At 40.2% G+C, this 144,179-nt stretch overlaps 2 protein-coding genes across 29 annotated transcripts; one reads left to right on the top strand and one right to left on the bottom strand.

Annotated features, from left to right (window-relative positions):
• Window positions 1–52,669: 52,669 nt before the first annotated feature.
• C7H4orf17 (chromosome 7 C4orf17 homolog) lies at window positions 52,670–140,607 on the top strand. 28 transcript variants are annotated; one of them, XM_044946172.2, is made up of 13 exons: window positions 52,676–52,884; window positions 73,455–73,536; window positions 73,896–74,096; window positions 98,269–98,478; window positions 109,120–109,188; window positions 122,707–122,925; window positions 124,342–124,542; window positions 127,132–127,196; window positions 131,930–132,073; window positions 134,633–134,714; window positions 136,339–136,528; window positions 137,542–137,585; window positions 140,251–140,607. In XM_044946172.2, the coding sequence occupies exons 6-13, from the start codon at window positions 122,799–122,801 to the stop codon at window positions 140,445–140,447; spliced, it is 1,050 nt and encodes a 349-aa protein (XP_044802107.1). In that variant the 5' UTR covers window positions 52,676–52,884; window positions 73,455–73,536; window positions 73,896–74,096; window positions 98,269–98,478; window positions 109,120–109,188; window positions 122,707–122,798; the 3' UTR covers window positions 140,448–140,607. The 28 variants fall into 28 exon arrangements, 17 of the variants coding, with proteins under 17 accessions (XP_044802118.1, XP_044802110.1, XP_044802111.1 ...); XM_044946183.2 differs by lacking the exons at window positions 109,120–109,188; window positions 122,707–122,925 and adding an exon at window positions 125,476–125,539 and having other exon boundaries at window positions 52,670–52,884; XM_044946173.2 differs by lacking the exon at window positions 109,120–109,188 and having other exon boundaries at window positions 52,675–52,884; window positions 73,408–73,536.
• Window positions 59,646–75,646, bottom strand: LOC102408967 (all-trans-retinol dehydrogenase [NAD(+)] ADH7). The gene is given in 10 exon segments (XM_045166314.1): window positions 59,646–59,907; window positions 61,558–61,696; window positions 64,325–64,375; window positions 64,378–64,457; window positions 66,369–66,637; window positions 71,231–71,447; window positions 71,540–71,627; window positions 72,246–72,384; window positions 73,254–73,354; window positions 75,601–75,646. Coding segments are annotated over 10 exon segments (1,125 nt in total). The 5' UTR covers window positions 75,617–75,646; the 3' UTR covers window positions 59,646–59,882.
• Window positions 140,608–144,179: the final 3,572 nt, after the last annotated feature.

The following is a 144,179-nucleotide window of genomic DNA, read 5'->3' as shown; positions in this document are numbered from 1 at the left end:
TGAACATTAATTGACAGGAGCTCATCAAATGCCTCCATACCTACACTGAAACCAAGCACCACCCAAAGGCCAACAAGTTCCAGAGCAAGACATACCATGCAAATTCTACAGCAACACAGCCCTGAGCTCCAATATACAGGCTGCCAAAAGTTACTCCAAAACCATTGACATCTCATAATTCATTACTGGACACTTCATTACACTCCAGAGAGAAGAAATCCAGCTCCACCCACCAGGACACAGACACAAGCTTCTCTAACCAAGAAATCTTGACAAGCCACCTGTATAACCCCACCCACAGTGAGGAAACTCCACAGTAAAGAGAACACCACAAACTGCCAGAATACAGAAAGGCCACCCCAAACTCAGCAATATAAACAAGATGAAGAAACAGAGGAATACCCAGCAGGTAAAGGAACAGGATAAATGCCAACCAAACCAAACAAAAGAGGAAGAGATAGGGAATCTACCTGATAAAGAATTCTGAATAATGATAGTGAAAATGATCCAAAACCTTGAAATCAAAATGGAATCACAGATAAATAGCCTGGAGACAAGGATTGAGAAGATGCAAGAAAGGTTTAACAAGGACCTAGAAGAAATAAAAAAGAGTCAATATACAATGAATAATGCAATAAATGAGATCAAAAACACTCTGGAGGCAACAAATAGAATAATGGAGGCAGAAGATAGGATTAGTGAAGTAGAAGATAGAATGGTAGAAATAAATGAATCAGAGAGGAAAAAAGAAAAATGAATTAAAATAAACAATCTCAGAGACCTCCAGGACAGTGTTAAATGCAACAATATTCGAGTCATAGGAGTCCCAGAAGGAGAAGACAAAAAGAAAGACCATGAGAAAATACTTGAGGAGATAATAGTTGAAAACTTCCCTAAAATGGGGAAGGAAATAATCACCCAAGTCCAAGAAACCCAGAGAGTCCCAAACAGGATAAACCCAAGGCAAAACACCCCAAGACACATATTAATCAAATTAACAAAGATCAAACACAAAGAACAAATATTAAAAGCAGCAAGGGAAAAACAACAAACAACACACAAGGGGATTCCCATAAGGATAACAGCTGATCTTTCAATAGAAACTCTTCAAGCCAGGAGGGAATGGCAAGACATACTTAAAGTGATGAAAGAAAATAACCTACAGCCCAGATTACTGTACCCAGCAAGGATCTCATTCAAATATGAAGGAGAAACCAAAAGCTTTACAGACAGGCAAAAGCTGAAAGAATTCAGCACCACCAAACCAGGTCTCCAACAAATGCTAAAGGATATTCTCTATTTCTGCTTTATTGACTATGCCAAAGCCTTTGACTGTGTGGATCACAATAAACTGTGGAAAATTCTGAAAGAGATGGAAATACTAGACCACCTGATCTGCCTCTTGAGAAATTTGTATGCAGGTCAGAAAGCAACAGTTAGAACTGGACATGGAACAACAGACTGGTTCCAAATAGGAAAAGGAGTACGTCAAGGCTGTATATTATCACCCTGCTTATTTAACTTATATGCAGAGTACATCATGAGAAATACTGGACTGGGAGAAACACAAGCGGGAATCAATATTGCCAGGAGAAATATCAGTAACTTCAGCTATGCAGATGACACCACCCTTATGGCAGAAAGTGAAGAGGAACTCAAAAGCCTCTTGATGAAAGAGAAAGTGGAGAGTGAAAAAGTTGGCTTAAAACTCAACATTCAGAAAATGAAGATCATGGCATCTGGTCCCATCACTTCATGGAAAATAGATGGGGAAACAATGGAAACAGTGTCAGACTTTATTTTGGGGGGCTCCAAAATCACTGCAGATGGTGACTGCAGCCATGAAATTAAAAGACGCTTACTCCTTGGAAGGAAAGTTATGACCAATCTAGATAACACATGCAAAAGCAGAGACATTACTTTGCCAACAAAGGTTCGTCTAGTCAAGGCTATGGTTTTTCCTGTGGTCATATATGGATATGAGAGTTGGACTGTGAAGAAAGCTGAGTGCTGAAGAATTGATGCTTTTGAACTGTGGTGTTGGAGAAGACTCTTGAGAGTCCCTTGGACTGCAAGGAGATCCAACCAGTCCATTCTGAAGGAGATCAGCCCTGGGATTTCTTTGGAAGGACTGATGCTAAAGCTGAAACTCCAGTACTTTGGCCACCTCATGCGAATAGCTGACTCATTGGAAAAGACTCTGATGCTGGGAGGGATTGGGGGCAAGAGGAGAAGGGGATGACAGAGGATGGATGACATCACTAACTCAATGGATGTGAGTCTGAGTGAACTCTGGGAGTTGGTGGTGGACAGGGAGGCCTGGTGTACTGCGATTCATGGAGTCACAAAGAGTCAGACACGACTGAGCGACTGATCTGATCTGATCTGATTCTCTAGACAGGAGACACAAAAACGCTGTATAAACTCGAACCCAAAACAATAAAGTAAATGGCAGCGGGATCGTACTTATCAATAATTACCTTAAACGTAAATGGGTTGAATGCCCCAAACAAAAGACAAAGACTGGCTGAATGGATACTAAACAGGACCCCTATATATGTTGTCTACGAGAGACCCACCTCAAAACAGGGGACACATACAGACTGAAAGTGAAGGGCTGGAAAAAGATTTTCCATGCAAATAGAGACCAAAAGGAAGCAGGAGTAGCAATACTCATATCAGATAAAATAGACTTTAAAACAAAGGCTGTGAGAGACAAAGAAGGACACTACATAATGATCAAAGGATCAATCCAAGAAGAAGACATAAAAATTATAAATATATATGCATCCAACATAGGAGCACCACAATATGTATGACAAATGCTAACAAGTATGAAAGGGGAAATTAGCAAAACACAATAATAGTGGGAGACTTTAATACCCCACTCATACCTATGGATAGATCAACTAAACAGAAAATTAACAAGGAAACACAAACTTTAAACAATACAATAGACCAGTTAGACCTAATTGATATCTATAAGACATTTCATCCCCAAACAATGAATTTCACCTTTTTCTCAAGTGCACATGGAACCGTCTTCAGCATAGATCACATCCTGGGCCATAAATCGAGCCTTGGTAAATTCAAAAAAAATTGAAATCATTCTAAGCATCTTTTCTGACCACAATGCAGTAAGATTAGATCTCAATTACAGGGGAAAAACTACTAAAAATAGCAACATATGGAGGCTGAACAACACGCTGCTGAATAACCAACAAATCACAGAAGAAATCAAAAAAGAAATCAAAATATGCATAGAAACGAATGAAAATGAAAGCACAACAACCCCAAAACCTGTGGGACACTGTAAAAGCAGTGCTAAGGGGAAAGTTCATAGCAATACAGGCATACCTCAAGAAACAAGAAAAAAGTCATATAAATAACCTAACTCTACACCTAAAGCACCTAGAAAAGGAAGAAATGAAGAACCCCAGGGTTAGTAGAAGGAAAGAAATCTTAACAATTAGGGCAGAAATAAATGCAAAAGAGACGATAGCAAAAATCAACAAAGCCAAAATCTGGTTCTTTGAAAGGATAAATAAATTAATAAACCATTAGCCAGACTCATCAAGAAACAAAGGGAGAAAAATCATATCAATAAAATTAGAAATGAAAATGGAGAGATCACAACAGACAATACAGAAATACAAAGGATCATAAGAGACTACTCTCAGCAATTATACGCCAATAAAATGGACAATGTGGAGGAAATGGACAAATTCTTAGAAAAGTACAACTTTCTAAAACCGAACCAGGAAGAAATAGAAAATCTTAACAGACCCATCACAAGCACGGAAATTGAAACTGTAATCAGAAATCTTTGTGCAAACAAAAGCCCAGGTCCAGACAGCTTCACAGCTGAATTCTACCAAAAATTTAGAGAAGAGCTAATACCTATCCTACTCAAACTCTTCCAGAAAATTGCAGAGGAAGGGAAACTTCCAAACTCATTGTATGAGGCCACCATCACCCTAATACAAAAACCCGACAAAGATGCCACAAAAAAAGAAAACTGTAGGCCAATATCACTGATGAACATAGATGCAAAAATCCTTAACAAAATTCTAGCAATCAGAATCCAACACACATTAAAAAGATCATACACCATAACCAAGTGGGCTTTATCCCAGGGATGCAAGGGTTCTTCAATATCCTCAAATCAATCAATGTAATATACCACATTAACAAGTTGAAAAATAAAAGACATATAATTATCTCAATAGATGCAGAGAAAGCCTTTGACAAAATTCAACATCCATTTTTGATAAAAACTCTCCAGAAAGCAAGAATAGAAGGAATTTACCTCCACATAATAAAAGCTATATATGACAAACCCACAGCAAACATTATCCTCAACGGTGAAAAATTGAAAGTGTTTCCCCTAAAGTCATGAACAAGACAAAGGTGCCCACTTTCACCATTACTATTCAACATAGTTTTGGAAGTTTTGGCCACAGCAATCAGAGCAGAAAAAGAAATAAAAGAAATCCAAATTGGAAAAGAAGAAGTAAAACACTCACTGTTTGCAGATGACATGAACCTCTACATAGAAAACCCTAAAGACTCCACCAGAAAATTACTAGAGCTAATCAATGAATATAGTAAATTTGCAGGATGCAAAATCAACACACAGAAATCCCTTGCATTCCTATACACTAATAATGAGAAAATAGAAAGAGAAATTAAGGAAACAATTCCATTCCCCATTACAATGAAAAGAATAAAATACTTAGGAATATATCTACCTAAAGAAACTAAAGACCTATATATAGAAAACTATAAAACACTGGTGAAAGAAATCAAAGAGGACACTAATAGATGGAGAAATATACCATGTTCATGGATCAGAAAAATCAATATAGTGAAAATGAGTATACTACCCAAAGCAATCTATAGATTCAATGCAATCCCTATCAAGCTACAAACGGTATTTTTCACAGAGCTAGAACAAATAATTTCACAATTTGTATGGAAATACAAAAAACCTCGAATAGCCAAAGTAATCTTGAGAAAGAAGAATGGAACTGGAGGAATCAACCTGCCTGACTTCAGGTTCTACTACAAAGCCATAGTCATCAAGACAGTATGGTACTGGCACAAAGACAGAAATATAGATCAATGGAACAAAATAGATAAATCCATGCACCTATGGACACCTTATCTTTGGCAAAGGAGGCAATAATATACAATGGAGAAAAGACAATCTCTTTAACAAGTGGTGCTGGGAAAACTGATGAACTACTTGTAAAAGAATGAAACTAGAACACTTTCTAACACCATACATAAAAATAAACTCAAAATGGATTAAAGATTTAAGCATAAGACCAGAAACTATAAAACTCTTAGAGGAGAACATAGGCAAAACACTCTCTGACATACATCACAGCAGGATCCTCTATGACCCACCTCCCAGAATATTGGAAATAAAAACAAAAATAAACCAATGGGACCTAATTAAAATTAAAAGTTTCTGCACAACAAAGGAAACTATAAGCAAGGTGAAGAGACAGCCTTCAGAATGGGAGAAAATAATAGTAAATGAAGCAACTGACAAAGAATTAATCTCAAAAATATACACGCAACCCCTGCAGCTCAATTCCAGAAAAATAAACGACCCAATCAAAAAAATGGGCCAAAGAACTAAACAGACATTTCTCCAAAGAAGACATACAGATGGCTAACAAGCACATGAAAAGATGCTCAACATCACTCATTATCAGAGAAATGCAAATCAAAACCACAATGAGGTACCATTTCATGCCAGTCAGAATGGCTGGGATCCAAAAGTCTACAAGCAATAAATGTTGGAGAGGGTGTGGAGAAGAGGGAACCCTCTTACACGGTTGGTGGGAATGCAAACTAGTACAGCGACTATGGAGAACAGTGTGGAGATTCCTTAAAAAACTGGAAATAGAACTGCCTTATGACCTAGCAATCCCATTGCTGGGCATACACACTGAGGAAACCAGAATTGAGAGAGACACGTGTACCCCAATGTTCATCGCAGCACTGTTTATAATAGCCAGGACATGGAAGCAACCTAGATGTCCATCAGCAGATGAATGGATAAGAAAGCTGTGGTATGTATACACAATGGAGTATTATGCAGCCATTAAAAAGAATATATTTGAATCAGTTCTAATGAGGTGGATGAAACTGGAGCCTATTATACAGAGTGAAGTAAGCCAGAAAGAAAAACACCAATACAGTGCCCATTTGAAGATTGTTTACTAACTTTAAATGATTTCCAAAAATTATTAGGGGACATTAACTAGATACGCCCACATTTAAAACTGACTACTGCAGATTTAAAGCCTTTGTTTGATTGCTTAAAAAGCGATCCTAATTCCAGTTCTAAGCGAAAGTTGACTAAGACGACAGACGGCTCTTGTTAAAGTAGATGAGACTTTAAATGATCAGTTAATTAGGATTAATATTACCAAAAGATGAGATTAAATTATTCTTGCCACAGAACATACACCTACAGAGTGCTTGTGACCAGTGACCCCAAGAAAAATAGTTTTATCTTTTCCCAGCTTGGTGACACAATTAATTATAAAAGGAGGAATAAAGAAGTGTGGAACTTTTTAGAAAAGAAGTAACAAATATAGTAATTCCATTCAATAAGGATCAACTGCAAGTCTTTTACAAAATAGTGATAATTGGCAAGTTGCCCTGATAGATTTCAGGGGTCAAATTTTGTTTCATTTGCCCTCTAGCCCCCACAGTAGTTAAAAGTTCAAAAATGTTAGATTGGCAGTTTGAGGATACCTGTGGAACTTTCCAACCCTATGTAGTTCCTATACTCTTCTTTACCCTATGGGGGAGGGACATGCTGTCTCAAATAGGAGATACTCAGAGAAGGGTTTTCTCAATTTCTTAGTTATCAACAGGCGGTACAATTAACAATACTTTATATGTTGTTATAAATACATAATATAAATATATTTACATAATTACAGTTTGCCTAGTTAGGTATGGGTATAAATAAAATATAATAAAGGTATACCTAATTCTATTTATAGATCTATACTTGATTAATTTGTATATAAATTAATATGTATACTATATATGCATATTATATATATACTGTATAATTAAATATATATTGCAGTAATATAATGTGTGAGTGGCTGATATTAATTGGTATGGATTGATGTACTGTGATATATGTTCTATATACTGTATTATTATATATGTGTGACATGTATTATTGCAGTGCATTGGTTTGTGTTGGTTGGTATTAGCTGTGTACGTGTTGTATTGCTGTAGTATATATATTAATTAATATATTAATTATAAAGATTAATTCAAGTATATTGATTTATATATATGTCAATAACTTTATACTTGTTGCCATATATAAATACATATATAAATGCATTTTGCATTTAGGTATATCTGTATACCTGTATACCAAAATGAGATAAGGAGGTTATACATTTATTACTTAAATTTATACAGAGACCTAAACTAAACATTAGACCTAAATTAACATATCTCTAAATTTATGTTGTTAAAATGTAAATTTTAAAAATTAAAAAATTAAATTGACAACTGCTTGACAATTCCTTTGCTATAAAACCCCCATAGGTGTAATTGGGGAAGCCAGACAAAAAATTGGTTTTATGGCAAAACGGCCCCCTAGAGTGGGTCCATCTTCCCGCTCAAACTAAAAAAGTAGCGGCTTCTTATCCAGGATTGATAGCTACTTTGATATTAAAGGAAAAAAGCAGAACATTGAATTATTTAGTAAAGAGTCATCAGAAATTGTAATTCCATATAATAAGGAACAATTTGATGCTCTTCTAATGTTTGAAAATTGGCAGATTGCTATAGGAAACTATTTTGGTCAAAATTTTTACATCGTTTACCTTCACATGTTTTGCTGAATTTTATATCCAGACATCCAGTTATTTTTCCTGTCAGATGTAAACAGTCTCCTATTCCAAATGCTCAGATAGCCTTTACTGACGGGCAACAAACGGTAAAGCCTCCATAGTTACTAAAAATCACCAAAAAGTTTTAAAAACACAAAAAACTTCAGCTAAAAGAGCTGAAATAACAGCAGTCATAGAGGCTTTTGCTATGTTTGCAGATGAGGAATTTAATCTTTACTCTGATTCTCAGTATGTGGTCAGGCTGTTTCCACACATTGAGACTGCGGTCCTGCCTGAAAATAAAACTACCATATTTCATTTGTTAACTAAGTTACAGCAACAAATTTGAAAAAGAAATAAAATATTTTTCATTGGACATATTCAGGCTCATTCCAGATTGCCCGGCCCTTTAAATGCCTTTAATGATTTGGCTGACTTGTTAACCAGAAATACAGTGGCTGCTGTGATTGAGGAGGCCAGAGCCTCTCACTCACTTCATCATCAATACGCTACTGCCTTAAGATAACAATTCCAAATTCCCAGAGAGACTGCTCGAGAGATTGTGCGTTCTTGCTTACACTGCCCTACTGTTTCTAATAGTCTACCTATGGGAGTTAATCCTCATGGTCTCAAACCTAACGTACTCTGGCAAATGGATGTAACTCATGTTTCTTCATTTGGAAAACTGTCTTTTGTTCATGTAACTGTAGATACCTTTTCTCACGTTATTATTGCAACTGCTCGTACCAGAGAGGCAGTTAAAGATGTGATACAACATCTCTTTACTTGTTTTTCATATTTGGGCCTGCCAAAAGTTTTGAAAACTGACAATGCTCCTGCTTACACTTCTAAGTCTTTTCAGAAATTTTGTATAAAGTTTCAAATTAAACATAATACAGACATCCCTTATTATCCACAGGGACAAGCCATTGTTGAAAGAGCACATCAAACATTAAAAATCCAAATTCAAAAACTAAAAGAAGGGGAGTTTAAGTATAGCTCTCCCCATCAAATCTTGAAACATGCTGTTTTCGTAATAAATATTTTAAATACTGATTTCAGCCGGAACTACTGCAATGCTTCCTCATTGGTGCCTGGAGCAATTAAATGCAAAACCACTAGTCAAATGGAAGGACCTCCTCTCAGGACAATGGAAGGGTCCTGACCCATTATTAACTAGCGGTCGAGGATGTGCGTGTATTTTTCCACAGAATGCAGATTCTCCAATTTAGACAGGCTGATTCGCCATGTTGCAGGCCCCCAGACATCCAGTTCACCCATTGCTTCGGTCACAAAAGAGGAGCCCGCCAGAAGGGGAGGCAAGATAAACATCGAGATCCCGGTGGGACCGACGGGGCTGCTGCAGCGCGAACTCCAACCAGAAAATAATTCTACTTATTCTGATTTGGCTTGTCTACCCTCTCCTTATGTTTTTCTCTTTACCAACGATTCTGGAAAACTTAATGTACATGTGACTTTAAACTGGTGGACCCAATGTAGTGACCTGTGAACAATGTATGCTCTCATCTTGTTTAAACCCTCAATATAATGTTTGCTCCTTTGTAGTGTTACAACGTCCAATAACTATAGTCTTGCTGTATTACAACAACTTCAGGATTTAATGCGATTGCGACGATTTGTGGGCTTACTTATTTTAGGAATATCAGCTTTAATAACCGCAATTACTTCTGTTACTGTGGCAGCAATATCATTGACTCAACAAGTGCATACTGCCCAATATGTTGATACCATGTCTAAAAATGTTTCACTAACTCTAGCAACACAGGAAGCTATAGATAGGAAATTAGAGACGAGAGTAGACGCCTTAGAAGAGGCAATAATGCATATTGGGACTGATTTACAGGCTTTAAAAGTGAAAATGGCTCTGTCTTGCCACGCTGATTACCGGTGAATATGCGTGACATCTTTAAAGGTAAACGAGACAGATTATGAATGGGAAAAAATAAAAAATCATATCTCAGGTGTTTGGAACAGCTCTGACATTGGCCTGGACTTAGGGAAACTTCATAATCAAATACAGACCCTGAAACACTCTCGACTGGATTTTACCACCGCTGGAGCAGCTAATGACTTTTTTCACACCTTCTCTAACTTTTATTTCTGGAAAAAACATTCTGTCTAATCTTCTCATAATCATTCTTCCTTGTATTGTCAGGATTCTTCGCAGAACATTTGGAAGCTCGTGACTGAGCTGCATCTGTCTGTTTTAAGAAATAAAAAAGGGGGAGATGCCGGGAGCCGGCATATTGAATATTGAGTGCATATTGCATATTGAGTGCAGCACTTTCCACAGCATCATCTTTCAGGATCTGGAATTAGCTCAACTGGAATTCTATCACTGCTGGGAGCCAGCGTGAGGAGCTCCACCCATGACAAAGGTCATGAGGAAGGAGGCTCGGCATACGCAAAGGCGGGATCGAGCCTCAGGAGCCCCCCTGGAAATTCTCGAGCATCTACCTCCCAAACCAGAGTCTGCCTACTTTCTGCTTTTTGCTTTCACCTACACCTCTGACTTTATGGGGGCTGTCCCCCACTACCTCTCTCTGAAAAAAAGAGTTAGCTTACAGCTCCAGTTAATAATTCCTGGGTGTGACAGTGTTTCAACCTACAAACTCCTTTGGAAATCCTCTAGCCTGCCTGAATAGGTTTTTCCGGCCACATGTGATTGTTCAGAGCCTCCCAACTATGAGAGGCAGGAGATGTTCTAAACTGCCTAAACACAGATTCCTTTGAGTAGTTAAGAGATTGATTAGAAATTGTATTGGTGAAGGGTTTTTCACTTGTTGGGCCAATGTTTGCTGCTAAGTCTCCATACTCCTTACCTACTGTGTCCTTGGCAGTGTATTGATTGATATAATGGGTGTATAGAAATGTAAAATGCAGCTTTGTCCAATGCTTTTTTGGAGGCTGGTGCCTGACTTTGGAATAATCACCTTTAGAGAAAAATAAGTTTCTTAAAATGTTAACAGGCCTCCGGGCCAGAAGATGATGTCAATCACCTGAACTTTTGCATATGATAAGTTTGAAAGCCTGGCTTAGATTAGAACCAGGAACTGCTGTCCTTGCATGACTCCACCCCTTCCCCCATTATCCTCTATGCATAACTTAAGGTATAAAAACTACTTTGGAAAATAAAGTGAGGGCCTTGTTCACTGAAACTTGGTCTCCCCATGTCACTCTCTCTCCCAAATTCTAGCTGAGTCTCCATCTGGAGCGCGGAACCCACCATGCTTGCTAATTATGCCTGGGCTTCTAAGATCCGACTGGGGAGGCCTCAGTGTCTCCTCTCCTTCGGGAGAACGGAAGGACGCCTGCGGCCTACGTAAGTGGTGCAAACTTCTTGTCTTGAAGTTTTACTGGTCTCCTGCGTAAACCAAGCTACTCAGCCTCTTTTCTCCACTGAATTTTCCTACTGAGCTATCCTCATTCTATTACTCTTTGTATCCTTAATTAACGTGTAATTAAGCAGTTGTTTCCTGACCCTCACCTATGCTGTCTCTCCTTCGAATACCCTGGATCAGCTGGGGCTGGTCCCCGGCAGGTGGCGCCCGAGACAGGCTATTCCAAGGTAAGCTCCCTGCAATTAGGGTCATCAGCCCTATTGCCCCCCCTTCTCGGAACAACTGGGTCATCAGCCCTCTTGTTCCCCCACGGAGCAGTTTGGGTCATCAGCCCTACTGCTCCTCCCTCGGAACAGTTTGGGTCATCAGCCTACTGTTCCTCCCCCGGAACAATCTGGGTCATCAGCCCTATTGTTCTTCCAATGTTTGGGACGGCTAGGACCCCACTCAAGGGTGCCGTGGACCCCCCTGTAGGATAGACAGGGCGGAGGAGTGGGAAGTGTTGAAAGTGTTGAAGACTTAGAGAGAGAAAACGGTTTCTGAAGTTAAAAGGCCAAAGAAAAGCCTGATCTTTTAAAAGCTAAAAGCTTTATCTTCTATTATACTTAATTTTCTGACATGGGTAACACTGAAACTAAAAATGGGAACTCTTTATACAAGTAATCTTGAAACTGATAAAGAGGCTACTGTTAACTTAGATACTTGGGTGAAGGTAAAAAATAACTAAAAACTTATCCTATAAATATGATTTAAAATGTTCTGGACCCTCGTCATGAGGCTGTGGAATAGCCTATGGGAGAGGCTATAGCGGTGGATGGTAGTGGGTCTCCACCTTCTGCGCAGATCATATTTTCTGCCATTGACAAAGGAAAGGAGAGAGACTGTGCTCTACCTCCCGAGGAAGGAGAGGGCTTACAGGACGCTGCGGCCGGGTGCCCTGGCGAGCCCCCTCCCCCTCTACACACACCTTTAAAAATTTATCCAAGAATTTCTGATTTAAGGCAACTACCCCACCTCCGCTTGCATCTCCCAGGGCCTAGGAATTCCCCAGTTTACATCCAAGCCTCCCAGAGCATTGCCTAAGGCTGAAAAAGATTAAAAAAAATTTCTTTTAAACAAAGGAGCTTTTAAAGAATACACAATATACAGAACCCGCTCATTGCAGAAAAACCCCTCAGGGGGGGCCTCACCCAAGCAAAAAAAAAAAAAAAAAAAAAGAAAAAGAAAAAAAAAAGTGAAAAAGGAAAGAAAGTAGAGAAAGATGTAAAGATAGAGAAAGAGCTAAAAGCTGAAAAGGAGAGGAACGGAGAAGGAAGGAATCAGGGAACGCAGCAAGATAGAGAAAGGAAGTTTAAAAAGGAGATACAGAGAAAAAGATAGGGAGGAAAAAAAAAAAGATTAGGGAAGAGAAGAGGGTAAAGGGAAAGAAACGAAGGAAAGAGAAGGGTAGTGAAAAAGGAAGGGTGAGAGAAAAGTGAGAAAGGCAGGAAGAGAGGAAGAGAGAGAGAGACAGTAAGAGACACTGTGACCAGGTGCCCTGGCGAGCTCCCTCCCGCTCTGTGCAAACCTTTAAAAAAAAAAACAAAAAAAAAAACTTATCCACCACTTTCTGATTTAAGGCCATCGCCGCCACCTCCGTTTGCGCCTTCCAGGGCTCAAGAGTTCCCCACTTTGCCCCCAAAGCCTCTCAAAGTGTTGCCTAAGCCTGAAGAAGATAAAAAGTTTTTGAACAGTGGAGCTTTTAAAACAGACTGCACAATATGCCAAGCGTGCTCCTAGGAGAAAACCCCCTCAGGGGGGTCTCACCCAGGCTAAGGGGATTTAGCAACAATATTAACCCCTGACAAGCCGGTTGCTCCGATTCCAATGGGAGTGGCTGGCCCCTTGCCTGAGGGCATTGTAGGACTTGTGCTAGGGCGTAGCTCACTTTCTTTTCAAGAAATTTCGGTGGTGTATGGTGTGGTAGATTCTGATTATATTGAAGAAATTAAAGTTTTGATCTCGCCGCCTACCAAAACTGTGCAAATTAATAAAGGTCCAAGAGTAACACAGCTTTTGCTTTTACCTTACTATCAGACAGGAAAAAACTTGACTTCTCAAGCTAAGAGCCACAAAGCATTTAGATCTAGTGATCTAGCCTTTTGGGTGCAGGAAATTACAGCTCCAAGGCCTTTAAAAGATCTTTTAATTCAAGAGAATAAAATGTCAGGGCTATTAGACACAGGAACAGACGTCTCTTAACATTGCTGGGAAAGACTGACCCAGCTCCTGGCCAACACATAATACTGAAAATGAGTTGGTGGGATTAGAGAAAGTGGTATGTGGGGTGGAGATGCTGTAGAGAAAAAGGTGAGGGAGAGTTTAAAACCTTGAAGAGTAGTGAGTTCCCCATTGCTGGAAGTATTCAAGCAAAGTTAGATGGTTACTTGTCATATAAAAAGCTATAGACCAGATTTAGTTTACAAAACGATAATTGGAGAAGCTTATAAAGATGTTGTGCAACACCTCTTTACTTGCTTCTCATATTTAGGTGCCAAAAGTTTTGAAAATTGATAATGCCGGGGACCAGCCCCAGCTGATCCAGGGTATTCGAAGGAGAGACGGCATAGGTGAGGGTCAGGAAACAACTGCTTAATTACACGTTAATTAAGGATACAAAGAGTAATAGAATGAGGATAGCTCAGTAGGAAAATTCAGTGGAGAAAAGAGGCTGAGTAGCTTGGTTTACACAGGAGACCAGTAAAACTTCAAGACAAGAAGTTTGCACCACTTACGTAGGCCGCAGGCGTCCTTCCGTTCTCCCGAAGGAGAGGAGACACTGAGGCCTCCCCAGTCGGATCTTAGAAGCCCAGGCATAATTAGCAAGCATGGTGGGTTCCGCGCTCCAGATGGAGACTCAGCTAGAATTTGGGAGAGAGAGTGACATGGGGAGACCAAGTTTCAGTGAACAAGGCCCGCACTTTATTTTCCAAAGTAGTTTTTATACCTTAAGTTATGCATAGAGGATAATGGGGGAAGGGGTGGAGTCATGCAAGGACAGCAGTTCCTGGTTCTAATCTAAGCCAGGCTTTCAAACTTATCATATGCAAAAGTTCAGGTGATTGACATCATCTTCTGGCCCGGAGGCCTGTTAACATTTTAAGAAACTTATTTTTCTCTAAAGGTGATTATTCCAAAGTCAGGCACCAGCCTCCAAAAAAGCATTGGACAAAGCTGCATTTTACATTTCTATACACCCATTATATCAATCAATACACTGCCAAGGACACAGTAGGTAAGGAGTATGGAGACTTAGCAGCAAACATTGGCCCAACAAGTGAAAAACCCTTCACCAATACAATTTCTAATCAATCTCTTAACTACTCAAAGGAATCTGTGTTTAGGCAGTTTAGAACATCTCCTGCCTCTCATAGTTGGGAGGCTCTGAACAATCACATGTGGCCGGAAAAACCTATTCAGGCAGGCTAGAGGATTTCCAAAGGAGTTTGTAGGTTGAAACACTGTCACACCCAGGAATTATTAACTGGAGCTGTAAGCTAACTCTTTTTTTCAGAGAGAGGTAGTGGGGGACAGCCCCCATAAAGTCAGAGGTGTAGGTGAAAGCAAAAAGCAGAAAGTAGGCAGACTCTGGTTTGGGAGGTAGATGCTCGAGAATTTCCAGGGGGGCTCCTGAGGCTCGATCCTGCCTTTGCGTATGCCGAGCCTCCTTCCTCATGACCTTTGTCATGGGTGGAGCTCCTCACGCTGGCTCCCAGCAGTGATAGAATTCCAGTTGAGCTAATTCCAGATCCTGAAAGATGATGCTGTGGAAAGTGCTGCACTCAATATGCAATATGCACTCAATATGCAATATGCCGGCTCCCGGCAATACAGTATACTAACGCATATATATGGAATTTAGAAAGATGATAACGATAACCCCTATGCGAGATAGCAAAAGAGACACAGATGTATAGAACAGTCTTTTGGACTCTGTGGGAGAGGGAGAGGGTGGGATGATTTGGGAGAATGGCATTGAAACACGTATAATATCATATATGAAATGAATCACCAGTCCAGGTTCGATGCATGATACTGAATGCCTGGGGCTGGTGCACTGGGACGACCCAGAGGGATGGTATGGGGAGGTCGAGGGAGGGGGGATCAGGATGGGTAACACGTGTATACCTGTGGCGGATTCATGTTGATGTGTGGCAAAACCAATACAATATTGTAAAGTAATTAACCTCCAATTAAAATAAATAAATTTATATTTTAAAGAATAAAAAATCAGTTCAGCCAACTCATTGCTCAGTTTGAGACAGATGCAAGAATACCATGATGAACTAGATTCCTAAAGGAACTTAAAGACCAGAAGATTGTGTAGGGAAAACTTTAACAAATCCTGCATTAGAAGCATAAAAAGGAGTTATCAGATAAATCCATCCAGAATGATTGGGAAAAGTCATGGAGATGACTTTTAACCAGACCTTATATATTTTGACAAATACACACACGGAGAAAGTATAATTTGCAAAGGAGGAATGCCTTGAACAGGTTGGGACAATGTAGGGCATGTTTTGATTGGATATAAAATTTGTGAAAGCATAAAATTTTGAGAAGGAATATTGAAAAGTGTGCATGTGTCTGTTAGTCCCTCGGTCGCATCCAGTGCTTTGAGACCCCATGGACTGTAACCTCCAGGCTCCTCTGTCCATGAGATTCTCCAGGCAAGAATACTGGAGTGGGTTGCTCTTTCCTCCTCCAGGGGATCCTCCCCACCCAGGAATGGAACCCAAGTCTCCTGCATTGTAGGCAGATCTATTTCTGTTTGAGCTACTAGGGAAGTCCATATTGAAAAGTAATAAAGTCTAATTATGTATTACTTCAAATGCCATATTAGAATTTGCATTTTCTTTTTCAAAGGAAGGGTGCTTTGAACATTCTCAGTGTTAAGTAAAAGGATCAAAATTGTGTTTTTAGATAATTTCCTAGCCTTGAACAAGAAGATTTTGAGGTAAGTGTGTAGAGGGGAGGAAGGTAAGAGTTCTTCCAGTAGAAATAATCCTTTAGGGGTGTGTGTGTGTGTGTGTGTGTGTGTGTTAGTTGCTCAGTCATATCCAACTTTCACAATCCCATGGACTATATCCCACCAGGCTCCTCTGTCCATAGAATTTTCCAGGCAAGAACACTGGAGTGGGTAGCCATTCCCTTCTCCAGGGGGTCCTCCTGACCCAGGGATTGAAGCTAGGTTTTCCATATTGCTGGCAGATTCTTTACCAACTGAGCCACCAGGGAAACCCTTTGACTAATTTTTATATTTATACCTTATTTTTAAAAAACAGTCATTGAGCTGTCAGCTTTATCACCAAAGACTTCCTTTAGATAGGAAGATGTAGATATTCCAAATTAGAGCAGCAAAATTCAAATGGAAGAGACTGTGCTCAAACCCCTATTTATCAGTGCATGGTATTATTGAGGTACAGGTAGCAGCACTTTTCTATTTCTGGTGGAAGCAATGGATGGCCAGGAAAGGCAACTAAAATTTGCTGAGCATTTTCCATGTGTCAGTCACTTTGAACAACTGTCATCTCACTGAGTCCTCATAACATCATTTTAAGGTAGTTATGACTTTCTCCATTCTACAGTTAAATTGGGGTTCAGATGGATGAAGTAACTTTTCAGAAATCACATAGCTGGAAAAGAAGCAAAGCTGAGAGTCAAACCTAAATCTGCCTGCTTGAATTATTGTTACCATCATGCTAAAAATAGTGAAGTTTTCTTCAAAAGGAATTTTTAAAAATTTAAACAACAAATTGAGGAGATGGATAAAAAGAACAAAGAGATGCAAGTATAGTTAATTCTAGGTTTACTATAATTTCCTGTGGATGTTAGTCTACAGGCGATGCAAATTTTCTCTTTAATAATCAAACACAAGGTTAGCTTTCTTACCATAGGCAATAGTGATGAAACAGACTACTGTAGTATAAGCTATTTCTTGTGAAAGAGCTGTGGAACCAGCCAAATGTTCATCTAAGCAAACAGTTTACTGCTCATCTTAGCTTGGGCTACCCTAACAAAATACAACAGATGGGATGGCTTAAATAACAGACATTTATTTCCCACAGTGCTGGAGGCTGGCAAGTTTAAGATCAAGGTGCCTACTGATTCGGTTCCAACAGTGAGAGCCCTTTTCCTGACTGGCTGCTATTGCTGTTTAGTTGCTAAGTCGTTTCCAACTCTTTAAGACCCCATGGACTATAGCCAACCACACTCCTCTGACCATGGGATTTCCCAGGCAAGAACACTGGAGCAGGTTGCCATTTCCTTCTCCAGGGGATCTTCCTGATTCAGAAATCAAAGCCAAGTCTCCTGCTTGGTGGGCAAATTCTTTACCACTGGGCCACCTGGGATGTCCATTCTCCTGGCTTAGCTGACCACTTTCTCTCTATGTCCTCACAAGGTGGAGAGAAACAGTGAACTCTCCAGGGTTTCCTTTTATAAGAACACTAATCCTATCATTTAAGGCCCCATCCCTGTGAATTCATTTGTTAGTACTTCCTTACTCCAAATACAGTCACACTGGATGTTAGAAATCAAAATGAATTGGGGGCACACAATTCAATCCATAGCAGTAACTATAAAAAATTTCAAAAAAGTATTATCTATTAAGTTTCAGTTCAGTTCAGTCACTCAGTCATGTCTGACTCTTTGAGACCTCATGGACTGTAGCACACCAGGCTTCCCTGTCCCTCACCAAATCCCAGGGCTTGCTCAAACTCATGTCGATTAAGATGGTGATGCCATCCAATCATCTCATTCTCTGTCATCCACTTCTCCTGCCTTCAATCTCTCTCAGCATCAGGGTCTTTTCAAATGAGTCAGCTCTTCACGTCCGGTGGCCAAAGTATTGGAGCTTCAGCTTCAGCATCAGTCTTTCCAATGAACACCCAGGACTGATCTCCTTTAGGATGGACTGGTTGGATCTCCTTGCAGTCCAAGGGACTCTCAAGAGTCCTCTCCAACATCACGGTTCAAAAGCATCAATTCTTCGATGCTATGCTTTCTTTGTGGTCCAACTCTCACATCCATATATCACTACTGGAAAAACCTTAGATTTGACTTTTATAGGCAAAGTAACGTCTCTGGTTTTTAATATGCTCACTAGCAGGAGGAGAAGGGGACGACAGAGGACAAGATGGCTGGATGGCATCACCGACTCGATGACATGAGTTTGAGTAAACTCCTGGAGTTGGTGATGGACAGGGAGGCCTGGCATGCTGCGATTCATGGGGTCGCAAAGAGTCGGACATGACTGAGTGACTGAACTGAACTGAACTGAAGGTTTGTCATAGCTTTTCTTCCAAGCAGTAAGCGTCTTTTAATTTCATGGCTACAGTCACCATCCAGTGATTTTGAAGCCCAAGAAAATGAAGTCTGTCACTGTTTCCATTGTTTCCCCATTTATTTTCCATGAAGTGATGGGACCGGATGCCATGATCTTAGTTTTCTGAATGCTGAGACTTAAGCCAGATTTTTCACTCTCCTCTTTCACTTTCATCAAGAGGCTCTTTAGTTCTTTGATTTCTGCCATAAGGGTGGTGTCACCTGCATACCTGAGGTTATTGATATTTCTCCCAGCAAACTTGATTCCAGTTTCTGCTTTATCCAGCCCTGCATTTCACATGATGTACTGTGCGTAGAAGTTAAATAAGCAGGGTGACAATATACAGCTCTGACCTAATCCTTTCCCAATTTGGAATCAGTCCATTGTTCCATGTCTGGTTCTAATTGTTGCTTCTTGACCTGCATACAGATTTCTCAGGAGGCAGGTCAGGTGGTCTGGTATTCCCATCTCTTTAAGAATTTTCCACAGTTTGTTGTGATCCACACAGTCAAAGGCTTTAGTGTAGTCAATGAAGCAGAAGTAAATATTTTTCTGGAATTCTCTTGCTTTTTCTATCATCCAACAGATCATAGAAAAAACGGATTTTGTTTGTCACTGGTATATAGAAATATAATTTTTTAATGGTTCTGTATCAGTGATATATCTAAATTTATTTATTAGTTTTAATAATTTGAAGATTCTTCTAGATGTTCTGGATATAGGTCATCGGGGAGTAAACTTTATTTCTTCCTTTCAAATACTGAAACATTTTATTTCTTCTTTTTCTCTCCTTGCATTAGCTAAGGCTTTCAGTAAATGTTGAAGAAGAATTGTGTTTTTATTACTATTCTTGCCTTATTGTCAATCTCAGTAATTAAGTATGATGTTCACTGAAGGCTGATGTATAGATATGCTTCATCAGAATAAGGAAGTTCTTTTTAATTCATATTTTGCTCAGTTTTTTTTTATCATATTGCAATTTGAGTTTTATCATATGCTTTTTTGCATATATCAAGATCTTTGCTAATGTACTAAAATACATTGATTTTCAAATGCTAAACCAATTTTGCATTCCTGAATAAATCTACTTAGTCTTGATGTATTATCTGTCCCATATTATGCTCAATTTATTTTGCTTAAAATATTTGCATATATTTTTGTGAGCAAGATTGGTTTGTAATTTTCCTTTTTTTCCCCCTGTGATGTGCTTATCAGATTTTGGTATTATAGTTTTGCTGGCTTCATAACACAAGTTGGAGAATGTTCCCTCCTTTTCTGCTCTCTGGTGGAGACATAACTCATCATCAGAAAACTGTAAATCAAAACCATGAAGAGATAGCAATTCATGTCCATTAGGATAACTCCACTGAAACAGAACAGTTGTTTGTAGGAATATGGACAAGTCAGAGACCTTGTGCACTATTAGTGGAATTGATTGATTATATTCTTTGCAGCCAAAGATGGAGAAGCTCTATACAGTCAGCAAAACAAGACCAGGAGCTGACTGTGGCTCAGACCATGAACCCCTTATTGCCAAATTCAGACTGAAATTGAAGAAAGTAGGGAAAACCACTAGACCACTCAGGTATGACATAAATCAAATCCCTTATGATTATACAGTGGAAGTGAGAAATAGATTTAAGGGCCTAGATCTGATAGATAGAGTGTCTGATGAACTATGGAATGAGGTTCGTGACATTGTACAGGAGACAGGGATCAAGACCATCCCCATAGAAAAGAAATGCAAAAAAGCAAAATGGCTGTCTGGGGAGGCCTTACAAATAGCTGTGAAAAGAAGAGAAGTGAAAAGCAAAGGAGAAAAGGAAAGATATAAATATCTGAATGCAGAGTTCCAAAGAATAGCAAGAAGAGATAAGAAAGCCTTCCTCAGCGATCAATGCAAAGAAATAGAGGAAAACAACAGAATGGGAAAGACTAGGGATCTCTTCAAGAAAATCAGAGATACCAAGGGAACATTTCATGCAAAGATGAGCTTGATAAAGGACAGAAATGGTATGGGCCTAAGAGAAGCAGAAGATATTAAGAAGAGGTGGCAACAATACACAGAAGAACTGTACAAAAAAGATCTTCACGACCCAGATAATCATGATGGTGTGATCACTGGCCTAGAGCCAGACATCCTGGAATGTGAAGTCAAGTGGGCCTTAGAAAGCATCACTACGAACAAAGCTAGTGGAGGTGATGGAATTCCAGTTGAGCTATTCCAAATCCTGAAAGATGATGCTGTGAAAGTGCTACACTCAATATGCCAGCAAATTTGGAAAACTCAGCAGTGGCCACAGGACTGGAAAAGGGCAGTTTTCATTCCAATCCCAAAGAAAGGCAATGCCAAAGAATGCTCAAACTACCGCACAATTGCACTCATCTCACACGCTAGTAAAGTAATGCTCAAAATTCTCCAAGCCAGGCTTCAGCAATATGTGAACCGTGAACTTCCTGATGTTCAAGCTGGTTTTAGAAAAGGCAGAGGAACCAGAGATCAAATTGCCAACATCCACTGGATCATGAAAAAAGCAAGAGAGTTCCAGAAAAACATCTATTTCTGCTTTATTGACTATGTCAAAGCCTTTGACTGTGTGGATCACAATAAACTGTGGCTAATTCTGAAAGAGATGGGAATACCAGTACACCTGATCTGCCTCTTGAGAAATTTGTATGCACGTCAGGAAGCAACAGTTAGAACTGGACATGGAACAACAGACTGGTTCCAAATAGGAAAAGGAGTATGTCAAGGCTGTATATTGTCACCCTGTTTATTTAACTTATATGCAGAGGACATCATGAGAAACACTGGACTGGAAGAAACACAAGCTGGAATCAAGATTGCCAGGAGAAATATCAATAACCTCAGATATGCAGATGACACCACCCTTATGGCAGAAAGTGAAGAGGAACTCAAAAGCCTCTTAATGAAAGAGAAAGTGGAGAGTGAAAAAGTTGGCTTAAAGCTCAACATTCAGAAAACGAAGATCATGGCATGTGGTCCCATCACTTCATGGGAAATAGATGGGGAAACAGTGGAAACAGTGTCAGACTTTATTTTTCTGGGCTCCAAAATCACTGCAGATGGTGACTGCAGCCATAAAATTAAAAGATGCTTACTCCTTGGAAGGAAAGTTATGACCAACCTAGGTAGCATATTCAAAAGCAGAGACATTACTTTGCCAACAAAGATTCATCTAGTCAAAGCTATGGTTTTTCCTGTGGTCATGTATGGATGTGAGAGTTGGACTGTGAAGAAGGTTGAGCTCCGAAGAATTGATGCTTTTGAACTGCGGTGTTGGAGAAGACTCTTGAGAGTCCCTTGGACTGCAAGGAGATCCAACCAGTCCATTCTGAAGAAGATCAGCCCTGGGATTTCTTTGGAAGGAACGATGCTAAAGCTGAAACTCCAGTACTTTGGCCACCTCATGCAAAGAGTTGACTCATTGGAAAAGACTCTGATGCTGGGAGGGATTGCGGGCAGGAGGAGAAGGGGACAACAGAGAATGAGATGGCTGGATGGCATCACTGACTCGATGGACGTGAGTCTGGGTGAACTCCAGGAGTTGGTGATGAACAAGGAGGCCTGGCGTGCTACGATTCATGGGGTTGCAAAGAGTCGGACACGACTGAGCGACTGATCTGATCTGATCTGTAGTGGAAATTCCTAATAATGTACTTTCACAACCTTGAGAAATTCCACAGAAAAACAGCATATATAAAGAAACTATGTTAATGATTATCTTTCATGTTTTTCTTAAGAATAATCACCTTATTACAAATCCCAACTCCATACCCAGCAGGGAGTATGACTGGGGTCATGAAAGCATGGACCTTGGAATGCTGGGCTGGTGGTAGGCATGAATGCTGCCTAGGCACTTGCTGATTCTTCCCAGGACTCGTCCAGAAGGGAATGGCTAGGGGTAATAACAAGGAGTTCAGGACTACGTCACTATAGTCCCTGACATTTAGTAGTACGTCATTAAAACAACAGGTGTGTTGAGAAAGATAAAGCCAAAGAAACTCTTGTAGTCTGCAATTAGGAACAAAAGCTGGACTCAGAGTGGACTTTGCACTGAAGGAAAGTTACACAGCTCACAATAGCCTGGAGTTAAAACTCCCCTCGGGTCCTCCTCACCATTCTATGCAAAACAAAGAACTCTCTCACCAGAAGGAAAAAAATGACATTAAGGTTGATTAAGCCCAGCTCCCAGAGGGTCCCAGCCTCTGGCGATCTCCAGAATTCCTTGCCCCAGCCCTTCTAAGAGATAACTACTCCAAACAGAACAGGCCCCCTTAAGACAGCAGATTTCCACAAATATGCCTATGTATCCTTACTCTTTTCTTGGGTTAGCGATGCAGCTCACTAATCTGATTGCTGCCTCTTCTAGCCTCATTAAAGGTGATCTGTTCCTGTAAAGTGCCAGTCTCATTCTTTTTCTGAACCTCGCCTTGTCTACCTCCCTTACCCTACATGCATCTCAGTTCAATAGAGGCTACAGGTCCCCTGACCCATTGCACCAGATTTCGTGTTTTTTCTTTATTCTCATCGCTGGCTCCCAGACCATTAGAGCAACAATTGGCGCCCAACCTGGGGCTGGAGTGAAAGACCGCTATGAGCAAAAGTGAAACTACAGCAACACAGAACCTGGGACAGTTGAGAGGCCTCTGAAAATTCCCGCTTGTAAGTCCTTCAGGCATTTAATCAGGGTTAAAGTGGGAAATGTGGAGCGTACAGAACACTATTGCCCGTATATTTATTTATTAAGACAGCTCTTGAAAGCGAGAGGAGCTTCTATTAGTGAAAGGTGATTATTAGAATTGTTGTAAGCAGTGGATAAATATTGCTGCTGGTTCCCGTCAGTTAGGGACCTTAGGTCTGAAAGTCTGGGAAAAGGTTGGAGCTGGGTTAAAGAAAGAACATGCAAAAAGAACTCCGTTCCCTTTTTCTATTTGAACTATATGGGCATTAATTAAATCAGTACTGGAACTTTTGCAGACTTCTGATTCTTTTGATGAAAGTGATGATGACTCTTTAGAAAGAATTTCAAAGTCCAGAATATGTGGAGTCTGAGGGAAAGGGCAAGCCGTCTGCAAAACCCGCCCCCTTGGCTCCCCAGGAGGATGATGAGGGATTTTTTTCTCTGCCTCCTTTCTCATCCTCCACTCCCACAACCTGCTTTTGGAGAAAACATCTTCAGTCGAGAGTCTATGCCCACTCCTTATCTTTCATCCATACACAAAGGAATTTTACAAGCACAACGGGTAGGAAATTTAGAGGCTTTTTGTACTGCCTTTCCCGTGACTATTCATGAGAGGGTAACTCCTGGTGTGAATCCTAACAACCCTAATGGAGTCTATGAGGCTGTTCGCGAACCTTTTCCTTTTAAAATCCCAAAGAAATTAAAACAAGCAGTACAATATTATGGTGTAAATTCCCCATTTATGGTGGGAATAGTTCAGGCTGTGGCAGAGGCCAATCACCTCATTCCAGCAGATTGATCGACGTTAGCAAAAACAGTCTTAGCTGTGGTGATGAAAGGACGAAAGAGCAGATAACCAAGGAGGGTCTTGGAATGCAGAAATGGAAAAACTAGACCCTTGTGTCCTTCCTTCCCCCATGTTGTAACTATTAATGGAACAGTATAATCTGTCTCCCCTCCTACCTCATATGGAAGAGGTATTTGCCTTACTCTTCCCCTCTCACCAAGTATACATGCCTCATCCAATCAGCAAATGACCCACAAGACCCCTATCCTATTCCTCCTACCCTGGGTATAAAAGTGGACTAAGGACTCCCATTCAATGTTGGTTCTCCCTTGAGCTGGCCCACTGTTCTAACAGCATCTACCATTCTGATAAACTTTATTTCCCTCTCATTCTGTCTCATGTCTGGCAATTCTTTTCCAACATGCACCCAGACCATGACATTAGCCCCAGGGGAATTTCTTCAATTTAGAACTTGGTGGCAAGACCATGCTGAGACTTTGACTGCACATAATCAGATTCATAATATCCCTATTTTGTTGGAAAAACTGTGGGGATAGGTCCATGGGGGAGAGTGCAAGATTAAATACGTATGAATGATCAAGCCATAGAAAAATTGCGAAGATGTTGCTTAAGGGCCTGGGAAAAAATGGAGTCAAAAAGCAAGACTTCTGTTTCCTTTCAAAAATTTGTCCAGGGTCCTAAGGAACCCTATACTGAATTTATTGCCCGATTATGAGAGGCAAACTGCCAGCAAGTTACAAATGCTGAGGTGGCAGATGTCATATTACAATTGTTGGTTTATGATAATGCTAACACTGATTACAAGAAAGTAATGAATCCTTTCAAAGGAAAAGCTAGTTTGAATGATTATGTTAAACTATGCCAGGGAGTAAGAACTGTTAGGTAGTTAGAATAGGAAAAAGGAGTCCAGAATGGTGGTGGCTAAAAGACAAAGAAGGGAAAAGCCCAAGAAAATAGAACAAAGGAAGGTCCGAGGACCTGAGTGTAGACCTCATGTAACACAAACACCCTTCTTGGCTAGCCCAATTTACATAGGGCAGGGTCAGGGGGAGAAGAAAAAACATAAAAAGAGAAGCCAAAATTGAGCTGGGGTGGGGGTGGGGTAGGTGCCTGGGTGGTGGTGGTGGTGTGTGTGTTGGGTGGAGGGTGGGCGTGTGGGGTGGGAGGATGGTTCTCTTCTCTTTGCATCTTTTGGGTCAGCCCTCCCTCATGCCTCAAGAATCTATTTTCCTTTGCTTGCCAATAAAACTGAGCTATAACACTGGGCCATCTGTAGCTTCAAATTTTTGCTGTGGAGAGACAGAACTGAGGAAATTACAAACTTCCTCAACAGAACCAAATCCTTTAAAGTTGATTTATTAGCTCAGGCTATGGCTGGATTATGACTTCCTAAACTCTCCGATTCTTGTTTTAATTGTGGGAAACCTGGACATACTAGAGTTGAATGTAAGTTCAAAAAAGGCAACTTTCAAAAGAGTAATTCACAAAAGGGAAATGTCCCTGGCCTCTGCACAAAATGTAAAAAAAAGAAGCCATTGGGCAAATCAATGCCATTCTGAATTTCATAAGGATGGCCCCTTTTGGGAAATGGCCTCTGAGGAAATCTCCCAGCCCCAAGAAACAAGGGAGCCTATCCTGTTCAGACTCCACAAATGTCTTTCCCAACTACTCCTGCCAGGAACAAGAACAGTCAGAATTGCTATGCTGTGTCATGGAATTAAAAGATGCTTACTCCTTGGAAGAAAAGTTATGACCAAACTAGACAGCATATTAAAGACCAGAGACATTACTTTGCCAACAAAGGTCTGTCTAGTCAAGGCTATGGTTTTTCCAATAGTCATGTAAGGATGTGAGAGTTGGACTATAAAGAAAGTTGAGCACTGAAGAATTGATGCTTTTGAACTGTGGTGTTGGAGAAGACTCTTGAGAGTCCCTTGGACTGCAAGGAGATCCAACCAGTCCATCCTAAAGGAAATCAATCCTGAATATTCATTGGAAGGACTGATGTTGAAGCTGAAACTCCAATGTTTTGGCCACCTGATGTGAAGAGCTGACTCATTTGAAAAGACCCTGATGCTGGGAAAGATTGTAGGTGGGAGAAGGGGAAAACAAAGGGTGAGATGGTTGGATGGCATCACCATCTCAATGGACATGGGTTTGAGTAGACTCTGGGAGTTGGTGATAGACAGGGAGGCCTGGCATGCTGCGATTCCAGGGAAGCCTGGAATGCTGCAGTCCATGGGGTTGCAAAGAGTCAGACATGCCTGAGAGACTGAACTGAACTGACTGAACTGTCATGGAATTATCCCCAGCAACCCAAGGAAACACAGCCCTTGATATAAATAGTAAACAGGATATTATTGTTACTCCTGGAGAGACACCAACTATTATTTCGACAAGAATATTTGGACCACTTCAACAGGGGACTGTTGGATTATAGTTAGGAAGATTGGGATTAACTTCCCAGGGAATTCAAATTCATACCAGAGTTATAAACAATGATTATGAAGGCAAATTAAAGGTTATGGTCTCTATCACTCTTCCTTGGAAGGTTTCTAAAGGGGATAGAATTGCTCAGCTTTTAATTCTACCTTATGTGGAAAAAGTTGGCTTAAAGCTCACCATTCAGAAAACGAAGATCATGGCATCTGGTCCCATCACTTCAGGGCAAATAGATGGGGAAACAGTGGAAACAGTGTCAGACTTTATTTTTTTTGGGCTCCAAGATCACTGCAGATGGTGATTGCAGCCATGAAATTAAAAGATGCTTGCTCCTTGGAAGGAAAGTTATGACCAAACTAGATAGCATATTTAAAAGTAGAGACATTACTTTGCCAACAAAGGTCCATCTAGTCAAGGCCATGGTTTTTCCAGTAGTCATGTATGGATGTGAGAGTTGGACTGTGAACAAAGCTGAGTGCTGAAGAATTGATGCTTTTGAACTGTGGTATTGGAGAAGACTCTTGAGAGTCCCTTGGACTGCAAGAAGATCCAATCAGTGCATCCTAAAGGAGATCAGTCCTGGGTGTTCATTGGAAGGACTGATGTTGAAGCTGAAGCTCCAATACTTTGACCACCTCATGCGAAGAGTTGACTCATTGGAAAAGACTCTGATGCTGGGAAGGATTGGGGGCAGGAGGAGAAGCGGACAACAGAGGATGAGATGGCTGGATGGCATCACCAACTCGATGGACGTGGGTTTGAGTAGACTCTGGGAGTTGGTGATGGACAGGGAGGCCTGGCATGCTGCGATTCATGGGGTGCGAAGAGTCAGACACGACTGAACTGAACTGAACTGTGTGGGTATAGGACATTCAGACAAAAAGTGGGGCTCTGGGGGATTTGGAAGCACAGGTCAGGCTGTTATTTTTCTCAATGAAAAGATTTTGGAATCCAGATCCACTTGTCAAGTCAATATAAGTGGCAAAAACTTTCAAGGTTTACTAGATACTGGAGCCTATGTTTTTATCATCAGCTTTCAATATTGGCCTAAAACATGGCCAACTAGGCCTGCTCCAATATCTGTTGCAGGTCTAAGACAGACACAAGGATTAAAACAAAGTGCTATGGTATTGTCTTGTTCAGGGCCTGATAAGCAACCAGTCACTATCCAACCTTATATCGCTGATATACCTATCAATCTATGCAGTCATGATCTCTTAGAACAATGGCATGCTGAGATACATATTCCTCCAAATCATTATAGTCATCAAATTATGTTCAATCAAGGTTATATACCAGAATTGGGACTCGGCAAAAATCAACAAGAAAATTTATCCTTTGACTATTCAAGATTTCAAACCACCTCCTTTTCACTAGTGGCCACTTCTGTTATTGATCTTCCTCCACTCACACCCATACCTCTTAATTGGAAAACTGATCAACCTGTGTGGATAGAACAGTGACCTCTAAAACAAGAAAAATTAGAGGCTTTACATAAATTAGTTAATGAACAACTTAACAAGGATATATTATTGAGTCCTTTAGCCCTTGGAGTTCTCCAGTGTTTGTGATACAAAAGAAATCTGGCAAATGGAGAATGGTTACTGATATGAGAGCTGTTAATGCTGTTATTGTTCCAATAGATGCTTTGCAGCCTGGTCAACCTAATCCTAGTATGATTCCAAGAAATTGGCATTTGTTTGTTATTGATCTCAAAGATTGTTTTTTCATTATTTATTCCTTTATATACTGATGATCAACCTAGATTTGCCTTTTCAGTTCCTTCCATTAATTTAAAGGTGCCACATAAAAAATTTCAATGGACGGCATTACCTTAAGGTATGCTTAACAGTCCCACTATTAGTCAAAATTTTGTAGCCAAGGCTTTACATCCAATGCTACAATTCCCTCATGCATGTATCATTCATTATATGGATGATATATTATGTGCCTTACCTGAAATTGATAGCCTGCAGGAGTTGTTTTTAAAGCTAAAGCTATGTTTAGAATGTGCTGGCTTATATTTCACTCCTGATAAATTACAATACACTGAACTTTTTCAGTACTTAGAAAATATAGTCATCTGTACTACAATCAAACCACAAAAGGGACAAATACACAGAGACTTAAAACTCCAAAAGACTTACAAAAATTACTAGAGATATTAACTAGATTCAGCCTAAGTTAGGGATTCCAACTTATTTTTTATCCCATTTACTCTCTCTATTAAGAGGAAATCCAGAGCTTAATAGCTCCCAACAACTAACTCCTGAACCTAAAAAACAAACAAACAAAAAAAAAAAAAACAACTAAGAATTACAAAACAAACTGTACAAAACTGCCAAATAGACAAAATGGACCCTTCAGAGCCTCTCCAGTTATTTGTCTTTCCTACCCCTTATTCCCCTACTGGGTTGATTATACAAACTCCTTTAATAGTTAAATGGATATTCTTAGCTAATTCACAAACAAAATCTATTACCCCTTATTTAGATATGATACTCACTATAATTCTAAAAGGAAAAGAGCATGTTCAACAACTTACTGGACATGATCCCTGCCTTATTTTCACTACACTAACCTCTAAAAAATTAAGACATTCTCTTCAAAATTCATCATCTTGGCAACTAGCTTTAGCTGCCTATGTTGGACAAATTGACAACCACTATCCTGATTTGCCTATCTGACACTTTTTAAAACAAACAAGATGGATTTTGCCTAAAATTACTAATGTCAACCCCATTCCCTCCACTCCTTTCATTTTTACAGATGACACTAGCTGAGGAAAAATAAAATATATAGGCGCATTTACGCTAGTTATTGAAACACCTAGATATTCTACACAACAAACAAAAATTCCAGCTATTACACACACATTACAAAATATTCCCAATTAATATCTTATATGATTCACAATATTCTGTACATGTCACTATATATATAGAAACAACAACTATTAAAGATACTATCCCTTTCATATTATATACACTTTTTACAAATTTACAACAAGTGATTAGACACCGAGAATTTCCATTCTACATTACCCATATTTGGGCTCAGACTAATTTACCAGAACGTTTAACAAAAAATAATGCTCAAGCCTTTTATTTCCAACCTTTACAGAGACATCAGCCTTTCATGATCTGACACATTGTAATTCAAAATATTTAAAAACCAAGTTTCATATCACTTGGACTCAAGCTAACAGATTATATAGACTTGTCCTACATGTCAGACTGTTGCAATAATCACATCTCCAACAAAAGCCAGGGAAATTAATCCCATGGCCTAAAGCCAAATCAGATCTGGCAGATGGATGTAACTCACATTCCATCCTTTGAAAAGTTTGCTTATATACATATCACGGTTGATACTAACTCTAAAGTTATCTAGACAACTGCTTGCTCTAGAAAATCTACAAAACATGTGATTACACATTTGCATAGGTGCTTTGCTACTATGGGCCTCCCACAAAATATAAAAACTTGTCAGACAATGGCCCAGCTTACACTAGTACTGCTTTTAGAGATTTTTTAAAACCTTGATTTATAAAACTTCATGCAAAAATCCCCTGTAATCCCCAAGGACAAGCTATTGTAAAATGAGCTAATCCCCAAGGACAAGCTATTGTAAAATGAGCTAACAGATCTCTTAGAAAAATATTACAAAAACAAAAAAGGGGAGATGGACTGTCACTTCCCCCACAGCAAAAGTTACATAAAGCATTATTTACTTTAAAATTTTTGCATCAAGATAATGATTTCACTGCAGCAGAATGACATTTTACAAAGGAACAACAACAACAAAAAAATTCACCCCAAACCATCTATTACATGGTATGATCCAGTAACACACTCATGGCATAGGGAGGAATCTGATAACCTGGGGAAGGGGTTTCGCTTGTGTTTCACCAGGTGATTCAGAAACATTTATTTGTATTCCCTCACCACCATCTGAAACTGTATCATGAGCGAACTCCTGCAGAAGAGGCACTTTGTATGGGACAGAGAGCACCCATCCAGTAATGAGTTTCAAAGGCCTGAGTCTGAAACAAAAATAACGATTTCCTTCCCTTTGACGCATCAGAACAAGATCCCCAATTGGGGACAAATTAAAAGATTAACACAGAAATCAGAGGAGATCTTACAAAGTGAAGGGAAAGTTGTCACTTCTAACAATCTGGCTGTTGCCCTGTTTGCTGTTATCACCAACACAGTGAGTATACCCCTAGGAACAGCTGAATCTAAAAATCATACTTATTGAGCGTATATACCTAGCCCCCCATTACTAAAATCCTTTGATTGGGGGGATTCTATGATTTCCATTTATGTTAATGATTCTTCCTGGATACCAGGACCTGAAGATACATGTCTTCCTCTTTTTAAACAAGAGGAAGGGACTCCCTTCAATGTTACTTATGCGTATGTATCCTGGCCAGTTTGTGTAGGACCAGCTACAGAATGTCTTAAATTATCTACACAAGCATGGCTGTTCACTAATTCTTTAAATAGTAACTATACTAAGGTTCCGGAGAAGGCAATGGCACCTCACTGCAGTACTCTTGCCTGGAAAATCCCATGGACGGAGGAGCCTGGTAGGCTGCAGTCCATGGGGTCGCTAAGAGTCAGACACGACTGAGTGACTTCACTTTCACTTTTCACTTTCATGCATTGGAGAAGGAAATGGCAACCCACTCCAGTGTTCTTGCCTGGAGAATCCCAGGAACGGGGGAGCCTGGTGGGCTGCTGTCTCTGGGGTTGCACAGAGTCGGACAAGACTGAACTGACTTAGCAGTAGCAGCAGCATACTAAGATTCAGGTACATCTTCTCTCTGGTCTGAGTTTTGCTTATAACAACTCAGAACCCAATAATGACACCAACTCAGACAGACCTTTATACGAACATCACAAGCTGTAGACTGAAAAACAAGATCGTATTCAGTGGGATAATTGCTGTGGGACTAAGGGAGTAATTTTGATTAATGGTTCTTATGGAATTGTATAGGACTGGTACACTATCGGGTATGCCGTCTCTAATTGCTCTCATCAAAATCAGTACTGCAATCCTCACAAAAGGCTGCGTTGGCAGGTGCATAAGGTCCTTAACCATACTAATATTACCATGCATTCAAATCATCCAATTATATGACGTGGTAATGGCATGTCATCCCCCCTTGGCACAATTAGATCAAGAAAAAGGACAAAGAGAAATTTGGAAATTGGCTTTAAGTCCTAAAAATTTCCAAATTTGTGATGGACATTATTCCGATAAAACTAATTATTCATTGACATTTAATATCAGTTCAGTTCAGTTCAGTTCAGTTGCTCAGCCGTGTCTGACTCTTGGCAACCCCATGAACTGCAGCACGCCAGGCCTCCCTGTCCATCACCAACTCCCAGAGTTCACTCAAACTCATGTCCATCGAGTCCGTGATGCCATCCAGCCATCTCATCCTCTGTCGTCCCCTTCTCCTCCTGCCCCCAATCCCTCCCAGCATCAGAGTATTTTCCAATGAGTCAACTCTTCACATGAGGTAGCCAAAGTATTGGAGTTTCAGCTTTAGCATCATTCCTTCCAATGAACACCCAGGACTGATCTCCTTTAAGATGGACTGGTTGGATCTCCTTGCAGTCCAAGGGACTCTCAGGAGTCTTCTCCAACACCACAGTTCAAAAGCATTAATTCTTCAGCGCTCAGCTTTCTTCACAGTCCAACTCTCACATCCATACATGACCCCTGGAAAAACTGTAGCCTTGACTAGACAGACCTTTGTTGGCAAAGTAATGTTTCTGCTTTTGAATATGCTGTCTAGGTTGGTCATAACTTTCCTTCCAAGGAGTGAGCATCTTTTAATTTCATGGCTGTAGCCACCATCTGCAGTGATTTTGGAGCCCAGAAAAATAAAGTCTGACACTGTTTCCCCATCTATTTCCCATGAAGTGATGGGACCACATGCCATGATTTTTGTTTTCTGAATGTTGAGCTTTAAGCCAACTTTTTCACTCTCCACTTTCACTTTCATCAAGAGGCTTTTGAGTTCCTCTTCACTTTCTGCCATAAGGCTGGTGTCATCTGCATATCTGAGGTTATTGAGATTTCTCCTGGCAATCTTGATTCCAGCCTGTGCTTCTTCCAGCCCAGCATTTCTCATGATGTACTCTGCATATAAGTTAAATAAGCAGGGTGACAATACACAGCCTTGACATACTCCTTTTCCTATTTGGAACCAGTCTGTTGTTCCATGTCCAAGTTCTAACTGTTGCTTCCTGACCTGCATACAGGTTTCTCAAGAGGCAGGTCAGGTGGTCTGGTATTCCCATCTTTTTCAGAATTTTCCACAGTTTATTGTGATCCACACAGTCAAAGCCTTTGGCATAGTCAATAAAGCAGATGTTTTTCTGGAACTCTCTTGCTTTTTCGATGATCCAGAAGATGTTGGCAATTTGATCTCTGGTTCCTCTGCCTTTTCTAAAACCAGCTTGAACATCAGGAAGTTCACGGTTCACGTATTGCTGAAGCCTGGCTTGGAGAATTTTGAGCATTACTTTACTAGTGTGTGAGATGAGTGCAATTGTGCGGTAGTTTGAGCATTCTTTGGCATTGCCTTTCTTTGGGATTGGAATGAAAACTGCCCTTTTCCAGTCCAGTGGCCACTGCTGAGTTTTCCAAATTTGCTGGCATATTGAGTGTAGCACTTTCACAGCATCATCTTTCAGTAGTTGAAATAGCTCAACTGGAATTCTATCACCTCCACTAGCTTTGTTCGAAGTGATGCTTTCTAAGGCCCACTTGACTTCACATTCCAGGATGTCTGGTTCTAGATGAGTGATCACACCATCATGATTTAATACTAGTACAAAATATTATTTTCAGGCTTGCATAAGAGATCCTTATGTACTCTTGAAAGGAACAATTTCTATCAATGAAGTGTACAAGAACTTTCTTGCCAAGGCTGAAAATTATATACCTGTTTAAATTGGTCACTTTATAGTTCTAATCACTCATTTGTTATATTAAGAAGGAGATTGGGAATATGGCTTCCAGTAAATCAAACCAGACCTTGGGAAAACTCCCCTGAAACACATGGTCTTTTAAAGGTTATAAAGAAAGTACTGCAATGTTCCGAAAGGTTTATTGGGCTCCTTATAGCAGTTTTGTGGAAATTATTGCTATATCCATGACTGCAGCAGTAACCGGGGTGGCACTGCATCAAACTATACAAACAACTACATTTATACAGCAGTGGCACTGAAGTGCGAATTCTGCCTGGGAAGTCAAACCCACGTAGACCAAGAAATTAATAAAAAATTCACTGATCTAGAAGATGCAGTTCTCCTACTAGGGGATGAAGTACAAAATTTAAAATTACAAATTCATCATAAGTATGATTGGAATATCTTTATTTTGTGTCACATCTCATAAGTATAATCAAAGTGCATATCAGTTCAGCTCAGTTCAGTCACTCAGTCGTGTCCGACTCTTTGTGACCCCATGAATTGCAGCACGCCAGGCCTCCCTGTCCATCACCAACTCCCAGAGTTCACTCAGACTCACATCCATCGAGTCAGTGATGCCATCCAGCCATCTCATCCTCTGTCATCCCCTTTTCCTCCTGCCCCCAATCCCTCCCAGCATCAGAATCTTTTCCAATGAGTCAACTCTTTGCATGAGGTGGCCAAAGTACTGCAGTTTCAGCTTTAGCATCATTCCTTCCAAAGAACACCCAGGATTGATCTCCTTCAGAATGGACTGGTTGGATCTCCTTGCAGTCCAAGAGACTCTCAAGAGTCTTATCCAACACCACAGTTCAGAAGCATCAGTTCTTTGGCACTCAGCTTTCTTCACAGTCCAACTCTCACATCCGTACATGACCCCTGGAAAAACCATAGCCTTGACTAGACGGACCTTTATTGGCAAAGTAATGTCTCTGCTTTTCAATATGCTATCTAGGTTGGTCATAACTTTCCTTCCAAGGAGTAAGCGTCTTTTAATTTCATGGCTGCAGTCACCATCTGCAGTGATTCTGGAGCCCAGAAAAATAAAGTCTGACACTGTTTCCACTGTTTCTCCATCTATTTCCTATGAAATGATGGGACTAGATGCCATGATCTTAGTTTTTCTGAATGTTGAGCTTTAAGCCAACTTTTTAACTCTCCTCTTTCACTTTCATCAAGAGGCTTTTTAGTTCCTCTTCACTTTCTGCCATAAGGGTGGTGTCATCTGCATATCTGAGGTTATTGAGATTTCTCCTGGCAATCTTGATTCCAGCTTGTGCTTCTTTGCTGGAAGAATTTCTCATGATGTACTCTGCATATAAGTGCATATACTTGGGATCAATTATCTAAACATCTGAGAGGACATGTTCATAATAATCTATCCTTAGATGTTTCCCAATTACAGGCTGCTATTTCTAATATGCAGATTGCTCACTTACAATTACTCCCAGAAACTTATTTATTTGAAAAAATTGAGGAAAGTTGACATAAAGTTAACCTCATGATGTGGATTAAAACTTTAAGAAGAGGATTGCTTGGTACTATATCAGGATGTATATGCTTAACTGTTTTATGTCTAGTCCTCAGATACACAAGAGAAACCATCTGAGAATTGATGAAGAAAGAAGTTGTTCAAATAGCATATCTACATCTGCAAAAACAAAAAGGGGGATATGTACTGGGAATTCCTAACAATGTACTTTCACAGCCTTGAGAAATTCCACAGAAATAACACCTGGAAAAACAGCATATATTAAGAAACTATATTAATTATTATCTTTTATGTTTTTCTTAAGAATAATCGCCTTGTTACACACCCCGATGCCAGACCCAGAAGAGAATATGACTGGGATCATGAAAACATGGACCTTGGAACACTGGGTTGGCGTCAGGCATGAACGCTGCCTACACACTTGCTGATTGTTCCTGAGACTACCCCAGAAGGGAATGGCCAGTGGTAAAAACAAGGAGATCTGGACTATGTCAATGTAGTCCCTGACATTTAGTAGTACGTGATTAACACAACAGGTGTGTTGAGAAAGATAGGGCCAAAGAAACTCTTGTAGTCTGCCATTAGGAATAAAAGCTTGACTCAGAGTGGACTCTGCACCTCAGTCCAATAGAGGCTACAGGTCCCCTGACCCACTGCACCAGATTTCATGTACTGTCTTCATTCTCATGACTCGCTCCCAGACCATTAGCGTAACAATATGGCACAACTATGCTATGAAAAACAGTGTGGCAATTCTTAAAAAAATTAAAAATAGAACTACCGTATGATCCAGCAATCTCATTTCTGGGTATATACCCAAAACAATATAAAAGATCAAAAGCACAATCTCAAAGAAAATCACACTTCGTGTTTATAGGAGCACTATTTGCAGTAGCCAAGAGGTAGAAGCAATTCAAATGTATATTGATAGAAACGTGGATAAACAAGTTGTGGTATATACATACAAAGGAATACTATGTAGCCTTTAAAAGGAAGGAAATTCTGTTACATACTACAACATAGATGAACCATGAGGATATTTTGCTAAGTTAAACAGTAACAAAAAGAGAAATGCCATTTGATTCCACATATATGAGGTATCTTAGTAGTCATATTCATATAAATAGAAAGTAAGGTGATAGTTATGGGGAGGGAGGAGTTGTTAATGGGTATAGAGTTTCACATTTGCAAGGCAAAAGAGATCTGAACATCTGTTTTACAATAATGTATATATACTTAACACTACTGACCAGTACATTTAAAAATGGTTAAGATGGTAAATTTTGTGATATGTGCTTTTTACCACAATGAAAAAAGATACAGCTTTTTGTCCCATTGAACTTTTAGATGTCTGAAGTGAAAAATAAACTAGATGAGATTAACAACAGATAAGATGTTGCCAGAAAAAAGACTGGTGAATTTTTAAAAACCAGTAAATAAGAGAAATTATCCAAAATTAAAAACAGAAAAAAAATTAAGAAAGCATTAGTGATATGTGAGATAACTTCAGGAGGACTAATACATGTACAATTTTAGCCCTAGAGGGGAAAAAAACAGGGGAAGATATTATATTTGAAGACATAGTTGGTTGACAATTTTCTATATTTGGTCAAAATTATAAACCCACAGATCCAAGAAGTTCAGTAAACCCCAGGTACAAGATACATAAAGTATGCCAAAGCAAATCAGTTACATTGCTCAAAACCAGTGATAAAGAGAAAATTTTAAAAAGAGCCAGAGAATAAAGACTGATGCACAGCTCTTTTGGGGGGTTACAGATGTGTTTTTATCTTGACAGTAAACATATGTAAAGTGTATCATATTGTACATTTTATATTTGTGCAGTTTTTTTTTTTTTGTCAACTATAACTCAAAAGAACTTTTAAATAAGTCAACTGGTTGATCAAAGAAATCTGTCTTCATTACTTCTCTAACAGTTATTGGGCTGGCTTTATCTTCCTTTTATTCAGCTGTGTTCATGGCCCCATAACAGGGAAATTTTTTTTAAAAAAACTGAAACTTCAGATTGCAGTAAGAATGCCTTTGATTAAAGGCATAAAATCATAAATTCATGTTTTTAAAATATAAAATTAAACATCAAAAGACAATCTTTCCTATTTCTTTTACAAAGGAAAAAAATATTTATTTTCCCACATGACTATTTAAAATTTCCCTGGGAGAGGAATTTTTTTTTTTAATTCTCTATTTTTTTAATTGAAGTATAGTTGATTTACAATGTTGTAGGATTTTACTGAACAGCAAAGTGAATCAGTTATATATACATGTATGTATGCATTCTTTTAAAATATTCTTTTCCATTATGGTTTATCTCAGGAGACTGGATATAGTTCTGTATGCTATACCATAGGGCCTTGTTCTTTATCCATTCTAAATGTAACAGTTTGCATTTACACTCTAAACTCCCAGTCCATCCCTCTCTTTCTTCCTCCCTCCCTCTTGGCAACCACGAATCTGTTCTCTCTGTCTGTGAGTCTGTTTCTGTTTCCAAGATAGATTCAATACTGTCATATTTTAGATTCCACATATAGGAGATATTATATGGTATTTCTTTTTCTGACTTATTTCACTTAGTATGATAATCTCTAGTTGCATCCATGTTGCTGCAAATGGCATTATTTTATTCCTTTTATGGCTGAGTAGTATTTCATTATATATACATACCACATCTTTCTTATCTATTCATCTGTCTATGACCTTTATCCATGTTTTGGCTATTCTGAATAGTGCTGCTATGAACATACAGACACATATATCTTTTTGAATTATAGTCTTGTCTGGGTATTTGTCCAGGAGTGGCATTTCTGGATCATATGGCAACTCTATTGTTAGTAAGGAACCTCCATACTGTTTTCCATAGTAGCTGTACAAATTTACATTCCCACCAACTGTGTAGGAGGGTTGCGTTTTCTCCATGGTTTCTCTAGCATTTGTTGTTTGTAGACGTTTTAAAGATGGCTGTTCTGACTTCACTGTAGCTTTGACTTGCCTCTACCTGATAACTAGTGATGTTGATCATCTTTTCACGTGTTTCCTGGCATCCGTATGTCTGCTGTGGAGAAATGTCTATCAAGGTCTTCTGCCCATTTTTTGATTGGACTGTTTGTTTCTTTGTTGTTGAGCTGTACAAGCTATTTATCTATCTTGGAGATTAAGCCCTTGTCAGTCTCATCATTTGTAAATATTTTCTCCCATTCTGTAGGTTGTCTTTTTTTTTTTTTTTTTTTTTTTAATGGTTCTCTTTGCTGTACTGCAGCCATGAAATTAAAAGACGCTTACTCCTTGGAAGGAAAGTTATAACCAACCTAGATAGCATATTCAAAAGCAGAGACATTACTTTGCCAACAAAGTTTCATCTAGTCAAGGCTATGGTTTTTCCTGTGGTCATGTATGGATGTGAGAGTTGGACTGTGAAGAAGGCTGAACGCCGAAGAATTGATGCTTTTGAACTGTGGTGTTGGAGAAGACTCTTGAGAGTCCCTTGGACTGCAAGGAGATCAAACCAGTCCATTCTGAAGGAGATCAGCCCTGGGGTTTCTTTGGAAGGAATGATGCTAAAGCTGAAACTCCAGTACTTTGGCCACCTCATGCGAAGAGTTGACTCATTGGAAAAGACTCTGATGTTGGGAGGGATTGGGGGCAGGAGGAGAAGGGGACGACAGAGGATGAGATGGCTGGATGGCATCACTGACTCGATGGATGTGAGTCTGAGTGAACTCTGTGAGTTGGTGATGGACAGGGAGGCCTGGCGTGCTGCGATTCATGGGGTTGCAAAGAGTCGGACACGACTGAGCGACTGATCTGATCTGATCTTGCTGTACAAAAACTTGTAAGTTTGATTAAGTATCAATTTGTTTATTTTTGTTTTTCTTTTTTTTGCTTTGGGAAACTGACCTAAAAAGAAAGCAGTCTGATTAATGTGGATACATAAGTGACTGATACAAAACCCTTTCTAAGAACAACTCTTTAAGGGAGGAGAGAGAGAGTGAAAAGCTAAAGGCAGGGTGACTATATGTTTCAGTTTTTCTGGGACCCTATTGGTTTGTGCTTTTTGTCACAGCATAATTATTAATAATACTGCCATTTTTTCTTAAGATGATATTAGTTTAAATAATAAATTATATGAACACCTACCAAGTCTGGCTAAGATGTAGGAGATGGGAAAAAGAGGCAGAAGTACATGGAGAACACAAGTCAAGTTTTTCTGTATCTCATAGTTGCCTAAATCTTCTGCTTCCATATCAACCTATCAAGAGGGCATGAATCAGTGGCAGGAATGGTACTAATCCATGTATATGGAGAAAACCAGACTTCAGTAAAGGAAAAAGAAGTCAACACACAAATAGAAACAGATAAAATGACAAAAGGAAGTCTGGGCCGAGGCCAAATTCCATTCCCGAGTTCCATTATTGCTGAGGGAGTCCAGCTGTCTTCCTATCCTGTTTATTGCTTGAGTGTTTATTCTTCTTTGGATTCCATGAGTTAACACATTCTCAATTTGTCATGGACATCTGCTTTATTTAATCTGGAACAGTCCATTATTTCTTCTTCAGTTAAAAATTTTTTTTGACTGCTCTAGGTCTTCATTGCTGCATGTGGGCTTTCTCTAGTTTTCAGGATTGGCAGCTACTCTCTGCTTGTGGTGCATGGGTTTCTCGTTGCAATGGTTTCTCTTGTTACAGAGCTTGGGTCCTACAGCACAGACTCAGTAGTTGTGAAACATGAGCTTAGTTGTCCCACAGCATGTGGAATCTTCCAGGACCAGGGATCAAACCCATGTCCCCTGCATTGGCAGGCAGATAATAACAACTGGATCACCAGGGAAGTCCTCCATTATTTCTTCTTTTGAAGTTAAATCCCTTTTCCTTTGGGAATTACCCTTTCCTGACTCCATGTTTTTCCAATGGAGCTGCCTCTGCAACATCCTTGTTGTGGGGATAAGCACAAGGCCCAGACCAGGCCAATCATAGCATCTCACCCTTCCGACAGTGACCCTGGGATGGGCTTAGGAACCCTGCCCTACTTGTTTGAACTTTTCTTTGGGATTTTTGAGTGAAGATCCTTAGAGAGGAAAGTTGTCGTTCTTCTGGGATTTATATGCTGGGATGACTTGAGTTCTGAGCTATTCACAGAGAGAGTTGTCATGTATAAACCAAAGTAAGGATGGACTCAATTAAAATGAATATAAGCATTCAAATCAGCATCACTGATTTCACTTTTTTCTCTCCTCTTGTAGCACCTATGGAGGTTTTAGTTAAGGTTACAGGATTTGTGTTAGAATGATTTTAACACTTAGTGATACAGCCTGAGGCTGAGCCTGTGATCTCATTGAGGCTGCATTTTTATTGGAGAGGTTTTATTTGAGGGCTCTTCAGGTAAAGAGACTTCCCGGCTGGCTCAGAGGTTAAAGCGTCTGCCTGCAATGCGGGAGACCTGGGTTCGATCCCTGGGTTGGGAAGATCCCCTGGAGAAGGAAATGGCAACCCCCTCCAGTATTCCTGCTTGGTGAATCCCATGGACGGAGGAGCCTAGTGGGCTACCGTCCATGGGGTCGCAAAGAGTTGGACACGACTGAGCGACTTCACTCACTCACTCACTCAGGTAAAGAGCTAAAGAAGGAAGTACCATCCACCCTAAAGTCCTTCTCCTCACAGCCTTCTAATAATGTCTCTGCAGTTCTCCTTTATCCTCTCAAGGGATTTATTGCCTGCTTTTGACAATAAGTTGCATCCACTGATTATCTTCTGTCACATCACTGCATCCCACCATTACCTCAGCAAGGAGATGGGGTGGTGTTGGAGCTCTGACTAGCAGGTGAATTGGGAGCTTCCAGGGGGAGGCAACTCCCTTCCAGAAGTAGAGGCAGTGACCTGCTCTGGTCTCCCCAGGTCTTTGTCAGGGAGCCTCCAAAATCTCAAGGGAGGGGGCTCTGGGTTTCTCCATGGGCATAGCAGCTTCCAAAGGAGGTGCTCTTCTATACCTAAAGGTTTTTTTATTTTGGTGTCTGTTCTTATGTTCATGTAGTTTAAAATATGTAGGATGGGGGGGGGCAGTCCTAAGATGGCGGAGGGATAGAACGGGGAGACTACATTCTCCCCCACAAATTCATCAAAAGAACATTTAAACACTTAGTAAATTCCACAAAACAGCTTCTGAATTCCTGCAGAGGACATCAGGCACCCAGAAAAGCAGCCCAGTGTCTTCAAAAGGAGATGTTTTATCAACGGTGCTGTATAGGTGGAGAAGTCCTGAGACTATTGTAAAAATAAGACTGAAAACCAGAAGCAGGAGACTTAAGTCCAAATCCTGAGAACACCAGAGAACTCCTGACTCCAGGGAATATTAATTGACAGGAGCTCATCAAACACCTCCATACCTACACTGAAACCAAGCACCACCCAAGGGCCAACAAGTTCCAGAGCAAGAAAGGAAAGGGAAGGAAAGTGAAGTCGCACAGTTGTTTCCAACTCTTTGTAACCCCATGGACTGTAGCCTACTAGGCTCCTCTGTCCATGGGGTTTTCCAGGCAATAGTACTGGAGTGGATTGCCATTTCCTTCTCCAGGGGATCTTCCCGACCCAGGGATCGAACCCAGGCTCCCACATTGTAGACAGACGCTTTACCGTCTAAGCCACCAGGGAAGTCCCCAGAGTAAGACATACCACAACACAGGAACACAGCCCTGAGCGTCAATATAGAGGCTCCCCAAAGTTACTCCAAACCCACTGACATCTCATAACTCATTACTGGACACTGCATTACACTCCAGAGAGAAGAAATCCAGCTCCACCCACCAGAACACCTACACAAGCTTCCCTAACCAGGAAACCTTGACAAGCCACACATACAACCCCACCCACAGCAAGAAAACTCCATAATAAAGAGAACTCCACAAACTGCCAGAATACAGAAAGGCCACCCCAAACACAGCAATATAAACAAGATGAAGAGACAGAGGAATACCCAGCAGGTAAAGGAATAGGATAAATGCCCACCAAACCAAACAAAAGAGGAAGAGATAGGGAATCTACCTGATAAAAAATTCTGAATAATGATAGTGAAAATGATCCAAAATCTTGAAATCAAAATGGAATCACAGATAAATAGCCTGGAGACAAGGATTGAGAAGATGCAAGAAAGGTTTAACAAGTACCTAGAAGAAATAAAAGAGTCAACATATAATGAATAATGCAATAAATGAGATCAAAAACACTCTGGAGGCAACAAATAGAATAACGGAGGCAGAAGATAGGATTAGTGAAGTAGAAGATAGAATGGTAGAAATAAATGAATCAGAGAGGAAAAAAGAAAAACGAATTAAAAGAAATGAGGACAACCTCAGAGACCTCCAGGACAATAGTAAACACCCCAACATTCTAATCATAGGGGTCCCAGAAGAATAAGACAAAAAGAAAGACCATGAGAAAATTCTTGAGGAGATAATAGTTGAAAACTTCCCTAAAATGGGGAAGGAAATAATCACCCAAGTCCAAGAAATCCAGAGAGTCCCAAACAGGATAAACCCAAGGCAAAACACCCAAAGACACATATTAATCAAATTAACAAAGATCAAACACAAAGAACAAATAGTTAAAGCACCAAGGGAAAAACAATAAGAACAACAAGGGGATTCCCATACGGATAACAGCTGATCTTTCAATAGAAACTCTTCAAGCCAGGAGGGAATGGCAAGACATATTTAAAGTGATGAAAGAAAATAACCTACAGCCCAGATTACTGTACCCAGTGAGGATCTCATTCAAATATGAAGGAGAAATCAAAAGCTTCACAGACAAGCAAAAGCTGGGAGAATTCAGCACCACCAAACCAGGTCTCCAACAAATGCTAAAGGATCTTCTCTAGACAGGAAACACAAAAAGGGTGTATAAACTCGAACCTAAAATAATAAAGTAAATGGCAACAGGATCATACTTATCAGTAATTACCTTAAATGTAAATGGGTTGAATGCCCCAACCAAAAGACAAAGACTGGCTGAATGGATACAAAAACAAGAGCCCTAAATATGTTGTCTACAAGAGACCTACCTCAAAACAGGGGACACATATAGACTGAAAGTGAAGGGCTGGAAAAACATATTCCACTCAAATAGAGACCAAAAGAAAGCAGGAGTAGCAATACTCATATCAGGTAAAATAGACTTTAAAACAAAGGCTGTGAAAAGAGACAAAGACGGTCACTACATAATGATCAAAGGATCAATCCAAGAAGAAGACATAAAAATTATAAATACATATGCACCCAACATAGGAGCACCACAATATGTAAGACAAATGCTAACAAGTATGAAAGGGGAAATTAGCAATAACACAATAATAGTGGGAGGCTTTAATACCCCACTCACACCCATGGATAGATCAACTAAACAGAAAATTAACAAGGAAACACAAACTTTAAGCAATACAATAGACCAGTTAGACCTAATTGATATCTATAGGACATTTCACTCCAAAACAATGAATTTCACCTTTTTCTCAAGTGCACACGGAACCTTCTCCAGGATAGATCATATCCTGGGCCATAAATCGAGCCTTGGTAAATTAAAAAAATTTTAAATCATTCCAGGCATCTTTTCTGACCACAATGCAGTAAGATTAGATCTCAATTACAGGAGAAAAACCATTAAAAATTGCAACATATGGAGGCTGAACAACACGCTGCTGAATAACCAACAAATCACAGAAGAAATCAAAATATGCATAGAAACGAATGAAAATGAAAACACAACAATCTAAAACCTGTGGGACACTGTAAAAGCAGTGCTAAGGGGAAGGTTCATAGCAATACAGGCATACCTCAAGAAATAAGAAAAAAGTCAAATAAATAACCTAACTCTACACCTAAAGCAACTAGAAAGGAAGAAATGAAGAACCCCAGGGTTAGTAGAAGGAAAGAAATCTTAACAATTAGGGCAGAAATAAATGCAAAAGAAACAAAAGAGACCATAGCAAAAATCAACAAAGCCAAAAGCTGGTTCTTTGAAAGGATAAATAAAATTGACAAACCATTAGCCAGACTCATCAAGAAACAAAGGGGGGAAAATCAAATCAATAAAATTAGAATTGAAAATGCAGAGAATACAACAGACAACACAGAAATACAAAGGATCATAAGAGACTACTATCAGCAATTATACACCAATAAAATGGACAACGTGGAAGAAATGGACAAATTCTTAGAAAAGTACAACTTTCCAAAACTGAACCAGGAAGAAATAGAAAATCTTAACAGACCCATCACAAGCATGGAAATTGAAACTGTAATCAAAAATCTTCCAGCAAACAAAAGCCCAGGTCCAGACGGTTCCACAGCTGAATTCTACCAAAAATTTAGAGAAGAGCTAACACCTACCCTACTCAAACTCTTCCAGAAAATTGCAGAGGAAGGGAAACTTCCAAACTCATTTTATGAGGCCATCACCACCCTAATACCAAAACCTGACAAAGATGCCACACACACACACACAAAAAAAACTGCAGGCCAATATCACTGATGAACATAGATGCAAAAATCCTTAACAAAATTCTAGCAATCAGAATCCAACAACACATTAAAAAGATCATACACCATGACCAAGTGGGCTTTATCCCAGGGATGCAAGGATTCTTCAATATCCACAAATCAATCAATGTAATACACCACATTAACAAATTGAAAAATAAAAACCGTATGATTATCTCAATAGATGCAGAGAAAGCCTTTGACAAAATTCAACATCCATTTATGATAAAAACTCTCCAGAAAGCAGGAATAGAAGGAACATGCCTTAACATAATAAAAGCTATTTATGACAAACCCACAGCAAACATTATCCTCAATGGTGAAAAATTGAAAGCATTTCCCCTAAAGTCAGGAACAAGACAAGGGTTCCCAGTCTCACCACGACTATTCAACATAGTTTTGGAAGTTTTGGCCACAGCAATCAGAGCAGAAAAAGAAATGAAAGGAATCCAAATTGGAAAACAAGTAAAACTCTCATTGTTTGCAGATGACATGATCCTCTACATAGAAAACCCTAAAGACTCCACCAGAAAATTACTAGAGCTAATCAATGAATATAGTAAATTTGCAGGATGCAAAATCAACACACAGAAATCCCTTGCATTCCTATACACTAATAATGAGAAAATAGAAAGAGAAATTAAGGAAACAATTCCATTCACCATTGCAACGGAAAGAATAAAATACTTAGGAATATATCTACCTAATGAAACTAAAGACCTATATATAGAAAACTATAAAACACTGGTGAAAGAAATCAAAGAGGACACTAATAGATGGAGAAATATACTGTGTTCATGGATTGGAAGAATCAATATAGTGAAAACGAGTATACTATCCAAAGCAATCTATAGATTCAATGCAATCCCTATCAAGCTACAAACGGTATTTTTCACAGAGCTAGAACAAATAATTTCACAATTTGTATGGAAATACAAAAAACCTCGAATAGCCAAAGTAATCTTGAGAAAGAAGAATGGAACTGGAGGAATCAACCTGCCTGACTTCAGGCTCTATTACAAAGCCATAGTCATCAAGACAGTATGGTACTGGCACAGAGACAGACATATAGATCAATGGAACAAAATAGAAAGCCCAGAGATAAATCCACGCACCTATGGACACCTTATCTTTGACAAAGGAGGTAATAATATACAATGGAGAAAAGACAATCTCTTTAACAAGTGGTGCTGGGAAAACTGATGAACCACTTGTAAAAGAATGAAACTAGAACACTTTCTAACACCATACACAAAAATAAACTCAAAATGGATTAAAGATCTAAACATAAGACCAGAAACTATAAAACTCTTAGAGGAGAACATAGGCAAAACACTCTCTGACATACATCACAGCAGGATCATCTATGACCCACCTCCCAGATAACTGGGAATAAAAGCAAAAATAAACCAATGGGACCTAATTAAAATTAAAAGTTTCTGCACAACAAAGGAAACTATAAGCAAGGTGAAAAGACAGCCTTCAGAATGGGAGAAAATAACAGCAAATGAAGCAACTGACAAAGAACTAATCTCAAAAATATACAAGCAACTCATGAAGCTCAGTACCAGAAAAATAAACGACCCAATCAAAAAATGGGCCAAAGAACTAAACAGACATTTCTCCAAAGAAGACATACAGATGGCTAACAAACACATGAAAAGATGCTCAACATCACTCATTATCAGAGAAATGCAAATCAAAACCACAATGAGGTACCATTTCACACCAGTCAGAATGGCTGCGATCCAAAAGTCTACAAGCAATAAATGTTGGAGAGGGTGTGGAGAAAAGGGAACCCTCTTACACGGTTGGTGGGAATGCAAACTAGTACAGCCACTATGGAGAACAGTGTGGAGATTCCTTAAAAAACTGGAAATAGAACTGCCATATGACCCAGCAATCCCACTGCTGGGCATATACACCGAGGTAACCAGAATTGAAAGAGACACATGTACCCCAATGCTCATCGCAGCACTGTTTATAATAGCCAGGACATGGAAGCAACCTAGATGTCCATCAGCAGATGAATGGATAAGAAAGCTGTGGTACATATACACAATGGAGTATTACTCAGCCATTAAAAAGAATACATTTGAATCAGTTCTAATGAGGTGGATGAAACTGGAGCCTATTATACAGAGTGAAGTAAGCCAGAAAGAAAAACACCAATACAGTATACTAATGCATATATATGGAATTTAGAAAGATGGTAATGATAACCCTGTATGCCAGACAGCAAAAGAGACACAGATGTATAGAACATTCTTTGGGACTCTATGAGAGAGTAAGAGGGTGGGACAATTTGGGGGAATGGCACTGAAACATGTATATTATCATATAAGAAACAAATCACCAATCCAGGTTTGATACAGGATGCTTGGGGCTGGTGCACTGGGATGACTCGGAGGGATGGTACAGGGAGGGAGGTGGGAGGGGGGTTCAGCATGGGGAACACATGTACGCCCGTGGTGGATTCATGTTGATGTGTGGCAGAACCAATACAATATTTTAAAGTAAAAAAATAGAAAAAAATTAAAAAAAAATATGTAGGATGGAACTAGAAATGCTTTACAGGTAGAACTGGGGTGAAGTCCCTTGAAATATTTATTCACCCAAAAGGGCCTCTTGAGGGCTGAATGCTCCATGGACTATATCCTAAGCATACAATAAACAAGGCAGGTTCTCCTACCTTCTTGCCCCAGCTCTCAGAGCTGCACTGATCAGCCCTCACCTAGTTCACAGTAATAATGAACAAATACTGAGATGAGCCAGGATGCAGTCTCACTCTCTCTCTCCATTGCTACACAGGGGCATCAAAGTAAGAAGCATTCAAAAGCTCAAAGGCCAAATGGAAAGGATCCTTCACCCTGACACAGAGTTGTGTGTGTATCTCCTGTATGTCCCTGAGTTCTCAGAAGGGCAATTCCTCCTCTAGTTCCATCCCCCCCATCCCAGGGAACTCCTCCTTACTTAATGAAATCCATGTTCTTAGCCAGGAGAAGGCTAACTTGTTTGTTGTATACAAGTCTATAAAAAAAAAAAAGGCCAATTTGGATTTTTATCACAGTCTCTTTTTGCCACATGGTAGGCAGCTGAAGCCAGAAAGGACCTAAGGCACCCATATACACAGTGAGCACGTGTCACTCTTCCACTGTGACCAAGCGAAGTGACCCCTTTGGCCCTCCAGGGACCAAGGCCACACCAATGGAGACCATTGCAGTCATTTCTAGGACACTTCTTTCACTATTCCTGAACTATAACATGACTTCAGTTCTATACAGTTGAAAGGAAAACTGCTCTTAGGCTTTCTTGAATCCCACATACCACCTAGGGAATACTCGGTCTACAGAGAAGGCCCTTCTTTCAAAGGATCTCTGACTGGCAGGCTTCATTTTTCCCTTTGAGAACACTTGCTAACATTGAGCAAAGTTTGTTCTGGTGATTTCTACTGCATTTCTGAACTTTGGGTAGATGAAAGGTGAATGAATTATACATAGGATTAGCCATTAAAAGTTGATTGTTAATGAAGAGATAGAGAGCAAACTAGTGGTTACCAGTGGGGAGGGTGTAGGAAGGGAAATTTAGGGGTGAGGGAGAGGGAGGTACAAATTACTGGGTGTAAGATAGGATCAAAGATGTTTTGCACAACATGGGGAATATAGCCAATATTTTGTAATAACTGTAAACAGAAAGTGACCTTTAAAGTTATATAATGTTTTTTTAAAAGTTAATTGTTAATGATGACAATAATTACGTCCTTGATTCTCCCTAAAATTGGTTTTTGTTTCAAAGTTCAAGAGAGAAGCCAGCCAATGCTAGCTTTGAAACAGATTGCAAATTCTGTTACTGCATCTTGAGCCTGTAATAGCTAAAGGACACTGATAATTGAGTGTAGTCTTTATATCCGCCCAGAATTTCAAAAGTGTCTTATGTGAAAGAATTAGCCTGAGGCTGATACTAAGAGTAGTGCCGCTAAATGTACATAGAATTCTAACCTTGGTTCTCAAAGAATAAGATTTTTATTCCCCTTACATAGAGAAAGAAACTGTTACATAAGACAGTCCAGTGACACAATGAATGGTGGGGATAATTGGAGAAGCTGTGGAGGCAGATGTCCTGTTCAGAGACCTAGGTGTGTTTCATAGATTTGTAGGTTAACATAGCAGAGAAAATGGATTCTTCTGTCCCAGTACTTTGTCTTGTCAAGACACAAATCTTCTTTTAAGCACTGCATTATTCTATACCTCTGAAAAAAAAATTTATATGTAGAAATACATCATATATTCATATCATAAAAGGGGAGGATGGTGGTCACAAAGTCAATTGCAGATTTAATGCTGGCTTTAATTTCTCCCTAGAACACCAGTTTATCAAATTTCAAGACAATCTATTGGCTCTCCGTCTTAGAGATCCTGGAACTGTGTAAATGGACTAATGGGGGCAAAGAGCTACTTAGGATATTAAAGAAGCATCCATCTTTTTCTTGATAAGACTGCTAAGAGGTCAAATTGCTTTTCTTTCAGTTGGGCTATGTAAACTCAGTGTGGTAACCTTAGATATCTTATAAGATAAGAACCTGGTGACAATGTATGGTTTTTATTGATAATAACTGCTTTAAAATTATGTTTGGTAAACAATTGTTGTAAAACCTAAAGTCCATGAGAGGGTTATAATAATGTAAGGGGAACAGTTGTGAATCATCAGAGACCCACTAGTAATATGAAGGAGCATTATGGTCAAGTCATCCAAGTCTTTGGTTGGTAAGTAATTTCATGAGAAATTCTCAGTCACTTTTGGATCAGCTTAGGTTGTCTCTGAATAATTCCAGAGGGAGTCATTTATTTACTAAATATTCATTGGTGAAACCCTATGGTGCTTCCCTGCCATGTCCTCAGCCTGTCTTTTGTCTGAAAAATATTTAGGCAAGGAATAAGTTTAGTCAGAGATGTGAGAAAATGCAGAAACAAAGGGAAACAGTCCAATAAGACCAAATAAAAATAGTTTACTCATTAAACATAGTTAAGGATCTCCTCAAGGGCTATAGATAATATTCTGAGCCATGTCCTGTGACCTGTCTATTAGATACTGAAACCTCCACCAGGAGGAACTAGTTAGCTACATGATGACTAGACTATAGCCATGACATAAGCTGCCATACTTCCAAGAACTGGCCTCAAGAAAATGGGAAAAAGCTGACCATGGAACTGAAGATTAACTCTACTTTAAGCAATCAAGATGATGCTGATCAGACCACTGATGACCAATTTCAAAATGACTGTCCAAGATGACTGTGCTGTTTCTGAATGTAGCCCCTTCCCTCTGTTTATAAAAGCTCTTGCCCACTGGTTGGCAGTAGAGGGGGGAATCAGTTTTTGGATAGGAGTCTGCTTCCCCCCCGCCACCACCCTGAAATAAAGCAAACTTTCCTTTCCACCAGCCTTGCCTCTTTATTGGTTTTGGAGTGGCGAGTAGCCAGACCCTACTTTCAGTTATATTGAGACCTAGGCGACAAGCACTGTGCCAGGTACTGGGCAGAGAAAGAAGAGTGAGGTAGATGCCCCATGCTTGTGATACCCTGCCTGACCTTCAGATCGTTCTCTGTCCTGCTCTGTGCTCTCAGGAGGCTGATCCCAACAGCTGGAACAACAGGCCTCCCTGGCCTATGGATTCTGGCTGGGTCAAGTCAAAGAGGTTACCAGCAGATGATCAAGGGCGAAGGACAGAAAGACTGGGATATTTCTTTCCTGTCTTCCTCATCACCCATCCTGGTTGGGCAGGGACTGTTTCTTCTGCTCTTGGCCACTGCTCCTGCCAGGCAGCCCGTCTGCTATGTCTCCAGCTCTTGCTGGATTCTGGTAACTCTTCCCTGCCCTTGCCCTTCAGGCCTGGAAGTGATACCAGTTTCCCACTGTAATATGACTTTGAATACTTTATCACCCCTTGTTGGAATGACCCACACTACCTACAGTTCTTAAAAGAAAAAGGAAAAAAAAAAAAAAAAACCCTTCTTAAACTTTCTTCAATTAAACTCTAATTTGATTAAGTTTACTATTTCCTGCTAGGTTCCTGACTGACATTGGTCTTGCCCTCAAGTTAATTACCAAACAAGTCAATAAGCAGCAGCTATTCAATGTGAATATGACTGTGATGAAAATTCTAGTTTCTGGCTTCCTGGGTTAGAAATTCACCAACCTGTGGAAGAAAGACCAGAATATGACATGAAAATTTTAGTAATAACCAAGGTAAACACTTAGAGATCACTGAACGAAACTGTCATTTCAACCTACGCTTATTGGTTTAGAGCCTATTGTAGGTGAGGAAATGTAGGGGTAGGAGGTTTGAAGAACATAAAATAGGAGAATGGGGTCAATTCAGTGGGATTAAGCTAATATTAATAAAGGTAAATATAAAAGAAAGACTTTCCCCAATAGCTTCCTCAGTTTTCAAAATCATTTGTAAACTGGAAAATTATTTATATACTGATTAACAAATCATTTTCTGTACATTCCCTCTCATTTGTGAAGCAATCCCTAAATCAGGCATGATAAACATGGAAAGATGTGCTTTGTTCAAGTCACATGGTGATCCAGCATTTCATTTTGGTGTTTTCATCAAGCACAAAATATTCAGCTGTTGCTTCATTTTCCCCAACTCTACTGCAAGAGAGAAATGAACAAGGCAGTTGAAAAAATGTCCCAAGGTACATGTAAAAGGGAGCAGTGGTTTCTGATTTTTCTTCCTATTTTAACTATGAACTTGCTCATAACTCTTTGGCCTAGACAGTGCCAATTTCAGCCTCTTTCCAAGTCCAGAGGAAACCAGTCCTCAGGGGATCTTTTTTTTTATACTTTTATTTAAGAATCTGTATGCATTTTTTAAGAAACACTATTGTATGTCTGTTCTTGTTAGCCTCTCCTTTGGCAGCTGAAGACAGACACAGAGACTTGTGAGGGAACAAACACACACAGAATATGACAATCTAACATGGCACACACAATGAGCAGCTCACACTTAGGCTATTGAGAGAGCAGACAGGCGATGAGGTCAGAGGAAGTGTTCTTGAGGAGTGAAGACTAAAATGAATCCTAAAGGAGATGCAGGAATTTGCTAAGACAAGGGAGAAAATTGGGGGAATAGTCTAGGAATAGGAATAGCAAGAGAGAAAGCAAGCAGGAAAAAGACACCCAAACATGGTGAGTGCAGAAGAAACCCAAGCATTTTAGTGTTGCCTGAGTGTGGTGAGAGGAAGGGTCCTTCAGGAAGGGCCTTAGACTCATGTTCTTGTCCAAGAAGCAAAGTGAAGTTCTGGAATCACTTGTAAGTAAAGGAGTGGCTTGTTCAGATTTGCTCCTTGGCTATCTCATTCTGGAAATGGTGGGAAAGACAATTCTGAGGGGAATAAGACAAGAGGCAGGATGTAGGGAATTTCCCAAAGCTCTCTCTGTAATTACCTTAGAGGAAGATAATAGGATATCAAAACATTTCTCTTTAAGTAGGTAATTTCCCAAAGATCAGGGAAAATGAAGTTACACATACTATGTTTTGGTTGAGTACATTCATCCCTTGATATCCATGTGCAATTAGTTCCAGTACCCACTGTGAATGCTCAGATTCCATCATCTTCCTTCCATATCCACATGTTCGACATCCAAGGATATGGAGAGCTGACTCAAAAAACTTACACTTAAAAACTCAGTAAATCAGTGACTTCGCTGGTGGTCCAGTGGTTAAGACTTCACCTTCCAATACTGGGTGTACAGGTTTGATACCTGGCCAGGGACCTAAGATCCCACATACCTCCTGGACAAAAAACCCCAAAACATAAAACAGAAATGGTATTAAATGGCTTACATCAAAACAACAACAACAACAAACCCAAACTCAGTAAATCTAACTAAAACAATGCCATGATTCCCAAAGTATCACTAAACTTGTTTTTGGTAAAAGATAAAGCAGTTAAGTCCATGGTATTTAGACTCAGAATCCTCAATCTTGGTTTTCAGGGGAAATAAACCAGTGAAAGATAAATCTACTTTTTAAGAGAAAGGGAGCAGTAAGTTCTTGCTCTGATAGGAAGCTCTCACATCAACGAGGTCTGTCAATAGAGTGCACCTGAGCTTGGCATTCTCCCCACCCTTTTCAGGTGATGTGCATTCCTCTCGCACTCGCCTAACAGGAGTCAACCAGGGCGGAAGCCGAGCTGCTCCACAGTGAACAGGCCTTCAGTCTCCACCCTGCACTTCCTGTCCATGCGGAGGCTGTGAAATATCCTGCTCTGAGCCTCAGGTAAGAGAATGTAGTACAAGGAGGTTGGTGCCACTTCCTACTTTGCTCTCAAAAGGCTTTTTGGTATTTTAAAGAACAGAAAAAGAGTGCTCATTGTGGGCCTTCCTGTGGATAGACTTGGAGGATCTGGACAAATCTGTTCAAAGCTGACTGTAACAGGCAGGGAGTTGTGTTGATGTTTGTTGTAGGAATTTGAGCAAGAGATAAGGGAACAAATCACAAACTGGGGAAACTTGGTAGTAGGGAAGAGGGCAAGGGAATTGATTGGTTCATGGTTTCGGAGGTAAAATCAAGAGGTCTTAATAAATCATTTGCTGTGGAAGCTGGTGGAAAGGGAAGATTCCAGCAAGGGGCCTGGCTTTTGAGTTTGAGTGGATGGTAGAGGCACAGACCGAAGTGAGGAACCAGGAGGCAGATCAACTTTGGAGATACTAAGGGTTTAGTTTTGGCCGTGCTAGCTTGCATTGCCCATGGAGTAGTGAGGTGGTTATTTCCAGGAGGTGGAGAGACAACCCATATGGGTGCAGTCAAAATGCCAGGCTAGTCTCGGGGTAAAGTGATCGGGATATAGACGCTCAGGGATAGTTCCTTGTGTAAATTTTTAAAAAGAGAAAAATATTCTTGGTTAAAAGGGGAGAGACCTCATGTGGGAGGCCTCCTAAGTGCGGTGTGGAGACTTCTGGGGATGGCTGGGTGTTTTCTTTCAGGGCCTGTTGCTGTTCCTGCAAGCATTGCCTGCGGCACTGACACCAAAGGAGCGTGTGCTTGATCTCTTCTGTGCAAGTCCTAAGTCTAGTGGCTGGGGGCCGGTTGAGCTTCTGAAATACACATCCAGTGTAGGGAAGTTACCCAGCTTCTTCATTTTTACTCCGACTATAATTAGAGGAAATCATTTGGATGAACTGAGATATTCAAAGCAATGAAAAGAAAAAGATAGATATTAATATCTGTCACACAAGATGAACTGTAGAATTTGGAGAAATTGGCATTCTTACAAATTCTGCCATACCAAGCTTCTAGAAGCAGGTAGAGGTGAAATAGGGCCTCTTGGTAGTGCCAGGGCTGAGCTCCTGATGAGAAAACTGTGTTCTCTCTTTCTCTACCCCACTTCCCCCTCTTTCCTGCCCCTGCTGCAAGTTATTTTCTCCTTGATCAAACTCAAGAATTTCTTTCAGATTCAGCCAAGTGTTCCCCAGAACCTTAGGTGGTTTCCTGGGGAATGCCTTTTTTTTTTTTTTCCCTGATTTTCAGTTGCCATGATTAATTCACTAGCATGTGTCCCCTATTTTGCAAAAGTAAGCTGAAAGTGCTTTCAGTTCAGTTAAGTCCCTCAGTCGTGTCTGACTCTTTGCAACCCCGTGAATCGCAGCACACCAGGCCTCCCTGTCCATCACCAACTCACAGAGTTCACCCAAACTCATGTGCATCAAGTCGATGATGCCATCCAGCCATCTCATCTTCTGTCGTCCCCTTCTCCTCCTGCCCCTAATCCCTCCCAGCATCAGAGTCTTTTCCAATGAGTCAACTCTTCACATGAGGTGGCCAAAGTATTGGACTTTCGGCCTCAGCATCAGTCCTTCCAATGAACACCCAGGACTGATCTCCTTTAGGATGGCTTTAGCTCCCTTCATTCCTGAGGAGGTGTTCTTCAGTCATTTTTTCCAAAGTAAAGAGAAACCAAGAGCCCTCATTCTTATTACAGCTTTTGAAAGTTAGAGCTAGGTAGGACCTCAGGAAACAGGTACTGAGTTTCAAACCCAGACCTTCTGAATCAGGTTACCACATCATGCTTTTGACTAAACCTGTGTAATCTACAGTCATAGTACAGTGTTTGTACTTCATGGGTTTTTGGTAGGAAAGTTTGTTTTACACAAGGCTATGCTGAATGAAGCATACTATATTTGAGGCATTCCAGGTCGTTGTGAAAGATTTGGTTCTTTGACAAAATTTGCATTGAAACATAAAATGCTAAACAAGCTAAAACAATTTTTCTCCAAATGTGCAATTGCAAATCCAAAAAACTTTTCTAATTAAAATATTGACTTGACTTTTAAATAAGTCTTATTCATTTACAGGAGAGAAAAATAAATCCAAATTTGCAATTAAATATTTGACTACTTGAAAGAGTAGTTGCTACTTTAATTCTTTGACTAGCATGATGATGTATTTAGTTGGACACTTGACACAGCCAGAAATATATAATCCTCTCAACTTAATTGTTGAATCAGTCAGTAATGTCTGCGTAGTGTTCATTGGGCATAGAATGTTTTACTACGTACTGTTTCAAGAAAAAAATTTTAGCACAGTCTCTATCTTCTAAAACCTTGCATGTATAGTGGGTTGAATTCTCACAGAAAAGACATAATTCACTTCTCTGTAGCCTGTTGGGTGACTGGCAATGTCAGAAGAGTGGTGGAAAGAATTACAGGAATCTAAGGCTGATTGGTGAAGGGAATCCAGTTCTATGAGGGAGTCAGAAACAAGAAGATGAATAAAATAGATATCCATGAAGGAGGTGAATATGGCAAGCTAGTTTATGAGGTCTCAGTCAGCTAATTGTTACAGAGGAATAGAAAAACTTTTTGATACAGAGAGGAGTGAGAAATAAAGAAAATGCTGATGGGAAGAATTTTGTAGGTTGGAGTTAAGGTCATGGGGGAAAGAGTATTCCTGGGGAAGCTATATCTATCCATCTATAGCCATTTTCTGGAGAAGGCAATGGCAGCCCACTCCAGTACTCTTGCCTGGAAAATCTCATGGATGGAGGAGCCTGATAGGCTGCAGTCCATAAGAGTTGGACACGACTGAAGCGACTTAGCAGCAGCAGCAGCATAGCCATTTTCTTCTTCTAAGTAAAAATCATTTGATGTTAATCTTGGTAATAACTAAAGCACGTTCTTTTCTGGACAAGTGCATATAAAAGCTGACTATTGAGATAAATATATAAAAGTCTTCATAAGGAATCAGCATTTAGAATATTATTAATGTTTTGAGGCCATTCTGACCTGTTCTCAGTTCCCAGTAGGAGATGGTCAACTTTTCTAGATTACTGGCCTTTGGATATGTGGTTCCTCCAACTGGGAGAATTCTGCCCCTCTCTTCGTGGGGCCTGTTCCAGCTCATCAGATGTGAGCTTAAAATGCACCTTCTCAGAATGGCCTTCCAAGACACATTATAGAAAGTTGGAAGATTCCTTCCTTCCATTTTTTTTTTTCTCTAACACAGTGCTTTAGTCACTGCCCTACTTAACACATCATGTGTTTAAGTGATATATTTGTATGTTTATTTACTTTCTTATTAAGTGGGTGTCTTGCTATACTCTATGCTCTGTGAGGGCAGAGGCCACATCTGTTTTACTCACCACCATGAGCTACGTGTTTACCTAACTCATTGCCTGGTATGTGGTTGAAATGAAAAGAAAAATTGCGTAATAAATTCATAACTTTCATTCATGATTTAAGTAGATAAAATTGTAGATTATTTTTTAAACAAGAAGTTGGATGTTTATTTAACATTCTTATAGCTATTTCTTTAATCCTCTGATTTAACAGCCAAGAACTCAATTTGATACTGCTTCATGGCTTTGTTGATTAGAAATGAAAAATACATAAAAACTATCAGTTTCCTGATCTCTCCTTGCTGCTGCTGCTGCTAAGTCGCTTCAGTCGTGTCCGACTCTGTGCGACCCCATAGACGGCAGCCTACCAGGCTCCCCCGTCCCTGGGATTCTCCAGGCAAGAACACTGGAGTGGGTTGCCATTTCCTTCTCTAATGCAGGAAAGTGAAAAGTGAAAGTGAAGTCACTCAGTCGTGTCTGACTCTTCGCGACCCCATGGACTGCAGTCCGCCAGGCTCCTCTGTCCATGGGATTTTCCAGGCAAGAGTGATGGAGTGGGGTGCCATTGCCTTCTCCAGATCTCTCCTTAGGACCAGCATTTTCTGTAATATGAAAAACTGCTCGTAGGCAGGTTTCCCTGCGAAGATTGAAGAAGGTTTTTCTGTTTGGCCATGGCGAGCTCAGAAGTAAGAAGCGATTTCACAAAGTTTCATAATAAGCACTAAAAATATAAAATTGTGACATACACAACATTTTAAAAAATAAAATTTATAAGAAACTCTAGGCATAAAGTGGAGTTCATTTAAAAAGCTGGTCTGAGAGAAAGAAATGTTTATTCCTTTTTAGATTCATTTCTTCTGATGTAATTATATTTGTATATAACTTTAGATATCCTTGTGTAACAAGTTTTCTCAAAATTTGAGGTAAGGGTCATAAACATTAATATACTTTACGTATTTTTCTGGTTAAAAATGGTTTTGGGGATCAGTTTTCCTTCATTAGGTGTTTGGGTTGTAACTGTAGACGTTGCTAATGGATGAGGGAAGTCGCTGAATGATTCTTAGGTACAGAGAGTGTGTGTGTGTGTATTGCTTGTATATGTATATATTTTCTAATAAATTGTAACTATAAGTGCTTTGAGAATTGCCATTGCTGAACAGCTGATGATGAAGGTACTTCACAAAGGAATTTAATATGCCTTTTTAGATATTTCTGCTGTTTTTTGTTATGCTTTGTGTTTCAAACCTAGATTAAGTGTAGATCAATAACTGGCAAAGGAAAGAAATTTTACCCCTTGGGTTCAAGCCACTTTTCATTGGGAAATACTCATCATGTAAAAGTAAATACTCTTAAGTACCTAGACTTTTTGCAATCTTCCAAGGCAGGAATGTACAAGCTGTATTGTAACCTTATATTGAAACCGCCAATTTCTGTTGTACCCACATTACTTACTTTTCTTACAAAGTATTTCACATGTTTCATGTAGACGTCTTAATGCTTTACCCTTAAAGAATAAAAGTTTTATAATAAATAGAACTACCCTCTTAAAAAATCACCACAAAACATTTTATAAAATCTTTAAATTTTATTAAGAATTTTAAGTATATTGTATATATAGATACAGGGCTTCCCCAGTGCCTCAGAGGTAAAGAATCCACCTGCAATACAGGAGATGTGAGTTCAATCCCTGGGTCAAGAAGATCCCCTGGAGAAGGAAATGGCAACCCATTCTTGCCTGGAGACATGGACAGAGAAGCCTGGTGGGCCATGGGGTCACAAAGAGTTGGACACGACTTAGCAACTAGACAGCAAAAATGTAAATAGATATAGCAAGCTATGCCAGTACAGATGTATACAATTAAAAACATTATTTTGTTAAATGGAGTCATTACTAAGCAAATCAGGACATAGGGACTGCTTTATTGAAATTACTATTAGGATATATATGTAATATATATATTACACTGTGATTGTAGCTGAACTTGTATGTTTAATAGTATTATCAGTTCAGTCGCTCAGTTGTCCGACCCTTTGTAACCCCATGGACTGCAGCACGCCAGGCCTCCCTGTTTATCACCAACTCCCATAGTTTACTCAAACTCATGTCCATTGAGTCAGTGATGCCAGCCAACCAACTCATCCTCTGTCATCCCCTTCTCCTCCTGCCTTCAATCTTTCCCAGCATCAGGGTCTTTTCCAAGGAGTCAGTTCTTCCCATCAGGTCACCAAAGTACTGGAGCTTCAGTATCAGTCCTTCCAATGAATATTAAGGACTGATTTCCTATAGGATGGACTGGTTTGATCTCCTTGCAGTCCAAGGGACTCTCAAGAGTCTTCTACAACACCACAATTCAAAAGTATCAATTCTTTGGCACTCAGCTTTCTTTATAGTCCAACTCTCACATCCACACGTGACTACTGGAAAAACCATAACTTTGACTAGATGGACCTTTGTTGGCAAAGTAATGTCTCTGCTTTTTAAAATGCTGTCTAGGTTGGTCATAACTTTCCTTCCAATGAATAAGCGTCTTTTAATTTCATGGCTGTAGTCACCATCTGCAGTGATTTTGGAGCCTCCCAAAATAAAATCTGTCACTGTTTCCATTGTTTCCCCATCTATTTGCTATGAAGTGATGGGACCAGATGCCATGATCTGAGTTTTCTGAATGTTGAGTTTTAAGCCAACTTTTTCACTCTCCTCTTTCACTTTCATCAAAAAGCTCTTTAGTTCTTCTTCACTTTCTGCCATAAGGGTGGTGTCATCTGCATATCTGAGGTTATTGATATTTCTCCCGGCAATCCTGATTCCAGCTTGTGCTTCATCCAGCCCAGCATTTCTCATGATGTACTCTGCATATAGGTTAAATAAGTAGGGTGACAATATACAGCCTTTACATACTCCTTTCCCAATTTGGAAATAGTATTATAAAAAGACATATTTTCCTGAAATATTCATGTATGCTGACAAATCTCTTATACTATGCTTTTCAGTTTCATCTAGTTATAAAATGATTCTTAATCACTTAAAATGTGCTCCTCCCTTGTATCCTCCCTTTCACTATTTCTTTCCTAATCAAGTAACTTATATTATGCAATGAGCTGTTTTCAAAACCTAATTCAACTTATCTTGTAACAAGTGCTTTTTAAAAATATTTATATTTGAATCCAAAAAGAATGGTTACACTGTGCTAAAGGCTATCCATAAAATTAATATTAGTGTAGGAAATGCCTGTGTCATATCTTTATGTCTAAATCTACTGGGTAAAATTCTTTTAAAAAGTCTTTATTCCAACATAAAAACCCAAGTTATATATATATATATATATATATGTATATGTACTTGATATATATTATATATGTACTGATATGTATGTTATATATTACATATATACAATCTTAAAATATATAATTTTGGCTTTAGAACATGTAAGTTAAAAATTTTAATATTGCTGACCTAAGAACCCAGATAATTCCCAGGTGTTCATAAGACACTGAATGTTTATTTCATGAAGACTATATATCTTCATATATATATATCTGTCTTCAATCTTGTGCTTCTGCTTGTATTTATGAAACAGATCCATGGTCACAGCAGAGAAAGTGTAAAAAGGGAAGGTCCAGGTCACCATCACACAACACAGACCTTCTGTCACCTAGAACCTCAAAATGTCAGGACAGTTTGAATGCTGAAATGTAAAATGACAGTTTTTAGTGATTTGTTTCCATACCTTCCAAACAAAAACATTTCATGCAATTGTCCTTCCTGCCTGATTTAGGAAACTTCAGGTCAATTCTGCTACTGGAAATCCTTCCGGCCCTGAGGTCTCCACCATTCATTTTCTTTCTGTGGGTCTCTGATATGAGTATCTGAGCTGATTCTTCAAGCATCAGTACAATTGCAAAAGCTGACAAGAGGAAAGGGATTTCATAAGGGAAAATCTGAAGGAAAAGGATGAATAAGGCTATGAAGATGTGAACAGGAAGGGTTATCCAGTGAGCTTATAATTCTGGTTGTCTAGGAGAAAGTAGGTGAGTGCTGCTGCTGCTGCTAAGTCTCTTCAATCGTGTCCAACTCTGTGCGACCCCATAGACGGCAGCCCACCAGGCTCCCCCATCCCCGGGATTCTCCAGGCAAGAACACTGGAGTGGGTTGCCATTTCCTTCTCCAATGCATGAAAGGGAAAAGTGAAAGTGAAGTCGCTCAGTCATGTCTGCCTCTTCGCGACTCCATGGACTGCAGCCTACCAGGCTCCTCCGTCCATGGGATTTTCCAGGCAAGAGTACTGGAGTGGGGTGCCATTGCCTTCTTGCAGGTGAGTGCTACTCCCTGGCTTTATCCCCAGAGCCTAGCACAGATGCTATGATAGGGTGGATGCTAAATTCTTAGCTGTAAAATGACTCGATATATTAACAAATAAAAGTAGGTTGTCTAATAGTAAAGGCTTTCAAAACCATGATAAGGCATTGATATTTGGGGGCAACTTGAGTTTTAGCAGTTTAGTGAAGTTCTGGGCAATATGGTAAAATATAGTAGGCAGGAGACCTATTATCACATGACTGTGTTAACATGGTCAGTGAGAGATAACTGAATTTAACTAAGGTAATAACTGTGCAAAATGAGAGCAAGCATGCCCCTGTTCACTGCAGCACTGTTTACAATAGCCAAGATGTGGAAACAACCTGTGTCCATGAATGGATGAATGAATGAAGTGTGTGTGTGTGTGTGTATAATGGAATATTTAGTCATAAAAGAATGAAATTTTGCCATTTACAACAAAACAGATGGCCTCAAGGGCATTATGCTAAGTGAAATGAGTCAGTCCAAGACAAATGCTATATGATCTCACTTGTATGTGGAATGTGGAATCTAAAATAACAACAACAACTTCATAGATACAGAGAACAGATTAGTGGTTGCCATAAGCAGGATTATGGGGTGGTAGAAATAGGTGAAGGGAATCAAAAGTTAAAAAAACAAGTAAGCGAACAAAACCTAATCTTCAAGGATCAGAAGAATACACACTTTTAAAAGCACTTTAAAAACTATAAAGTAAGGAAATTTTGTGGCAATACTTGAAGAAGTGAGGGGGTTTGTGATGAAATAAAAATACCTAAGATGAAATCAATCTAGTATTAAAAAATCAGAGTTTTTAAAAATTGGTTTTATAGGACAATGACACAATAAGTCTATGAAGAAGACTTATTCTTTTTGTAAGTCTATATCAATCTTGCTACATAAAATAATATAAAATATAAAGGAAACATACATTTATAAATATTAAATTTAAAAAGTAGCCTATGGGGAGAAGACAAAATAACCATAAAAAAGCAAGTACCTTTGTCCTGAGTTAAGCAGTTCAAATCTTTCATTGATTTTTCTAAAAGGTAAATCATGTGTTATCAATTGGTCCAGGTCAAATTTCTTTTCCAGGAAATCAGTCACTAGGTTTGGAACATAATTTCTGCTTTTCCAACCTGTAAATAAGCTCACGTGTTCTCTTTAGACTTTACTAAATGATTTTTATATTTTTTTATCTTCTATTTGTTCCTTCTCTCTCTTGCCCTGTTACCTTTAACCATGGATGATGCTATTCTCAGCAGCACACAGTGGAATTGCATTTCTCCCTTCATAAGAAACAAAGGCGGAAACCCCATGAAAAACATTTCTTGCCCCCACATCTTCTAGCAACCCCATATCTCTTCTCCTTTTATAGAAAAACCACTTTACAGGAAGAATTGTCTCCAGTTCAATGTTCTCGGTTCCACTTCCTTTTCTCTTATTTTCTCTTGAGCCCACTCAGTACCTGGCTGCTATAGCTCTTGTCAAGGTCGCCAGAGACACAGACTATGGTCAGTGTGAGCCCAAGCCTTTTCTCTTTCCACAGTACCTGGGACACAAAAAATGAGAGGCTGGTTGGTACAGATGAGATTCTTCAGAGAGGGCTCCTTAGAGAAAATAAGACTACTTGAGAAATAAACAATAAGAGATATAAGTTGAGCTTCCTCACTTTGACTGTTTGTGTGACGTGGGGATATTATGGATTATTGATGAGTTAGAAGTAGAATTCACATATTAACTGAATGTCTTTTGAGTATATGCTAAGTACCAGGTGGCTTCCCTGATGGCTCAGATGGTAAAGAATCCACCTGCAATGTAGGAGACGTGGGTTCAATCCCTTGGTTGGGAAGATAACCTGGAGAAGAAAATGGCAACCCACTCCAGTATTCTTCCCTGGAGAATCCCATGGACAGAGAAGCCTGGTGGGCTACAGTCCATGGGGTTGTAAAGAGTTGGACATGACTGAGTGACCAACACTTTCACTTTAAGTACCAGGTACCATTTCAGAGATGGGAAAATGATGGGGGCCAAAAATTGCCCTGTCCCTGATCTCAGGAAGAACAGGAAGCCCAAGAATCCTCTCCCTTTAGTTCAGGGAGACTGACAGTAAACAAATATTGCAGAGCACATCATCAATGACAAGACCGAAGGAGAAAAACATAGTAGGAGCAGTAGGTTGTGCAGAGGCCGAGGCTAGGCAGGTGGGGAGGGAATGTGATTTTTTAAAGCTTAGGGAAGGCCAGTCTGATAGGATGACATCTGAACAAAAACATAAAGGACAGGAACTATCCAGAAATCTTGGGGTAAAGTAGTTCAGGGAGAAGGCAGAGTCATTATAAAGGTGTTGAGGTGAAGTGTTGGCCAATGAGAACAGTGAGGAGGCCAGTGTGTCAAGAATAGAGCAAGAGCAGTAGTAGCAGCTGGGGTCAGAGGGCCAGATCGTAGGGGGCCTTTCGGCCATTGCATGTTTGAGAGTTTATTCTGAGTGAGAAAGGAAGACATTAGAGGTGTTTGGGAGAAGGGTGACCTGATCGGATTTCCCTTTTAATAGTCTCACTCTCTGGCTGCTCTGTAGGGAATACTCTAGGAGACAAAGGGCAAAATCAGGGAGATCATTTAAGTCATTGATGTCATGCAGGAAGAGGTGATGGTGACTTGGACGAGTGATGGTGCTGGTGAGAAATGATCAAATCCTGGGTATACTTTGAAGGCAGAGACAACAGGCTTTGCTGAAATAGTCATGGTATGAGAGAAAGAGCATAACCCAGGGTTTGAGGCCTGATTAACAGGAATGATGGAGTCATCATTTATTGAGATGGGAAGGCTGGGAGGCAGGAGTGGTTTGGGGCAGGTAAAGTTCACATGTCTATCAACTATCCAAGTGGACATGCCAGGTAGGCAACCTTTATATCTTCAGGTCTAGGCTGAAGACATAAACTTAAGTGTTACGGGTAGAGTGTATTTAAAGTCTTGAGACCACAGAAGATCACCTTGGAAGGAAGTGTAAATAAAGAGAAGAGGACTGAGCACTGAACCTTAGGACACACCAAAGTTAGAATCTTAGGGATGTACGGGAACCCAGCAAAGATTCCTGGAAGGAGTGACCAATGAGGAAGGAAGAGGAGGAGGAAAAAAGGAGAAAGAAGAGGAGGAGGAAGGGAGGAGGAAGAACAATAGCAGCAACAATAAAGTAATATCTAGAAGTGAGGTGAACAGAGTGTTTGAGAAAAAGGGAGCCACCAGCTATATCAAATCCTACTGATAGTTCATTTAAGACCAGGACTGGTCTTAATGGTCAACATTGTCTGTGTCAGTCTTTCTGGTGTTAATTTCAATCGTCCCCATAAAATGGGACAATCCCTTTTATTTTGGCTTTAGATCCAGAACTTTCTGTTGATGCTATTAGTGAAACAAATAAATCCTATTTTTCATACACATTCTCATGTATGTTGAAAATAATAGATTAAATCAGAAATTTCTGTTCCATAAAATCATCCCAATAGGGAGTGCTGGAGCCTCTCATTCAGGCCTTTGGAGAACTTGAGTTGCGGATGCTAATACTAAAAATATGCCCACCAATACTAGCACTAAATCAAGGTAGGGGGATTATCTTTTGTATCATATGGCCACAGTCTCGTTTTAGATCACTTCATATCCATTCATGGAAGAAAGACTTTTCAGGGAAGATATGATGAGAAAACAGACTTCTCATTGTCAACAGAGTTAAAGCCACACTCTCAGGCCAGAGGCTCTGTCATTCTTACCTTCAAAAATGCATCCCTTCCACATGTATCCAGTGAAGAGCAGCACTGGGTGTAAGTGAGCATCTTGGCTGATGGAGGACCCCTGACACCATACTGACCACTTAGTTCATGTTGCAGATGCAAAGGCATCAGTCCAAGTTTAGAATGAAGGAGAATGTGTCTCATCTCATGTTATAGACTCAGAAATACCCTATGTACATTCTGGTTCTAATAGTTGATTTATTTTCCAAGTCATGAAGTAAAATTAGGCCCACATGCCTTTTGCTTTATGCTTACTTTAAAAAATTCTCAACACAATTTTAGTCACAACTTGTTCGTACATTTGACTTTTAAGGCAGAAAGTAGAATGTGGTCAGTGTTTATGGCATTTTCAGTTTACCATGGACCAAAATGCAGGGGGAAATTTCCTATATTTTCAGAACAATATCACCACTTGAGAAGGTTTAGAAAGCCATTTGAACTAAACTAAATCAAATTACCTATACTGAATCAATTGACCCAGTTTTCTTTTATTAAACTTTAATACGAAAATTAAATCAAATGTTAAAATGTAGGACAAAGAAATTCCTTTCTTGGTTGCATCTCTGAGACTAATCCCACATTTGCTGGTCATCCGCCCATTAACTATTTGTTAATAGTTTTTCTGAATACTTGATAGGTTGTAGCAATAGATATTATTTATTAGAGACCCATGTTCATTAAAGTATCATCTGGAAATCAACAGACCCTAACAATATCCAATATTGCATATTGACTGTATAAACATGGTATTTGTTGCTATGTAATAATTCTAAGTGACACCAGGGAAGGGGAATAACAACAGTGGTAAAGACTACTTATTCCTAAGGTACCAAAAGTATTAGGGCAATTTTAGTCTACTGCTCAATAGGGAGCAGAATTGACTGTGTCCCATATTGTCCCATATTGCAGTTCTCCCTTCCTACTGTGAAAGGGATGCATTTTTGAAGGTAAGAACGACAGAGCCTCTGGCCTGAGAGTGTGGCTTTAACTCTGTTGACAAGAGAAGTCTGTTTTCTTATCATATCTTCCCTGAAAAATTTTTCTTCCAAGAATGGGTATGAAGTGATCTAAAACGAGACTATGGCCATAATGATACAAAAGATAATCCTCCTACCCTGATTTAGTGCTAGTATAGGTGGGCATATTTTTATGCCCACCAATCTAAGCAGATCTAAGAAGATCTGCTTAGATCTTCTGACTTCAGATCTAAGCATAAGTCTGGTGCTACTGACTGCCACAAGGGAGGCATATTTTAGAGAATTGAAGGCTTCTATTTTGAGAGAATTCAGATAAGAGACGGAGCAGGCAATAGCAACCCACTCCAGTACTCTTGCCTGGATAATCCCATGGATGGAGGAGCCTGGTGGGCTGCAGTCCATGGGGTCACGAAGAGTCGGACACGACTGAACAACTTCACTTTCACTTTCCACTTTCATGCATTGGAGAAGGAAATGGCAACCCACTCCAGTGTTCTTGCCTGGAGAATCCCAGGGACAGGGGAGCCTGGTAGGCTGCCATCTATGGGGTCGCACACGACTGAAGCGACTTAGCAACAGCAGCAGCAGATAAGAGGAAGCAAAGGTCAGGTATAGAGTGAGAAATTGGCTACACCATGGTTTTGAGGGAAGACGGCCAAATTTGGAATAGCCCCTCCACCCATGGCCTTTGCTGCTGCTCTTTCCCCAGAGAGTCACTTTAGGCTATTTGGCTTACAAAAGTTCAAGAGATGTAATCATTGTTAAAAAAAAAAAAAAATGCCATATATACAAAGCAGAGTAATACTTGAACAATTTTCCCTGACGGTTGACTCCCTCACAGTGTGGTCACAGGTGAGTGGTATGAAGTGATACTTAACTTTACAGGCAGACCTGCACTTAGGCTTTTGTGTGCCTTCAGGCACAACTGCTTCACAATTACCAGGTATTTTGCCTAATAGGTAGTTACTATTAGTAAAGCTATGGAAAATGAGTTTACCTTTGTGCAATCAAGGTAGCTTGTGTATTGTGTGGCTCCCGTTATCGTGGCTCTTACCATAGTTTCAAGATGCCCAATAACTTCAAAACTGCAGCCCTTAGTGTCACCTGTCATTTCTGACAGCACCTCACTGATGGGCTTGGTGAAGTCCTTGGGGCTGATGCACTCAGTGGCTCCTACAGCCATGGCCTTTTCAAACTTGTCTTTGTTGAGGTCAGCCCCAACAATCCTGGATGCACCAGCTGAATTACAGCCCATGATGACCGAAAGGCCAACTCCTCCCAGGCCAAAGACCACACACATTGAGCCAGGGGTGACCTGTGGGGAGACAAGTCGTGTAAATGCTAGACCTAGGGTAAAAAGGTAGAACCTGCAAAGTATCTCCAATCTTAGAACATGAAATTCAGAAGATCACTTTGATGAGTTACTAGGACCAAATGACTCATTCTCATGACAGTGTCACAAAGAGAACCAGAAACAGCACAAACCCATGCCAAATTTGTTTTAGATTTGGTTTAACCAGCATGTTCTTAGTGATCATAACTGAGTCTTTTGTAAATAAATTATTTTTCATCAAAGTTGAACCTTCATGTTGCAATAGATTATCGATCCATGTATAGCTTCAGGAAGAAAATGTAGTTAAATCAGTTGGGGAATTTTTACCATGTACTCTGTGTTATTAGGGTTTCCCTGGTGGCTCATATGGTAAAGAATCTGCCCGTCATGCAGGAGATCCAGGTTCAATCCCTGGGTTGGGAAGATCCCTTGGAGAAGGAAATGGCTACTGATTCCAGTATTGTTGCCTGGAGAATTCCAGTGGACTATGCAACCAGCACATAGTCCCTGGGTTGCAAAGAGTCAGATGTGACTGAGCAACGAACACTTTTACTTCATGCTGTATTAAAGAAGATTCTAGCCAAAAGTCATCTTCCTGCTATGCTATGCTAAGTCACTTCAGTCGTGTCCAACTCTGTGTGACCCCATAGACAGTAGCCTACCAGGCTCCCCCATCCCTGGGATTCTCCAGGTAAGAACACTGGAGTGGGTTGCCATTTCCTTCTCCAATGCATGAAAGTGAAAAGTGAAAGAGAAGTCGCTCAGTCGTGTCCGACTCTTAGCGACCCCATGGACTGTAGCCTACCAGGCTCCTCCGTCCATGAGATTTTCCAAGCAAGAGTACTGGAGTGGGGTGCCATTGCCTTCTCCGCATCTTCCTGCTAGAACACTCTTAATCCTATTACACAGCAGGGAGCGAGGAAACCTGAAAACAGAAAGACCTATATCTATATATGCATGTGTTTTGAAATGTCTAAACTTATAAGCAGAGATTTATGTGGGTAAGGCGATGGCACCCCACTCCAGTATTCTTGCCTGGAAAATCCCATGGATGGAGGAGCCTGGTGGGCTGCAGTCCATGGGGTCAAGAAGAGTTGGACACGACTGAGCGACTTCACTTTCCCTTTTCCCTTTCATGCATTGGAGAAGGAAATGGCAACCCACTCCAGTGTTCTTGCCTGGGGAATCCCAGGGACGGGGGAGCCTGGTGGGCTGCCGTCTCTGTGGATACACAGAGTCGGACACGACTGAAGCGACTTAGCAGCAGCAGCATGTGGGTACAGAGGTGCCATACGCACTCTCCATGAGCTGTAATTTCATCTGTGGCCTCCCAAGCTCTCAGTTCAGTTCCTGAACTTGGAGCTTTGAAATCCGTGTGGCCATTCTCTCATATATCATTCATCATTCACTCATCCACACAACACATTTTATTGATGACTTCTTTGTGGTCAGAAACTAAACTGGGCATGTTCTGCCTTTTCTCGTAATTTCTCTGGTAGTTTTACTAGCACAGTAAAAAAGTAGAATACTAATTTAAACTATATCCAACATCCCTTCTCTCATCTCTTTCTTGGAATAAATCTGTTTCAACAGCCATATGTATATTTTCCACAAACTCCTCACCTTTTTAGTCTTCCACATATTTGGACATCCCTTTCCTTTATTCATTCATACATCTCTCTTTTTTTCCCAATTATTATTTATTGAGTCATTACTATGTCCAGGCTCCTTGCTAAGCAGTGCAGTGAACAGAGACTTGGCCCACACCTTTCTGGAGCTTGTGGGCTAACGAAAAGAAGAGGTACGAGAATTTGAGATTTGGGACCATGCTATTAATGAAGCAGTCATGTTACCTTGAATAACAGAAAGAGATTCCTGTTTAGATGGAGTAGATAGAAAGAAATAAAGAACTTCTTTGAGCAAGCAGATGATTTTTTTTTTTGAGAAACCATTTATTTCTCCTTAATTTTTAGATTATATTTTACTAGGATGCAAATCTAAATTGGTAGTCTTTCTGTTTCTTCCCTGGTGGCTTCGTGATAAAGAATTTGCCTGCAATGCAGGAGACTTGGGTTCAATTTCTGGCTCAGGAAGAACCCCTGGAGACAGGAATGGCTACCCAGGAATGGCCATCCAGTATTCTTGCCAGGAGAATCCCATGGACAGAGGAGCCTGGCAGTCTACAGTCCATGGGGTCACAAAGAGTCAGGCATGACTGAGCAGCTAACACTTTCACTTTTCTGTTTCTTCCAGTATTGTATCTTTTCCCAGCAGGTGATCTTTAAACTGAGAATAATGTTAATGAAGCAGCCACATAAGGGCTCAGTAGATGAGCATTCCAGACAATCAGAATACTTCGTGTAAATATTTTCATGCAAGACAGGGACAGCTCAGCAGGCTTACAGATCTCATGAGAGGCAAGTGTGAGTGGATCATAGTGGGTTAGATGAGATTGTTCCAAGAATGGGAGCTATTGAAGGATTTTTAACAAAAATGTAATGCAGACCAATTTATGTTTTATAAAATTACTCTGATTTGTAAATGGAGAATTACTGGAGATGGTCAAGAGGAGTAATGAAAACAATAAAAGGAAGGTCATTGCATCCAGTGAAGATATGATGATGGTAGTGAGATGAAGAAAGTGGAAAGATTTAAAATATACCTTGTAGGTAAAGTTAGCAGGACTTGCCGCTGGATTGTATATAAGGTGATGGAGAGGGAAGATCGAGGATGAAGAAAATTAGAGTGGGCATAAATATGTCTGGGTGACAGGGAGGAAGAAAATTAAGAATTCCATTTGATACATACTCAGTTTGAGATACCTGTGAGATCCTCAAAGGGAGATGTCAGGTATGGCATTGGATGAAAGAATTTCGGGTTCAGAGAGAGTACTGGAGATAGAAATTTCAACTCAACTAATATATGGACCATTTTTTAGACTTCGGAGTTGGATGAGACCACCACATATGGGATTGTTTGTGGGAATGGTTTAGTGTTTATGAATTGTGTGTTATTTTACCCACTTCTTCTAGTTATTAAGGGTGACATAGAGAGTCAGTTTAGTTGCTCAGTTGTGTCTGACTCTTCGTGACCCCAGGCACTGCAGCATGCCGGGCTTCCCTGTCCATCACCAACTCCTGGAGCCTGCTCAAACTCCTGTCCATTGAGTTGGTCATGCCATCCAACCATCTCATTCTCTGTCATCTTCTTCTCCTCCTGTCTTCAACCTTTCCCAGCTTCAGGGTCTTTTCCAGTGAGTTAGTTCTTTGCATCAAGTGGCCAAAGTACTGGAGCTTCAGCTTCAGTGTCAGTCCTTCTAATGAATATTCAGGACTGATTTCCTTTAGAATTGACTGGTTTGATCTCCTTGCAGTCCAAGAGGCTCTCAAGAGTCTTCTCCAACACCACAGTTCAAAAGCATCAATTCTTCAGCACTCAGACTTCTTTATGGTCCACATCCATAGATGACTACTGGAAAAACCATAGCTTTGACTCTATAGATGGACCTTTGTAGGTAAAGTGATGTCTCTGCTTTTTAATATGCTGTCTAGGTTGGTCATAGCTTTTCTTCCAAGAAGCAAGTGTCTTTTAGTTTCATGGCTGTAGTCAGCAACTGCAGTGATTTTGGAGCCCAAGAAAATAAAAGTCTGTCACTGTTTCCATTGCTTCCCTATCTATTTGCCATGAAGTGATGGGCCCAGATGCCATGATCTTAGTTTTTTGAATGCTGAGTTTTAAGCCAGCTTTTTCACTCTCCTCTTTCACTTTCATCAAGAGACTCCTCAGTTTCTCTGACATAAGTTGAGTCCAAATAATCACTCTTAAGCGTTCACATTTTCATACTATATGCTAGCCATTAGAGGTTGCATTTTGTCCCTGCACCTAACTACTTATTCATATGCTGAAGTCTTAACTCCCAGTACCTCAGAATGTGATCTCATTTGGAGATAGGGTTTTTGCAGAAGTAATAAACTTTAAAATACAATAATTAGATGGGTTCTAATCCCGTATGATTGATTTCTTTATAAAAAGGGAAAATTTGGATAAAAAGACTGGCATAAAAGGAAGGTGATATGAAGAGACATTGGGAGAAGATGGCCAAGGAGCGAGACCTGGAACAGATATTTCATTCACAGCCCTGAGAAGAAACCAGTCCTTCCAATACTTTGATTTGGGGTTCCTGGTTTCCAGAATGTGAGACAAGAAGTTTCTGTTGTTTAAGCCACCCAGTCTGTGCCAGTTTGCTACAACAGCCCTAGCAAATTAACACACGAGCATTAATAGTTATTTTGTGAAAAAAGATTAATTTTAGATGTGAATCTAAATTTTAGAAAAAAATCTGAAGGAAATACAGAGGAAACAAAATTAAATCTAGAGATTTTATTTTCTCTTATTCAGAAATAAAATTTTGAATCTGAATTTTTCATTTTCTTCCAGTTGATTTGGCATTGTGTAGAAACAGCCTGCATATGAGATGCTTTCAAAAGTTTTGTTTTTTTAAAAAATGTTCAGTTTTCCTAAATAAAAAAAATCATTTAAAAAATAAAATAGGAACTAGCCCACCCTGCTTCTTACCTTGCCAATCTTAATAGTGGCCCTGTGTCCAGTGGAAAATCCACATCCAGTTAAACAGACTTTCTCAGGAGGAGCTGCATCATCACTCTTAGCGATGGAAGTTTCATCCACTGCCGTGTACTCAGTGAATGTACTGGTGCTCAAGAAGTGATAGACTGGCTTGCCCTTGCATGTAAATCTGGGGCTGCCATCAGCCAGAACTCCATGACCAGTGATGCTGTTTGATATGTCAAATACTCACGTTAATTCAATTCAAAAATTAGCACAGGAACAATTAAATGGCATTAGAGAAAAGTGACTGAAACCTACTCTGTCCTTATACAAGGGTTGCCATCTGGGTTGCGACAAGCATTGCATTCTCTACACGGAGGCAGAAAGTGGGGGATGACTTTGTCATCTAGACAGAAAACATGATATAATGTGTTGGTCATTAATGTTAAAGGATAAAATAGACAAATGTGAATTGAGCTCATGCCACATACAAGAAGCTTAAGAGTAGAGGCATGCCTTGGAGATATCACAGGTTCAGTTCTAGACCATTGTTGTAAAGTGAGTCACACAAATTTTTTGGTTTCCCAGTGCATAAAAAAAAATCATGCTTATACTATCCTGTAGTCTATTAAGTATGCCATAGCATTGTGTAAAATAACAGTGTATATATCTTAATTTAAAATTTTGCTATTGGAAAAATGGCACTGATAGACTTGATTGAGGCAGGGTTGCCTCAAACTTTCAATTTGTTAAAAAAAAAATGCACTTTCTTAGAAGTATAATAAAGCAAAGTGCAATAAAACAAGGTATGCCTGTATTCTAAAGTTTATAAGCACATCAAATTTGTTTGCTAAAGGTTGAGACTTTGCCAAATTAAATTTTACTCTATACAACCCATTTTCCTTGTGTTCTTTTATCCTCCTCAATTCATTAAGGCTCCTCTAATAATTCCTAGTTGCACTATTTCCTTTGATAGGATAGACAACCCTACTTATCTGAGACTTGTGGCTCGACATTTACACACCTGGTTTCACTGTAGTGACTCCTTCTCCAATGCTGTCTACAACCCCAGTGGCTTCATGTCCCACAATCACTGAAAACTTAGACACTATTGCTCCCTTTTATCCATGGTCATCTGTTTGACAGATTCCCATTGCCAACACCTGGGTTCAAAGATAAGAACATTCACCAACCAGCAAAGGGGTTGTTTTACAGTTGGGAAGACATTTATCTCTTTCTTGAAAAGACTATAATTGTTTATGCTGGTTGACTGCCCAATATAATAGTGTTGATTCTCAAATTCTGAGCTCAGGATCGACCATCAGACCAAAATCTCTCTCTTTAAGGAATTTATAGTACTGCTGCCTCTGGCTGTATTTTTGAATCTCAGTCTTTTTGAAGTAAACTGATGCTCCTGTGAGGGAACTAGAATGCAGTTTGTTACCAGGCACAAAAGTAGATCTTTACAGTTAGTTCCTCCTCTTGATGAAAGATAGAGGGAATGGGAATGGTTTGCAGAAGAGAAGTGAGCAAAATTGTATGTTACCACAGTGCTCAGATAACAAGAGATGGTCAAAGAAAGATGGCAGCAATGACTATTCAATAACCTGGTGATCAATGGTTAGGCTCTGTCCAAAGGAGTGGCGGGAATGTTCCAGGAAGCTGTCATTTCTCCAGGCACAAATGAGTTCCTTATTCTTTGTGAAAAGCATTCTCAGTGTTATTTGATACCCAGAAGATTTTAAAAATAGTCATTAGTGATAATGATTAACCATTTTTATCAGTGTCAATAAAAATTCAACAAATAAAAGTTATATAGAGCAGATTAGTAGAATTGTTTTTAAAAATCAATAACTAAGTCATTAATTTTATACCCACTATGGCCTTATCAATTAAAAAAAAAACCAGAATGAGAATTAATAACTGAAAATTGGGAAACATTTCCTTATTTAAGGATCACACCTCACAATAATGACATACTCAAAGTAGGGGTGATAAAATTTTAGGCTTATATGCACTCTCAGGTGATTACCTTAATACGGACTTCTTTTGCCTTTGGTGGAACAACTTGTATCTCAATGGAAAAGAGTTTCTTCTGTTCCCATAGCAGAGCCACTTTACATTTAATAACCTAAGAAATTGGTAAGAGTTATAAACAGGCTCCAACTTTGTCTTTACGGTTACAGACTCTCTGAACGATACGAATCTGAACAGATCACTTTGTAATCCTTAGAGATCATCTTATGTACACCTGTGATATACGAGGAGTGCAGCCCAGAGACACTAACAACTGGATCGTGGTCACAGAGCACGTGGTAAGCAGGGCTGGACCAGATTCTGAGGTACACCCTTTCCGGCCCTTAGCTTTTTCTCTGCCTGTGCTCACATAATCCTTTACTAAACTAGGTTCTTTTACTACCATTTCAAAGTAACAAAATGTCACCTGTGTATCACTCATTCACAAGGGCAGATTTATAAAAGAGAAAATGTTATTGATATATCTTCAAGAATCTAAGCCAGTATTTAATAGCTGTGTAATCATGTAGCAATGGTGAGGTTATTAGAAAATTAGCTTGTTTAGAGATGAAGGAAACCATGAACATCATGATGTGTATAGACTGTGAATTCCTGGATGACTGTGTCTTTGCATCTTCTAATCCCTTTTTGTACCCAGCCCAGTTCTTGCATCTCATGGGTCTAGATAGGTGAGGTAAAGCTTCTCATCTCTGCTGCTGCTGCTGCTAAGTTGCTTCAGTCGTGTCTGACTCTGTGTGACCCCATGGACATCAGCCCACCAGGCTTCTCCCCTCACAGAAGTGGAAATTAAAGGGTGGAGCGTCTCAGTGAAGAGCCTTCAGCTGTTCAACTGGTTTGGGTAATTATTTAATTAAAGAATTTTGCTGACATTACTGAAATCAGAGAAGGGGAGAGAGAGAGATTGTTTTCTTGACTTCCCATCCTCAAGTCTGTTTAGGAATCCTATAAAATATTTTAATTCATTTGTTCAGACACCAAATGAGTTATCAGTTATCTTTCATCTTACTTGTCAACTAATACACCATTTCTTTTTTTTTTTAATTTTATTTTATTTTTATTTTTTTTTATATTTAATTGTGGTTTTAATGTGCATTTCTCTGATGATTAGTAATATTGAGCATCTTTTGGTGTGTCTGTTGGCTATCCGTATGTCATCTTTTATTTATTTATTTTTTTAATTTTATTTTATTTTTAAATTTTACATAATTATATTAGTTTTGCCAAATATCAAAATGAATCCGCCACAGGTATACATGTGTTCCCCATAATACACCATTTCTAAGATCTGCTTTAGATGGAGAGTTACATGGCTCTTTTACAAGAGATTTTGAGAAATGATATGCTGGAAACAGTTGGGACGCTGAAAGCCATCAGTGATTTTAACATTCACCCTCTGCCTCTCTGAGGCAAATGTCATGGGTCACAGTGTTGCTGACTCTATTGTTTTATTCCTGTCCTCTTTGTTGTCGTTGTTCAGTCACTCAGTCATGTCTGACTCTTTGTGAGCCCATGGACTGCAGCACACCAGTCTTCCCTATCCTTCACCATCTCCTGGAGCTTGCTCAAACTCATGTCCACTGAGTCAGTGATGCCATCCAACCACCTCATCCTGTCATCCCCTTCTCCATCTGCCTTCTATCTTTTCTACCTCTGCCAGCAAGTAATGTCTCTGCTTTTTAATACACTGTCTAGGTTTGTTGTAGCTTTTCTTCTAAGGAGCAGGTGTCTTTTAATTTCATGGCTGCAGTCACCGTCTGCAGCGATGACCCCATGAACAGTATGAAAAGGGTCACGGGGCAATGTGGTCCAATCTTGATGCTAGAAATTTCACATCACAATCCCACACTAATTCCTGCTGGATTAATAGTTGAGATTTAAAGTCAAATTATAAATATAAAATACGTGGAGCATCGAGGAGTTTTTGTGCTTGAGAATGACAGAAAAAAGTCATACCGGAAACATCTACGAATGAACATTTTGTGTCTCAAGAAGTAGTAAATAGCAGTATGTGCCATTGAAAGTCAATTTATGGAAACATTTTGCTTACCAGAACAATTGCCCAGCTATCCTGAAATTCAGTTATTAATAATGTCAATAGAAGCCACATTTTTCCATTTTTCATATTGAAAAAGGTCCCATATGCTGTTTTATCCTGTTTCTACTGGCATTCTCTGAAATCCTAACCCTTTGCTCTCCCTCATCCCCCAGGGTATGCTTGCTCAACAGGCATTTAATTCCCCCAAGAAATATCCCCAAGTATTTAATTATGTTAAGATATTCAAGTTCTAACAACCAGACCCACATCATTAGATCATGAGGATACAGAAATGTTCTGCTTAATTTCCCAGCAGTGCCCATTTTGTCTTTCTTTTTGCGCTGTATTTCAGTAAACAGACTTTTTCTGCCTGTTGTTTAGCTCAGTCTGCTGTAAATAACAGCATCTTGTGCCCTCAGATAAATGGTCTGGCTCAAAAGTTCTGCCTTGAGTGATATGACTCATGTCTTCAAGACTTCCAATGAGCCATAAGCCTCACCCTTGGCAGTCAAGTTTTGAAAAGAAATATGGTAACCTGTAATGATCAAACCATGAGTAGAGCTCTAACAAAGACAAGATAGTCAATCCTATTGAAAATGACTGAAAGCTTTTTTATCCATCTTATTTCTGGGGATATAAAAATATATAAGGTTAGTTTAGCTCAACATAACTCAGTAAAAATGGATTGTGTGCTTCTTTAGCTGCTCTGCAAGGCACAGCTGATTTTAGGGATGTGTGTGTATGTATTTATTGATGTTCTATTAATACTTCACAACACAGAGACTTGATGTAGTTTGTGGAAAACATGTAATTAAACATAAATGAAAACAAGGCCAATAAAATGTAAAAGATTGGAATAGAAGGTCAAAATTAGAAAAGAGGAGTCAAGGATATATAGAACATGGGTATGGGTAACTATGGTTTCTAGATATTTGAGGGAATAAAAGATATGTAAAATTTGTTAGCTCTGCGTGTGGACAGATTATGGACTGAACCCAAATCACCATTACACACAGCTGTCTTGTACAGTTGTATAAGTTGTGTACAGCACAAAGGCATACAGTGCAGAGGAGAAAGGGAACTGAAGTCCAGCCTGTATCCAGCTCTCAAATGTTAAGGGTTTTCATTTACTTGGCAAGTGTTTCACTCTTCTGAAGTAGTTGTTTAACTACTTTAAGGGACTTTTTCTGAAAATAAGATACAATGGTGCTGGAATCTTTGGGATTTACTGACTATAGATAGGAGAATACCCAGGATGGATTTTATTTTTTACACTATTTGGGAGTGCACTGGCACATTCACCTCCAAGTAAATTTATTTTACACAAAGGAGATTCTACTCTTGTGGAATCAGTCAGTAGGGCAGGTTTTCTAAGTCTACAAAGCTGTTCAGATTATGAAATATACTTTTAGACAACAAATATGAGCAAAATTTTCTTTTAAAAACCTGACATAAGCTTTGCCCACAGATACCTCTCTCGGTGTAATATATTAAATGTTGTAGGTCCACCTTAAAATCTACATACCTAATTCAGGATTATGAACTAGAAGGACCTTGTTTATCCATCCTCTATGTAGTACTTACATCTGCTAACTCCTGTCTCCTGCTTCGATCCCCAACCTCTGTCCCAGTCAGCAATCACAAGTCTGTTCTCCATGTCTGTGAGTCTGTTTCTATTTTGTAGTTAGATTCATTTGTTCCAATTTAAGGTTTCACATAGAAGTGATACGGTATTCTCTTTCTTTTTACTTCACTTGGTATGATAATCTCTAGATGTATCCATGTTGCTGCAAGCGTCATTATTTCACTCTTTTTCATGTCTGAGTAGTATTCCATTGTATATATGTGCCACATCTTTGTCCATTCATCTGCCAATATACCTTTAGGTTGCTTCCATGTCTTGGCTATTGTGAATAGTGCTGCTGTGAATACAGGGGTGCATGTATCTTTTTGAATTATAATTTTGTTCAGAATATGCCCAGGAATGAGATTGCCAATATATTTAAAAGTAAAAAAAGAAGAAGAAGAAGAAGAAGAAAGTACATGAAAGAAAAAAAAATTATCAATTAGAATTAGTCATGCTAACTTACTGGCCAAATTAAATCCACAGATAAAAGCATTACCAGTCAATCAGCCTTGACTGGGAGCACCACTTTCTTAGCAGCAAAACACTGAAGAAACCCAGTATGTCTCACAGGTATTACCAGCCAGAGTTAAGAGTTAAGTGAACCAAACATCTATTCTGAGTCTCAATCTTCAAATCAAAGACGGCAAAGTTTACGTCAGCAACAAAAAGTTGTTTACTTAAGAACATAGGCAAAAGAGTACCAATACGCAAGGTGCCATCACAACTACGGAAGTCCTCACTTGGTAAACTCCCTCATGTGAAATTTGCTCACTCTTTGCGAATCATCCTGGTTTGCCAGGATTGAGGGGGTCCTCAGGACCACGGAGTCTCAGTGTTAAAGCCAGGACAGTCCCAGGCAGCTGAGTTGGTCACCCCTGTGCACTGGCATCATCACACAGTCTGTGTGTGTGGTGGGCAGAGTCACATGAGCTTCAGGGTGTCAGCTGCCCTCTCTGAGTCCTGGTTCTTCCCCTCCATCCTCCGTCATGGACCTCAGTCAGGAGTTGGATCACCCAGTCTCACATTGACAGCTGCTGCTGCTGCTGCGTCGCTTCAGTTGTGTCGGACTCTGTGCGACCCCATAGACGGCAGCCCACCAGGCTCCCCCGTCCCTGGGATTCTCCAGGCAAGAACACTGGAGTGGGTTTCCATTTCCTTCTCCAATGCATGAAAGTGAAAAGTGAAAGTGAAGTCGCTCAGTCGTGTCCGACTCTAGCGACCCCATGGACCGCAGTCTACCAGGCTTCTCTGTCCATGGGATCTTCCAGGCAAAAGTACTGGAGTGGGGTGCCATTGCCTTCTCTGCACATTGACAGCAGGGGAGTCATACTAGTTAGTGGAGTCAGGAGAACTAGGTCTGACTATCAACTCTAGCAGTGACTTGTAAGTGCTCGTGACAAGACACTAAATGCTCTGAATTTCCCAGTGAAAGGAAATGATCTGACTTCAGGGCTTGTCATGAAGCTGAAGTGAGGTACTGTGTGTGGAAGTGCCCATCAAATTGTGGAACACTCAGTGTATGAAATTACACTAAGTGATATCTCTAAGGTTAAAAAGGTAGGAAAGAGGCCTTTGTGTGCAAAGGGAAATGGACCTCTGTTTATTGCTGAATCATTCTTAATAAGGAGAAATAGTTACACAGTTGGAATATTCCAAGGCATTAAAAAATCTGTTAGTAACTTGAACCACAGTGATTTTTGTTCTGCCTTAGCAAGCCAAACCTGAAGGGGAAATTTCACTGTGGCCTCTGTGGCTAAAATTTTCAAACACTCCAAACTCAGGTGGTAAGTCAAACAACCAGCTGCAAGCTGAAACTTATCCTTTAATCCTTGAGCTATGCCAAGCCAGGCAAGGATGAGGCCAAGCTGGAAAGCAGGGTTGAGATGGGGTTTCTGCAGCTTTGCCCTGACAGATTTTCCTAATCCTTTTCCAGGTACACAGTGCCAGCTCTCAGAACTGCAGTGTGAGATTATGCTTGGCAGTTTCAGAAAATTTTCTTCTGCACGCAGAACCTGAGCAGGGAAAGAATCCTAAGAAGATATTTCATAATAATGCCAAGGCTTCACATCACTCCAGCACATCTCCATTGTGCTCAGCTCACCAGCCCAGTGTGCTGGTTGATGAGAATTTCCATTTAAAGAGGTCAGGAATTGTGGGGAAAGTATAAATCCAAGCTGTTTTGTCCTCCTGTTGAGCTTCCCTTAAGAATAAAACAAAGCAGATAGGGAAATTGGTTTTGCTATGTGTCAGCCTGAGGACTAGTTGAAAATAATTCTAGAGCACCAAGGCCTAGCAGTGCTTCATTACAGACATGGCCTAGGGATTGCTTCTTGCAGAGGACGAACCACAAGAGCCTAGCGGCTCTTCTGTCCATGGAATTCTCCAGGCAAGAATACTGGAGTGAGTAGCTATTCCTTTCTCCAGGGGGTCTTCCTGACCTGGGGATCAAACCCAGGTCTCCTGCATTGCAGGCAGATTCTTTACTGTCTGAGCCACCAGGGAAGACCTTGGATTACCTTGTGTCGTGCTAAAGGCCACACTTTGAGGGAGATTCTGCCTGTACCTGCTGCCCTTCTCAGGATGTCATTGGGTCCTTTATCATCTTTGGTTTTATTATCAGGGTCAAATGTAACATCCTCAAGGGTTGGCTTATCTTTGCCAGTTTTTCTCAGAGGACACGGTTGCAGCACTCTTTCACTTCTTCTATAATATACCTGGAAAAAATGGCATATATAAGTATAAAACATGAATCTCCACTAAGTGGTAAAAGAAAAAGGCAGGGCTCAGTTGCGCTTGGAGATTAGCAGTGGATGCCTGGGTGTCTAAGGCTGACTTGGAGGCTCCTCAGCCAGCTGCACTTCTGAGGGGAAGAGCCCAGGGCATTGTTAAACATCTGTGATTAGGCAGAATCATGGTCATGCTTTTCTTTTCTGGCCTGAGGAATGATGGTATGTGACAGGATGGAGCTGTATGGCAGTTCTCACTGAGGACAAGACCCAGGGTTGCATAACATGAGAGAGCCAGTGGCTAAATGAGGTCTGAGCTATCCTGTGGTGGAGGACTAAACTGTGAATAACTCTGCAGCTTGTCCTGGATCATTTCAAATCAAAAAACTTCTGACTTAAAAATGAAAAGTTTAATTATGCCCCCAATATAGTGAACTTTATTTTCCTAATTAAAAAAATCAACAGAGTCTAGGACTTCCCTGGTGGTGCAGTGGATATGAATCCACCTACCAGTACAAGGGACATGGGTTCAATCCTCGGTCTGTGAAGATTCCACATGCTGCAGAGTAGCTAAGCCCATTGTCCACAATTGCTGAGCCTGAGTGCTGCAGCTACTGTGCCCTGGGCCTGTGCTCCGCAACAACAGAAGCTGCTGCAAAGAGAAGCCCAAGCACCACTACAAAGAGTAGCCTCTGCTCATCACAACTAGAGAAAGCCCACACACGGCAACAAAGACTCAGTGCAACCAAAAATAAACAAATAAAAATTTTAAAAATAATAATAACAAATAATTGTTCTTAATATAAAAAATCAAAACGGTCTAATTAAGGGTTTGGTTTTGATGTTGGGGCTTCTCAGGTGGCCCTACTTGTAAAGAACCTGCTTGCCAATGCAGGAGACATAAGAGACATGGGTTTGATCCCTGGGTCAGGAAGATACCCTGGAGGACGAAATGGCAACCCACTCCAGTATTCTTGCCTGGGAAATCCCATGGACAGAGGATTCTGGCAGGCTATCATCCATAGGGTCACAAAGAGTTGGATACAACTGAAACAATGTAGCAAGCAAGCAAGATATCACTTCCTTTAATACTTGAGATCTCATCTAGGAAGTATAATTTGGACATACATAATAATTTTCTGAAACATTTTAGTGCATAAAGCACTAAGGAAGGACAGAAAAAATAGAGTATTTTGTATCAGAATATGCTTGAAAATAAGAGATATGGCCACATTTCTGCCAACATGATCTCTGATTCCTCTGCCTTTTCTTAATCTAGCTTGAACATCTGGAATTTCTTGGTTCACATGCTGTTGAAGCCTCATTTGGAGAATTTTGAGCATTACTTTGCTAGCGTGTGAAATGAGTGCAATTGTGCAGTGGTTTGAACATGCAAAGCTATGGTTTTTCCAGTAGTCTTGTATGGATGTGAGAGTTGGACCATAAAGAAGGCTGAGAGCTGAAGAATTGATGCTTTTGAACTGTGGGGCTGGAGAAAACTCCTGAGAGTCCCTTGGACTGCAAGGAGATCAAACCAGTCAGTCCTCAAAGAAATCAGTCCTGAATATTCACTGGAAGGACTGATGCTAAGGGTGAAGTTCCAATACTTTGGCACCTGATGGGAAGAGCCAACTCACTGGAAAGGACCCTGATGCTAGGAAAGATTGAAGGCAGGAGGAGAAGGGGATGACAGAGGATCAGGTGGTTTGATGGCATCACTGACTCAATGGACATGAGTTTGAGCAAATTCTGGGAGATAGTGAAAGACAGGAAAGCTTGGTGTGCTGCAGTCCATGGGGTTACAGAGTCGGACACGACTTAGTGACTGAACAACAACAACAACTTCGGTCACATCTGTCTCTTTCTCTTTTTAACTGAATGTTCTTTCAATTAATGGTAGCTAATATTTATGGTCATGTATAGATGTGAGAGTTGGACTGTGAAGAAAGCTAAGCGCTGAAGAATTGATGCTTTTGAACTGTGGTGTTGGAGAAGACTCTTGAGAGTCCCATGGACTGCAAGGAGATCCAACGAGTCCATTCTGAAGGAAATCAGCCCTGGGTGTTCTTTGGAAGGAATGATGCTGAAGCTGAAACTCCAGTACTTTGGCCACCTCATGCGAAGAGTTGACTCATTGGAAAAGACTGATGGTGGGAGGGATTGGGGGCAGGAGGAGAAGGGGACGACAGAGGATGAGATGGCTGGATGGCATCACTGACTCGATGGACGTGAGTCTCAGTGAACTCCGGGAGTTGGTGATGGACAGGGAGGCCTGGAGTGCTTCAATTCATGGGGTCGCAAAGAGTCGGACACGACTGAGTGACTGAACTGAACTGAACTGAATATTTATTATCTCATTAGTTCATTATCTCATTTAATGTTCATAAACTCCCTCCAAGGAAAATGGTGTTACTATGTTGTTTATCAATTTTACACATAGTAGTGTATATCTGTTAATCCCAAATTCCAAGTTGATCCCCAACTGCCGCCCCCCCCACCCCGAACTCTTTCTCCTTTGGTAACCATAAGTTTGTTTTCTATGTCTGTGAGTCTATTTGTTTTGTAAATAAGTTCATTTCTACCATTTGTTTAGATTCTACTTATAAGTGATATCATATGATATTTATCTTTGTCTGACTCACTGCACTTAGTATGATAATCTCTAGGTCCATCCATGTTGCTGCAAATGGCATTATTTCATTCTTTTTTTTTTGTGGCTGGGTAACATTCCATTGTGTGTGTGTATGTATGTGTGTATATATATATATATATATATATATATATATATATATGTCTTCTTTATTCATCTGTTGATGGAAATTTGGATTTCTTCTGTGTCTCGGCTGCTGAAATAGTGTTGCTGTGAACATTGGGGTGCATATATCTTTTCAAACTAGTTTTTGTCTTTTCTAGAAGTATGCCCAGGGCTGGGATTGGTAGATCATATGGTAACTTTTTAGTTTTTTAAGATATATCCATCTGTTTTCCCATAGTGGCCGCACCAATTTATATTCCCACTAACAGTTTAGGAAGGTTCCCTTTTCTGCACACCCTCTCCAGCATTTATTATTTGTAGACTTTCTGATGATGGCCATTCTAACAGGTGGGAAGTGATACCTCATTGTGGTTTTGATTCATATTTCTCTAATAATTAGCAACATGGAGCATCTTTCAATGTGCCTATTGGCCATTTCTATGTTTTCTTTAGAGAAATGTCTACTTAGTTCTTCTGCCTATTTTTTGATCAGGTTTTGTTGTTGTTGTTGATATTGAGTTGTATGAGCTGTTTGTATATTTAGAAATTAAGCCCTGTTGGTTGCACAATTTGCAAATATTTTCTCCCATTCCATAGATTGTCTTTTCATTTTGTTTATGGTTTCATTTGCTGTACAGAAGCTTGTAAGTTTTATTAGGTCCAATTTATTTTTGCTTTTATTTATAGTGCCCAGGGAGACTGATTTAAGAAAAATTGCTATGATTTATGTCAGAAATGTTTTGCCTGTGTTCTCTTCTAGGAGTTTTGTGGTGCCATGTCTGTCATGTCTTATGTTTAAGTCTTTAAGCCATTTCGAGTTGAGTTTTGTCTATGGTGTGAGAGTGTTCTGACTTCAGTGATTTGCATGTAGCTCTGTCCAGCTTTCTCAATACCACTTGCTGCAGAGGCTGACTTTTCTCCTTTGTATATTTGTGCCTCCTTAGTTAAAGACCATAGATATGTGGGATTACTAAACCCATTTTAGAGATGAGGGGTATAAGTTAAATAAACCTCAAAGGTAATCTCAAAGGGGAAATGATGTACTACTTGAGTGACATGAAAACTAAGTGTGGGTCATGGAAGTGTTTATAGGACAGCCGAACAAAGGTAGGAAGATGAGGAGGAGAAAAGGGAAAGGAAAAGAGCTGGAAGACAAGTAGTCTGAGTTCTAAAATCAAGTTCTACATTGAGCCTTCATTCACAGCATGAAGAACCCTGTACAATAGTCTGAGTGGCCCTAAATCTGAGGAGCAGAGAGCAGCATGAAGCCCTTATTGACTTGCTCACCCACACACAGAGTCAGCCTCAAGGAGGAAGGAAGCATTCTTGAATACAAACTCCTAGGCACATCCAGGCCAGGGTGGAATTACCAGACTCTTGGGTAAACACACCCAGGTCATCATCTGTGGTTCTGCCTCATTTTAAAAAAATCATCTCTATTCTCAAAGAGTTAGCCACCCTCTTTTCCCCATTGCTTTCATCACTGGGCACTATAAAGCCTAAATAGCTAGTCAAGTGCTATATAAAGAATTTAGATGGAAGCAAGACAGATTTCAGTGGGTTTGCATTTCAGACTTACTGGCTAGGAAACCTCAGGCAGTTGATGTAATTTCTTATACCCACATTTTTCTTATCTGCTAAATGGAGGAGCTAATGTCTTTCTTGTAGGGAGACTGCATTGAACAGTGCTTAAGAGCTCAATCTCTGGACTCTGACATCCATTTGAGAATGCCTCTACCTTTGATAAATTACCTGATTCTTCAAGCCTTAATTTCTTCATCTATAAAATAAGAATAACACTAATAGCAACTATTCCACAGAATGGTTATGAGAATTGAATGAGATACTATATACTTGACACATTCCCTGAGAAATGGTTAATGATCAACAAGTACTAGCTTTTATCATTATTACTGAAGATCACACACAGTGTAGATCTGTCCAATGCATGATAACTACCCTTAATAGGATACACATGGTGAGATTTGAGTCTTTTTTTTTTTTTTTCTTTTGGCTGCATTCGATCTTAATCGCAGCATTCAGGATCTTCGTTGCAGAGTGCTGGATCTTTAGTTGCAGCATGTGGGCTCTAGTTCCCTGACCAGGGATCGAACCTGGGCCCGCTGCACTGGGAGCTCGGAGTTTTAACTGCTTAATTCTCAGACCACCAGGGAAGTCTCAGCTTTGAGTGATTTTTATGCACGTTGTTTTCTCTGAACTGCCACTCTTGTTAATACATGTGTATTCGATGATGAAAGGCTGGTTTTCTAGATCTCTTCTCTTTAGATATGTAAGTCTTCACACAGATATAGGCTCAAGGTGTGGGGAAAGTCTTAAGCAAGCTTGAATACTGCTCTATATATCTGTGAGGTCTAGCTCGGAAGAAAGCAGTGGGTTGAATATTCTCTTAACATTCATGTCCACCAGAACCTCAGAATACAATCTTGTCTGAAAGTAGGGTTTTTGTGATGTAAATAGTTAATTTGAGGTCATGCTGTGTGTGCTAAGTTGCTCAGTCGTGTCCAACTCTTTGCAACACTTTGGACTGTAGCCCATCAGGCTCATCTGTCCATGGGGTTCTCCAGGCAAGAATACTGGAGTGGGTTGTGATGCCCTCTTCCAGGGGGTCTTCCATACCCTGGCTCGTGGGTTCTTTAGCACCACCTGGGAAGCCCAAATCTAATGCTAGTGTCCATATAAAAAGGCCATGTGAAGATACAAAGGGGGAGACACAGACGAGAATGCTCTGTGACCACAGCAACAGAGATCAGAGCCATGCAAGTACAAGCCAAGGATGCCAAGGAGTGTTGATGACTGCCGAAATCTAGAAGGGAGGTTGGGGCAAGGGTCCGTCTAGTCAAGGCTATGGTTTTTCCAGTAGTCATGTATGGATGTGAGAGTTGGACTATAAAGAAAGCTGAGTGCCAAAGAATTGATACTTTTGAACTGTGGTGTTGGAGAAAACTGTTGAGAGTACCTTGGACTGCAAGGAGATCCAACCAGTCCATCCTAAAGATCAGGCCCGGACCGACATTGAAGCTGAAACTCCAATACTTTAGCCACCTGATATGAAGAGCTGACTTATTGGAAAAGACCCTGATGCTGGGAAAGATTGAAGGCAGGAGGAGAAGGGGATGACAGAGGATGAGATAGTTGGATGGCATCACCAACTCAATGGACATGGGTTTGGGTAGACATTGGTTAGGGAGGCCTGGTGTGCTGCGGTTAATGGGGTTGCAAAGCATTGGACATGACTGAGCAACTGAACTGAACTATCTCAATGACTCTAGAAGAATACAACCCTGTGGATAGTTTGATTTTGAATTTCTGGCCTCTAGAAATATGACAGAACAAATGCCTATTGCTTTAAACCACCAAGTTTGTGTGTAATTTGTTAGCGTAGCCCTAGGAACTGATACATGAGGGATCTCCATCCAAAAGAGGGAGTAAGTGTCTTCTTCTTCTCTTCTGCAGCAAGGAGGAGTGAAGGGGCATGTGTGGGGTCCTGAATGGCACACTAAGAAACAGGTCCCAGTAAGGGCAGGTGCAAAGAGCTGACTCATTGGAGAAGACCTTGATGCTGGGAAAGATTGACAGCAAAAGGAGAAGGGGGAGCGGCAGAGGATGAGACGGTTGGATGGCATAACCGACTCAATGGACATGAATTTGAGCAAACTCTGGGAGATGGTGGAGGCCACAGGAGCCTGGCGTGCTGCAGTCCATGGGCTCACAAAGAGCTGGACATGACTGAGCGATGGAACAGCAACACTGATCAGAGGGCAGGTGTGTGTTCTCTCAGTGGCCTGTTGGGTGTCTGGGGGTAGTGCTGTGGCAGGAGGAGCTGAGCGCCAGGCAGGAAGGGAAAGTGAATTAAGATCACACTGAAAGGGACAGATGAGCCGAAATTGGGCCCCTGAACTTCTACCAGGGTGACCCACCACACAGATTTGGGGGCTGCAACACGCTAGGAAACACTCACTCACAAAGTCATGAATCCTTTTAAGTATAAAGCCGAAAGCTGACTACCTTCTTATGCTGCAATGACATTCAACTACTGTATTAAAACAAGTTCTATCAGCCAGTTTTAAATTTAATGCTAACAAATTTTAACGCAGAGATAGCCTGTTAATGAAACAACTAAAAAAAAAATTTTTTTTTTAATGAACGCTTTTTCTGCTTTAGATATCCCAGGGCTCAGGATGGGGACTGTCTTGAGTTGTCTTGCCAAGACTTCATTTTAACACCTCCTAAGAAACCTTTCTTGCCAAATTCAAACAGGGGAATCTATTCAAAAAGTAGCAAATCAAACAAGCCTTCAGAAAGAGCTAAGTCATGGTAAGAGTGGAACCTCCCTCCAGCAGCTGGAAGAACCCAAAGGATGTAAGGGCTTGACTAGTTTTACAACAGGATGGCTTGACTGGGCAGCTGAGAAAAGGAAGAACTAAATCAAATTGGAGTCTTGGAAACTCAGTTCAGCCGAATCTCCTGTTTAAGTCACAAATGTCACCAGTATAAACGGCCGTTCAATTATCCCAACACTCAGTGAATCTTCCACACATCCAGTGAGGTTTTATTGGTTTCTATTATGGTATAGGTGCTGGGATATTGGTGGAGGGTACTGAAGTGATTAAGAGGTATTCTTTGTTCCAAGAAACTTAGAGTAGAATAGGTTATCAATAATTTTTTTGTCTCATCTAAATAACCCTAAATTTTTTAAAAGAATAAATAGGATGATAAAGCATGGCCACTCCAGCAGATGTACACATGCATATATATACACACACACTAAGAACATTGCCCACATCACAAAAATGACCAAACATTCTACTTTCCTACTTTGGTGATTTACAAAGCATGTCCACACATTTCTGAATACTCTTCGCTTGAGGAGGTGGAGTTTCCCCTCTCCCTGAGTAAGCTGGACATGGTGACTTGATTGGGCTTCCCTCATAGCTCAGTCAGTAAAGAGTCTGCCTGCAATGCAGGAGACCTGGGTTCGATCCCTGGGCCAGGAAGATCCCCTGGAGAAGGAAATGGCAACCCACTCCGGCATTCTTGCCTGTAAAATCCCATGGAGAGAGGAGCCTGGTGGGCTACAGTCTATGGAGTCGCAAGAGCTGGACATGACTGAGTGACTAAGCACATAAGTTGGTGACTTTATTCTAAGGTATAGACTGAGGTGGAGGTGATGAAGTGTAGTTCTGAGACTAAACCATAAAAGTCATTGGAATATGTTCCTTCCATGCTCTCTGTCTTGCGTCACAAGGGAAGCCCTGTAATGAACAGCCCCATGGAGAGGACCTGAAGTTTCCTGCCAGGAGCCATGTGAGTGAGATTGGAAGTTGGACTTTGACCCTGGTCAAGTCTTCAGGGACTGCAATCCCAGCTGACAGTTTGAAGGAGAGGCCAAGAGAGACCCTGAGCCAGAACCAAGCTAAACCTTCCTGGATTCCAGATGCTCAGCAACTGTTGTCATTGTTTAGTCACTAAGTCATGTCCAACTGTTTTACAACCTCATGTACTATAGCCCGCCAGGCTCCTCTGTCCATGGGATTTTGCAGGCAAGAATACTGGAGTGAGTTGCCATTTCCTTCTCCATTTTCTTTCTCCTCCCTTTACTAACTCCAGGGGATCTTACCGACCCAGGGATTGAATTCATGTCTCCTGTGTTGACAGGCGGATTATTTTGTGTGAGGTCATAAATGGTTGTTATTTTAAGCTGGTAACATTGGGGATGGGAGAAGGCAATGGCACCCCACTCCAGTACTCTTGCCTGGAAAATCCCATGGACGGAGGAGCCTGGTAGGCTGCAGTCCATGGAGTCTCGAAGAGTCGGACACGACTGAGTGACTTCACTTTCAGTTTTCACTTTCATGCATTGGAGAAGGAAATGGCAACCCACTCCAGTGTTCTTGCCTGGAGAATCCAAGGGATGGGGGAGCCTGGTGGGCTGCTATCTATGGGGTCACACAGAGTCGGACATGACTGAAGCGACTTAGCAGCAGCAGCAGCAGCAACATTGGGGATGATTTATTGCACAGGAAAGATAACTAAAGCAGCTGGTTAAAATGAATACTGCTTCCTTACCAATTACAACAGATTCATTTCTGTTGCCTTCTTGATAAGTGTCTTGATAGATGTTATTCCTGATAAATGTTTTTGAAATGCTGAGTCAGAATTGTTTCTGTTTCCTGACAGCGTCCAATCCAGGACAAAGCTCCACTTCCTGAAACCCTCCAGAGACTCACCTAACAGAAGCCCAAGTCTTAGAAATTTTTTCTAACATCCCCTTGTTAAGATGGCTCATGCTTCTGATGACACTCTATCTCTTACCACAACAGGCAGATAAATCCAAACCTTTGTTACAGTGCGTTCCTGGTGGACTTGGACTAAAGTCACAATAGTGTGGTGCTGTACTGGGCAGTAAATTTCCTGTACTCTGCAAGGATAAAAATCAATTCAGTCTGTTAATATATACAATTATAAAAATATTAGCTAATATTTACTGAATGCTCACCATATGCCAGATATAGTGCTAAGTGCTTTACATGCATTATATTAGTTTAGTAAAATAACTTTATGTAGTGGCTGACGTTATTATCCCCGTATTAGAAATGAGTAAATTGAGGTGTTGAAAGGTTAGGAACTGACCTAATGTCACACAGCTAGGAAGCAGTGGAATTTAAATCCAGACTTTCTCCAGACCAACATTCCTAACCATCAGTGGATTATCCCCCATCAATGTATATTATGCTGCTGCTGCTGCTGCTAAGTCGCTTCAGTCGTGTCCGACTCTGTGCGACCCCATGGACGGCAGCCCACCAGGCTCCCCTGTCCCTGGGATTCTCCAGGCAAGAATACTGGAGTGGGTTTCCATTTCCTTCTCCAATGCATGAAAGTGAAAAGTGAAAGTGAAGTCGCTCAGTCGTGTCTGACTCTTAGTGACCCCATGGACTGCAGCCTACCAGGCTCCTCTGTCCATGGGATTTTCCAGGCAAGAGTACTGGAGTGGGGTGCCATTGTCTTCTCCAATGTATATTATAACATTCACTTAAAATCGGATAGCCAGTGATCCCATAGTATCTCCTTCAGCCTGGTTGCAACCTACCCCACTAACTGGTAGTATGTCTGGAGTGCTACTTTTTCTAATCATCTAGAATCAAATTTAAAATGTTTTTTATTAAGTTCTCAGCAGAAGAGAAGAATGGGGAGGGTTCAACAGCTAAAGAAATTTTGAAAGCCATGAATCTAACCTTCTCTTCTATAATCATCATGAATCTGGACTCCAAATACTCTACAGAGTCTTGTTCTTAGGAGATTTAAGTATAAAGATCTTCTCTTGGAAATAAAATATGATTTCTGTTTTTTTCCAACCCAGTAAGTAATTGAAGAAATAATAAACACACTAAGAAACTTCCTAAGCAGTTAATCTAATTTCCCATTTGCTTCTAAATTATCACTTCTCATAAAAAATAATGTTCCTGCAGAGTTAGAAAAATAAAGTATGAGAGACTTGGGGCAGTGTTGGCATGACAACCAGGGAAGAGGAGAGCCTTGGGATAAAGGACAGTGATTGAGGAAGAGGAATTACCTCCGAGGAGCAGGCTCTGAGAGAAGAGTTACATGCATTTAAGCCAGAAGAAGAAAACCAGGAGGCTGGAGTTGTCTGATGAACAATCATGCCTAAGGAGCTGTGAAGTGAAATATGATCACTGCCTCAGAGTCCCCTTCACACCTCTTCCCTGCTCTGCCCTTGTCTGCAAAGACGCTTCATCATCCCTTCATTCCACTCATTCATTTAGATATTCATTCTCATCACACTACATGCAAAATAAAACTCATGTACAGTATGGTTAAAAAAAAAAAGGCATAGTCACATAAAAAATGTAGTAAGAATACAAGCAGTGAATGTTAAACAAGGAGTGTTGCATTAATTCAGAAGACAGGGGCACAGTTTAACACAGCCTTAGGGACAAGCAATCCCACAGAATGGCTTTTGCCTATGGCTATTCCCAGATATAATTATTTGGATTTATTCACACATCTCCTCCATTTCATCAGTCTTTGCCTTGTCTCCCATTAATTGCATCATACAACTTGGGTCCCCCAAGTAAAGTCCCCTTCTTTACATGTTTTGGGGTCTGAGGCTTTCCTACATCTAATTCCCCAGACAAATTCTCTTCCTGCCTGCCTGTCTTTGTTCTGTGCAAGGACACGACTCACCAACCCATCTAAGAAATGAATTTAGGTGCAGGAATTAAAGGAAATGTACTGGCTCCAGATTTCTTCTACCACTTGATACCTTTTAAAAAGGTAATCAAGTTTGGGGATAGCCTGAGTCATGCCATAGTCACACCATATTCTGCCTATTCTGCTTTGTTTTTTTTTTTTTAATCTTGGCTTCCAGAAGCCCAATCTGAGTTCACACTCTATAGGCACAGCCACCATGGAAATGCAGATTCTGCTCCTCCCTTCTCCATGCACCCCAGTAGAAAAGTGAAAGTCAACAAAACGAATTAGGTGATGCAAAATTATTCATCAGGATAAACAAATTATCAACTTTTTCAAGTGCACCATGAGGTTGGAATAGTTCCTTTTAAAGAGAAAAATGAAATTAGACTAAGCAACATAAATTAATTTTACTTTTGAATGCATGTGTGCTAAGTTGCTTCAGTCGTGTCTGACTCTGTGCAACCCTATGGACTGTAGCCTGCCAGGCTCCTCTGTCCATGGGATTCTCCAGGTAAGAATACTGGAGTGGGTTGCCATGCTCTCTTCCAGGGGAATCTTCCCAACCTGGAGATTGAACCCATGTTTCTTAGGTCTCCCCCATTGGCAGGCGGGTTCTTTACCCCTAGTGCCACATGGGAAGCCATATATTTCAATGATCCATTCTAAAAACTTAAGAATTCATCTGAAAATATTAACTATATTTCCTTCCTCATATCCTTTTTGTTGTTCAGTCGCTCAGATATGTCTGACTTTGTGACCCCATGGACTGCAGCACAACAGGCTTCCCTGTCCTTCACCATCTCTATGAATTTGCTAAAACTCATGTCCATTGAATAGGTGATGCCATCCAGCCATCTCATCTTCTGTTGTCTCCTCCTCCTCTTGCCTTCTCTCTTTCTCATCATTAAGGTCTTTTCCAATGAGTCAGTTATTCGCATCAGGAGGCCAAAGTATTGGAGCTTCCGCTTCAGCATCAGTGTTTCCAATGAGTATTGAGTACTAATTTCCTATAGGATTGACTGGTTGGATCTCCTTGCAGTCCAAGGGACGCTCAAGAGTTCTCCAACACCACAGTTCAAAAGCATCAATTCTTCAGTGCTCAGCTTTCTTTATAGTCCAACTCTCACATCCATACATGACTACTGGAAAAACCATAGCCTTGACTAGAGAGGCCTTTGTTGGCAAAGCCATGTCTTTGCTTTTTAATATGTTGTCTAGGTTGGTCATAGCTTTTCTTCCAAGGAGTAAACATCTTTTAATTTCATGGCTGCAGTCACCATCCTCAGTGATTTTGGAGCCCCCCAAAATAGTCTCTCACTATTTCCACAGTTTCCCCATCTATTTGCCATGAAGTTATGGGACCAGATGCCATGATCTTAGTTTTCTGAATGTTGAGTTTTAAGCCAACTTTTTCACTCTTCTCTTTCATCAAGAGCCCCTATAGTTCTTTGCTTTCTGCCATAAGGGTGGTGTCATCTGCATATCTGAGGTTATTGAGATTTCTCCTGGCAATCTTGATTCCAGCTTGTATTTCTTCCAGTCCAGCGTTTCTCATGATGTACTCTGCATATGAGTTAAATAAGCAGGGTGATAATATACAGCCTTGACGAACTCCTTTTCCTATTTGGAACCAGTCTGTTGTTCCATGTCCAGTTCTAACTGTTGCTTCCTGACCTGCATACAAATTTCTCAAGAGGCAGATCAGGTGTTCTGGTATTCCCGTCTCTTTCAGAATTTTCCACAGTTTATTGTGATCCACACAGTCAAAGGTTTTGGCATAGTCAATAAATCAGAAATAGATGTTTTTCTGGAACTCTCTTGCTTTATCAATGATTCAATGGATGTTGGCAATTTGATCTCTGGTTCCTCTGCCTTTTCTGAATCCAGCTTGAACATCTGGAAGTTCATGGTTCACGAACTGTTGAAGCCTTGCTTGGAGAATTTTGAGCATTACTTTGCTAGCATGTGAGATGAGTGCAATTGTGCGATAGTTTGAACGTCCTTTGGCATTGCAGTGAAAACTGACCTTTTCCAATCCTGTGGTCACTCCTGAGTTTTCCAAATTTTCTGACATATTGATTGCAGCACTTTCACAGCATCATCTTTTAGGATTTGAAATAGCTCAACTGAAATTCCATCACCTCCACTAGTTTTATGTGTAGTGATGCTTCCTAAGGCCCACTTTACTTCACATTCCAGGATGTCTGGCTCTAGGTGAGTGATCACACCATTATGGTTTTCTGGGTCATGAAAATCTTTTTTGTATAGTTCTTCTGTGTATTCTTGCCACCTCTTCCTGATATCTTCTGCTTCTGTTAGGTCCATACCATTTCTGTCCTTTATTGTGCCCATCTTTCATGAAATGTTTCCTTGGTATCACTAATTTTGACAAGTCTTTCTCATTCTGTTGTTTCCCTCTGTTTCTTTGCACTGATCACTGAGGAAGGCTTTCTTATCTCTCCTTGCTAATCTTTGAAACTCTGCATTCAAATGGATATATCTTTCCTTTTCTCCTTTACCTTTTGCTTCTCTTCTTTTCTCAGCTATTTGTAAGGCCTCCTCAGACAATCATTTTGCCTTTTTGCATTTCTTTTTCTTGGGGATGGTTTTGATCTCTACCTGCTGTACAATGTTATGAACCTCCATCCATAGTTCTTCAGTCACTCTGTCTGTCAGATCTAATCCCTTGAATCTATTTGTTACTTCCACTGTATAATCATAAGGAATTTGATTTAGGTCATACCTGAATGGTCTAGTGGTTTTCCCTTCTTTCTTTAATTTAAGCCTGAATTTTACAATAAGGTGTTCATGGTCTGAGCCACAGTCAGCTCCTGGTCTTCTTTTTGCTGACTGTATAGAGCTTGTCCATCTTTGACTGCAAAGAATATAATCAATTTGATTTTGGTATTGACTATCTGGTGATGTCCATGTGTAGAGTCTTCTCTTGTGTTGTTGGAAGAGGGTGTTTGCTATGACCAATGCATTCTCTTGGCATAACTCTGTTAGCCTTTGCCCTGCTTCATTTTGTATTCCAAGGCCAAATTTGCCTGTTACTCCAGGTATCTCTTGACTTCCTACTTTTGCATTCCAATTCCCTATAGTGAAGAGGACATCTTTTTTGGGTGTTAGTTCTAGAAGGTCTTGTAGGTCTTCATAGAACCATTCAACTTCAGCTCCTTCAGCATTACTGATTGGGGCATAGACTTGGATTACTGTGATATTGAATGGATTGCCTTGGAAATGAACAGAGATCATTCTGTTGTTTTTGAGACTGCACCTAAGTACTGCATTTTGGACTCTTTTGTTGACTATGATAGCTACTCCATTTCTTCTAACAGATTCTTGCTCACAGTAGTAGATATAATGGTTATCTGAGTTAACTTCACCCATTCCAGACCGTTTTAGTTCCCTGATTTCTAAAATGTTGATGTTCACTCTTGCCGTCTCCTGTTTGACCACTTCCTATTTACCTTGATTCATGGACCTAACGTTTCAGGTTCCTGTGCAATATTGTTCTTTACAGCATCAGACTTTACTTCCATCAGCAGTCACATCAACAACTTGGCATTGTATTTGCTTTGCCTTCGTCTCTTCATTTTTTCTGGTGTTATTTCTGCAGTCTTCCCCAGTAGCATGTTGGGCACCTACCGACCTGGGGAGTTCATCTTTTGTGTCTTATCTTTTTGCATTTTCATACTGTTCATGTGGTTCTAAAGGCAAGAATACTGAAGTGGTTTGCCATTGCCTTCTCCATTTTCAGTTTGGTTCATTTTCAGTGTTTTAGAGGGAAAAGCAAATTATAGGTTTGGGAATTAGTGACTGAGCTTGGCTGGGTACTAGCCATAAACTTTGACCAGGTTACCACATTTTTCTGAGCTCCAGGAAATGACGCATGTCTTAAAGGAATGTTTTAAAGATAATGTAATTAATATGCACCTTGTAATAGGTAGTTACTAGGGTAGTTCTATTTATTTTTGATTGCTAATCATTATTTTGGAGTGTAATACTTCCTATTTGTCAACCGAGTGCCTACATATTTAAGTTCATACAAAGCTTCCAGGTATAAACTGTTTACTCTCCAAGGTTCTGCCTCCCCCTGCTCTGTTCTCAGGGAAGGCTCGCTAGCTGGTTTAGTTGAAGGACTCTCTTGCCCTCTGAATGGGATTTGGCCAAGTGGGGATCAAAAGCAGAAGAAAGGCAGAGTCAGGTTGAGGGTTTATCTCCCAGGTGCCTCCCTGTGGGTCCTGCTACCATAGGCCAGAGCTACAGTCGGGAAGCCCCTCTGTGTAGCCACCACTCTCTCTTTCTCAGTTCCATAAACACTCCCCATCTCTTCCCCCTACTATCTTCAGGGTACTAGACCACTTCTTGTTTGCTGCTTTAAAAAAAAAAATTGCTGTCAGCAACTTTATAATCTACTGAAGCCTTCTCAGTAATTCAGCTTGGAGACAGCGTCTGTTTCCTGCTAGCGTGCATATGTGCATGCTCACTTGATTTAGCAGTCTCTGATTCTTTGTGACCCCACGGACTGTGGCTCTCCACAGGATTCTCTAGGCAAGAATACTGGAGTGGGTTGCCATGATCCAAGATCCTCCAGGGGATCTTCTGATCCAGGGATCAAACCCATGTCTCTTATGTCTCCTGCATTGGTAGCCGGGTTCTTTACCTTTAGTGCCACCTGGGAAGCTCATTTCCTGCTAAAGCTAGAAATAATACAAGGGTTATTACACTTCCACTATTCAGTTCAGTTCAGTTCTGTCACTCAGTCGTGTCCAACTCTTTGCAACCCCATGAATCACAGCACACCAGAACTCCCTGTCCATCACCAACTCCCAGAGTTCACTCAAACTCATGTCTATTGAGTCAGTGACGCCATTCAGCCATCTCATCCTCTGCCGTCCCCTTCTCCTCTTGCCCCCAATCCCTCCCAGCATCAGAGTCTTTTCCAATGAGTCAACTCTTCGCATGAGGTGGCCAAAGTACTGGGGTTTCAGCTTTAGCATCATTCCTTCCAAAGAAATCCCAGGGCTGATCTCCTTCAGAATGGACTGTTTGGATCTCCTTGCAGTCCAAGGGACTCTCAAGAGTCTTCTCCAATACCACAGTTCAAAAGCATCAATTCTTTGGTGTTCATCCTTCTTTACAGTCCAACTCTCACATCCATACTTGACCACTGGAAAAACCATAGCCTTGACTGGACGGACCTTTGCTGGCAAAGTAATGTCTCTGCTTTTGAATATGTTATCTAGGTTGGTCATAACTTTTCTTCCAAGGAGTAAGCGTCTTTTAATTTCATGGCTGCAGTCACCATTTGCAGTGATTTTGAAGCCCTAAAAAATAAAGTCTGACACTGTTTCCACTGTTTCCCCATCTATTTGCCATGAAGTGACGGGACCAGATGCCATGATCTTTGTTTTCGGAATGTTGAGCTTTAAGCCAACTTTTTCACTCTCCTCTTTCACTTTCATCAAGAGGCTTTTTAGTTCCTCTTCACTTTCTGCCTATTATTACTTCCAAATTTCATTAGATTTTGTTTAATGTGTGTATAGTTATAGTCATCAATCAGGTTCTTCCATGAGGCTTTCCGTCATAGCTAACATGTTTATGTGTTATGAAGGAGGTTTGGCTGGACAGAAGCTTTAGTTTTAAACAACAGGGTTCTGGTCATGATTCTGTATTTCTGAGCTCTGTAGTGTATCCCACACTTCTGTCTAAGCCTCAGTTCTTTCATCTGTGAAACAGGGATAATAGTAGTTCCTATCTCATGGGATGGTTAGAATACATGTAACTGTTCAATTAATGTCAAGTGTTATATTACTATTATTATGCCAAAAACAAGAAAAGAATATCCAGCTGATCATGAATGAGCAGGGGAGCTGTCAAGTCTGCCTTCAATACTGTAATATTTCAGGCCAAGGTGGAGGTACGTAAAAACCAGGACTTGTGTGAACCCAGTGTGAACAGGAAACCAGGTGGCTGCTGGAAGAACAGTCAGTACCCTCTGGTTACAGAAAAAGTCGTGCAGGAAGCCTGGCTCCACTGCTATTTTTTTTTTCCAACCCAGACTGTGCATCAACCTACCAGGAAAGGTTTTTTAAAACAAACTGTAGGATGTATTCCAGAGCTTTAGAATTTTCACAAAGCTACTCAAGTGCTTCTGATATTCAGCCTGGGCTATCAGCCTTACCCCAAGGAGCAAGGTATTACCCTGGGTAGAGGTCACCACCTGCTGTACCCTGTGGCCCTCCTCTGCTCCATAGCCACACAGGGACCAATCGTATCAGTCTTGAAAGGAAGCAAATAATTAGAAAATTTTAGGGCTAGGATGCTAGCATTTACCTTAGGATTACCAGCCATAGATTATAAGTGGGAGTTGTTTCTTCAACTCAGATATAAAGTCCTGGTGCCAGATATTAATAAACTCAGTATTTTCTGGTGGGGGAGAGGGGAATCTCAGCCTACTGACTTCTATTTTTGAATGTGTTTTTTCAGCGTACTGACTTCTGACATGGTCAGTTAGGCCAAGATGTAGAAGGTCAATTTTGCTAGTGGAAGCAATCTATTGCAGATGTTCCAATTTATCAAGAGTATCTTATCAAAAGGGCTATACATAAGTCTTCACTGAGTTTTACCCTTCTAAATGGTTTATTAGTTTAGGAAACAGAATGGCCACAGCAGTTCCTGTTTCTGAAGGCTTCCATTCCAGCCCTTCCTGCCCTAGCTGACCGGAGCATGGGCAAGTCTGTGGATAGCATGTTGCCGCCACCTAGTGGTGAATGTGGCACTTTAACCTTGTGGCGGGAATAAAAGTCTCTTTAGAAGAGAATTGGGTTTCCCGGGTGGCTCTGCTGGTAAAGAATCTGCCTGCGATGTGGGAGGCCTGGGTTTGATCCCCGGGTTGGGAAGATCCCCTGGAGAAGGGAAAGGTTACCCGCTCTAGTATTCTGGCCTGGAGAATTCCATGGACTATATGGGGTCGCAAAGAGTTGGACACGACGGGGCAACTTTCACTTCATTTCACTTCTCTTTTTAGGAGAAAATTGGGAGAGCTGGATTAGCAACATCATTTTGAAAACAATGCTGAATCCCCTATTATCTTCCAATAAATAAATAAAACCCACCCAATATATCCCTTTGACAAATTTAGATATTCTATAACTAGCTGTTTAAAAAAAAAAAAGAACAGCCATAATCATTTCCCCTCTTTTCTCTATTTACACACTACAGTAATTTTTCCTTAATTAAAAAATCAGAAATAAACTATCACCCTAACTTCTTAATATTTGTGAGATATCTAATGTGGATATACCAATGACAGACAATGCTTTTTCAACCTTTTTAATGAACCCTTAAATATCAAATGCACAGCACTTCTGATGAATGAAATGTTTCTTCTAGAGCCAGGAGAGCAGTTTGGAAGCACTTGGTTTTGAGTTCTAACAGAGATGAATCTCACCTTCAGAAAGATCACTTGATAGGAATTGATAGTAATTAGATTTACAAGCTGGAAAAAGTCAAGGTATCACCTTCCCTTTGCTGTTTTGTTCGTTGGTGATCTGATGTAAGCTCGTCCATCCTGAATTTCCCCAAGGAACTCAGAAAACATTTCTCTTTTTTTTTCTCTCTCTTACTCAGATGAGGGACTAGAAGTGTGAAAGAGAAATCGCTCATGCATTTAAGTCTGAGTTTTGCGACGCTGTCAGCATCCTCAGGCTGATGATGCCTCTCTTCGCTCGGTTCTTCTCAACGTGGTACCAGTTTTGCCGCCGGCTCTCTGTGTGATCCTGGGGAACTTGTGCATGTCAGCTGCATTTCAGCTGGACACACTAGAAGAATGTTTTCCAGGTAATTATATTAGGGGTGAGATGGGAAGTCTGGAATCCAGAACAGAATCACTGTGAGATCCTTAGGCTGATTTTTTATTTTATTACTTTATTACTTATTTAAACATTTATTTGCTTGCTTTATCTTCTAAATTCCACATATAAGTGGTAACCTGCAGTACTTTTCTTTCTCTGCCTGATGTATTTCACTTGGCATAATACCCTTCAGGTCCACCATGTCACTGCAGTATCTTTTGGCTGTTTGAAATGGATAGGCCTAAGAGCAGGCAAGGGAACTGGATTGCAGGGCTGGCGCTCAGCTCTCCTCTCCCAGCTGCGACCAGAACGTCCAGAGCCTGTGGTGCGGTACTTTGTGCTTTGAGCAAAGTACTCTCCCGTGTTTACAAAAAAAACCCACAAAAACAATTCTAGCATGTTCACCATGTTCCAGACGTTGTGCGTGATCACATTCCATTCTAAAGATTTCTGAGGCTGAGTTTTATTGTGTACAATGAACAGATAAGGAGACTGAAGCCTCGGCAGTGAAGTAAACTGACCCGGAATCACACAAGGAGTATTGAAGCTGAAACATAAGCCTGTTTTGACCCAGGCTCAAAATCGTCTGGTTTTAAAATCATCTGGTTTTGCTGCATAAATTAGCACCTAAGAAATCTTTTATAGAAAGCCACTTGCTTTTAAACCAAGAATGTGCTGTCCCTGCGTACTACCTTATAAGAAAGAAGTAACTTGGTGCAGAGGAGGCACAGTACACACTCAATAAATGTTCATTGAATTAATGAATAATTAGTTTATAATTGCATATCTTGCAGTGTGATATAGCTGAAAACTTCAGCTGCATATTAATAATTTTATATCTCCAGATTTTAGAATTCTTCCTTAATGACTATAAAGAACTCTACTCTTAAGACAGAGATCAGAAGCCATGTAGAAAATAAATTATAGACAGCCAAAATGAATATGCTTAATCTGTGAGATACATTTCTTTTTTCCATCTTTCCTCTCTTCACAAATTTTCACTTTTATTGTCATTTTCTGAATACTGCAAAGAAATGTGTAATGTCATTACAATTACAGATATTAATAGCATGATACAATTCAACAAATAATTTGATTTAGTGAACTCAATTAAAATATATTATTTTTCAGAGGCAAACACTAGCTAGAGATGTCATGCAGAGAAAAAAATCTAAGGGTGATCAAGTTTGGAGAAATATTTCAATCTGAAGCTGCCAGTGATTGGAGAGAATTTTAGGATGTGGTAAATATGGCATTAAGGGATGTGGCTATACATGGGCTCAGATTAAGTAGAAAGTTTGTGAGGTCAGGATACAGCTAACAATCTAGGGGTGAGAGGTTGAGTTGTCTTGACTCCTACTGAGAATAGTTCAGATTTGGCTAAATGGAGGAATAGGAAAAAAAATTATAATTGGAAAACAAAGCCACAATGATTCAAACATTTCAGATTTTTCCTTTTGTAAAAATTGTGATGATTTCATATCACCACATGCTTTCTTTTCCCCAGAAAGGAACTCGTGACATAATGGGACCATTATGGGCCTCCATTCAGGAACTTTAATGACATAGCAGGCATAAAGTTTATTATTTTGGGGGCACTTTCTATGTATACCACAATGAAAGCATTTTCTAGTCATTATTGTAAAACATTTTTTAATTGCAATAAAATACATGTAACAAAATTTACTACCTTAACCATTTTGAAGTATACAATTTAGTGGCATTAAATAGTTCACATCATGCAACCATCACCATGATAGCTTACAGTGAAGAGTGTTGGATTCGTGATCTCCAAGGAAAAAGATTTAGCTTCAGGACCAGGGACCAGACTTGATCACTCAAGAGCTTTTGTGTAGCAGAGTTGCATTAAAGTGAAAAGGGACAGAGAAAGATTCTGACATAGACATCAGAAGGGGGATGGAGAGTGCCCTCCATGCTAGTCTTTAGCAAGCTGATTTATGTCTATTAGGATGTTATTGATTGATAAGAGCAACACCTCAAGGCTGAGGGAGTTTCACCAGGCCCCTCACCCACAAAATGCATTTTTGAGATAGGATGGCAGGAGGTGTGTCATCCCCCAGCCATAAAACAATTGATATGAAAACTGGTTTGTTGAGCTACTATCAGCCAAAAGTTAGTCTTGCTGCTGCTACTGCTAAGTCACTTCAGTCGTGTCCGACTCTGTGTGACCCCATAGACGGCAGCCACCAGGCTCCCCCGTCCCTGGGATTCTCCAGGCAAGAACACTGGAGTGGGTTGCCATTTCCTTCTCCAATGCAGGAAAGTGAAAAGTGAAAGTGAAGTCGCTCAGTCGTGTCCGACTCTTCGAAACCCCATGGACTGCAGCCTACCAGGCTCCTCCATCAATGGGATTTTCCAGACAAGAGTACTGGAGTGGGGTGCCATTGCCTTGGAACCATTTTGAAGAAAGGCAAGTTCCAAAGCAAATACAGTTTCATTAACATAGCTTAAGAAAAATATTTCCATAAGAAAAATGAATTGGTTAGCTCAAGGTTTGAGAAAAGTTAAGTCCAGGGGGAACCAGGTGTTGTCATAGCAACACAGAATTTTAAGAGAAAAAGATCAGACTCTTGTAGTTTGTTTCCTCCTGCTGCTTAGTTCAGTTCAGTCGCTCAGTTGTGTCTGACTCTTTGTGACCCCATGGACTGCAGCACTCCAGGCCTCCCTGTCCATCACCAATTCCCGGAGTCCACCCAAACCCATGTCCATTGAGTCGGAGATGCCATCCAGCCATCTCATCCTCTGTCGTCCCTTTCTCCTCCCACCTTCAATCTTTCTCAGCATCAGGGTCTTTTCTAATGAGTCAGTTCTTCACATCAGGTGGCCAAAGAATTGGAGTTTCAGCTTCAGCATCAGTCCTTACAATGAATATTCAGGACTGATTTCCTTTAGGATGGACTGGATGAATCTCCTTGCAGTCCAGGGGACTCTCAAGAATCTTCTCCAACACCACAGTTCAAAAGCATCAATTCTTCGGCACTCAGCTTTCTTTATAGTCCAACTCTCACGTCCATACATGACTACTGGAAAAACCATAGGTTTGACTAGACAGACCTTTGTTGGCAAAGTAATGTCTCTGCTTTTGAATATGCTATCTAGGTTGGTCATAGCTTTTCTTCCAAGGAACAAGAGTCTTCTAATTCATGGTTGCAGTCACCATCTGCAGTGATTTTGGAGCCCAAAAAAATAGTCTGTCACTATTTCCACTGTTTCCCCATCTATTTGCCATGAAGTGATGGGACCAGATGCCATGATCTTAGTTTTCTGAATGTTGAGTTTTAAGCCAACTTTTTCACTCTCCTCTTTCACTTTCATCAAGAGGTTCTTTAGTTCTTCTTCACTTTCTGCCATAAGGGTAGTGTCATCTGCATATCTGAGGTGATTGATATTTCTCCCGGCAATTTTGATTCCAGCTTGTGCTTCATCTAGCCCAGCATTTCACATGATGTACTCTGCATATAAGTTAAATACGCAGGGTGACAATATACAGCATTGATGTACCCCTTTTCCTATTTGGAACCAGTCTGTTGTTCCATGTCCAGTTCTAACTGTTGCTTCCTGACCTGCATATAGGTTTCTCAAGAGGCAGGTTAGGTGGTCTGGTATTCCCATCTCTGTCAGAATTTTCCACAGTTTGTGGTGATCCACACAGTCAAAGGCTTTAGCATAGTCCATAAAGCAGAAATAGATGTTCTTTTGGAACTCTCTTGCTTTTTTCATGATCCAGTGGATATTGGCAATTTGATCTCTGGTTCCTCTGCTTAAGGGAGAGATAAAAAATATCTGACACTTGTAGCCTATTTCCTCTGTTTGAAGACCCCTGGCCTTCCTGCCTATTACCCTCTTAACACAAACCATGTCCAGAACTCTTTTCATCCAGATCTTTTTCTTGAAAGACAGGCTTTTTGTCATCAAAGTTTTGAAAACAGAAATGCAGTTTTTCCCACCATAATATAAAAAATGGCAAGTTAGTGCATAAGGCTTATGAAGCAATGTTTAGTTAGTAGTGACTTACAATGTGGGCGAAACAAGGCTATACTATGTTCTAAGCCTCTTTGTGGATGCTTTTAAAATGACTAGCTCTACAGCTAATCTCAGGTAATGGCCTAATGCAGTAAATAGTATTTTTCCTGTTACACAGATGAGGACACTGAGGTTCAGGGAGATAAGAACATAACCCATAACATAGTAAGTGATGAAGTTGGAATGTGAACCCAGGAGTTGAATCCAAGTTTTCTTGAACCCAGAGAGCTTCTCTTTTTCTCTGCACCATCCTATCAAGTACTCCCTTTGTTGTTGTTCAGTTGCTCAGTTGTGTCTGACTTTTTGCAACCCCATGGACTGTAGCACACCAGGCTTCCCTGTCCTTCACCATCTCCCAGAGCTTGCTCAAACTCATGTCCATTGAGTCAATGATGCCATCCAACCATCTGATCCTCTGTCGTCCCTTTCTCCTCCTGCCTTCAATCTTTCCCAGCTTCAGGGTCTTTTGCAATGAGTTGGCTTTTCCCATCAGGTGGCCAGAGTATTAGGGCTTCAGCTTCAGCATCACTCCTTCCAATGAATATTCAGGACTGATTTCCTTTAGGATGGACTGGTTGGATCTCCTTGCAGTCCAAGGGACTCTCAAGAGTCTTCTCCAACACCACAGTTCAAAAGCATCAATTCTTCAGCACTCAGCCTTCTTTATGGTCCAACTCTCACATCCATACATGACTACTATAAAAATCATAACTTTGACTATACAGACCATATTAAAATAATCTTTCAGATACTTATAAAATCATAAACCCCAACATTTATTGTTCTTGATCACTTTATCTTTTCATAGCATTTTTTAAATTTTATATTTGTATGTCTGTGGGTCATATACACATACATATACCCATCCCCCAACACACATAATTGATCATTATTTATGCGTTGGAGCAGGACCAAAGGAGAATTCTGGCTTCTGTTATTTCCGTGAGTCACTTCAATTCAGAGATGCAGTGGCCTGCTGTTTGAATGTGAGTAACTTGTAACTCTTGAGCTTTCACATTGAGATATGTATCCTGATCTGCTTGTCTGCCTTCACTGCACCTGGACCTGTCCATGTAACTGCAGCCAAGTCAGAAAAAGCAGAAGAATCTCAGTTCAGTTCAGTTGCTCAGTCATGTCCGACTCTTTGCGACCCCATGAATTGCAGCATGCCAGGCCTCCCTGTCTATTACCAACTCCCGGATTTCATTCAAACTCACATCCATCAAGTCGGCGATGCCATCTAGCCATCTCATCCTCTGCTGTCCCCTTCTCCTCCTGCCCCCAATCCCTCCCAGCATCAGTCTTTTCCAATGAGTCAACTCTTCGCATGAGGTGGCCAAAGTACTGGAGTTTCAGCTTTAGCATCATTCCTTCCAAAGAACACCCAGGGCTGATCTCCTTTAGAATGGACTGGTTGGATCTCCTTGCAGTCCAAGGGACTCTCAAGAGTTCTCCAACACCACAGTTCAAAAGCATCAATTCTTCAGCACTCAGCTTTCTTCACAGTCCAACTCTCACATCCATACATGGCTACTGGAAAAACCATAGCCTTGACTAGACGGACCTTTGTTGGCAAAGTAATGTCTCTGCTTTTGAATATGCTATCTAGGTTGGTCATAACTTTCCTTCCAAGGAGTAAGCGTCTTTTAATTTCATGGCTGTAATCACCATCTGCAGTGATTTTGGAGCCCCCAAAAATAAAGTCTGACACTGTTTCCACTGTTTCCCCATCTATTTCCCATGAAGACTCTCAAGGTAGAAATAAATACAGATTTTCTATGTCTTACTTTAATACTTTTCTTTGGCTGCTAAGATTCTTTGTGACCCATGGACTGGAACCTGCCAGGCTCCTCTGTCCATGGGATTTCTCAGGCAAGAATACTGGAGTGGGTTGTCACTTCCTTCTCCAGGGGATCTTCCTGACCTAGAGATCAAACCAGGGTTTCCAGCTTTGCAGGCAATTTCTTTACTGTCTGAGCCACTAGGGAAGCCCCAAGACTATCACAGTAATTGGAAAACTAATAGTTCCTGAGTTTAAGAACTGAAATGGGTACTGACTCCTCTTCTTTGACCCTCCCCCTCCCCTGGCACTCATCACTCAAAAGAGCTTTGAAGGTGTTCTTACGTGTCAGATCAGCTATGGAAATTTTCAAAATGGGTGCTCTTAAGTTTAAATGCAGATTAAAAATCTTTGGAGCTATGGTTCAGAAGATTTGCCTAGATATGAGAATTTATCTGCATTCTGATGGCTTTTTTTTCTCTCTGGTTAAGAGAAATACGAAGGGAACATCTGAAGGCACCAAAGAAGTGAGTGATTAGAAGAGTGCAATCATTGCTTATACAATTTTATGGTACGTGTGGCGAAGACATATATATTCACCTGAAGATTTATTAGTCTGGACCCCCTCATTTGAACATTCTGTAACAGGAATACATAAATCTATAGGAAATAAAAATGTTTTATTCTTATATAAGATGGGAATAAAACAATCTATTGTGATAATTTAGAATAGAGGTCATCTAAAAAAGTAATGCTGATATGTATTGTTACTTCAATTTTAGTTCAAATTGAAGCCCCCCTTTCTTGTTGGTGGAGAGCATTATATTAACACACAGCTCTTTCCTGAATGATGCAAGTCAGTTCCTTCCTGAATTTGTTCTCTGTGCAACACATGAGTTATTAATGATCCATATTAATCATTTTTTGGCCATAAAATCAGACACAAATTTAAAGCCACTCTCTTTGCTCCTGAAACCTGAAACAAATAAAATCAAAACACGTGCCACCATATGGGACTTTTTGTTGGGTTACATTTTTATGTTACCAGGAAGACTAGTTACTAGCAAGGCTATTAATAAGATGTTTTTAATTTTATAAACACTTACTTAAGTTAGAAAAATAATTTTAATTACATTTCTGCTTTTGTTTTAAAGGTTTCTAGACAAGTGGCTCTCAGGTGTCACGAGGCATTAAAATTGCCTTGGATTGGGGATCCTGCCTAAAATTCAATATCTAAGTTCTCTTCCCAGGAATTTTGACTCAATAAGTCTAAGGGGTGGAACCCAGGAAATTACATGTTAAGAAACTTTTAAGAGATATGAGTTGGTGACGGACAGGGAGGCCCAGCGTGCTGCGGTTCATGGGGTCGCAGAGAGTCGGACACGACTGAGCGACTGAACGGAACCGAATATTCCATCAGCAAGGTGTCCACATCATTGGTGTGGAGCTCAATGAATTCTGACAAACTGAACCACACATGTAACCAGCACCCAGTTCCAGAAACAGAACCTCCTGGCACCCAGAGCCTTCTTGTGCTCTGTCCTCTCCCTCCCCTGTCACAAGGAGGACATTACGCACACTAGGACTCCAGAGGTTAGTTTTGTCTGTTTCTGTATTTCATGGAAACAGAGGATTGTGCAATTTATACTCTTTGATTCTGTCTTCTTTCATTCAACATTATGTTTATGAGGTTCGTCAGTATTGTTGCATGTAATCAGATCATTCGTTCTCACTGCCATGCGGTATTCCATTGTGTGACTATACCCCAATTTATGTATACACTTGATTTTTGTTGGGCATTTAGGTCACTTCCCATTTGGTCTATTAAACTGGTCCTGCTGTAAACACTGCTGCTTGAACAACCAGTGAAAGGGGAGCCCTATAATCAAGGTTCATAAAAGAAAGTCTCAGGACCAATAAGAATAGTGCCTTAAAGCTAAAGGGGAAAATAATAATGTCAGACTTGTTTTCTGAAAAAAAGTGCTAAGAGCAAATAATAAGGCTTTTAATGTTTTAATGCTATGTCTTAAACAAGAATAGAGGGAAACAACAGATAAAGAAAGCAGAATGACTTGACTCTTCTTACGTCTTTTCAATAAGGAAAACACTGGCAGGTAAACAATGGGTAGAGTGCACATCGTTAAGACAGAGCTGAGTCCCAGTATAGGCTAGAAGGTGGTGAGTTAATAAGTGGCAAAGTCAAATGCTAGCAAATACATCCCTTTAAAAAATTTTTTTTTAATTTTTTAATTGAAGGATAATTGCTTTACAGAATTTTGTTGTTTTCTAACAAACATCAACATGAATCAGCCACAGATATACATATGCCCTCTCCCTCTTGAACCTCCCCTCCCATCTCCCTCCCCATCCCACCCGTCTTAGTTGTCCAGTTCAGTTCAGTCGCTCAGTCGTGTCCGATTCTTTGAGACCCCATGAATCGCAGCACGCCAGGCCTCGCTGTCCATCACCAACTCCCAGAGTTCACTGAGACTCACGTCCATCGAATCAGTGATGCCATCCAGCCACATCATCCTTTGTTGTCCCCTTCTCCTCCTGCCCCCAGTCCCTCCCTGCATCAGGGTCTTTTCCAGTGAGTCAACTCTTCGTATGAGGTGGCCAAAGTACTGGAGTTTCAGCTTTAGCATCAGTCCTTCCAAAGAAATCCCAGGGCTGATCTCCTTCAGAATGGACTGGTTGGATCTCCTTGCAGTCCAAGGGACTCTCAAGAGTCTTCTCCAACACCACAGTTCAAACCCATCAATTCTTCGGCACTCAGCTTTCTTCACAGTCCAACTCTCACATCCATACATGACCACTGGAGAAACCATAGCCTTGACTAGACAGACCTTTGTTGGCAAAGTAATGTCTCTGCTTTTGAATATGCTATCTAGGTTGGTCATAACTTTCCTTCCAAGGAGTAAGCGTCTTTTAATTTCATGGCTGCAGTCACCATCTGCAGTGATTTTGGAGCCCAGAAAAATAAAGTCTGACACTGTTTCCACTGTTTCCCCATCTATTTCCCATGCAGTGATGGGACCATATGCCATGATCTTCGTTTTCTGAATGTTGAGTTTTAAGCCAACTTTTTCACTCTCCTCTTTCACCTTCATCAAGAGGCTTTTTAGTTCCTCTTCACTTTCTGCCATAAGGGTGGTGTCCTCTGCATATCTGAGGTTATTGATATTTCTCCCAGCAATCTTGATTCCAGCTTGCGCTTCTTCCAGCCCAGCATTTCTCATGATGTACTCTGCATATAAGTTAAATAAGCAGGGTGACAATATACAGCCTTGACATACTCCTTTTCCTATTTGGAACCAGTCTGTTGTTCCATGTCCAGTTCTAACTGTTGCTTCCTGACCTGCATACAGATTTCTCAAGAGGCAGGTCAGGTGGTCTGGTATTCCCATCTCTTTCAGAATTTTCCACAGTTTATTGTGATCCACACAGTCAAATGTTTTGGCATAGTCAATAAAGCAGAAATAGATGTTTTTATGGAACTCTCTTGCTTTTTCGATGATCCAGCAGATGTTGGCAATTTGGTCTCTGGTTCTTCTGCCTTTTCTAAAACCAGCTTGAACAACTGGAAGTTCACGGTTCACATATTGCCAAAGCCTGGCTTGGAGAATTTTGAGCATTACTTTACTAGCGTGTGAGATGAGTGCAATTGTGCGGTAGTTTGAGCATTCTTTGGCATTGCCTTTCTTTGGGATTGGAATGAAAACTGACCTTTTCCAGTCCTGTGGCCACTGCTGAGTTTTCCAAATTTGCTGGCATTTTGAGTGCAGCACTTTCACAGCATCATCTTTCAGGATTTGAAATAGCTCAACTGGAATTCCATCACCTCCACTAGCTTTGTTCGTAGTGATGCTCTCTAAGGCCCACTCGACTTCACATTCCAGGATGTCTGGCTCTAGGTCAGTGATCACACCATCGTGATTATCTGAGTCATGAAGATCTTTTTTGTACAATTCTTCTGTGTATTCTTGCCACCTCTTCTTAATATCTTTTGCTTCTGTTAGGTCCATACTATTTCTGTCCTTTATCAAGCCCATCTTTGCATGAAATATTCCCTCGGTATCTCTAATTTTCTTGAAGAGATCCCTAGTCTTTCCCATTCTGTTGTTTTCCTCTATTTCTTTGCATTGATTGCTGAGGAAGGCTTTCTTATCTCTTCTTGCTATTCTTTGGAACTCTGCATTCAGATGCTTATATCTTTCCTTTTCTCCTTTGCTTTTCACGTCTCTTCTTTTCACAGCTATTTGTAAGGCCTCCTCAGACAGCCATTTTGCTTTTTTGCATTTCTTTTCCATGAGGATGGTCTTGATCCCTGTCTCCTGTACAATGTCACGAACCTCAGTCCATAGTTCATCAGGCACTCTATCTATCAGATCTAGGCCCTTAAATCTATTTCTCACTTCCACTGTATAATCATAAGGGATTTGATTTATGTCATACCTGAATGGTCTAGTGGTTTTCCCTACTTTCTTCAATTTAAGTCTGAATTTGGCAATAAAGAGTTCATGATCTGAGCCACAGTCAGCTCCTGGTCTTGTTTTTGTTGACTGTATAGAGCTTCTCCATCTTTGGCTGCAAAGAATATAATCAATCTGATTCTGGTGTTGATCATCTGTTGATGTCCATGTATAGAGTCTTCTCTTGTGTTGTTGGAAGAGGGTGTTTGCTATGACCAGTGCATTTTCTTGGCAAAACTCTGTTAGTCTTTGCCCTGCTTCATTCCATATTCCGAGGCCAAATTTGCCTGTTACTCCAGGTGTTTCTTGACTTCCTACTTTTGCATTCCAGGGGCCTAAAGGAGCTATTCCATGTTCAATGTCAGAAAGGATGGTGGTGAGGAGATACCCCTCATCCAAGGTAAGGAGCAGTGGCTGCGCTTTGCTGGAGCAGCCGTGAAGAGATACCCCACGCCCAAGGTAAGAGAAACCCAAGTAAGACGGTAGGTGTTGCAAGAGGGCATCAGAGGGCAGACACACTGAAACCATACTCACAGAAAACTCGTCAATCTAATCACACTAGGACCACAGCCTTGTCTAACTCAATGAAACTAAGCCATGCCCGTGGAGCCACCCAAGATGGGCGGGTCATGGTGGAGAGATCTGACAGAATGTGGTCCACTGGAGAAGGGAATGGCAAACCACTTCAGTATTCTTGCCTTGAGAACCCCATGAACAGTATGAAAAGGCAAAATGATAGGATACTGAAAGAGGAACTCTCCAGGTGAGTAGGTGCCCAATATGCTACTGGAGATCAGTGGCGAGATAACTCCAGAAAGAATGAAGGGAAGGAGCCAAAACAAAAATAATATCCAGTTTGGATGTGACTGGTGATAGAAGCAAGGTCCAATGCTGTAAAGAGCAATATTGCATAGGAACCTGGAATGTCAGGTCCATGAATCAAGGCAAACTGGAAGTGGTCAAACAAAACATGGCAAGAGTGAACGTCAACATTCTAGGAATCAGCAAACTCAAATGGACTGGAATGGGTGAACTTAACTCAGCTGACTATTATATCTACTACTGCGGGCAGGAATCCCTCAGAAGAAATGGAGTAACCATCATGGTCAACAGAAGAGTTCGAAATGCAGTACTTGGATGCAATCTCAAAAACCACAGAATGATCTCTGTTCGTTTCCAAGGCAAACTATTCAATATCACAGTAATCCAAGTCTATGCCCCAACCAGTAATGCTGAAGAAGCTGAAGTTGAAAGGTTCTATGAAGACCTACAAGACCTTTTAGAACTAACACCCAAAAAATGATGTCTAGGTTGTTACAGAGCCCCTATTTTACCTCCCTGAGCCATACAGCAAATTCCCATTGGCTATCTATTTTACATATGGTAATGTAAGTTTCCATGTTATTCTCTCCATACACCTCACCCTCCCCTTCCTCCCTTGCCAGTCACATCCATAAATCTGTTCTACATCTGCATCTCCAGTGCTGCCCTGAAAATTTCATCAGTACCATCTGTATAGATTCCATATATATGTGTTAGCATACAATATTTTTCTTTCCCTTTCTGACTTACTTCACTCTGTATAATAGGCTCCAGGTTCAGCCACCTCATTAAAACTGACTCAGATGTGTTCCTTTTTATGGCTGAGTAATATTCCATTGTATATAGGTACCACAGCTTCTTTTTCCATTCATCTGTCGATGGACATCTAGTTTGCTTCCATGTTCTAGCTATTGTAAATAGTGCTGCAATGAACACTGGGGTACATGTGTCTTTTTCAATTTTGGTTTCCTCAGGGTATATGCCTAGGAGTGGGATTGTTAGGTCATATGGTGGTTTAATCCTAGTTTTTAAAGGAATCTCCATACTGTCTTCCATTGTAGCTGTATCAATTTACATTCCCATCAACCATGCAAGAGGGTTCTCTTTTCTCCACACCCTCTCCAGCATTTACTGTTTGTAGACTTTCTGATAATAGCCATTCTGACTGGTATGGGATTATATCTCATTGTAGTTTCGATTTGCATTTCTCTAATAGTGAGCAATGTTGAGCATCTTTTCATGTTTGTTAGCCATCTGTATATTTTCTTTGGATAAATGCCTGTTTAGGTCTTTTTCTCACTTTTGATTACACTGACTGTTTTTCTGGTATTGAGTCATATAAACTGCTTGTATATATTTTTTTTAATTAATCCTGTGTCAGTTGTTTCACTTGCTATTATTTTCTCCAATTTGGAGGGTTGTCTTTTCACCTTGTTTATAGTTCCCTTTGCTGTGCAAAAGCTCTTAAGTTTTATTAGGTCCCACTTGTTTATTTTTGTTTTTCCATTACTCTAGAAGGTGGGTCATAGAAGATCTTGTTTTGATTTATGTCATTGAGTGTTCTGCCTATGTTTTCCTCTAACAGTTTTATAGTTTTATGGTCTTACATGTAGGTGTTTAATCCATTTTGAGTTTATCTTTGTTTATGGTGTTAGCAAGTGTTCTAATCTCATTCTTTTACATATGGCTGTCCAGTTTTCCCAGCACCACTTATTGAAGAGGCTATCTTTGTCCTATTCTATCTTTGCCCTGTATATTCTTACCTCCTTTGTTAAAAATAAGGTACCCATAGGTGAATGGGTTTATTTCTGGGCTTTCTATCTTGTTCCATTGGTCTATATTTCTGTTTTTGTGACAGTATCATACTGTCTTGATGACTGTAGCTTTGTAGTATAGTCTGAAGTCAGGAAGGTTGATTCCTCCAGCTTCATTCTTCTTTCTCAAGATTGCTTTGGTTATTTGGGGTATTTTGTGTTTTAGCAAATACATTCTTATCAAAAGAACTTGTACTTGTGATTCTTACAGCTAGAGCAGAGTCCAGACCCCTGGCCTGGCAGCAACTCAGCGTCCACTAGTCATGGGTAAAAGCCCTGGATTCAGGGTCTGACAGACATTGGTTTAACACCTTTGTTGTTACCGCACAGTGGGTGGGGACCGTGGGCATGGCTTAACTTGAGCCGGATCTCCAGATCAAGGTCTCATAAGGCTGCAAGCCAGGGGTCAGCTGGGGCTGGGCTTTCATCTGTGGCTTGGGGTCCTCTTCAAGTTCTTGTGGTTGTTGGCTGACTTACTTCCTGGCAGCTGTAGACCTCATGACTGCTTGCTTCTTTAAGGCCAGCAGGTGAGCTGCTGTTCTTGTGTATGCCTACTTAGTCACTCAGTCATGTCCAACTTTTTGTGACCCCATGGACTGAAAGCCTGCCAGGCTCCTCTGTCCATGAAATTACCCAGGCAAGAATACTGGAGTGGGTTGTCATGCCCTCCTCCAGGGAATCTTCCTGACCTAGGAATTGAACCAGGGTCTCCTGCATTGCAGGTGGATTCTTTACCAGCTGAGCTGCTGCTGCTGCTGTCGCTTCAGTCGTGTCCGACGCTGTGCGACCCCAGAGACGGCAGCCCACCAGGCTCCTCCATCCCTGGGATTCTCCAGGCAAGAACACTGGAGTGGGTTGCCATTTCCTTTTCCAATGCATGAAAGTGAAAAGTGAAAGTGAAGTCGCTCAGTGGTGTCTGACCCTCAGCGACCCCATGGACTGCAGCCCACCAGGCTCCTCCATCCATGGGATTTTCCAGGCAAAAGTACTGGAGTGGGGTGCCATTGCCTTCTCCGTACCAGCTGAACTACCTCAACCTAAATCTCTTTTAAAAGGCTCACCTGATTAGGTCAGAACCATCCCAAATAATCACCTTTTGGTGAACAGACTTTGATAAACTCTAAGTAATTCTGATTTTAGATCTTAATTATATCTTCTAAATCTTTTCATCTTGCTCATAGAATATAATCACAGGGGTGACCTTTATTCTATTCACAGGTGCTCCCACAGTCAAGGGAAGGAGATTCCACAGGGTGTGGATACCAGGGAGAGAGAATTTGGCGGCCAGTTTATAGACACTTGCATAAGTACTATTTTCTGGGATTGCAGATACTTGATGCAAATTTAGTATTGAATCAGTGCTTTCAAAATGGACAGAAGAGAGTACTGGATGGGTAAGACACCAGATGAAATTTTATTTTTGTATTGTTTTAAATTAGCATTTTTGCCTTTCACAAATTATTTGCATTACCTTCTTATAAGTTAATCAGACACTAATGACATTTTTACAGTAAATGCAAAATGAGGATAAAAATGAATAGGCCTGATCCATTCATAGCTCCAAGATGCAGCCACTTGGAGCTTGCACATGGAGAAAATGGACCTAAGAGTTACCTACATATTCACACCTGTGTGAATCTGCTAGGGCTGCCATGACATAATGCCATTGACATTATGTGGCTTAAACAACAGAAGTTTATTTTTTTCAGAATTGTAGTGGCTGGAAGTCTAAGATTAGGTTGCTGGCTGGGTTGGTTCCTGGTTAAACCACGCTTCCTGATGAGTAGATGGATGCCTCCTTGCTGTGTCCTCACATGACCTTTCTTCTGTATGTGCAGAGAGAAATAGAGAGAGAGCTCTGGTGTTTCTTTCTTCTCTTCTAAGGATGCCAGTCCTAGCTGTTTAGGACCCACCCTTATGACCTCATGTAACTTTACCTCCTTCTAGGTCCTGTCTCCACACACAGTCATGCTGGGGGTGAGTGCTTCAGCACAGGAATCTGGGGGACACAGTTCAGTCCACAGCAATACTCAAAAGTATCCGTGGACAGTGAACAACCTGTGGAGCTTCCTGCTGCTGATTACCTGTGTTTTAGAAATTACTAATCACCATTCATAGATTCATGCATATATCCCAAGAAATCTCTCCATCTGTTTTCTACCTTTGCTGAAAATAACAGCGTCTTGGACTGGTAGTCTGTTACCAAGGCAACAAGGACACACAGACTGCCCTGAACAGTGCCTCAGAGCCATCTCAGTCCACAGTTCTGACAGAATTACTGCAAACTGTGCCCAACCCAATGAGTTGTATCATTTTTTTCTGATAATGAGAGGAGACAGGTCCTCATAAAGGGAATACAACAGAATTATGGTTACATGCCAGAAGTATATCTCCTTCTAATGGATGATGCTTGTCTCTAAGGAAAGGTATAAGCCACAAGAATATAGACAGCTCTCACACATGGGTTAGGTATGTCAGGCTCTGTGGTAGAGATCACTGCTTATAAACCTAAAGTATGTTTTCTAAGCCTCTGTTTTAGAAAAGGGTGGGAATGTACCCTGTGAGGAAACTACATTTTCTGTGTCCCCCCACCTCTGCCTTCCTTCCCCCCTTCCTCCTGCTCCAGCTACAAGTGATCAGCACATCCAGATTACTGCCTGGGATTCATGGAAAGGCTCTTACAGGAGGGGCACATGGCTAGCTCGTGCCCCTGTCTGTCCTTACCCGCCCCTGCCTTTCCTCTTGTTTTCTTTCTGGATTATTGATGTGATGCCTGGCAACAGAGTAGCCATTTGGATGATTAGAACTTCAGGCACCATCTGGGATAAGAGTTAAACTCCAGAAGAGAAGCTGCACCTTAAGCAAGATGGACCTAAATGTGGAACAAGCCTAGGTCCATAATGACACTATGAAACTGCTGTTATCAACCACAGAACTCTTTCACATGAGGGAGAAATAATCTCTGCTACTAGCTGCATAAAGCCAATTCCTAACTGGTAGAAAGTATAGAAAGAAAAATCTCAAAATGCAAAAATTACTTTGGAAAATCCTTTAAACCCCCCATAAATAATATGTAAATCCTGAATGGGTTATAGATGCAGAGAGATGCTGAGCCTTTAATTCTTGGGGCCAGTCAAGAAAACAAGATTGTATTAAATTCTATCCTTGTATTGTTGAAAATTAAGTGCCCTTCAGGAATTAGCTACATTGCTTTCAGAGACAGTAATTCAGCTATCAAAAGTCATGTGTGGTCTGAAAAGAAAAATATTGGGAAGCACCAGTATATATAATCCTGACAGTTGACAGCAACATATGTTTGTACACTTGTGTGTGTGCATAGTAATTCCATCTTTAATTTTCATAGAGAACTTTATGACTTTAATTGTATTTTAATATATCTTTATGATTTTTAATTAACATTTCAATTCTTTTTCAAGGCTGTTGAACAGTCATCAGCATGGTCATCCTGATTATTCGAGCAGGATGACTGGGGTTCTTTAAAGTCATTCACACTTTCTCCCTACGTGGTTTTTGATGAGCTAAGTTTGATTACATCTGCATGGTATGTGTTCTTTAAGCAAAATTCTGCAAAGAATTATCGAAATTCTTCCCCCACTCTCTGTTGTTCTTTCTCTTGCATTTGATTCAGCTCTATTTTACATTCAGAGATGAGAAAAGTCATTGCTGCCAAGTGGCTTTGTCAAGCTGTGGGTAGGTAGAACTCTAAGAAGAATGACAAGTGGAGAGGTTCTGGAACTCAGATTTCCCCAAGGAATGTTACCAGGTTGCTAAGCTATATAGAGTATCTTAACAACCGGGGAGCCACATAGGGCTCAGCCCTTGGAGCAAGAGTGGGAGAAACTGGAGGGAGACAGTTACATTCATTTGGAAGCCTTGGACATTAGGCTGTCTCTGCCAATTAAGGATTCCCAGCTCAAGTACAAAGATTTCAGGAAATCAATGACAACTGAAGACAGACCCATTACAAGGCTTGAAGGGTATCACAAGCCTTGAGTTTCTGTCAGTCAGATCACCTTCCTTTAAAATTGACCTCAGGTATAATTTTAAATTCATCATGAAAATAATTTTTTTAAGTTTTAGGTTTGATTTAGTTGATGGATCACAGTTGAGCTGACCTTTTCAAGACTACATAAAAGCCAATTAAATCTGTTTTGAGGAAATGGGGCATTACCTTTTAAAGTAAACCACCTATTTTTGAGAGATCAACAAATAAAAAATGCTGAATTTGTGGGATAAGAACATTCATTCTTTGAAAAGCTTTACTTAATATTTATTGAGCATAAACTATGTGACAGGTGGAAAATTGGACTAGATCACTGCCTGCTTGATACATCCTATTGAGAGAAGCAAAAAATAAACACAGAAATGTAAAAAAAAAAAGTCAGAGTGACATACATTATGAGTTATGAAGACAGTTTAAAGAGGGTTGAGGGAAAGAGAATGGGATAATGGTAGAAATGACTTTGGAGAGGGGTGGGAAGCCCTCGGAGAAGGAAATGGCAACCCACTCCAGTATTCTTGCCTGGAAAATTCCATGGACAAAGGAGCCTGATGGGCTACAGTCCATGGAGTTGCAAAGAGCTGGACACGACTGAGCACACACACACACACAGGAAGCCTTTTGGGAAAAGTCTTACCAGACAAAGCCATGAACAAGGTGAGGGAGGAAGTGATGGGAAGATCTGGGTGGCTAGGGGCTCTGCAAATGTAAAATGGTTCTGCATTCATCACCTAAATAACAGTCTTCACATCTGAAGGAATTCAGAGTAACTTAGCTGCTCATTGATCAGCTATCGTTGTCTTCTTTTGTAAGCATACATTTTGCATATGTGCTATTTTGGACTAAATTAAATCTGTATTTAATACACATCTGCATGGTATTTTCCAAGTAAATGGCCAGGACTAGATTGATTAATAATGTTTTTAAAACTACCTATTCTGAGGATTTTGTGTCCTGTGGTCTAGATAAAATTCAATAATTTACTAATATATAGGTAGATTTTAGAGGCTTTAGAAGAGGAAATATTTTTCCCAGTACTTACATGATTCTGAGTGGTGAATGGTAATTTTAATTAGATTTTCCCACAGAGTTACCTGTATACAGGTTTTTCTTCTGTTCTTCAGGATGAAAGCACAGTTTTAGACTCACAATTAAAATAGAATTATAAACAGAACTTGTCTACTTTGACTCAGCAAATCTTTTGGATGTATCCTCTTGAGATATTTCAGCCTAGGTTTTATAATAAGGCAGTCAGGCGAGTGGTGATGGAATTCCAGTTGAGGTTAAGGAAGTCCAGTTGAGCTGTTTCAAATCCTAAATGATGATGCTGTGAAAGTTCTGCACTCAATATGCCAGCAAATTTGGAAAACTCAGCAGTTGCCACAAGACTGGAAAAGGTCAGTTTTCATTCCAATCCCAAAGAAAAGCAATGCCAAAGAATGCTCAAACTACCGCACAATTGTACAAATCTCACACACTAGTAAGTTCAGTTCAGTCACTCAGTCGTGTCCGACTTACAACGACCCCATGAACTACAGCATGCCAGGCCTCCCTGTCCATCACCAACTCCCGGAGTTCACCCAAACTCATGTCCATCGAGTCGGTGATGCCAACCAGCCATCTCATCCTCTGTCGTCCCCTTCTCCTCCTGCCCCCAATCCTTCCCACCATCAGGGTCTTTTCCAATGAGTCAACTCTTCACATGAAGTGGCCAAAGTATCGGAGTTTCAGCTTCAACATCAGTCCTTCCAATAAACACCCAGGACTGATCTCCTTTAGGATGGACTGGTTGGATCTCCTTGCAGTCCAAGGGACTCTCAAGAGTTTTCTCCAACACCACAGTTCAAAAGCATCAATTCTTCGGCACTCAGCTTTCTTCACAGTCCAACTCTCACATCCATACATGACTACTGGAAAAACCGTAGCCTTGACTAGATGGACCTTTGTTGGCAAAGTATGTCTCTGCTTTTGAATATGCTATCGAGGTTGGTCATAACTTTCCTTCCACGGAGTAAGCATCTTTTAATTTCATGGCTGCAATCACCATCGGCAGTGATTTTGGAGCCCCCAAAAATAAAGTCTGACACTGTTTCCCCATCTATTTGCCATGAAGTGATGGGACCAGATGCCATGATCTTAGTTTTCTGAATGTTGAGCTTTAAGCCAACTTTTTCACTCTCCTCTTTCACCTTCATCAAGAGGCTTTTGAGTTCCTCTTCACTTTCTGCCATCAGAGTGGTGTCATCTGCATATCTGAGATTATTGCTATTTCTCCCAGCAATCTTGATTCCAGCTTGTGCTTCCTCCAGCCCAGCGTTTCTCATGATGTACTCTGCATATAAGTTAAATAAGCAGGGTGACAATATACAGCCTTGATGTATTCCTTTTCCTATTTGGAACCAGTCTGTTGTTCCATGTCCAGTTCTAACTGTTGCTTCCTGACCAGCACACACTAGTAAAGTAATGCTCAAAATTCTCCAAGCCAGACTTCAACAGTATGTTAACCGTGAACTTCCAGACGTTCAAGCTGGTTTTAGAAAAGGCAAAGGAATCAGAGATCAAATTGCCAACATCTGCTGGATCATCAAAAAACCAAGAGTTCCAGAAAAACATCTACTTCTGCTTTATTGACTATGCCAAACCCTTTTACTGTGTGGATCACAACAAACTGTGGAAAATTCTTAAAGATATGGGGATACCATACCACCTTACCTGCATCTTGAGAAATCTGTATGCAGGTCAAGAAGCAACAGTTAGAACTGGACATGGAACAACAGACTGGTTCCAAGTTGGGAAAGGAGTATGTCAAGGCTGTATATTGTCACCCTGCTTATTTAACTTATATGCAGAGTACATCATGAGAAATGCTAGGCTAGATGAAGCACAAGCTGGAATCAAGATTGCTGGGAGAAATATCAATAACCTCTGATATGCAGATGACACCACTCTGATGGCAGAAAGTGAAGAACTAAAGAATCTCTTGATGAAAGTGAAAGAGAAGAGTGAAAAAGTTGGCTTAAAGCTCAACATTCAGAAAATTAAGATCATGGTATCTGGTCCCGTCACTTCATGGCAAATAGATGGGGAAACAGTGGAAACAGTGTCAGACTTTATTTTTTGGGGCTCCAAAATCACTGCAGATGGTGACTGCAGCCATGAAATTAAAAGACTATTGCTCCTTGGAAGGAAAGTTATGACCAACCTAGACAGCATATTAAAGCAGAGACATACTTTGACAACAAAGTTCTGTCTAGTCAAGACTATGGCTTTTTCGGTAGTCATGTATGGATGTGAGAGTTGGACTATAAAGAAAGCTGAGTGCCGAAGAATTGATGCTTTTGAACTGTGGTGTGAAGACTCTTGAGAGTCCCTTGGACTGCAAGGAGATCCAATCAGCCCATCCTAAAGGAAATCAGTCCTGAATATTCATTGGAAGGACTGATGTTGAAGCTGAAACTCCAGTGCTTTGGCTACCTGATGCAAAGAACTGACCCATTTGAAAAGACCCTGTCTGATGCTGGGAAAGATTGAAGGTAGGAGGAGAAGGGGATGACAGAGGATGAGATGGTTGGATGGCATCACCTACTCAATGGACATGAGTTTGAGTAACTTCCAGGAGTTGGTGATGGACAGGGAGGCCTGGCATGCTGCAGTCCATGGGGTCACAAAGAGTCAGACATGACTGAGCGAAGTGACTGAACTGAACTGAGTCAGGTAAGACCCAAGATATTTAGTAAGAATAGTTAAAATGTTCACATTTGCAAATAGTTTAGTTTTAAAAAGGGATTAATATAAAGAAGGGTAAGTTTTCTAACACTATTGCTGGCATTTAGTTGCAATGTCCTGTTCTTACCTGAGTGGAAAGCTTGGAGTTTGAGCCTATTTATACAGCTCTGCTGAGCAGCAGTTACTGACACCCACAGTTAGGTGACTAAAACGTGTTTTTAGTACTCTGCTTCTCACCATTTGGGGATATGGTCTTTAAAATCTGAACATGTGATGGGAATGTGTCTTCCATGTGAACATTACTGTCATGTGTAGCACGGTGGGGAAAAGAGGCTGACAACTCCTACTGTCTATTATATAGTAAATACCTATGAAGCTAGACTACTAGAAAGTGTGTTTTCCACCCCCCCCGTGTTGTTTTTTAAACTTTTTTGGCTTTTAAAATATGGCTACTATTTATCATATGACTGTATTTCAAAGTGAAAGTCACTCAGTTGTGTCTGACTCTCTGCGACCCCGTGGACTATACAGTCCATGGAATTCTCCAGGCCAGAATACTGGAGTGGGTAGCCTTTCCCTTCTCCATGGGATCTTCCCAACCCAGGGATCAAACCCAGGTTTCCTGCATTGCAGGCAGATTCTTTACCAGCTGAGCCACAAGGGAAGCCCAAGAATACTGGAATGGGTAGCCTATCCCTTCTCCAGCAGATCTTCCCAACCCAGGAGTTTGGTCCCTAGTAAATAATCCATGGCAAATTTGTAGAAGTAACTAAAGCTGATTTAGTCTACTGAATCCATCCATCATATATATGTGTTTTCCATTGATGGATTTCTCTAATACTGGTTTAGGGAAACTTTTAGTTACTTCATTACAAAATCAGTGAGATTTCTGTTTCTCTAATAAAGATAATACTTATGAGTAAGTTATATATTCCCTTGTCTCTACTTCTATTAATTCCTTACTTTAGTAATATGTTCTATTTTTTCTCTTGTTTTGAGAGGAAAAAAATCCACCCTTTATGAGAATGAATGATCGTTTCATTTCTTCTGGATTTCTGTCTTAAAAAGTTACAGTCCAAAATCAATTCTTGTTATAAAGAGAAATCTTTAATAGATAAATATTATTTCAAGCCAATTAATGGACTTGAAAGCTATCTGTTAAAATCACTGAGCAATGAATTATCAATTAAGAAGTGCTGAAATCAATATAGGCAATAGGAAGGAGAGTAAGATGTGGGCCATTATTAATAGCAACAAAATGTTGCTAGTTTGAGGTGGTGGTGGTTTAGTCACTAAGTCGTGTCTGACTGTGAGCGACCCTATGGCCTGTAGCCTACCAGGCTCCTCTGTCCATGGGAATCTCCAGGCAAGCGTACTGGAGTGGGTTGCCTTTTCTTTCTTCAGGGACCTTCCTGACTCAGGGATTGAACCTGCATCTCTTGGGTCTCCTGCACTGCTGGCAGATTCTTTACCGACTGATCCACCAGGGAAGCTTTAGTGAGGTAGTTGTTTTTCAATTGCTAATATTTTTAGAGCGGTTTTTAAGCTTATGGAAAAACTGAGCAGAAAGTACAGGGAGTTCCATATTCCTCTGCCCAGCTTCTCCTATTATTAATCTTGCAGTAGTGTGGTACATTTGTTACAACTGATGAACCAATACTATACATTATTAACTAAAGTCTATAGTTTACATTAGAGTCCACTCTCTGTTGTATAGTTCTATGGGTTTTGACAAAATGCATAATGTCATGTATCCATTTTCATGATATTGAACAGTATAGAGGTTTCACTGCCCTCCAGATCCCCTATGCTCTACCTATTCATTACTCCTCCACTTCCCCTCTGGAACCCTTGCGAACTGCTGATCTTTTTTATAATCTCTAGTTATCCTTTTTCTGGAATGTAACATATTTAAAATTACACAGTATGTAGCATTTTCAAATTGATCTCACTTAGTAATATGTGCTTGCTGTGCTGTGCTTAGTAGCTCAGATCAGATCAGATCAGATCAGTCGCTCAGTCATCAGTCGTGTCCAATTCTCTGAGACTCCATGGACCATAGTCCACCAGGCTCCTCTGTCCATGGGGATTCTCCAGGAAAGAATACTGGAGTCGGTAGGCTATCTCTTCTCCAGGGGAACTTCCCAACCCAGAAATTGAACCAGGGTCTCCTGCATTATAGGTAGATTCTTTACCAACTGAGCTACCTGGGAAGCCTGTTTAAGTTTCCTTAAACATGTCTTTTCAGGGCTTGAAAACTCATTTCTTTTTAGCACTGAACAGTATTCCAATGTATGGAGGTACACATTTTGTTTACCCATTCCTACGGAAGGACACCTTGATTACTTCCAATTTTTGGCAATTATGAATAAACATTATTTGTAGGTTTCTGTGTGGATGTGTTTTCAACTCTCTTTGAGTAAACTTGGAATGCGATTGCTAGATCCTGTGATAAGAGTATATTTAGCTTTGTAAGAAACTTCTAAACTGTTGTCTAAAGTGGCTGTATCATTTTGCATTCCCATCAATGGTGAATGGGCATTCCTGTTGCTCTACATCCTCATCAGCATTTGGTGTTGTCAATGTTTTGGATTCTAGCCATTTTTAACAGGTGTAGCAGTATCATATTGTTGTTTCAATTTGCAATTCTCTAATGACAAATGATGTTGAGTATCTTTTCATATGAATGCTTATTTGCCATCTGATAATCTTCTTTGATGGGCTTCCCTGGTGGGTCAGATGGTAAAGAATCTGCATGCAATGAAGGAGACCTAGGTTTGATCCCCAGGTCGGGAAGACCCCTGAAGAAAGGAATGCCAACCCACTCCAGTATCCTTGCCTGGAGAATCCCATGGACAGAATCTTCATTGATGAGGTGTTCAGATCTTTTGCCCAGTTTTTAAGTGGGCTATTTATTTATCTTTTACCTCTTAGGCCTATGACACTGGGTCTAATAAACAACTGTTGAGTGGTTGAAGAAAAATCATTAAATATTACCGAATACAGCAAATAACATGTCCAAAACTCTCCAGTTTATTATCTGTAGATGTAATATCATTCTCTTGCTATTGGATTTTTTTTTTGTCCTTCAAATTTTACCATCCTCTCAGAAGATACAAATTTAAGATGCTGGTTTTCTTAAGAGTACAATATGAAAAGTCCTCATTTACAGTAAACTGAATGTAAAGCACATTTGTGGCTGTTGTATTTTAAAGTTAACATTTTATTACATCAAAATTGATTGATAACCATGTCATATATTTTATGTTGGTGATGTTTTACGTTTCTCACAAGTGCTTCAATTTTTGCAGGGAAAAATTTTTATCTGTTCCGCTTATGTCTATCTTGATTTTAATGTTTACAAAAATTTGGTCTTAAAGTAAAATTAGCCTCACATTAACAAGTAACATTCTTATTGTCTTTCTTCTGACATTAAGAGACAACTCAGGGCAAACAAAGATGATGGAGAAACGTTTGATGTGCAAGAAAATGTCTAGAACCCTTTGTCTAAACGATTGTCATGCTGTGATTTCAGGGTCTGAGCACCTCTGGAAGTGAGGTTAACAAGGTACACTCCAAGACCTTTTGTGGCAAGAGTGGAGAGGAGGAAACCAACACTCTGTGAACATGAGCCTCAAATCCCCGATGTCTGCTCCTCAGTTTGAGAGCAAAGGCAGCCATATTTCAGCTAGAAATGGAAGCTGTTTTCTAGTCAGGCACACTCCTCATCCCAGAAGGGTCTGCCACATCAAAGGTGAGGCAATTCAGAGTCCTAGAATGTCTCTCTCTCCTCTACATTTGGACTACTTGATGATTCTAGTCGGTAAACACGGGGGTGTTATTCAAAATGCTGAACCACTGGTGAGGCACAGGCGCTGACTGCTGGCCCAGATGCCAGCACTGGAGCTAGGGCAGAAGAGGCCTGCAGACAACCCCTGTGCAGGCACTTACCCCTGGGTTACTTGGTTGATAGGAAAGGGACCTGGAGAGGTGCCAAAGGGGCCACTCAGGAAGCTCAGGGCAGCAACTGACCCAGTGGTATGAAAGTATCTCAGTTTTTGACAACCTGTACAGTCATGTTAACATCTACATGTTAAATACCAGCCTGGAGAACCATGCATGTCATTCACTCTTTCATTCTCTCTCAATCCTTTCTTTTTTCTCCTCTTTCTCCCTTTCCTCCCTCTCTCCACCTTTCCCTCTCTTTCTTCATCATTTTGAAAATTTAGTTTTGGTCACACTGTATACTCCTAAATTTTTTTCCCTATTCCTGTAGTTTCTATTTTTTTTTTTTTAATTCTGCAGTAAATGTTGGAATCCCTTCACAGGTAAGTCCTTGGCCATTTTCTCTTTTTAGTATATACCATAATCCTAGTCAAATTTACTAATTCTCACTGCAAAACATTATCCAGAAGCTTCTTGTGCAATTTCTTGGGAAACAAAGCAGCCATCTGTCTCTCATAATTCACTTATTAACAGAGCTGTGTCCTGCACACATATGCTTCCTAAGCTGCCCAGTTTTATATAACATGGCATTGATACTAAAAAGAGGGCCTGGATATAATTCAATATGAGCCAAAAGCAAATAGCTATTATAGGAGAATGAATGAACCCAGAAGGCTCTGAGGAAGGAGGTTCCTTTTTTTCTAGGTTTTCCTTCCTTCCTTCCCACACAACTTACCTTGTCCTGCCTCCGGTTCCTCTCCAATGACTCTCTCTTCTGCCAGCACAGAAGAGCCAATGTATGTCTTTTACAGGGCCTTGTTACATTGAGACATTCTAGATGCTTTCAAAAATCTAAATCTGATATTCCTGAAGAGGGCTAACATAGTCCCTCTTAGTCATTATTAAGACATGGGAAATGAGAAGTCTGTCTGGGATAGCAGTAAATCTACTCCACTTAACTCCCAGACCAAAGTTCAAAGATGTGGGCCTTAGTTCTCAAAGCTAACAAGATGGCAGGACATTTTAAGAAGGGATGTGTTGCAAACATAATTTGCTACACTGACTTCTAAAGATTGTCCACCCAGCACTGGTTCATAAAATCTGAAGTCTGACATCTTTACTACATACATTTTATAATATCTAGTTTGGAAATTGTTGGGAATTCAAAGAAAACCTGCCAAAAACCTAACCTGGTGGTTTGTTCTTCTTATCCGTACTCACTTAGGTTTGAATAACATTCCAATCTGTAATGTGAATGATGATGAGAACTCATTCAGAACATTGTGGGGTGTTGGCCAGTCCCACCACTCGCAGAAAGATGAGATACCATATGCCAGATGCAGCTACCCACCCAGTGCTGTGGCCACGGAGAGCCCTGTCTCGCCAGCCCTTAACGGGGTCCAAGTGCCCCCACGGCCTCATTCTGGTGAGTCCCTCTCAATTCATGAAATCTTTTCTGAGGCTTCCTGCCAACTCTCAGGAGGGAAAATATCTATATAATTGCTCACATAGCTGCAGTCATTTTTAAATAGTCATGACATTTTCCTACTGTGAAACAGTTATTCATTATAAAAATTTCCACTTACCTAATCTCAATTCAGTTCAATACTGTTAATAAATATGATTTTAAATGATCATTATTATTCATTGTGCCCAAGCCAAATTTGGCATGGTTCTAGTCTCTAAGCCCTACAAAAGTACCTAAGAGAGACCAAAAATGTTAGCCAACATTGGTAGAGAAACTCCTCCAGACCAAAACTGAGTAAGGGAAATGCAGTGAGGATGGAATGGCATGTTTACCTTTTCCTCACTGGATGGTCACCTCCTTAAAGTCAGGGCCCAGTTTTACTGTTCTCCCAGGTCCTGGAACAGGACCTGATCTTTAGCAAACATTTAATTCAATTAATTCATGCTTATTAAGTCAAATATAAAATGATTACTCAAAAGTACAGCATGATAACTGTAGTTAGTAATACTATATCATATATTTGAAAGTTAACACAGTAGATTTTTAAATTTCTCATTACAAGAAAAAATATGCAACTAATAATCATTTTACAATATACATGTATCAAATCATTATGTTGTACAAGGAGTTCTAGATGGTAGAAATTATATCCAGTAATTTTCCCTCTGTCCTTTATAATTACAAACTATTACTAACACTTTCAGGGCACATGAAAAATATTTTGGTATAATGTGGTAAAACACATATATCTTCTAAAAGGTAACAGTAAGACGAATAGATTCCATTCTAGAGTCTTCACATGAGTTAACTCATTTCATCCTTTTCAGCAGCAATGAAGAATTAAAATCCACTTACTCCAACATCTTTCTAGTGTCCCTTCTTGTATTGTAGAACCTAGAAACCTACAGATTACTTTTGCAAGAGTCCCTTGACAAGAATGAGGAGTTGCCATCTGGTAAGACTTATACTGCAGACGTAGGGCTAAAGTCATCTTTTTAGCTGCTGTCTGCTATCAAGTGTGGCTGGAGACGTGGAGTTTTCCTAAGACAGCATCTCAGTGTTCAGATACTGGATTTATGAGTGTTAAAAGGCAAAGTCAGCAGATGTGGTGATCTTCTGATTGCAACAGTGATCCAATGCCTGATGTAGCCTCACGGGTATTGTGACGGCAGTTGACATGGCCATGGCCTCCCGAGTTTCCTTCCTCCAACTGTGATAAAGGCTGTGCCCGCCCTGGTGGGTCAGGTACATGGTGTTGTTCTTGAAGTGATTTGTGAAGATCAAGACAGAGTTCACTCTCACCTTCTCCCACTGTGTCCATAAGTCTATTCTCGACTAGCACTGACATATATACACTATCATGTGTAAGACAGTGAGAAGTTGCTATATAACACAGGGAGCCCAGCCTGGTGCTCTGTGATGACCTAGAGGGGTGGGGAGAGGGGAGGGGAGGGAGGCTCAACAGGAAGAGGATATACATATATAATAATTTATATATATAATATATAATAATGTATATATATTAATGACAATTCATGCTGTTGTGACTATACAGGGGATATATATATTTATATAAAAGGGGATATATATAATTTTTATATATGTAATAATTTATGTATGTATATGACAATTCACATTGTTGTACAGCAGAAACCAACACAACGTTGTAAAGCAATTTTCCACCAATTAAGAAAAATCTATATAAAAAGAGTTCACTGCTCCAACTGTAATGATATTACAAACAGCTAAATTCTATGTATTATTTACATTTTTGCTTAAAATAGATGAGAGGTTTCTCTTTCCCACAAGTGGACACTAAGCAGAATCACTATCCATAACTTCCTTCTCACTACTTGGAGAGAGGTAACTTCATATTAAAAAAAAAAAAAATCTTTCCTCAGCTAGAATTCAGTTACTACTGTGTATATGCACAAAATCTTTTCAGCTTTTAAAAAATTGTTTTGTTAACTATGGCTTCAGTGGGGGAAAAAAAAACCAGCATCACACAGAATGTATATTTAAATGAATGCAAAGGGAAATTAAGCAAAAATTTAAGTGTAATTAAGGGTAATTTAATTAGATGGCTATGTGAAATTGGCAGGGTTGCAAGACAGATGAAGTACATAGAATAAAGAATGTAATTATAACTCAACACACATCTCTTTTTGTCTACAGGGCAAAGAGTACACATGTAATCTCTTTAGTTAGAGAAAGTGACAGTCATATGGACAGAAAACAAAGAAAACATGTCTTATACTGAAATACATACTTTTTAAGAACCAGTTTACCCAGATCAAGAAAGTTCTTGTAGTATTTCTTTATCGCTTCTTCATGGGCATAGAATTCATTTTATAAATACACTTTTATTATGTTGTTAAAGTACAATTCTACCTGTAGGTTTTCTAGTATTTATAAACAGATACCTGGGTTGACTTTAATTGAAATTCAGATGTACTCTCATCCATTTCAGCAAGTGATGGATGTATCATGTGGTAGAAATTATTTTTCAGTTTGATCTAAATAAATATATTTTTCCTGTCATTTCAGAGCCCTGTCGAAAAGTCAAGGAGTGCTTCAAAACTTCCAGTGATAATCCCTTAGTAATTAAAAAGGTAAAGAAACAACTATTTATAGCTACCTATTTGGTTTTGACTTCTATCATTTCCTCTCCTTTTCTTCACATATCTTTCTGGAAAAGAGTTTTTCACAATATTTTTTTTCTACAGCTTTAAGTATAATTAACATGATATAAAATGTACATTTTTAAAGAGTTCAGATTGACAGATTTTGACATACTTATTCACAGACTGAAATCAAGAGAATAAAGACTCCCCAAAGTTTTCTCATGACCCTGGCCCTCCCACAGGCAAACATTTATCTGCTGTCACTAAAGATTACCATGCATTTTTTAGGATTTTAGGTAAATGAAATTTACAGTGATCTTTTAAAAAATCTGGTTTCTTTAACTCAGCATGTTTAAGACTCATTCATCTTGTTATGCATATCATTCCTTTTTTTATTGCTGAGTAGTATTCAATTATATTGGTATCTCACAATTTGTTTATATGTTCACCTGTTGATGGACTTACGTTGTTTCCAGTTTTTAACAAAGCTGATATGAACATTTGTGTACAAATCTTTGTATGGATATATATTTTCTTTTCTCTTGGGTACATAAGTAGGAGTGGAATGACTGGGTCTTACAGTAGTGTGTGTGTTAGCCATTCAGTTGTGTCTAACTCTTTGCAACCCCATGGACTGTAGCCTGCCAGGCTCCTCTGTCCACAGGATTCTCCAGGCAAGAATACTGGAGTGGATTGCCATTTCCTCCTCCAGGGGATCTTCCCAACCCAGGGATCAAACCTGGGACTCCTGCATTGCAGGCAGATTCTTTACTGTCTGAACCACCAGGGAGGCCAGGTCTTACAGCAAATGTATGTTTAAATTTTTAAGAAACTGCCAAAGTTTCCAAAGTGGTTGTAGGATTTTACATTCTCACCAGTTATACATAATGGTTTTCTTTCCCGCGTATCCTGTTAAAACTTAATATGACCAATATTTTATTTGGCCAATCTAGTGGGTGTGCAATGGTATCTCACTGTGGTCTTAATTTACATTTGTCCAATGACATGTTTTCATGTTTTTACTTGCCATCCATGTATTTTTTTTACGTAAAGTATATGTTCAAATATTTTGTCAGTTTTTTCAATTGGGGTGTTGGTCTTTTTATCATGAAGTTTTAAACATTTGTTATATATTCTAGATACAATTCTTTTGTCACACATACATTTAGCAAATGTTTTCTTCCAATTGAGGCTTACTGTTTTTTTAGGCATTAGTGTCTTTTGAAGAATCAAAATGTACAATTTTTATAAATCCCAAATTAAAAATCTTTCTCCTATGGTTTCAAACTCACATGCTGTTTGTTTGTTTCTTGTGACTTACTGCAATGACTAACCTCTAGTACAATGCTGAATTTAAGTGAGGACAGCAGACATTCCCAGAGTTCACTGAGACTCACGTCCATCGAGTCAGCGATGCCATCCAGCCATCTCATCCTCTGTCATCCCCTTCTCCTCCTGCCCCCAATCCCCCCCAGCATCAGAGTCTTTTCCAATGAGTCAGCTCTTCGCATGAGGTGGCCAAAGTACCGGAGTTTCAGCTTTAGCATCATTCCTTCCCAAGAAATCCCAGGGCTGATCTCCTTCAGAATGGACTGGTTGGATCTCCTTGCAGTCCAAGGGACTCTCAAGGATCTTCTCCAACACCACAGTTCAAAAAGCATCAATTCTTCAGCACTCAGCTTTATTCACAGTCCAACTCTCACATCCATACATGACCACTGGAAAAACCATAGCCTTGACTAGACGAACCTTTGTTGGCAAAGTAATGTCTCTGCTTTTCAATATGCTGTCTAGGTTGGTTATAACTTTTCTTCCAAGGAGTAAGCGTCTTTTAATTTCATGGCTGCAGTCACCATCTGCAGTGATTTTGGAGCCCCAAAAAATAAAGTCTGACACTGTTTCCCCATCTATTTCCCATGAAGTGATGGGACCAGATGCCATGATCTTAGTTTTCTGAATGTTGAGCTTTAAGCCATCTTTTTCACTCTCCACTTTCACTTTCATATATTACTATAATTTTTCTACAAACACTGCTTTGGCTGCATCCTCCAAATTTTACTTGCTGAGTTTTCCTTTTCATTCTGCTCAACATACTACCTACTTTCTTTTAAACCTCTTGTCTCATGAGTTACTTAAAATTACGTTAATTTCCAAATATTTGGGGATTTTAAAGTTATCTTTATGTGACTGATTTCCAATTTAACTCCATTATGGTCAGAGAACACCCTTTACTTTGAAACTTTTTATTGATATGTTACATGGTCCAGAATATGCCCAACCTTGATAAATTTTCCATATGTCTATAAAAAGAATGTTCACTCTTGAACATTGTCTATAAAAAGAATGTCTATAAAAAGAATGTTGGTTCTTGGGAGAGTGCTATATAAATATCAATTAGGTCAAGTTGGTTAATAATGTCGCTCAAGTCTTCGATAACCTTACTGATTTTCTTTTTTCCATCACATTATGGTTTTTATTTTTTTAATTTACTTTTTAATTGGAGTATAACTCCTTTACAACGTTGTGTTATTTTCTGCTGTAAAACAACATGAATCAGCTATAAGTATAATGTCCTCACCCTCCTAACCCTTCCTCCCATCGAGCCCCTATCCCCTCCCCACACAATCCCACCCTTCTAGGTTGTCTCCTTTTTCTATCAGTTATTGCTTTTTTCCCTGGGTCCTGGCGCACACTAGACCTTGTATGTACCCTCCAAGACTAGATTTTCTTTTTCCCCCAGTCCTGTGGAATTTTTGCAATCAAATACCACTGGCCTTCCAAGCCAGATTCTCTGGAGCCTTCTCGTACTGTTGTCAGACCCCCAGGCTGGGAAGCCTGACGTGGGGCTCAGGACTTTTCACTCCTATGGGAGAACTTCTGTGGTATAATTATTTTTCAGTTTGTGGATCATCCACCTTGTGGATATGAGATTTGATTTTATCGCATGTGTCCCTCCTACAGTCTTGTTGTGGTTTCTTCTTTATCTTTGTGTATAGGGTATTTTTTTTTTTTTTTGGTACACCCTACATTTTTTTTTTTTAATTTTTTGATGGTTGTTTGGCAGTTAGTTGTGATTCTGGTGTTTTTGTAAGAAGGAGCCATCTTGATGACAAGTCCTTTTTCTAATTCACATTATAATTTCTTCTTTGACTCATGATTTAATTATTAGACATTATTTATGAAAAATCATTTATAGGAATCTGAAGATCATGATATATGCATTTTCTTCCAGAGAATTGGTGTTTGCTTCTGTAGGAACCCTGAGGCCCTACCAGCCTCGACCAATTTACCCAAGTTCAAGCCTTGATCTAAGGCTATATTTCTTCAAGGACTTTGCATTTCTAGGTCACCTTGACCTTGAGGGTGTATATCTTTGTTGGCCTTTATTTGGGTCCCGTCTTTCAGGAACTTTAAGACTGTCAAAAGGAAAGTTTTCATTTTCTGGAGTAAGACAATGATCTCAGCAAAAAATGGCTACTGTACACCCTACACCTCAAGTGTCTCATTTCTATTTTATTTTTTGACCCATTAATTCCCAAGTTATTCATGCCTCAACAGTTTAAACTTAAAAAGTATTTTAATCTACCATTTTAGCTGTGTTCAGTGCAGGGTTGAACATAAATATATACATGCACATACACATATATATACATTATGTAAATCTGTGTGTATATAGATACATACATACATATATATATATATATAATATGGCTATTCCCCTAAACAATAAGTCTGCATAATAAACCTTAACAGAAGAGTGCATTTACAATATGTATATACAATACAGCTTTATTTTCTCTTGTGTTGTTGTTTACTTGCTCAATCCGGTCCAACTCTTTTGTGACCCCTTGGACTGTAGCCCACCAGGTTCCTCTGTCCATGGGATTTCCCAGGCAAGAATACTGGAATGCATTGCCATTTCCTTCTCCAGGGGATCTTCCCAACTCAGGGATCAAATCCATGTCTCCTGCTTGGCAGATGGATTCTTTACCACTGAGCCACCTGGGAAGCCCTTATTTTCATTAAACATCAACAATTGAATACTGCTCTGGAGATTGTAATCACTGCAGTCCCTAGCTGACACATTCAGCTACCAGCTTCTGTGTACCTTTATGTATTACTTTCTTCTGAAGATGAAAAAGCCTCTCTTGGAATAGACAATACAGTTTTTTTAAAAAGACTGCAAACAGTATATTCACCTCCCAGAACAAAAAAATAGCCTTTCTATTTCCTTTTCCAACTAACCAAGGGAAGTAACTGAGTTTACTCCTCCAATTCTCCAGCTCTCAGCTGTCATTTAGCAGAGCCAGGAAGCAGTGGCTCATACCATGTAGTTTCTTCACAGAGAGCATAAAAACTCTTGGCTAACTTTCTCCAGTCATAAAAGAACAATCTCAATAGAAAATCTCATGTGTCATGAGTCGGCTGTTACCAGAAGCAGCAGGATAAATGATGGTTACACATTAAACATTACAGAATTATCTTTTAAACCAAAGGTTTAAAATGGTTTTATAAAAGGTAAGTAACATATCATTAATTTGTTCCATCTTCAAATGCAAATATTTGATAATGAGCTTTTTAAGGGAGGATTAAAACTAAACTCTTCTTACTTTCATGTATGTGTCTCAGTTACAACATTTCTCACTCATTTTACATTCAATTTTCATAGAAAATATAAGTGGATGCAGATGCATATTGATTATATTATACCTATGATTTAGGATGAAATGAAGGTAAAAAATCCACCACTGACTCCAAAGTCATGCTCTACTGCTAGTTCTTCTTCTTCAGAGGTGACGAGTACCAAGACTGCCATCAAAGAGAACACCATCTGCATACCAAACTATCTGGATCAGGAAATCAAAGTAAGAGGCAGGTTTATTAAATCCATAACTTGGGAACACCATGAATGTACAAAAAAATCACATCACTAGCATCCTTAAAACTCTTTAATGGTTCCCATTGACAACTGAATTGAGTTAAAACTACTCAGCCTGAAATCCAAGGCCTGCTCTTGTTTTTTACTTGCAGATTTCTTCCTGGGACACATTCCTAAATCACGGCACAGAAAAGTGGAGGCCAAAAAGGGAGTAAGAGCTTCACTAGGTAGAGAAAAGAGAGTTTAGAGTTTGGGGATGCGGAAGTGGCTGGAATTTGCAAATTCAGATACTGAAGAAGTACCTGTGCAGAGAATGAGCTTCAGAAATCTGTACAAGAGTGCCTGAGTCTTTAGCCCAATACAGACTGCACCTGCATAGGATGGGAGTCTGAGACCTGGCAGAAGACAGCTAATGGGAGGGAATGTGCTGCTTAAAGATACTGGAGTTGTGATCTGCTAGAGTGGAGAGACCTTGGTGAACACACCAAGGATACAGCTGAGACACCAGAAAGGTCACACCTTAGAAAAAGAATAGGGGGCTCTGACCCACATGTGTGGCTAATCTAGATCTACACTCTCAAATTCTAAAATCAAATTTCAGTAGATCAAAATCACCCACTTTACTTATCACCACTTATTATAACTGCTTTCCAGAATAAAAATGAAGAGAAAGCAGGGTTCTGAGGAAGACATCTTCTATTTTCTTTCACTGAAATGATTAATTACATTCTTTGAGAGCTGATCAGTAAATGACCTATGAGTTAGAAGAAGCCAGGGGTGATGTGCAATCACTATATTGATGACAAAACCGTGAGAGGCAGAGTGGCCTGGAAAATACCACAGGGCTATTCTTCTACTTTTGCCATTTCCATTGATTTGCCATGAAATTAGAAACAAATTTAATTTGTTTTCTTCTAGGATAAGGCATCAAGGACAGGAATCTTAATAAAAAAACAAAGCTGAATACAGGACAGCAGATTTTTATGCCCTTTAAATTCTGTATTTCCAGCACCTAAATCAATGATAGACACAAATATTGATATCTGTTGAATTAATAGTATTTTAATAAAAGTTTTCAGGCAGAAAGTCTAGGAAAAAATATGTTTCAGTAGCTCAAGCAAGAATTGATGGTTTACACTGTGTCAAGCAAGGCTGTGGGGATAAAGAGAAATGGAGATTTGAGACATATTTACAAGAAAGAATTTACTGAACTTGTTTGGCAGTGTGACATAGAAAAGGACAAGGCAGTCATCTAGGGTGAATCCCAGGGTCTTGCTTGGACATACATTAAACGTATGCAGGTGCCGTCCACTGAGATGGGGAACCAGAAGGGACAGCAAGTTTGGAGCAAGTTTTATAAAGAAAAAAGATGGGTGGAGTTTTAGGTATTTGGGGTTCAAATTACCTAGAGTATGTCTATGGTCACAGATAAGACTGATGTTCAGGAGACAGGTTTAAATTTCAGGTATGTCTAAATTCCAAAAGCAGATACAATTTAGGGTAAATCTGGAAACATTACATGTGCTTAATATTTTGAACTTTTAATAAACTCCAGTACTTTGGCCACCTCATGCGAAGAGTTGACTCATTGGGAAAGACTCTGATGCTGGGAGGGATTGAGGGCAGGAGGAGAAGGGGACGACAGAGGATGAGATGGCTGGATGGCATCACCGACTCAATGGACGTGAGCCTGAGTGAACTCTGGGAGTTGGTGATGGACAGGGAGGCCTGGCGTGCTGTGATTCATGGGGTTGCAAAGAGCTGGACACGACTGAGCAACTGATCTGATCTGATCTGATAGTCCATTTTTATTATTTCCTCTATCACCAACACAGCAGTTAGCTGCCAAATGAAAAAGAAGTCAATGAAGGATTCTGACTGACTAAAGAGAATTATATTCCTATCCCATTGGGCTAATCACTGTGTTCTGGGGCCTGAGGAACGATGATGAATCCAGCTAGGTTCACTCACTACAGAGAGGAGCAAAACTGATGGGGCAGTTCTGTGACCAGAGAATCCCAAGATGCAGTAGGAAAGGATCAGTTCCCAAAGAGAAGAAAAGTGAATCACTCCTCCATAAGATGTTGGTACTGAAGAGACAAAACAAGAGAAAACTGCATGGCTTAACCTAAACTATTGCAGTTGACCCTTGAACAATATGAGTTTGAACTGCATAGGTCCACTTATACGTGGATTTTTTTCAGTAGTAAATATGACAGTGCTACATGATCCATGGTTGGTTGCATCCATGGATGTGGAATTTAGAATATGGGGGAGCCACCTATACAGAGGGCTGACTCTAAGTTATAGTTGGATTTTTGACTGCCTGGAGGGTTGGCAATAGACTAACCTTGCCTCGCTCAAGAGTCAACTGTATTTGTACTGAAGATGTTTTTTTTTTCCTATTTGAAATCTGGCTTCCAAGTTAAAATCCCCGTTGACTTGAATACTGTGTACAGAGTTACATTTGGGAAGACAAGATTGTGGAGAGAGTAAAGGAAACCTTATAAACTGCTCACTATGTAACCCTAATATTCTCTGTCAGATTCTGGAAAAGCTGTGTAACATTTTACGCACTGATTCTCTGGCAGAAGTTCTACAGTGGCTGCTCCATGCAAGCTCAAAAGGTGAGATTATGTATTTGTGAATACTGAGCTCAATTTATGGCCAGAAACTAGGAAATGTGCCAATGTCTGAAGTTTTCTACCTTGGATTTGCAAAGATAATGCTGCAATTTTATTTCCCTAGTGTTCAGTATCAGAGTCCTGTATATGCAACTGCACACAAGCTGGTCACGCCCCAAACTGAACTTCTGTGGGTGATGTGAAACACTTGTGTCCAGAGCTGGTTTGTGCTTCTCCTCGCGAGCCCATGCACCCAGGCTCTCCCTGAGCATATCTCTGGCCTACTGGGAGCCCTCAGCACAGCCTGTTTCCCCTCTTCAATGTGGATGGCAGGAGCACACCCTTCCAAGTTAAAGATTCTAACACCTCTGCCAGTTCCTCACCAAAACAATCAAGTCAGTCATCTCCCAGCCTCCTTTAGGCTCTTTTTGTTCTGTTCCATGAAAAATATATGCCAGTCCCAAGTGGGAAAACCATAAATAACACAGAGCAGCTATCCTCAAACCTAGCTGGTTATCTGACTGAATTGAGGCAAAACTTCTGAGGTGCATGGGGCCTGAGAATACGCATTTCTAACAAGTTCCCAAGTGATGCTGATAAGCCTGGTCCGGGGAGCACCCTTTGAAAATCACTATAGTAATCAGAGTTAGGAGATACCCATGTGTTACGGACAGATTAATAATTTTAAATGGAATTAAAGGCATTTGGAATACCTTACCTCAGGAATTCAAGATTACTTGGCAGGCAACTGAGAAGTATTTGGGGGTAAGGAGTTTTTACTTTTTTTTTTTTTCCTTTTTAAGAATATAACTTTAAAAAATTTATACAAATAATGAGTGCTTACTGTTGGGCAAAAAAAAAAAAAAAAAAAAAAGTGATGTATAGAACAGTCCTTTGGACTCTGTGGGAGAGGGAGAGGGTGGGATGATTTGGGAGAATGGCATTGAAACATGTATAATATCATATATGAAACAAGTTGCCAGTCCAGGTTTGATGCACAATACTGGATGCTTGGGGCTGGGGCACTGGGACAACCCAGAGGGAGGGTACGGGGAGGGAGGAGGGTTCAGGATGGGGAACACGTGTATACCTGTGGGATTCATGTTGATATATGGCAAAATGAATACAATATTGTAAAGTTAAAAAAAAAAAAAAAAAAGGTGAGCCAGACCAAAAAAAAGAAGAAAAATAAAATTATCACAGACACCATTTTAGTAATGCTTTGATATGTATCTTTTCAGAGATGCTTATAACTATTATTTAAAATATTAGTTTTAATTTTCATGAGCTTATCCTGTACTTAGTTTTTTTATAGGTATCTTTGTTTTTATCTGGCAGTGGCCTGTAAGGCTGGATTCTGTACTCAATATTTAAAATCTATTCCACTGCCACTCAGGGACAAGTACCCCCATGAGTTAACTATTCTGAGTAGTCTGTCATATCACAGGTGGAGAGAAACTAGGTTGATGTGAACCACCTTTTCTATACAAACGTTAACTCACACAAAGGTGCCTACACAGAAAACAAGCTACCTTTCACACTGGAGTGCTGGGTGAAAGAACTAATCCTGTGTTTCTAGCCAACGTGATAAGTACAACCTTCATGACCCCTCTCTTTTTTAAATCAGAAAAAGAGTGGGTCTCAGCTTTGATTCATGCTGAACTGGCTGAGATAAACTTGTTAACTCGTCTCAGAAGAAACACCTCAGCTGAACCAGCAGCAGAGACTGGGAGGCCACCCAAAGTCAAGTCACCCTCAAATTCATCAGCAAAATCAAAGGTGCTAACCAGTTCTAGGGAAGGACATCAACAGAGGAGGTAATCAGGCTTGATGGCCAGTTATGGGGTATGTGGCTCATAAAGACTTTAAATTCCCTTTTGGTTATCTTTCAAAACACTAAAATTGCTGAAGTTTTAAGTATCCTCCTTATTCAAAATGAAAACAATGTACTTGTTTTTACATATTACTTTTATGAAAATGAAAGAAATCATTCTAAATTCTACTATTTAGAGCATTTTGGCAGAGGCCATGTCTTCCTTACTCAACAACCTATCTTTTTGAGAAAAGTTCCCTTTCCACTCAGAGGAGCCACCCAGAAATCTAAGAAAATGTAGTGGTTCTCAGTTTACTGAAAAACAGAAGCAATAAAGAAAACCAAAACTTCATTGTTACTGTATACTTTGCAAGAATGCATATCATATAGGTATCACTTTTTCTTTCTGTCTAGAACAATGCAGGATTAAAATATATTGCTTAACCTAATTTCCCCTGACATATGCCTGGGGGCTACCAGAGGGAAAAATAACTATTAAGGGAATTAGGAATTATTTCAGCAGAAACTTTTCTCAAGCCTTGTAATTTTAATGACAGAAGAAAATACATATTTATGTGTAACACCATAGTGAAAGAATATAGTAAGATGTTATTTAAGCTGGGAGAGAAAATCATTTTGCTTTAAAAGCAAAAGTTGGGTAAATCTTAAATTTGGAGAAAATAAATATTCAAAACAAGTAATATGTCACTTTAAAAAGCATTAAGATGGAGAAGAATTTTACATTGCAAACAGTTGCCACCTTGAAGTTTCCATACAATTGGAGACTGGGAGATAGGGTCAATTTCTCTACCCTAGTGAGTAATATCTGATGTACTGTTCATATGTTTACTCCAAGTCAGAAGAATTTTTCATCAGAAAGTACATTTAATGCTATCTGCATCAAAAAACAGAGATGTTTATTTAAGAAACATACATTTCTTAGCTTGATGATGATGGTTCGGTCTATAGAAAATATTTGTATCTGTGAATTTCATTTTGTTTCTCTAATTGATTTAGAGTGTCAAGTCAAGGAGCTGAAGAAAATAAGGAAGTACTGAAAGGTTAAGTACAGTTTGTGATAATTACCGAATTGATATAAGAAAACCAGTAAGTATCTAACTAGTTGGAGACACAGGTATTACGGATCTATGGTTTTAAAGGGAGTATAATGCAATAGTGATTTACAGCTACTCTTGAGGGACAGCATCTGCTGAATTTCTCGTAGAGGTAAATCTGACCTGTTTTTGACTTTGTTTTGAAAGGCAAAGTGCCTCATCACACTATTTGAGAAGCAAGACAGCAGGAACTCTAGGTCTGGTCATTTCAATCCAGTGACCAGAGGAGACCTGCACTGACCTAACAAAAAAAAACAGTGGTATCAGTTTGGGTTTTTCACAGCTTAACTGTCATTGAACTAAATGATTTTCACTTGAAACAAAGTCAGCCCGAGAAAACAGTAACATTTTGGCAGTCAGCCACAACGTATGCCTGAGACACAGCTTGAATACAGTAGCAGTAGAGCAGCAGTTTTGTGTCCCTGTCAGAAGCCCAGCCCCAGCCTGCAATTGGGAACAAGACTTATCAAGAATTGTGGAAAGCCCTGGTTTGGTCCAAAACAGCCCAATTGAAATATCCCCGTGGGTTCCGCCAACTCCTAGCTTTAAAACAAACATAGCAACAGTGACTACAGAGCAGCCACTATGAAGCATGTCTACAAGCCTCAAATTGTCTTACAAGTCCTTCTTACATCAGGAATGATATAGCAATCGATTAAGAGATCCATGAGGTCACTCTAAACCCCAGCGGTTTCTGTTGGGGTTAATCAAACCCAAAAGAAGTGCTATTTGCTAATATGAGGCAATAATAAGAATAGTTTAGAAATTAGAAAACATTCACTTACTCTGACACTCCAAGGATGGTCTATTGTATCTGACTCCTCCTAACAAATTCTTTACCCTAGGACCATAAAATCCTGACAGTGATGACTTCTATTATTCATGTCTTATCTGTAGGTCTCAAATATATTTTACCATGTCTAGATACTTATATACAACCCCCCAAATCATACCCCTTAGCCTTTGCTATAGGTATTCAGTTCAGTCGCTCAGTCGTGTCTGACTCTTTGCGACCCCATGAACCGCAGCACGCCAGGCCTCCCTGTCCATCGCCAAATCCTGGCATTTACCCAAACTCATGTCCATTGATGGTGATGCCATCCAACCATCTCATCCTATGTTGTCCCCTTCTCCTCTCGCCTTCAATCTTTCCCAGCACCATGGTCTTTTCAAATGAGTCAGCTCTTCACATCAGGTGGCCAAAGTATTGGAGTTTCAGCTTCAGTACTTCCAATGAATATTCAGGAGTGATTTCCTCTAGGATGGACTAGTTGGATCTCCTTGCGGTCCAAGGGACTCTCAAGAGTCTTCTCCAACACCACAGTTCAAAAGCATCAGTTCTTCGGTCCTCAGCTTTCTTTATTCTCCAACTCTCACATCCATCCATACGTGACTACGGAAAAACCACAGCTTTGACGAGACAGACCTTTGTTGGCAAAATAATGTCTCTGCTTTTTAATAAGCTGTTTAGGTTGGTCCTAACTTTCCTTCCAAGGAATAAGTGTCTTTTAATTTCATGGCTGCAATCACCATCTGCAGTGATTTTGGAGCCCCCCCAAAATAAAGTCTGACACTGTTTCCCCATCTATTTGCCATGAAGTGATGGGTCCAGATGCCATGATCTTAGTTTTCTGAATGTTGAGTTTTAAGCCAACATTTTCACTCTCCTCTTTCACTTTCATCAAGAGGCTCTTTAATTCTTCTTCACTGTCTGCCATAAGGGTGGTGTCATCTGCATATCTGAGGTTATTGATATTTCTCCCAGCAATCTTGATTCCAGCTTGTGCTTCATCCAGTCCAGCATTTCTTATGATGTGCTCTGCATATAAGTTAAATAAGCAAGGTGACAATATACTGCCTTGATGTACTCCTTTCCCGATCTGGTATTCAGTGTCTCCCCAAATCCTTCTTTCTGCTTGGATGTAGCTAATGCAGGCCTTGGGAAGGTCTTATCAGTGCATTTGTTTTAACCTGCTTGTCTGCTTTGCTTTTTTGTCTGTCAGGACTGTAGATACTTCACCTTTCTCTCACTGGCCCCATTCTTTGCCCATCACCAGCTCTAAATGGTTCCTACCAAAATGATGTTTGATTCTAACTGAAAGAACATATCCTGCATGTTGTAGTACAAATAGCTCATTAAAGATGCTGCTGCTGCTAAGTCACTTCAGTCGTGTCCGACTCTGTGCAACCCCAGAGACGGCAGCCCACCAGGCTCCCCCGTCCCTGGGATTCTCCAGGCAAGAACACTGGAGTGGGTTGCCATTTCCTTCTCCAATGCATGAAAGTGAAAAGTGAAAGTGAAGTCGCTCAGTCGTCTGCGACTCCTAGTGACCCCATGGACTGCAGCCTACTAGGCTCCTCCGTCCATGGGGTTTTCCAGGCAAGAGTACTGGAGTGGGGTGCCATTGCCTTCTCCCATTAAAGATGAGCAGGTGGTAATAAAGATGAGAATAAATAATTTTTATGAAATTTGGGTATATCTGAATCACCTAAACTTCATACAGGTTTGTTTTTTTTTTTTTTTTGTATGTCATTTGCTACTAAGACATGACAGAAGTTACTATATTTGGATGTCTCAATTATGGTCTTATTGAGACTTTTTCTATTTCAGAGGGCAAGCCTCCATTGTTTATAAGAAGAAATCAGACGAAAATACCTGTTGCAGAATATTTCAGCAAGCCAAAATCTCTTCCCAGGCCTAAAACTCAGGAGAGCACAACAACAAAGCCAGTGTCAGCAAGGAGTATACAACAAGGATACAATCTCTCTGCCCAAAGAGCATTTTATCCTGTAACATACCGAAGGTAGAAATGGTAGACTGGGTTAAACCTTTCAGAAACACGAGTTTCACTTTGTTATGACATCAATTATGAAAAACACATTTTTGGTATGGAGGAATCAACAGCTCCTGTATATGGTGGTACATGTAAATCTCAAAGCAACTGTATATAAAGCTATTAAATAAATATTAATGGAAAAATTTCTATTTGTAGTTAATTAGTACCTTGTATAAAAGAAATGTTTGTTTATATACTACATTTCTAGTCTTGGGCTACTATTAATATTAATACATAAGTATTGGACTCTGATACTAGAAAAATCATCCATAATCAGAATTTAGGCAACTTAAATTCAACACTACCCCAAACTCTGATAGAAAATCAACAACAATAATAAACAAACTGAATTTTAACATCTGAGCTACTTCTCTCAATGTACTGTGTTCAATGATATAGACTATTGAAAAAACCATTTGTTAAACATTTGTAACAAATGTCATAAGTTAGGAATAATTTTTCTTTTTGTGAGGAGGTGAGCCTTTTTCTAATAGTCTAACTTATGAGTCAGAAAGGAACTACTGCTGCTAGTTCCTTTCTATTCACTGCAAATTGTGAATGATATTAACAACGTTTCCTAATATTGAACTTTTGGTATTTTTAAAATAAACCACTCTAGGGCCATGCTGACCTGCCTCTTGAGAAATCTATATGCAGGTCAGGAAGCAATAGTTAGAACTGGACATGGAACAACTGACTTGTTCCAAATAGGAAAAGGAGTACATCAAGGCTGTATATTGTCACCCTGCTTGTATATGCATGAGTACATATATATGCAGAGTACGTCATGAGAAATGCTGGGCTGGATGAAGCACAAGCTGGAATCAAGATTGCTGGGAGAAATATCAATAACCTCGGATATGCATATGACACCATCCTTATGGCAGAAAGTGAAGAACTAAAGAGCCTCTTGATGAAAGTGAAAGAGGAGAGTGAAAACGTTGGCTTAAAACTCAACATTCAGAAAACTAAGATCATGGCATCTGGACCCATCACTTCATGGCAAATAGATGGGGAAACAGTGGTGGAAACAGTGCCAAAATCACTGCAGATGGTGACTGCAGCCATGAAATTAAAAGACGCTTACTCCTTGGAAGGAAAGTTATGACCAACCTAGATGGCATAATCGGAGAAGGCAATGGCACCCCACTCCAGTACTCTTGCCTGGAAAATCCCATGGACGGAGGGGCCTGGTAGGCTGCAGTCCGTGGGGTTGCTAAGAGTTGGACACAACTGAGCGACTTCACTTTCACTTTTCACTTTCATGCATTGGAGAAGGAAATGGCAACCCACTCCGGTGTTCTTGCCTGGAGAATCCCAGGGACGGGGAAGCCTGGTGGGCTGCCGTCTATGGGGTTCCAAAGAGTCGGCCATGACTGAAGCGACTTAGCAGCAGCAGTAGCAGACAGCATATTAAAAACCAGAGACATTACTTTGCCAACAAAGGTCCGTCTAGTCAAGGCTATGGTTTTTTCAGTGTTCATGTATGGATGTGATAGTTGGACTATAAAGAAAGCTGAGCACTGAAGAATTGATGCTTTTGAACTGTGGTATTGGAGAAGACTCTTGAGAGTCCCTTGGACTGCAAGGAGGTCCAACCTAGGAGATCTCCTAAAGGAGATCAGTCCTGAGTGTTCACTGGAAGGAATGATGTTGAAGCTGAAACTCCAATACTTTGGCCACCTGATGCAAAGAGCTGACTCATTTGAAAAGACCCTGATGCTGGGAAAGACTGAGGGCAGGAGGAGAAGGGGACGACAGAGGATGAGATGGTTGGATGGCATCACCGACTCAATGGACATGAGTTTGAGTGAATTCTGGGAGTTGGTGATGGACAGGGAGGCCTGGTGTGCTGCGGTTCATGGGGTCACAAAGAGTCAGACATGACTGAGCGACTGAACTGAACCGAGGGCCATGCTATATTCTTCTTTCAGTGTATTGCTGAATTCTATCTACCAATTAGCCAATCTTTTGTTTAGAATGTTTGCTGTGATATTGAAAACAAAAAATATTCTTATAAATTTCGTGTGTGTATGTGTGCATGCACACAATCTTAATACTAACACATACCATATTTACTGTGTGTCAGGAATCATTCTAAACACTTTAGTTATAGTACTTATTTAATTTTCACAGTAACTATTTGAGATCACTTTTATTGATATCCTCCCTTTTTTTTAAATAAGAAAACTAAGGCTCTGAGAGTTGTACTCACTGGAATGAGACAGAACAGTTGTAACAAATGTCATCATTCAAATACAACAGAGGTTTTTTCTGCATGTGTCTGAAGTGTGTGTTTTCAACCAGCAGATGACTTCACTTTACTTGGTGATTCACAGGCCCTTTATCCTTCCACCTTGTGTCTCTACCATCATCAAGGTTTCACTGTTAACTTCACCTTCCTGGAAAGAGAGGAAAAAGTAAAAGTGGAAGAAAGTATTACCTTCCAAGAGCTGCTATAGTAAATTACCACAAACTTAACTGGTAAGCCAACACATATTTAAATTCTTAAAATTCCAGGGCTGAGGTCCAAAATAGATCTCCTTGGGCTAAAACCAAGGTGTTGGGAGGGCTTCACTTCTTTTGGAGGCTTTAGAGGGGAATCTGTTTCCTTGCTTTTTCCAACCTCTAGCGGGTACCCACACTCCCTGGCTCATGACTCCCTCTGTCTTTAAAGCCAGCAGGGGCTGGTTGAGTCTTTCTTGTAACACATCACTGATACTGACTCTTCAGCTTCCCCCTCTTCCACTGTTAAGGATCCTATGGTTACACAGAGCCTGTCTGCTATCCAGGTTATCCAAGATAATCTTAAAGTCAAATAATTAGCAATTTAATTCCCCTTTACCATGTAACACCATAGGTTCCAGGAATTAGGATCTCTGGGAGAACATTATTCTGCTTCCACAGGGAGGGGACATATGCTTCAAGTCTTGGTCTTGAAATGGGAATTGTTACTTCTAGTCACCTTCCATGGTTGAGAATTAATCTAGCTGAAAGGAGGCTGAGAAAATTATTAAGCAGGAATCGTATTTCCAGCTACAACTATATTCTGTGGTGGACAGTTAACTCTGACACAAAAGTGACTGGTTTAAAGTGTAGCTGGAATCTATTTGCTTAACCAGTAGGCACTACTAATACGTATCAAGACTATGCTCCTTCATTAAATTCATTTCAAAGCTTGCTCTCTCTCTCTCTTTTTCCCGTCAGGGAGAGGTTGCAATAGCATTGTAGATTCCTTTTCCTTGCAATCTTAAGTAAAATTTGGGCTTCCCTGGTGGCTCAGAGGGTAAAGAATCTACCTGCAGTGTAGGAGATGTGGGTTTGATCCCTCAGTCAGGAAGATCCTCTGGAGGAGGAAATGGCAACCCACTACAGTATTCTTGCCTGGAGAATTCTATGGACAGAAGAGCCTGGTGGGCTATAGCCCATGGGGTCACAAAGAGTCAGACACAACTTAGTGAGCAATACTTTCACACTTTAGTAAAATTCACCTATCAGACCATGTAGGTTTGGTGTCTTGGGAGTGGTAGTCCTTTGACAATTTTATTTCTTCTGTGATAACTGGTCAGTTTATATTTTCTGTATTTTGGAGAATCAATGTAATACAGCACATTAACAAAATCAAGGACAAAAATCACACCATTATTTCAATCAATGCAGAAAAAATCTAACAAAATTCAACACCTTTTCATGATCAAAACGT

This window comes from Bubalus bubalis, chromosome 7 (genome assembly GCF_019923935.1).
Source record: "Bubalus bubalis isolate 160015118507 breed Murrah chromosome 7, NDDB_SH_1, whole genome shotgun sequence".
Classification (NCBI taxonomy): Eukaryota; Metazoa; Chordata; class Mammalia; order Artiodactyla; family Bovidae; genus Bubalus; species Bubalus bubalis.
This window is presented reverse-complemented; position numbering and strand designations above follow the sequence as displayed.

Bases quoted from the DNA above. Each gene is read 5' to 3' on its own strand.
- C7H4orf17 (XM_044946180.1), top strand. From the start codon at position 122,799: ATGAGCCTCAAATCCCCGATGTCTGCTCCTCAGTTTGAGAGCAAAGGC. The intron at 132,074-134,632 runs GTAAGAGGCAGG...ATTCTCTGTCAG, and splicing joins ATCTGGATCAGGAAATCAAA to ATTCTGGAAAAGCTGTGTAA. The intron at 137,586-140,250 runs GTTAAGTACAGT...TTTCTATTTCAG, and splicing joins AAATAAGGAAGTACTGAAAG to AGGGCAAGCCTCCATTGTTT.